This window comes from Patagioenas fasciata, chromosome 4, assembly GCF_037038585.1.
Source record: "Patagioenas fasciata isolate bPatFas1 chromosome 4, bPatFas1.hap1, whole genome shotgun sequence".
Classification (NCBI taxonomy): domain Eukaryota; kingdom Metazoa; phylum Chordata; class Aves; order Columbiformes; family Columbidae; genus Patagioenas; species Patagioenas fasciata.
Window position 1 is genome coordinate 74,314,954 of NC_092523.1, and position 144,179 is coordinate 74,459,132.

General features: G+C 41.9%; 2 protein-coding genes and 1 long non-coding RNA gene across 3 annotated transcripts; all 3 read right to left on the reverse strand.

Annotated features, from left to right (window-relative positions):
* Window positions 1-5,303: 5,303 nt before the first annotated feature.
* OSTC (oligosaccharyltransferase complex non-catalytic subunit) lies at window positions 5,304-9,586 on the reverse strand. The gene is made up of 4 exons (XM_065837887.2): window positions 9,315-9,586; window positions 8,797-8,890; window positions 7,295-7,492; window positions 5,304-5,955 (listed from the first exon to the last, which is right to left on the reverse strand). The coding sequence occupies exons 1-4, from the start codon at window positions 9,451-9,453 to the stop codon at window positions 5,937-5,939; spliced, it is 450 nt and encodes a 149-aa protein (XP_065693959.1). The 5' UTR covers window positions 9,454-9,586; the 3' UTR covers window positions 5,304-5,936.
* A 3,156-nt stretch (window positions 9,587-12,742) lies between these two features.
* Window positions 12,743-16,375, reverse strand: RPL34 (ribosomal protein L34). The gene is made up of 5 exons (XM_065836911.2): window positions 16,299-16,375; window positions 15,437-15,510; window positions 15,240-15,339; window positions 14,374-14,477; window positions 12,743-12,872 (listed from the first exon to the last, which is right to left on the reverse strand). Exons 2-5 carry the CDS (start codon window positions 15,499-15,501, stop codon window positions 12,788-12,790), a joined length of 354 nt encoding a protein of 117 aa, XP_065692983.1. The 5' UTR covers window positions 15,502-15,510; window positions 16,299-16,375; the 3' UTR covers window positions 12,743-12,787.
* A 6,509-nt stretch (window positions 16,376-22,884) lies between these two features.
* LOC139827850 (uncharacterized) lies at window positions 22,885-109,872 on the reverse strand. Its single transcript, XR_011738918.1, has 3 exons — window positions 109,797-109,872; window positions 50,496-50,590; window positions 22,885-24,916 (listed from the first exon to the last, which is right to left on the reverse strand). It is a non-coding gene; the product is annotated as an uncharacterized lncRNA (long non-coding RNA).
* Between the last annotated feature and the right edge of the window lie 34,307 nt (window positions 109,873-144,179).

The following is a 144,179-nucleotide window of genomic DNA, read 5'->3' on the forward strand; positions in this document are numbered from 1 at the left end:
AGTATATCAACTAATCAGTAAATGCTCTCTGAAAATCATTTTCAAAGTACTTTGGCATCCAGCTTATAGTTGTTTCGGCTAAGCCAAGTTTCCAGAACATGCAAGACAGTATCAAAAGCTACAGCCTAAACATCTGCTTTTCTTTTATCCATGGGGCCCATAACTGTCATGTATGGCTTTTTCTTCAAATAACTTCTTCTTTAAAAATCCAAGTTGGCTACTCATCTTTTTGCTATTTTCTTCCAGGTACTTAAAGTGCTTCCCCCAGCCCCCAAAACATTTTCTTCAGACTGAAGCTGAGCTTATTTTTTTATTATTCCCCATCACTCACACTCTTCACTCACATTTAAAGACAGATGAGGTACTGGAAGGCTTAATATAGCGAACGTATTACCTGTCATCCAGGAGCTGTCAGGAATAGCTAAAGGTTCTGAAATTGTTTCAGCCTGTCTACTAAGGAACATAGAAAAAGTTAAACATTTGCGGTTTGCTCCACAATAACCCAACCAGGCTGAGTCCTTCCAAAATTTTTCTTTCCCTGTTTCCAGTTGAGAGTGTACAATTATCACCAATGACAAAAGAATACCCGTCCCCACATCAACATTGATCTTTGTGGTGAAAACTGATACAAACAAAAAAAAAGAAGGAGAAAATTACAAATGTCAGTTTATTGCACGCATAAGGCAGTAGATGATACCATATTGATCTTATTTACTCACAGCTAAATATTATTTCTTGCAGCCTGCAGGTAGAACATTCTAAGAGCTTTGACATTTATAGAACCCATATGAGGTAGTTACGTGATGAAGTGAAACTCCTCCTTCTACGCGAAGAACATTAAAAACTAAACTGATATAATTAAACAGGAGCCCAGCAAATTGCCCTATAGATTCAAGCTACTAGATATGAGAATGCAGTGCCACACATCTCTATCACCAATTAAAACATGGTGCAAGTCAGACATGCTTGACTCCCATTATAGTGCCACAGCTGTTGCTCTAAAACGAGCTCACGGTCTCAGTCCAGTTCTTAACTGATGAGTATCCATGTTGAACAAAAAGGACACAAACATAATTCATTCTTACCAAAGAAACCAAATCAACTAGAAACTCTCATTTTTCTAGTAGCTGCTTCCCATGAAATGCTACTTTAAGTAGAGTTCAGTGCTTTAGTTGTATTTTCTTGCTGTTACTGAAATTCAGCTTTCTCCAACCATCAGCATAGCTGAGAGGCCTCAATGTGACTGCAGAGCATTACAAAATGTTCTGAGATTCTTACAATTGTTCCAATTCCTTTCTTGTAATGGTTTCAACCCTCTTTAACGGTGTTCTGGAAGGAAAACTTCCTAAAGAAACTGCAAAGTTGAGAAGCAGCAACGAGAAACTCTAAAAATAGGTCAGAGCTATTGCTGCAACCCTTTTTGTGAGGAAAAACGTAACAACGAAGGAAAAATACAATAATCACATTCACAAACATGTAATACTGATTATGATGTCACAGACATTGCTATGTTACAGGAAAACAGTTTCCATTGTATGTAGCATTTCCACATGTCAAGAAAATAAATGAAAATTCCTGTCTTCCCCATACCCACGTTGACTCCCTGTATTGGGAAGGGCAGAAGAAATTCAGGATTCTCAGTTTCTAAGACTGTAACTCTTAGGAAGTCTAATATCTACTGCTTCCTAATTCGTATATTAAGAACACAACCACGCATATAAAATACACAACTGGAACTGGAAAACAAGTAACTATAGCCACTATATCAAGGAGTATTTTCTGAACAAGTAACCAGGTTTGCAAGTAGTTAACTAAAGCACTTTCAGCCTCCTAAGCAAAATTCCATATATTTAAAATCAGAATGCTGTAAATTAATAAGAAAGTCTAAAGGCTGTGCTTAAAAATATTCTGCATCAGTCTAAGAAAGGTGTCAGTTTTGGATCAGGCATCAATGTGGACTAATTCAGATCAGTAAATAAACTTACCTGTAAAAAATATTTTAGGTTTTAGTTAACAATTTCACATCTTTAAAAAGCTGGTATTTGGACTTACAAAAAATGCGGTGCTTATCTTTACCAGCAAGAGCCTTTATCAGTATCTCCTCAAAATGGCTGAAATGACTCCCTTCCTCCAAAAATTGTTTCAATGGCACAGAACTTCCAAACACTTCTCGATTCTTGGAGAAGTAAGGAGGGCAGTCAGTAGAAATCTTCAAGGCACAGAAGCCAGCTGTCCCTATGTGCTGAAAGGTGAGCCAGCAAGGAAGAAGACTGGCCTGGCTTGAACAGATAGCTTTGGCTACAACTCAGGAATAAAAAGAGAACTTAGGACCTTTGGAAGAAGGAGCAGGCAGCTCAGGAAGACACCAAAGATGTTGTGAAGTTATGCAGGAAGAAAACTAGAAGGGCCAAAGCCCAACTAGAATTTAATCTGACAACTGCTGTAAAAGACAATGAATGAGAAGTGTTTCTGTAAACACATCGGCAACAACTGGAAGGGGAAGGAGAATCTCCACCCTTTGTTGGATGTAAGGGGAAACATAATGACAAAGGATGAGGAAAAGCTGAGATACTTAAAGTCTTCTTCAGTCTTTAATAGTAAGACCAGTTGTTCTAAGGGCACCCAGTCACCTGAGCTGGAAGATAGGGATGGGAACCAGAACAAAGGTCCAATAATCCAAGGGGAAAAGGTCAGTGACCTGCTACTCCACTTTGACACACACAAGTCTATGGGGCCAGATGGGATTCACTCAAAGGTACTGAGAGAGCTGGTGAAGGTGCTCAGCAAGCCACTTTCCATCATTTATCAGCAGTGATCATCCCCATGTACTCAGCCCTGGTGAGAAGACTGCACCTCGAATCCTGTGTTCAGTTTTGGGCCCCTCACTACATGAAAGATATTGAGGTGATGGAGAGAGAGCAGAAGAGGGTGATGAAGGATCTAGAGCACAAGTCTTACGAGGAGGTTCATGGAGCTTGGGTTGTTCAGCCTGGAGAAAAGGAGGCTGAGGGGAGACCTTATCACTGTCTACAACTGCCTGAAAGGAGGTTGAAGCATGGAGGGGGTTGGTCTTTTCTGCCAAGTAGCAAGTGATAGGACAAGAGAAAATGGCCTCAAGTTGTGCCGGGGGGGAATTAGATTGGATATTAGGACAGACTTCGTCACCAAAAGGGTTATTAAGCATTGGAACAGGCTGCTCAGGGAAATGGTTGAGTTACCCTCCCTGGAGGTATTTTAAAAAAATGTGTAGATGTAGCTCTTAGGGATGTGGTTTACTGGTTTGACTCAATGATCCTGTGGTCTTTTCCAAACTAAATGACTCTGTGTTACCGTTCAACAATTTGCAGAAATCAGGGAAAAGTACTGGGGGTGAAAAAAGTCTGGTCTTTTTTTTCGATAGGTATTTTTCAGCTTAATTCAATTAAACATAATAGTAACAGCATGGATTGCTAAGGCTTCACATATGTATATATACACACTAATTTTCAAAAGCTACACAGGTTAAATATCTCTTCCTGACCATACTAGCTCAGCATCATCACTCAGAGATTACACTGAAGCCTGCAGAGCAGCCATAGTTTCAGTATTTTCTCCAGCAACAGAAAACCAAGACCTCTACTCTTCAGCGTCTTTTTGTTGCATTTGGAAATAGGCCAAACTTTTGTTTTTAATCATGGAAAGATGTGTTCCTGTAAGTTTTGCCTTACCTTTATCACAGTGCTTCAATTTTGTTTTTAATTTCCCACCCCACAATCTAGTTCAATTCACCCTAGAAGATATGAGCACAAAACACAGATGTACATTGTCACTAGGCAGAGGAAGTTTTCTTTCAGTCACTGAAATACTCCTGCTATATCCTAAACTCCCACAGTAGAGGCCACCTGCTGTTACCTATACAGAACAGCAGACATTTACAGAAAATACCAGCTGTTCTGTAATGGAAAATGGGATTCCTATAAGACACAATACCTCTTCTTCGCAGTTCATTTGACAGCACTCAGCAGAAATTTTACCTTGGGTGACCAAGAAGCCTCCAACCCAGATCCAAAATGAACCAATCTCCAGTTGTGCTGTCTGACATCCTCCTACCTAGCATGCTCCTAATTTCTGGGTGGTCTGACTTCTGTTCTGCATTTGTTTTCCTGGTTCTCTCTGTGTTTCATGCTTTGGCAGAGGATCATACAAGATCTAGTTTGCAGCCTGTGACTGAAGAAACATAAGGCATTATTTAACTTTGTTGCAGACAATCATCATCTTTGCCTTATTCTCCCAAAACTATCTTCTGTCTCGCAATTATAAATCCACTTTATTTGTTCCAAGTTATGTCATCTAGCATGCAATTGTAACCAAATGCATCTCGCAGACCACAGACATTAAAACCGCCGTCTAAGAGTAAACACGTTTAGCATCAGCTGCAAACTTGCAGGCTGAAGCTGAACCGCAGTGGGACAAGCACTGAGCTGGAGGGGTCTCAATTATACTCAGTGAAGTGACTTTCTGGTTTGACTTCCCTCTCAGATGTAAAAAGTTGATTAATGTATCCAGTTATTCCCTTATGTAACACCAATACTCCCCCTTGAAGGTAAGCTTGTGTCTTAGCAAAACCAGAGTGACCAAAAGGAAACTGCTTTGAAAAGACCGGAAACTTCGCAGTTACGAGCTTCATAAAACAGCTTAAGTTACATTAAATCTTAATGACAAACATGTAAGACCAGCAAATGCCAAAGTCACATAGTATGTAAGAATCACGGAGTGGAAGTGATATATCCCAAGGGCAAATGATTAACAGCTAGCTCAGAAATGTGATTAAATATGTGAACAGTAATACTTACTTCACAATTACAAGAATAAATAACATTTCTCACTGACTATTATATGGATGAAAATAGTGCTTCAAACACAAATGGCTTGCAAAACAAAAAAAAAAAAGACATTTGTGGAGATTCAGAGACATCTTTTCTTCCCCCAGAATGCCATACGTTAATGCAACACAATTTTAACATTCAGTCTTTTAAAATGAAGACAAAATAAGTGTGAGCCTCACCTCTCACACAAAAAAACCCAGCAGCTTCAGAAGTAAAATTTCTTGGCTACTGATAACCATATTTCATTTGGACACAGTACAAGTTCATGGAAAATACAATGCTTCTTATCTCTGACACCAAAGGAAAAAAATATCATTATCCAATAGTGAAAAATAAAGCTGAAATGATGTGGTCATGTTATGGTATGGCATCTCAAGCCTGGATGTACAACAGGTCACACACACAAGGAAAAACTTCAAAAACTGCATAGAATTCAAATAATCTTGTAGAAAATAAGTTTTATTTGGCTCCTTTCATACACTTTCTCAAAAAGAAATGAACATTCATACATTTTGCCTTTCCCAGTGCATGTCTGGATTTGCTCACATAGAGTCATTAACATCAAGGCAAAAGGTGCCTTTGAAATAATTTCAGACACATTGTATTTTGACTGTAAAGCATCCAAAGTTACTAATTTTCTAATTATAAGCTGGAAATAAAAGTTTCAGGTGTTTCTTCTCCAATTCACACATATAATTGTCCCACACAGGGAAGAGGGGGCAGACCTGCAACAAAGAACTGTCAAGGCAACGGCTAATACTTGTTTCAGGTAGAGTTGAAAATAGGTTCACTATTTCATACTGAGTTGGGATATAAAACAAAATCCCAGCTAGGTAACTCGCTCTTTCCAAAAACTCTAACACAGAAATGATAGAACATTGTTTCAAAACTACAAATCAGCCATTGGTAGTGAGAGTTTGTTTGCAGAGAAAGTGCTCTATCCCCGGTTGTTTCTCATGGCCAGGTCTCTTTCCTGTTGATGATGGCGATGGAATTTGTTTCTTGCAGTTTCTTCTTAAACACTTCAGGAAGAGGAGTAAATTCAGCTTGCTTCATGTATCACAAGAGGCACTAACCCATCAAGTAACCCCTACAGAAAAAAAAATAAGTTAGGAAAAAGCTTAGTAAACACAGGCAGCACCTCCTCGAAAATCAAGAGCCATACGGTTTTAAAACAGAAACTTCAGGCTGCCAAATCTCTGCTGATTGAGGCTACTTAAAACAACAAATCCTGTCCAAGGTACAAACTGGCCAGCTTAACTGCATGTGCCTTCCTCAGTTGACTTTCTTCAATGAACACTGAAAACAGATTACTCTGTTCTCAGTCCAACTTTGGTAGTAGTTTGGAATTTTTCAAGCCCAGGTTACAGCCTATGAAAGGTTCTTTATTTGTACTCTTTACACAAACCACCAGTGTTACGATATTCTGTATAACCTGACGTTATCTGGCACTCAGTACAACTCCTGTCTCTTCTTCTCTTCCATTTCTTGGACACCCTGTTAATTTAATGAGTTTATGGAAGAGAAATGTTAAGACATGTACTCAATGAAACAAGGAAATACAGAACTGGTCCCTAACCTTGCTGCCAGGGAACCCACTGCTTCTGTGTGATAAAACAAAATTTTTAACTACACCCCAGAGGTAAAAAAAAATATATATATATATATTTATTTAACAATGAGAGTCATTCTTCTTTTCTTAAGTCAACACCTCATGCAGCTACTCCAGAAATTAACTACCAGTACCTCCAAACATCAGGTTTAAGCTAATTGAAATGAAATAGATGGCCTGACAAATAAGAAGCAGAAAAAAACCTGAAAATCCTGCATTTGGATTTTGCATAGCCTGGAAACTCCACATCTTTCCTACTTGTTGATCTGTGAATATAGATGCATTAAAACATCATGTGTACTGTATGCCCCAATTTTCCAGCAACAAAAAACACCCTGAGACATCATCTTTATTTTAGGTTTGCTTTGGATGTTTTTGTACACTCGTTACCACTGCCATCAGCTTTTCGGCTTCTGATCCCTCATGTACACTGTCGCTATAAAGAACTCATTTATCTTTCTTCACGGTTTTTGACACTTGCTTTTTACTCAAAGCCCTACCTTGCAATTACTTTTGCTTGACCAGTAGATACTCTAATTTAAAATTCATTGTAAGTCAGACTCGCTAATCATATCTTCCGACATACCAGGAACTGCCACCTTTTTAGCTACAGCACAATTTTACAGTAGCTGGCCCCAAAAGCATCCCACCTCATTCAAGATAGCTTGTTCCAAGAAAGTGCTAAAAAAGGCAAATTAAAGCCAAAGTGCAGATCTTTAGCATGCCTCATTGTATTTTCTGTTACTCTTAAATTTAACACCGGCACACATGGGCCACAAAAGAGAAGAAAAGTTGAAAAAAATATTAAATCACTTACGGTAACTTCATCCTCATGAAAACTCTGGCCATGAAGAAGCTCAAAAGCACACTGACAAATCCAATAAAGAGCAGAAGAAATCTATTTAGCTTGGGGATATTTGGTGCATTGGATCGATCTAGAATTATGAATCCTAGGCCGCCCATTGTGAAGAGGAAGCTGGACGCGAGCCCTTCCATAATATATTGCCCATTTACTCTGAAGGAAAAAAAAACAAGGGAGGGAAGGAAAGAAAAGAGAGTCAGAAAAATATTAGTTTTAAAGAAACTATTTACATTTCAACCCCATCTACTCAACCTGCCTTAGCTGTACAAATACACAGGATGACAAACTTTGATGGCTGACTTTATAACAAAAACTAGGTGTGGAAACTGACATTACAAAATTACATTAAGGCTTTAATATGTAATTGATCTCTGGGACTGACAGTCTGCAAGGTGCCCAGTTAAGCATACTAGTGGTTTTATACATAATAGTGTATACTAATGGCTACCACACAAGCTCATGAGTTTTCAGAAATCCGTAGTCCAAAGTAGCACCTGTTTTCACAGACAACTCAAGGCTGTGACCCCTGGGCCACTGAGCTTTCCAAGTCTCATTCACATCCTGATGTTTAGGCAGCAGTACCTGAGTCCTCATCTCAGTACAAATCCCAACCAAAGGACTACATCAGTACACGAAGCACATCTACTGGTCCCCGCACATGGCAAGAGCAGCTCTTTTGTGCAGTATTTTTTGCTTTTGGCTCACTGAGCCTGCGCAAAGATTGTGGGGACCCTGCCTGAAAGTGCCCCGGCTCGCACTGCCGGCCTTCCTTCTTACAAGGCTCAGATCGAGAGACGCAGAAAGAATGTTGCACTTTTGCCACAACTCTCCTGCTTCCCACAGTCACTGAACCTTTTTCTTATCCTTTTATTAGTCATATTAGCAATCTCATAAAGTTGGCATGGATGAAGCTACTGTGGGTGCTAACACAGAAATGAAGATTATCATTACTGCCACATTTCATCTTCAACTTCATCCTCTTTCACATTGTTTTCACTGAATTGTACTAAAGTGCCATAAGCTCCCTGCAGTAGCCTTGTCAATCTACACTGCAACGCTCCAAGCCAGTCTGAAACATATATTACACCTAGTCCAAAACAAAAACAGTGCATGAGACAAGTCACAGACTGCATAGATTTAAAGAACTTTTTTTGTATTTAACAAAATTCAATGTAAATAGCAAGGGTTTGGAAGAAAGAGAAATATTGCCAGCTCAACACATTTTTCTTACCAGACTTCTCATTTTTAAAAGCTTTAGAAGGACTGAGTTATTCTATTTCCATTTATTTCAATGCTGTTTTATTATTTTTTTTAAGTATTGGCAAACCAAGGACTAACGTAGAACAGATCATGCCTTGCACAGAGAGCTCAAAAAAAAAGTAGATGTACAGGTCAGAAAGACACACTTTTTCACTTGTGCTTAGGTGTTTGCACCCCGCTTGCCAGGGCAGACATACCTGTACGCCAAGAAGGCCACCGGCCTTTGATGCCCGTGTTCATCTGTCATCGACCCCACGCTGGGAGGTTCCACGATCACGTCGTAGATAATCCCTGTGAAGAGAAGAGTGGGCATTACCTTTCCCTGCAGCAGCCACCAGCAAGAACTGCCCTGACCTCAGTGAGGGTGACAGACACTGGACCAGGCTGCCCAGGGGGGTTGTGGACTCTCCTTCTCTGTAGACATTCAAACCCGCCCAGACACCTTCCTGTGTAACCTCATCTGGGTGTTCCTGCTCCGGCGGGGGATTGCTCTGGATGAGCTTTTGAGGTCCCTTTCAATCCCTGACAATCTGTGATTCTGTGTGACCCCGCAGGGGCGCTCGGAGCGGCCCAAGGTTCGTGTTTTAGGGGCGATGTGGGGCCGGACAAGGGGTCAGCAGCATGGGCGGCCCTGCAACCCGAGGCAGGAGCCAGCAGCCCGCCCCGCACAAGCACAGCCAGCCCGTGAGGGGTCTCCCGCCCGCCCCGGCCTCACCTCCGGTGATGAGGAAGTAGGACACCACCACCAGCGCGTAAACCGTCATGGCCGAGGGCATGTGCACCCAGCTCGGCCGCTTCAGCTTGATGTTGGGGCACTCGAGCACGGCGAAGGGCAGGCGGTACAGCGTCTCCATGGCGGCGGTGCGGTGCGGTGCGGCCCGACCCACAGACCGACAGCCGCGGCACCGCTGCGCCCTGCCCGGCTTGGTTCGGCTCGGTTCTCCCCGCCGCCGCCGGACACGAAGGCGGAAACGGAAATTGGCTGCCGCGTCCTGACAAGGGTAAGTTAAGAATTTTTTTAAAAGCCGGTCTAAACGAAAACACTCAACAGTGAACCTCAGGCAAAAACTATGCAAATAAAGCACAGACTTTTTTCTACGCAAAAACACATATAAAAGCAGACCTTTCCCCGCCAGGTGATCTATCAATCCTACTCACCTGCCAGGACCTAACAGCCCTGACGTGTCGGTGCTGGGTAACGGCGAGGAGCTTGGGGCGGGGTCAGAGGCGGGACCGGGGGACGGGGTCCGCCCCCAGCCGGGTGGGCGGGGCAGCCACGTGGCCGCCCGGTCCCGGTCCCGCGGGGCTGGCGGGCGCGGACACGCGTGTGCGGACACGAGCGCTCGGCACCGGCCTCGCTTACGGCACAGCCGGGCTGGGCAGATACAGAGAAAACAAAAAGATCCAGCGCAGGCTGCACCCGTGACCCTGTGTTTGCAGGTGGGGGCCGGGATCCCCCTGCCCGCTGTCCGCATCCTGGTCCGCCACCAGAGGAGATCCAACACCGAGACCGGCGGGAGAGGATATCAAACCAGTAGCTTCTGAGGGCAAGAGGGGGACCTGGGGACAGACCATCTTACAGGCTCCTGTGAGCCCGCAAACACTTGACCTGCCACCTCAGTATGGGGAGGAGCATCCAGGCAACACACGGGACAAAAATTCCCCATTTTAAGTAGAAACTTGTCTAGTTTCTCTTGCTTCACGGGCAGGGGAGGGCCTTTCCTGAGCAGTTCCTGTCTCTTCCATACCTTTATCTGAGGTCAACTCTCCTGGCAGCACGGGAAGTGTCTCCTTCAAAAAAGGCATCTGACAGGCAGGGACTGAATCAGAGCACGAGCTGAAGAGAAGTAACAGGTCCATAAAAAACAACAACAACAAATACCCATAGGAAGACCAACGCCTTTCTGCAGAGAGAGTAAAAACCATCTCAACACGGACACCTCACTCCAGGTTACGTGAGCATGTTTAAAACTGCACACTCCAGGTGAGCACACCCTGCCCCACTGCACCTCGGGGGTCCCATAGCTACACTGCAGCCATCTGCTCAGAGAATCATTTCCAAAACAGTTAAAAAAAAAAAAAATAAGAGCCTTATGACCATTTCACTGACTCTTGGCCCTATACCTGCTTTTATTTCTACCCACAGTGGTGATAACCGCGCTCCTAACTCACACCCCAGCTGCCTTTCAGTGCAATCACATCATTATAATTAGCTGGTTTAAGTCTCAGCCCACTTGTCTGGAAAAAAAGTCTCCCTCTCAGTGCAAAACAACTGTCAACAGATGTTTATGACATTTCTCCTAATTATACCAAAAGTATTCTTGCCTTCTTTCCAAAAGCCCCAAGGAAAACTCCAATCTCACAGTTTTTAAACATAAAACAAGAGCACTTTGGGGACAGGTTAGAGATGCCTGCCCTACTTGCCACTTCTGCTTTAAAATCATTCTTCCAGCACACAGAAGTACTGAAATTTGTACTAGCCCAGGAAGACAACAACTAGTACAATTTTAACCTTGTAAACTAACTATAGTAACAGCACTTAAAAATGTCAGGGTACTGATGTTAGTTCTTTAATTAGCTACAGCCTTTGGAACAAGTTTTAGCATAATCCAAGCCGAGGAGAAAGAAATGCTTCATACCTAAAGCTGTGTGAGCAAGCTGCCACATTTATCCATTTTGAAAATATTAACGGAATTATTTTAATGACTTTGGACACTATGAAGAAATTCTTGGCGGGGTACAGCTCCTTTCACCCCCTGTAGCGTTAAGTCAGCTATCCTGGACCACAGCCATCCTGTCATCAAACCCAGGAGCCATCAACACCACTGTTTGTAGGCAGTTGACCCCAAGTACCACTTTGCTGCCACCAAAAATGCACATCTTTTCGCAATCACTTTTCTGTGACCTGTTTCTTGGCTGACTGTATAGGCTGACAAGCTTCAGAGCTAGGCATGATGTGAACAGAGGAATCTGCACCCATCTCAGAGCCACAGCCTCAGCACACTCCACAAGTGATCTTAGAAACCTCTTCAAACAGCATCCTTGCTGCTCCCAGTAAGTCTGTGCAGTCAGTAATTATTTCTCCTCCTTCTTTATTCCAGTGGTGGAGCTCACTACTTCTTGAAATAATAGTTACTGGTAAAGATAGATGCCCACTTCTTGTCAGATACTAAGAATAGTTCCAAAATTCAGAGCTGGGGGCGAAGAATATTGCTGTACTCACAGGAATGCAAGAATTATCCCTAGTGTGTTAAAGCACACCTGGGCAGCATTAGAAGCACAATTACAGTTCTCTCTGCAAAACAGAATTAGGCAAAACAGCAAAACAAGTCCACTTCTGCTTTTTACAACTGTTTTTCACATTACCACTACATCCTCAGGGATAAAACAACCGAACTTTGGTTCAAGTTTCAATAGCAGAAGCCCAAACTGCTACTCTAAAGCCTAATTCTGGAAGCCATTAAAAGCCTGTCCTAGCTGTGCCCTGGAGCTCAGCTTGTATCACACCTGTATCACACCTCTAACTGTGCTAACAGTTCCTGGCCCAGGAAGCACCTTACAAACAAACACAACAGCTGCAGCTTTCTTTCAGGAGATCCAGATGTAGCAGTATGCAACTGTCTGGTGGATACAGCACTGACTTTGAGAAGTCAAAACTATTTCCCCCACCCTCAGACTTGGGTAACTATAGTACGTACTATTAAACATCTACGTTAGGCCTATGATAGTTCTTCTCCATCTGACAATCTCTCTTCCAGTCTTTAGTCTTAGTCTGCTTTTGTTTCTTTTTCAGACTGCTAACTCCCTTCTGAGCCAAGTCCTCTGATTACTTCATACACAGCTGATGCTATGAAAACAAACAAAACAAACAAAAAAAATAGCCTCTCCCCCCCAAATCAACCAACTAAAAACCTGCATTGTTTGAAGTTACTCCAATACCTCTACAGAACTGTGAAACAGAGCTGGGAGTCACATTTAACCAGACCTCCTTCCACCTGCTTGATTTCCCTGTTTGCAGGCAGCACAGACGACAGCATCCCAACTTTCAAGGTTTGTTGCACCAAAACCCAATTCTGCATTACACAAGCTGCAAGATGCAGCTCCTGCCAGCTTCGACTAGCACGTGGAATGACAGGACACAAGTAAAGTGGAGCTTTCATTTATTGGGCTGAAAAACTACAGATAGATTCACTTTGACTTCTGGCTCTGCGCTTGTGCCTTCAACACTTTCACAACGATCTTCTGCTCCTCAATGAGAAAAGCTCTTTTGATTCTGAAAAAGAAAAACAACAACTTTAGGACATGCATCCACTTAAGCGAAAACACAAAAATAAGACAAAGTTACAATTAGTTTTGCTGTCTCAAACATGCACTGCACATACGGTGTTGGTTCCACAGTTACATAAAAAGGGAAACCTAAGGTAAGACCTGATGGCTGAACATAGGAAAAATTAACACCTTCACTAACTTCAAAGGCAAAAAGCAAAACTTCTCACTGGCAAACTAATTCAGCTGTTTTTAAAGTCAGAATCGGTGTGGCCAGCTATGGTCAGCTCTTTTTCTCAGAGCTACAGAAAATTTTACATGAGTCCAGTCATCAAAACAAGAACAGCTTCCCTCTCAGGATTTAAGCTTCTTTGCACATAAACAGAGAAAACCCTGGCAGCTCAAGTCATGTCTAAATATGATTCTTTCTGGAAGACATGTAGGGCCACCACACAGATGGACCTAAGTGACATGTACTCACAGTACTTGTTTCATGATTTCAAGTTAAAAGCACAAATATACCACACACTCTTCTACCTTGGAACACCAAAACACCATTCCATACACATTTGGTATAAACCACTACAGTCACGGTACACAAAACTGACCAAAGATGCCTCAACAGACGCAGGAGAAAACCCACCAATTACGTGGAAGGAAGTGACTGTGTTTTTCATTTTAGGCAGAATAAGGTATACTCATGTATTACAAACAATCTACCAAGCTCAAAGTGTTTGGGGAAACACTGAGAAGAAAAATTGGCTTTTAACACAGAAAAGTTATGCTACGGACCTGCAGCTGTAACAACCTATCGTCAGTGGAACCTGATGTGATTTAACTTAGCACTCACACAAGCAAAGAAAACAAGAACGCCAACAAGATTTGAACTACAGATGAAAAAACTGCCACTAAACTGCTAACTCCAGAGATCTGCTTTGATTACCATTCATAGAAGTGACGCATTCTTCATACTACACATTTTTTCTTCAAACTTGCCAAGGAAGTATAGGATGTATAGTTGTTACCCAACTAAATTGAATTCAGTGAGGACCAGCAAAGGCCACCTTAAAGCTTAACCACATAAACATGCAACCAAGTAACATCTTTGAATCTCAAAACACCACAAAGCAGCCAAAAGTTCAATTAACAGGAATATCTTTGCATAAGACAAAAGGACAACTGAAGTGAAAAATCTTTACTATGGGGGCTGAATATAAAATAAAAATCCAGAACGAATGGAATGTTTAGCACCAAAGCAACACTGCAGTAAGAAATCATGAACAACATAAACGCTCTACAAAGGAGCTTCAAATTCAGTAACTAGCTCAAATCCAAGGGACAAAAATCACACACATCACGGCTAATGTGCCCCACGGTCACCCTCTCCATTCTACTACACCAATGTCAGACAAGTCTTCAAAATTTTGGCCCACATTATGAAAACAGCAAGATGCAAAAATCTCTTATGAAGTCACCCCAAGAATAAAGTTAGTTTTCTGTAAGCTTACCGGTCACGGACACACTTAGCGCACATGGAACCACCATAAGCTCTGCTGACGTGCTTCTTCGTTTTTGACAGCCTCATGAGGACTTTCGGACGCACAGCACGAACCTATGGAAAGCAAAAGTGAGAAGTGTATCATAACATAGTAATTTTGGATTACAGTCATATCAGGAGATAATTCGAAAAAGCAGTAACACCTGAAGTTGACTATTCAAGATTCAAAAAGTGACTGAAGCCACAGATTGTTGTACGTGCCATCTTCAGCATTCCTATGCTTTTCATTCTACCACACGGGTTCCTCAATAGATTCAGCATTAAAAACTGGTTTATAAAACAAGACTGTTTTCCCAAGGGTAGGAACTGCTTAAAGACTGACATTACTCAAGCACCCCCATTGCTGTTAAGAGCAATGGCATTAAACCAAGAAAACATTTTGGAGAAAAATATGTTAAAAACATTATTTCCTTTTTTCTAAACCTTAACGTCAAACTTGACTTAAGTGTATTTGGTTTGGTTTTGTTTGTTTTGGGTTTTGGTTTTTTAAGGTCCACCTAATAGGTCAAAATCAGGCTTTTAAACCTGCTACAGAATCACCTCAGTCTAACTCTAAAAATTGCAGCCAGTTACAACTTATAGTTCAAGAAGGTTCAGAAATAACAGCAATGAGAACCACAAGAACCACAACTTACTCTTTAGGCTTTCAAAGCTTGTCTTATCAGTTAAGCTTCACAACACTCACATAATATATCAAAGAAGAAAGTCGCTCCAACAAGATTTCATCAAGAAACAGACATGATACTTGAAAAGGCTCTTCGTATTGAAAAAGAAACTGCTGTAAAAAAATGTTATGGCAGTAAATCTAATACTTACACCACGAAGTCTTCCTGGGCATATACCACATGCCGACTTTGGTGCCTTCCCTACTTTCTTGGTGTAAAGGTAAACAATCCTGTTCCCGGGTGTTCGGGACCTAAATACAGCAGAAAAATACTCAATTAACATAACAATCAAAATTTAAACTTAGCTTTTGTAAAGATTAAGATTTTTAGAAACTACGTCTTACTTACAGTCTGGTCTTGTTGGAAGCTGTGTTGTAGGACAACCTACGGCGGTAGGTCAGGCGTTGAACCATTTTTTACACCTAAATTAGTCAAAAACAAAGTAACACTAGTTTAAGTGCTCGGTGTCCAGACAGAAGTTCACATATCACAGCATCAACCACACTGAAACACTGCGTCAGGCCTGAACTAGCAGCTGCTGATTCTTCGTTAGTATGAACAAAACAGAAGTATCTCCTGATCAATGAGAGCCAACACAACTACATTAAAAACCAACAAGTGACAGTGGGTAGGAAACGATCTACACCGGAGATTCATCCAAACTGACTCGAACGCAGTTCAACATCCTGGTCTTGCCTGCATGATATTTAACTGTTTGAAGATTTAGGAGCTGAGCATTTTGGTCAGCACAAGCTTCGCTGGCAAGTCTGAGAACCGGGCAGATGCAAAAGCTCTTTTACTCCCTCACCCGACAGCAAACTGTGTTAATCACGCTCTAGGCCCAGATCAGAGCCTTCTCCGGGCACAGCACAACGCGACACGGGCAGCAAAACCCGCCGTTCCCCGGAGCACCGCCACGACGAGGTGCCGGCCACCATCAGAGCCCCTTGGGACAGCCCGCGGGGCCGGGGCGGGCACTGGGCCCAGCGCCGCAGCCCCCGGCACCGGGTCGGTGCGGCCCAGGAAGAGGCCTGGGGAGGCCCGGCCTCCCCGCCGCGCTGCTCCGCCCCCGCCACCGGCCGGAGTGTGGGCAGCAGGGCTCCCGACCCCTCATCACAGCCTCCCGGGCCCGCTGGCCGCCCCCACAGCTCGTCGGGCGGCGGATGGGGGCGGATGGGCACCGGCGACCCTCAATCAATCGCCGCCATACCTGGAGCCGCCAGATCCGGAAGAGGAAGCGGAGGCGCGGGTCAAGGTTGAAATAGTGGCGCTCTGGAACACGGAAGGACTAGCGGCGCCTGCGCGCTGTGGCCCGTCTCTGAGCCCGCCACCCGGTGGGGTGTGGGCGCCACCACGTTGTACGGAATGGAGGTGCAAGGGCGGCGCCATGTTGTACGGCTGAAGCGGGGAGGGGCGCCGCTCAGCGGCGGAACTCACTGTCGTGCTCCGGAGCAGGAGCTCAGGCGGGAATACAATGATATAAAACTTTCTCTGCTGATCGGAGAAATGGTCCACCTGACCCAAAATCACATTCCAAGCCATAGGTACCCCGGGGAAAGTATAGCGGACACAGGACACAGCTAGTTAATCTTTCCCTTAATACACCCTCCCCACATTCAGCAGCTTAGAAGATTCCTGAGCTGAGGAAAGGAGAAAGGAAAGGAGAAAGGAAAGGAGAAAGGAAAGGAGAAAGGAAAGGAGAAAGGAAAGGAGAAAGGAAAGGAGAAAGGAAAGGAAAGGAAAGGAAAGGAAAGGAAAGGAAAGGAAAGGAAAGGAAAGGAAAGGAAAGGAAAGGAAAGGAAAGGAAAGGAAAGGAAAGGAAAGGAAAGGAAAGGAAAGGGGCAAGGGAAAGGAAGGGGGAAGGGAAGGGGGAAGGGAAGGGGGAAGGGAAGGGGGAAGGGAAAGGGAAAGGGAAAGGGAAAGGGAAAGGGAAAGGGAAAGGGAAAGGGAAGGAAAGGAAAGGAAAGGAAAGGAAAGGAAAGGAAAGGAAAGGAAAGGAAAGGAAAGGAAAGGAAAGGAAAGGAAAGGAAAGGAAAGGAAAGGAAAGGAAAGGAAAGGAAAGGAAAGGAAAGGAAAGGAAAGGAAAGGAAAGGAAAGGAAAGGAAAGGAAAGGAAAGGAAAGGAAAGGAAAGGAAAGGAAAGGAAGACAGAAACAGTGTTCCAGCAGTACCAGGTCTGCCAAACCTGCAATTATTAAAAAGTAAACACACAAAAGCTACCCCTGTCAGCCCCTTGCAATTGCACTAAGCACTGCTTTTGCAGGAAGGAAAGGAAAAATCCTCGCTAGAAGGAGCCTCACCAGATTACTCTTCTCCCAGACGTTTGCTTCAGCTCTCACCCCATGCACACAGGTCCCTGGCAAGCTGAGCAACGCGTTGACAAGCAGAGCCGGTCTCTCTGCTCTGAAATCAGTGGCCGTCTGGTGATGGGAAGGTCCCCACTATTCATTTGCGGCCTCATGGATGGATCCCGCTCCCATGGATGGATCCCGCTCCCACCCCGCCACATGGAACTGAGGTATCAAAGACCAAGAGATTTGAAAGTGCATGTTTCCATCTCTTGTACAGGCAAAGTCTTAATATGGCATCAATGGCAAACTGCCATCTGTGGGGAGCACAGGATCGGGCCCAGCGGTTCTAAGTTGGTCTCTTCTCCCAAGTAGCAAGTGACGGGACAAGAGGAAATCGCCTCAAGTTGCACCAGGGGAGGTTCAGATTGGATATTAGGAAAAAAGTTCTTCACAGAAAGGGCTATCAGGCATTGGAACAGGCTGCCCAGGGCAGTGGTGCAGTCACCATCCCTGAAGATGTTTGAAAGGTGTTTAGACGAGGTTCTCAGGGACGTGGTTTAGTGCTGGAGTTCGGTTATTGTTGGACTCGATGACCCTGAGGGTCTCTTCCAACTGAAATGATTCTAGGATTCTATAATCCTAAACGCTCTTTGTGCTCTACTGGCCTGAGCAATGACAGCCAGGGAGCTGCACATTCAATACACAGGGTGCCGCTGGCATCGTTAGTGGCTTCAGCTTCGCTTTTGGAGAGCGGCGGGTGCTCAGAAACCTTTGATGTGTGCTCCTGGCCTTATTTACGGATCTTGTAACTCTCAGTTCATTGTGCTATACCCTCCCTATTTTCGATCTATAATTATTATTTTGGCTAATTATTGACTCTTTTAAAGTGCAAATTATGGACACCAGAATTTTTGTAATTCATGAAAGAAGAGAAAATATGCATGAACTAGATCTTAGGGTGTATTTAAAATAGGAGCATATTTCAGACAACAAGTAAATTTCAGAGCAATTAGAGTATTTAATATGAACTTTCTAGGCCCAGAACCCTGAGGGGAATAAGAAAGCCAATTAAATTAGATTAAATAATCATGCCTAAATATAAAAGTGTAACAGAACCCAATTGTTAAAGAACAACACTATTAAATGATGATGGAATAGTTTAGTTTAGATGTTGTCAATGCAACAGGTGACTATTTTATTGTTGAACAACAGTATCGATATTTTTTTGAACTTACCCGATTTAGGCTCTAAACCCACCTGGTGTAAGTTACAGGAGCTGTCAATTAGAATCCAGTGGTTCACTTCTGCGGATGTGCTGGCCTAGTTTTTCAAACACTCTCCATTTATTTTGTAGGAGGAATGGGGCTGTCAGGCAAGCTGTTCACCAGAGCATCTGGAAACGTTAGCTTTATGACAACTGGTTTAATGCTGTCTAATGTGGGGATAAAATTTGAAGCAGGAGCTCACTGAGCCCATTTTGTACAGATTAGTGCTAGTCAGGTGGTTCTCTCACGTTGTCTGCTACTCCTACCTCTTCACACAACCAAACCATCTCTTTTGGGAGCAGTTATTTTCCATGTCAGACATATCTCATTAACCCTTTCTGCACTTTCTGCTTTTCTTCAATACAACAAAGGGGATGGATTAGCAAACACACAACCTGTCGACCTGGAAAGCTAACAGTGGCATCCTACAAAACCCATCTTTTCCCTTCTAGGGTGTCAGCGGAAGCAAAGGGCCTGAGGATGAGGGCCTTTTTCCTAAAGAAAACTGGAGGTTGGCTTCCAAGGTGTATTTGCTTGTTGTCAGTGTAAAACTGGAAACCTCTTTGCCACCAGCGATAATTAGGGAGATAGTAATCTCTAATGGCACATTAGTAATGTGCTGTGTTTTGCATGGGCCAGCAAGTTGTCACCATATTCTCTTTACTGCACCAAAAGAATGCTTTGTTCACAATTTAAGACCAGTTCTTGGTATGTTGACCCTCCTTGCTCACTTTTCCACATGGTCCTCTCCTTACCTCTCTTTTTATGGAATTCCCGATCTACTTGTACAACTGTTCATTTGATCATGTGGGAAGTTCCACCAGAGTGAGAGAGAGCGCTCAAATGAGTAGGGCTCAATGACCCCTAGAAAGCATCCCGCTTTACTTTCCTCACCCTTTTGTCCTGCTTCCAGGGATGTCTCAGGTCCCACGAGGACTCTGCTGCTCCATCACCCTCTGCTTATGGATCCTTCTAGGGCTGTCCTGCACTATAAGCTTCAATTGAAAGAGATTGTTTACACTCATATTCACTTGCTGTCATGCTGACCAAGACTGGCAATTCTAAGAGGTGAAGGAAGGAAAATGAACCTGTGTTCAAGTTTGGGATACTGCAGAGAGAAAAATATGGTGATAGCTGAGGAATATACAGCTCCCTTTAAGCCAGAGCCACAATACTGTTTCTATGAGCAGTGATGGATATGTGTTTCATTTAAATCAGGATCCAACCTCAGGTGCTGCTTGGATGCAACACACAGGATTAGGTCTTTAAATGTGGGAACAGAGTGAGAAACTTGGGACTAGAAAGTGCCAGAAAGAGCAGAAAGAAGAGGAGGTCCTATGATCCATTGTTTCTCCGGAGCTCTTTTTTTTTTCTTAAAAATCCCATTCCCTTTCCTCGTTAACTATGTGGCATGTATCACGATCTGATTATACTCATTTATATCAACATAACCTTCCACAACATGGACCTGTGTAAATTACATTATGAGAAACCGTAGTTCATTTCCATTTCAGTGGAGCTTGTTAAACAAGCAAAATTATTTTGTAGCAAAGGGAAAAACAATTTAGTGGAATGCACTCCTAGCATAGAAAGTACATAACATCGTATTTGGGTTGAAACTTTTTCTGTCAGAAATGTCATAACCCCGTAAGAAAGAGAATTAAAATCCCGTTATTTTAATTTACATCTAGCCACAAGATAAGTAAAGTTATCATTGAAATTCTAATTAAATAGGATGATTGACTAAGGTAGGACATCAAAGAAGAGAAGTGAATATGATAAGTCAAAGTCTTATTAATTAGTCCGCGTGGAAGAAATTCCAGGGACGTCAAGCTGAGGCTGCTGCAAGGAGAAAAAAAGCAGACAAGAAAATGTGTGTTTCTTTGAAGTTAGGAACTGAGATAGTGATGGAGGTAATTGTGTCTGACTGGATCCAGTAATGAAGAGCCATAAATCAGACCTAGGAATCGGAGGAAAGATTCTAGTAACGAATGTGGCTGCCCCCCTGCTGCGAAGAAACAGAATGCAGAGCTGACTAATTGACCCAGTCTATCTCCCAGTAGCTCACTGTTATTATTTATTAATTTTTAATTTCTGAATTATTTACGTTCTGGGAAATTATTTTTGACAGCCTGTTAGGCGTGCCAAAGTTAATGGAGGATGAAAGGACCGGTACTAGAATTAGCAGGGATGTAGTCACAGGCTACTGAATTTAATGATTTTGGAAGGGAAAATTGATTTCACATGGCGTGTCACTTTATACTACTTTAGGGATACACCAGCTATTTGATTAATTGAGGAATAACCAACTCAAAGTATATTTGAAGTGTAAATGAATCATAGTGCTCAGCTGTTTATTTTTCCTCTTTTCTGATGAGAACACTGAGTTTGCTTAAAGTTGCTGATTAAAACCAATACAGGTAGGCCTCACACTCACACCTGCTTACTTTCTCGTGCTTTAGAAAAAACAATAAAAAATCTCACCATCTGGAGGAGACATGAGATTCTCCATCTCCCTTGGGATAGAGTTGGTGCTTCCCACACAATGCCTAATTAAATGAGCTTTGTGCACACTCCCCCTTCCCCTGCAGAAAGGATTTAAGCCGGAGCCGGGCACTGAGCACGCAGCCAGGACATGAGTTCTGCTTGGTGGCAGCTCCCAGCTGTTTTTCATCCCATCCCCAAGATGAAATTGGGATCCCTGGCCTGCAACTTCTCCCATGTCGAACGTCCTGGTGCAGCGGTGTTATACTGATCCACCCATCTACAGTGTGGGGCTCTGCACAGCTTTTCCAGGCTGTGAAAACTATTTCATCCTCAGTGCCAAATGCAAGGTAAATCCTGTCTACTGCTCACGTCTAAGCCTTCTGGCCATCCAGGCATCAAGGGCCCGGAGGAAATTTTTTCCCGGCAATGTGTGTAATGCTATAGGCAACTCACATCTCCAGAAACACACTGGAAACATCTCCAGAGCTGCCTGGGATCATCACCTGTCTGCTCCTTCTCCCACCACCAAGACAAGGGGTTTCTCCTGCCATACGGGGTGGATGTGCCTCCCTGCATCCTGTGCCTGGATCGAAGGGGCAAAGCACCCTCGCTGACACGCTTTCCTATGCCAGTCTTGGGTAAATGACTTCATTCAGGGCCCTGTAATCAGCTGTGGGGGCACTGATAGTGATTACCATGACTTTGGGTGTCCACAATGTCAGTGTGTTTGGGTGGCTCAGTGTGACCTCCCAAAGTCTTCACAATCTAGTTACCCAAGCGCTAGTCCTATCTGGTCAAAGTCCAACTTTCCCAGTTTTAAAATGAGAGTCATTAATGTTACCATTTAATACAATCTTAGGGATTCTGTGAAGAGGATTAGTATGCAATCATCTATTTGCAGAAGCTTTGGGAGAGCAGTAGACACGGAGTGGCTGCTCCTTTCCACAGTGCTGCTTACCACAAGAAATGACTCAAAACCATCTGCCATGAATTGACATAGAGCTCATGAACAGCTCAGAAACGTATACACTAGGCTCCATTTTGAGTGCAATAAACAATAAAACTCCTTTGAATTGATTTGGACCAAACTATTGAGTGTGAGGTTAAGTGTCGAAGAGATCTGGTGTTTTGGACATTTTGCAGTTGCTTTGTTCTTTAAAATAGGAAGAGTTACCTACCATGGCAAATGTTGACCATACTGGGGTGAAGGGAGAGGTAGAGAATAATGAAATGTCAATTATGCATCAGAGTACCTTTAAAAATAGGTTTGTGTTCATGATTTAAAGATATATGAAGAGGTACAGGATGGTTTTGCTGCTTAAGTTCTCTAAGGGTTTTATAATTAATTTAAACATATTTTTCTGAGTAGTTCAGGAGCACTAGGAACATTTCTTTGTCATATTTTACTCATGGGAACATGCAAGGCTAGCCTGGGTTTTTCTGTTACTTTTTGGATTATACCAGTGGCAATTAGTGATGCAAGGATGATTGGCTACAACAGGGTATTAAAGGAGACGTGTGACCTGTGGCCTCTGCTCCAGGGATTGCTACTTTATCACTTTTTTGCAGCGTGCACAGACTGGACTGGCTCCTAGAACAAAAACCTGAAGTAAAAACTATTCTTTTCTGTGTCTCCCAAATCCATGAGAGATTTTTAGTTTTATTTTGTGATTGTTATTAAAATTTCGTAAGAAGAAATACTGCGCATTATATTGTTAAAACAACACAAAAGGCAATTTTCAAGATTGCCCATTTTGTTTGTAATGAAATTGTATCACAATAAAATCGTATCACAATAAAATCGTACACTCATTGCCATGCAATTCTGAAGAGTTCAAATCACCAGCCACAGAATGGAGCGCCCCGAATTTCATAGCAAATGTTTTATATATTTAGATGATGGCTTTAGAAACAGTGAGTCACATCGTCACATGTTACAGAACAATTGAGTAATTTATGCTGCTTGAAGATCTGCCTTACATTTTTTAGATGGCCAATGGAAAGCCAAATACCTTCTATAGTACATGTAGAAATTAACCCTAAAATGTTTACATTCAACAAATGAAACTTCAGTGTTTGGATGAAGATGATTTAGCGTGCTCTGCTGTTCTATACTGGAATTAATCCATCACAGTTCTGGCCTCTCCCTATTTCAATATTAAAACAAAAGGGGTATGCTTGCAGTGCAGCACCCTGGGAATTCAGCTCAGAAGTCCAATTAACAACAACTAATTCCCCATACTGCCTATTTACCCCTAAGAGCTGGCTAGATATAATAAGTCATGCATTTTGCATTTAGGCTTTTAACACCCAGAGGATAATAAAAATCTATCCTGATCACTTTTTATTTTCATCATATGAAGACAGAAGAAAGCATCCCTCCTTCTCCTTTAATTATGTGTATCTGTATCTCAGCGCTAAGGCTACGAAAGGAGCCGTCTCCTGCTGTGAGTGCCCACCACACTTCTCCATGGACACCTTCCTTCTTCAAGGGGACAAGAAGGTAACAGAATCCATTCGGATGTGTTTTCTGTACTGATAAGTACATCTCAGAATGATGTAGGATTATTCACCTTCCAATGATGATCTGCTCATTCACTGAACCAGGTTTACTGCCCTTTAGACTGTCACGCTGTGTTATACGCAGTGTATACTCCCCTCACACTGGTTTTCTCTACAGAAGCTACCAAGGCACTGCGCTGCTGGGACACAGTTTAAAAGCTGCAGCTGTAACATATTGTAAATGATTACGTTCATGCTATAACATGCTAAATATCAAGCAAACACTTCCAATAATTAGAATGATCGTTTGCAACTCAATTTTGGTTACAGTGGAAGTCAGGCTTGAACCAAATTCTGCAAAGATAAAAGCCCAGCACATTGCTGCACACCTTAAATGTGAAAGGGAGAGAAATAGAGAGGGAGAGAGCTTATGTACAAAAGAGGCTTTGGATATTCCTCACTAGGTACAACCCAAACTGTACATCAGAAATTAGGGACACATGAAAATATCTAGCTATTTGTCCAGATACTCTTCTAGAGGTACCCATATACGTCTGTATTTATGAAGTTTTGCAACGAACAAACAATGCCATTAAACACAAGATCGCCACGGCTGAAGGGAATCGGAAAGAAAAATGAAGTGGTTTGAGAAAACAATGGAGCATATTAAAAGGTAAAGCAAATCACACTCCTTGATAGCAACACAAAATGTGACGCTGCGCTGGAAAAACATGCCTGGATCAATGTTGGGTAGTGGTGCCTGCAGAGCAGCACGTTACTGTACAGAAAGCTGCCTACAAAATATTTCTGCAACACTGTACTTTGCTGTGCATGGCAAAAGCCCCAGAAGGTGTTATTTTTTCATGAAGCTGTGATGAACTTGGCTTACGCTTGGGATCAGATTGGCTGCTGCTTACGGTAGTTTCTGAGCTGCGTATTTGCAGATTCGAGGCCGGATTTTCGGAGGGGCTGGCAGCCAGCTTTCCAAACGCTCCGCTGCCAAGCTGCGGGCCAGGCTTCTCGCAGGTCCAGGAATCGGAACGACAGAACCGAGCACTTCTGAACACCCCAGATTAATTGGCTGATTCCTCTTGTAGCAGATAGGCCTGTGACAGAAGTTGAGACAGATGAGCGCAGTTTTCTGACACATTCAGATGTGAATTTTAGTACCTGTCTGTACAGAGCTGGCAGGCGCAAGCAGGGGCCTCCTCTGAACTTCTGAGGAAAAGCATTGGCTGCATCTCGTTCTCCAGCAGATTTTTAGATCACTCTGCACCCTCCTTCCTGTGAACAACAAAAAGAGCAAAAGTCTGACAGACTGATCCCAAAACAGGGCTCTGTGGAGAGCAACACAGAACCTACATTTGCCTGATACCCCATGGTCAAACTTCCCGCTCACCAAGAAGCAGAGAAGGATGGGGGCACTAATGATTCTCTCCTTTCTAAAGCCTCTAGATTTTAAGTGCTTCAAGGAGATCGAAAGGTCAGCATTACATTTTGACTAAAGAGACACTTCCAACTTATACTAAGCTTAGAGCTTAAGGTTTTGTAGCAGGCACGTGTAGGTGGATGGGACCTTGTATTTTGGGTGTAAATATCCCTTTGCAGCAGGATGAGGACAAATATCTTTGAGCTGAGAACAGAAGGCATCAAAAATTAACTCGATTAGAAAAAAAAGTAGTATGGTCCGGTCTAGTTCTGCTGCTAAGTGAATAAGAAACGCAGATATGAGATACTGTGTAGCTTCCCAAATGTGTTACAGCTCATCAGTTAAGTTTGGTGAGTAAAGAAGCTTGTTTGCTTGTTTGTTGTTTAATGTGGTTTTAACAGCGATAAAAAGCCAGGCTAAAGTCCTGTTTTAAAGAGCTGACTAGAGACTATAGTGAAAGAAAAGGATACCTCAGGTAAGCTGGCACAGGGGCTAAGCTGCACCTAGTAAATGCCTTTGCCTCTGGTTTTACTTTATAGTAAATACATATAGAAGGTCAAGCTATCTTTTGTTTAATGTATGGTCCACTGCAGCTGACTGAGGAGTAGCTAATTACTTTGAAGGAGCAGAGAGATTTCCTGCAGCTCATTTTGACTATGATGGGAGCCAGATCTGCACCAAATTTTCCAAGGGGAGAGCCTAAAAGACAGCACCTCACAGTAGCTTTAATATACACTAGCCCTATCCAGAAAGAGTATCACCCAGAAATGCTCATTCTCAGTGAAACGATGGGAATGCGAATCCAGATCTTCAGCTGATGAAAACCAGCTCCCTGAACAGAGCTATGCTGATTTATAATAGCCGAAGTTCTGACCCCATGAACCCTGCACGAATCAGCTGCAGCCACAGAAATCTTCTGCAGTAAAGACACAGCTTTGTTTGGTCTCAGCTAAACCAAAAACTGTGTTTCTGCTGCAGGTTTCTCTGCTGGCTTTGCAATATTCATTCAAACAAGCCTTTCAAGGGAGCAGGCCAAAGAAATCAAAGTGAAAGGCAGAAATAGCCACGGTTTTCTTATTGTTATTCCTAGAGCAAAAAAGAGCGAAGCCAACCTCAGATAACCAGCCCTGTGGCTTCAGATACATTTTGAGTGCAATGATGGTGCCTCTTCCCGGGGTTCGTGGAGCAGGTGAGAGGTGCTTCCTGAAGTTTTAGCATTAAGTATATATGGTATGTAACACGAGAGATACAATAAGGCCATGCTACTGCACTGGAGATAACAGAGTGTGGAACAGCGCTGGAACACAAATTGAAAACTACTTGTTAAACAAGGTTAATTTGTTCTTCTGCCACAGTGTAAAATGGCTTCAAACACTTCTAAACTAGGTCATTTGACTGCTCCAGAAATACATGGTGCTAGGCAGCTGTCTTTAGCAACAAGTTTATTGGAGAGTTTGATTGCATCCCAAAAGCATGCTAGATATTTCTGACCATATCAAAGAAGACTCAGCTATATTATCAAGGCGCACTAATGAGGTGGTTTGTTTAATTGAAATACTTTAAGTTTCCATGTAGTACAGCATGAAAAAATCATTATTTTCATTAGATGAGCTACTCGTTAGCTGAAAATCTAAGTTACAAAATATCACAGTGTGAGATAATAAATACATTGTAAAATGCATTAAATCCAGGTTATTAAGAAGAATTTCTATTTAAAATATATAGCCATGTAATTTGAGCATACTTCCTAGTATTAGGAATCAGGTTTGGTTCTTTAAAAAATATAGCCCAACGCAAAGGACCTCGTCGTGCTCTCATTGCAATCCCTGTCAAAATTCTGACCCGTTATAGCTTGGATAAATGACTTGGTTATTCTGTGTCACAATTCTGTAGCAATAGTTTTTGTGTGTAGCTGCTAGAAGTTCTGTGACTCACCTAAAGGGCCTGATCTTGGCCTTTCAGTTAATCACTGCTCTGTTTGATGCAATCATTAACAGCAAATCAGGAAGCACTTTATACCTTGTATTTTAGGGTCAAATGTTGACCTAAAAGTGCAAGACTTGGAGAATTCGTGAGTTTTATGTAAGAGCATGCAACTTTATGGGACACCTTCCACGTCTTTGGTGAGAAGTAGTTTAAGTACTGTACTGATCTCCTCGAGGGGTTGCAATTTGAGTCCATGATGAGTTTGGGTGAAAAGGGGAAAATGGCTGGAAAGGACAGCTGGAGCTCATCCAGTCCAAACCCTCTGTTCAAAGCAGGATCAGCTGAAACAGTTTGCCAGGACTGTGTTGAGTTGGCTTTTGAATATCTCCAGGGATGGTGACTCCACACGCTCTCTGAGCAACTTGTCCCAGTGTTTGGCCACCCTGATAGTAAATAAGTTTTATCTTGTGTTTGAATTGAATTTCTTGTATTTCAGTATTTCCTGTATGTCTGGCTCTGTGTTCTTTACTCTTCCTCACGCAGTATTTATGCAGATTGATAAGCTCCCCCTTGAGCCTTCTCTTCTTGAGACTACATGACCTCAGGGTCCTAATCTGCATATGGAGATCTCTTCCTGATCACTAGCATTTAAACATTGATCTGAGATGAGGAGGAAATTGTATTTTAGTTACCAATTCACCAATCGGCTTGGTCCGTGTGGAAAAAGAGTAATGTAAGACCCTGGTGCAACTATTGTTTTGTGTAGTTTAACAAGAGGGCCAAGTTTTGTCCTTCTTCCCTGCCACATCTTTTCTATATCTTAGATTAATGAGGGTGTTTCTTCCTCAATTCTCACATCAATGGTTCCTTCCTAACATTGCTATGCATATGCTAAGGGACCTTCTGCCTCATCTCACTTGTTCTGTTTCTCTTTCTCCTCACTTGCTGAGGGATTAACCCACCACCACTGTGAAGGTGTCTTTACAGCACTACTCTGTCACTAATCTAGCCAGCATGGGTCACCACGGTTGTGCAGAAAGAGCCCCAAGGTTTAACAGCCACATCTTAATTCCTGAGGAGTCCTGGGCATGCATTCAGGTTGCCTCCACATGTTGGCATCCAGTGTTGTTGACACATCTTCACGGCTATTGCTGTCCCTGTCAGCTAGAGCCAAGTCAGTGACACTGAACGGTGCCATGGACACGGGAGGAGATACAGCAGGACTGCTGAAAGATCCCCTTAGCCAGCAAGCCAGCCAGCGATTCAGGAGAGCTCACAGATTACAGATGGTGCAATAATCTCACAACTGGCCAAATTTGGAGCCTGAGCAACACTTACATGGAGATGAGCATACATTAAAGGCTGCCAATGTGAGAGCAGAGAGGGCCAATATTGAGGCTTGCCCAGGAATGGGCACGCTGCCCCACACAGCCACCTGCTGAGATCATTCATGCCAGAAATGCAAGTAATCCTGGGAAGGCAGGTGCCTGGGGGGGATCAAGTTGTTAGTCAAAACCAAAAAAGAAATGCAAAAACCCAAGCCCAGGCCCCCTTCATACACCTGGCAAGAGCCCCTCTGCAGTCAGCCCACGAACTGTGAGCTGCGGAGGTTGGAGGGGAAGGGATGAGAGCTGCACCTCACGCTCCTGCCTCTTCCCTCAGTTGTGAAAACAGACTTTCCTTCCTTTGCAGAGACAGAGTTGCACATCGTTGGGTTATCTCTTTCTCCTTTCTTTTTATGTGGGTTTTGTTAAATGTTTTCAGAAGCCTTTCCTTTTTTTCTTTTTTCCTACTGGGGCCAACGGGGATGCGTCTTGCAGATTAGTAGTACTGTTAGCTCTCTTTAATAGGGCTTTTCTTATCCCATTTAAGTAGAATAAAGAAGCTTCATTTGTTAGCTTAAAAAAATCAAGACTTTAATTCTTGATCATTGCTCCCAAGAGAACCCAGTTGGAATTCTCTCATCATCGCTGATCAAGCCTGAACTTTTTTTGTTTGCTATTCAATTTCCTTTGCTTTCATCATTTCAGAGCACTAACAGGCTTTCAGCCTCGCTGAAACAGAGGATGGGGCTTCAACCATATTGTAGTGAAGTCCCTGTAGCAATGGAAAACTGCTACATAGCATTTAGCTATGTACTCTCCCTTCCACAAAACCTGCATTTACAATGAATTAAAATTAACTTGCTGGCTATTTTGATTATAATAATAAATATTCCATATGGCTCTTTCTTCTTTTATAGTATTTATTTGTTGCAGAGATACTGTCAGTCAATTTCTCTGATTTCAGACCAGAGAGAGATTTTATCTCAGACCAGTGAATAAATCTTTCCGATTATTAAATTTCTGTACATCAACATCTGGAGCCACGACTAAAATGATATGCATGGAATGAAGCTTTCTTACACTAAGGATAAACCTGCTCTGATGTTTCATAAATGGTATTTTTTCTTAAGAGGTCCCAAGTATGAGTTTGCAAGGGAGATCAGCACAGTGAGCAAGTCTGCAAAGCAGTTTTCCATTTAGCATACTGTCCATCCAGGCCCTTTCTCTGGTTGCCTGTGCCTCCCATCTCCTAAATACAGTGGGGAGATGCCAGAGTGGGATTTTCATGAGCAAAATCCTTCCTAGATTTGCCCTGTGAGTGCTCCTGAAGGGTGAATGTTAGCCAAGCTGTTAGCCCTTGCACAGGGCGAAAGATACTGTGATAAACTGGTTGAGTATATTTGAGTATAAGCCATTATGTCACCATTTAATAAAAAGAAAGCCAGGCAAAGCCTATCTACAGGCTATCATTTTTGTCCTTCGGGGTCCTTGTAATTTTCTGTATGGTCAAAACCCAGTTTTCAGAGAGGGTCTGAACAAGACAGCAAGGCCCCGAAGCAGTCTGTCTGCTCAGCCTCTGCTGCTTTTCAGCTTAGTTTCTGCATTCATCTGTGTTTCTACGTTTCTCCTAGGTGTTTTACGGCTCACATGCCTGAAGGAAGTCATCAGCATCAGTTTGGGGGGCATTAAAGATGTTTACCTGGCAGAAACAATGCAAAATACATGTTCCTTCATTCACAGCTGGCAAAGAGGAGACTCTGCTGAAAATTCAAAGGCAGGTAGTCCTTTGCCACACAAAAACAGACACGCTGCTCCTCTAGCACAGAGTGGTATGTGGATCTACCTCGATCCAGCTGGTACCACCCAAATGCCCCAGATTTTCAGCGCTCGAGGTCTGCAGCCAGCTTGTGGTTTCTCCTTGGAGGGCTGGGCTGTGGGAAGAGAGCTCTCTGCACCTTGCCAGTGGATGGGAACAGCTGCAATTTCAAACATATAAATATTTTTTTCACCCCAAGCAGTTTCCAATTAATGTGCAGATGGAAACCATGTAGATGGTCTGTGGGAGAGAATCCTTGCTTGGCAAAAGACGAATTATTGCTTTTATGAAATGCCATAAGAGCTCCAGTGGCAAAGTGCCTTGCTTTTTAAGATCCCAGCTCCGCGTTCAGGGAGCTCAGATTTGTACTGAAGGACTAATGTGGCTGGAATGTAAAAACCTGTCATTTCATAAGATAGCCAGGAAAATCCAACTTTTGTAAAAATTATACCATTTGTATATAAGGGAGGGAAAAGTAAATTTTGCAGGGGGGAGAGCCTGTCACAGGTCAGCTGTCAAGGGCAGGAGAGAACTGAGAAACATCAGTGGGCACCGAGCAAAATAGCGGGGACATGAGGAAAGCCCAGGAAAGGGCACCTTCCCTCTCATTTGGAATCAGCATCCAGAATAGGTGGCATTTTCTTGACAATTCATCTTCACATCCTCACAGCTTTATCCAGAACACGTTGTTTTTCAGCTTTAAACTCCATAATGAAGAAGATGTTACAGTTGGATAACCTTCATTTAAAAAAATGATAGGTCATGCCTTTTACCCTGCTGGCCCTTACATAGCTGCAAGTGCTATAGACTTCTGAATATCATTCTTTTACTTTGGAAGGATGAGAGGAGACTGGAGAATCCTGGCTTTAGGCACCTTGGATTTAAACATTTTAGACTTTAATTTTTTCTCAAGTTTCACTGTCTATAAATCAAAACCAAATTCAATCTTTGCTTGTCCATTGTGATGTTTGAGATAATTACCTGCACATAACTACTTTGCAAATAATTACTTTGAAAACAATTATATATAAAGCCTTTAGAGATCTTTGGATAAGAAGTGGTAGAAAAATACAGGACACGATAATATTTTCTATCTTTTTTTCTCTTAACATCACTATAATTTGTTCTGTTTCTCTATGCATTTCCACAAATATTGCCAAAGAAGGAACAATATTGCCAAGGAATTATGTTGCCACAGACTGTTTTTGAAGTCAAGAGGCAGATTTTCTTCTGAGTTCTTTTCTTATTAGATAAACGCATTGTCATTCTAGTTTCCAAGCATGACTAGTATAGCTAATTGCTCTTTCATCCACTGAAATTGGAGCTGATTAGGTCAGGGTGAAAGTAAAGGGTTTTTGCCATATTGTATGTGGAACACATGGTATGTGGAACCTACAGAGCAGCTTCCACCTGGCACCATCATGTCCCAAAGGGATTATTTTGGGTTATCATAACAGGTTGATTATTAATTGGGTTATTAATATCACAGGTTCTCCTTCAGCATATCCAGGGGATTGCATGGTTAATTCATGGCTATTTTGCCTTAATGTAAATAATCCATACAGTAAATATGTCAAAAAGCACACTGATATGCTTTGCAAATGAAAGTGCATTCCGAACTGAACATATGGGCTAAAAGAAGTTATGATTTTCTCAGGGATAAAACTCTAAGCTGAACTGTGTTGTGAATAACTGCAGTTCAGATTTTTTTTCTGCAGAGGGATCCATCCTCAATAGAGGGCAGTAGAGGATGAAAATGTAACTGTCGATCTATTCACTTTGTTGTGTTCAGATCAATTCTCTAATATTCTTTTAACTGGCTTTAAAATGGATCCTTTTATCTTGAAAAAGAAGGAAGTAAGAGTGTTGGCCATCTGGGAGACACATTGCCAACAGCCAGATGTTAGCATCCTTCTGTACCATTCACTCGATCACCGCAACATCAAGTTGTGCTGGGTGGGTGGGAGAGTGACAGCATGGGAAGAAGGGAAGTTTAGGTTTTTCTGGAAGGGGAAAGTCACTCGTCCTGTGCCTTCACGAGGGGAAAAGTTCTGGCATTGCTTCGTGACTGCAGTATATTAGCTCATTAGCCAGGAGAAGAAGCCAAAGCCCGACTGAGGGAAGGGCTGGGATGTCAAGGAGCTGGGGCACAGCCAGGGTGGGAAAGGCCAAGGTGCAGCAAAAGCAGGGTGAAGCTCTGAGCAGCCGGCCAAATGTACTGAACTTTAGACCTAAATACCACGCTGGAGACCCTGCCTTTTGCTTGAATCTGCAAGCACCTCTGTGGGGTGGCCTTGGCATAAGTCAGACTCTCTTTAGAACAAGGCTAGGCCTGTATATATGTTTCATTGCTTTATGATGCATATGCCAAAAGCATAATTCAGTTCTAAGTGTTACAAATAGCACAGTCCTTTCCACAGTGTTCACTGGGCAAAGCACTGATGGGATGTAAACACACTCGTAACATAAAACACAAGCTTACCTTTTTTTACCTGGCAAGCACGGATATGTTTGACCTGTCAGTGTTCTCTTCTCCGTCTTCCAGCTTGCTCCCACAGCTTCATTCCCTGCCTTGCCAGGCTCCTTCCCATCACTGCTATCCTAGATCTGCTGGCCCTCTTAGTTCTGCCACATGCAGCTCCTGTGCTGGTGGCCACGTTACCCAGTCTGTACTATCACCATGTCATGCCTGATCTATTATCCCTCACTGTGCCATCTTTCATTAGATCATCACTACTCACAGCCATCCTGAAAGACCCAGGTCTTTTTAATCAGCTATAATAATTAAAGTTTACAGTGATCAGATAAGTTCTTAGATATTGTAGTTTTCTGCCTCTTTGCCTTGTTCCCATACAGAACAGCAGACAGCATCTGAGGTAACCCACAGTGCTATCTCAGTACAGGCTATGTATTTGAGTTTATCTTCCTTAGTATTGACTAAGAAATGCAGCAAGTCTACTCCAGTTGACAACAAAAAGCAAGAGTCTGCTCAAAGAAAAGGACAGAGAGGAAGAATTTGGATGGGAGAGTTCAAAGAGTTTGCGGTTTCACGGGGAAGGCCTTTTTGGTCTGGGACATGTTATGTAGAAGTCACAAATGTTGGATATGAACTCACTTGAGAGGCAGATTATGAAAGGCTGTTGGAAGATAGAAAAGAAGGAGAGGGAAAGAGTTGCTTTAAAAGGATGAGGAACAGGATGTTCATATAGCAGAGTTTCTAGTGGGATCACACAGAAACATAAGGTGGGGTAGGGTGAGAGCGAGTCCTAGTCCCCAAAATCTCTTACAGCAGTCAGAACAGCTGGGCACCTTTCCATAAAAAGCAAATGAGAAAACAAACAAACAGAAAGGCAGAGCCACCGCTTGGGGAAGGTTTCTGGACAAGTATCTGCCTGCACCAGGCAGAACTCTTCTGGTCCTTCTTTTCCACAATATCCTACGTACCAAGCTTACATAGGCTGCATTTTTCCTTAAAAAAAAAAAAAAAGAAAAGAAAAGAAATCATCATATTTCCCTAAACAGTTCACTCTTCTATAAATGCCAATATCAAGATGGCCAGAAGGTTCACTGGGGAGAGAAGCAAGATATTGCCATCTTCCTGCTCCCCGGTGGCTGAGCTGATCTGCCTTATAGCCAACCTGCTGCAGCGGTTCTGTTTGAAGCTGAGAAGCTCCCACTGGTGATGCTCCTACACGTAGGTCCCAGCGACAGGACCTGCCTTCTGCAGATGTATCAGCACAGCCAGCTCAACAGCCCATTTTCCCGGGAGGTGATAAGACTGGTTGGGACAGTAAATAATTAGCTTTTCTGCCTTCGGCTATAGAAATGATTATGAATTTTTAAGCAATGAGAGCGATTGAAGCCATTTCTGTTTGCTTTCTTTTAGTTGCGTTTGCAAAGTCTAGCTTCAAGAAGGAAAATACCCTCAGAGGAGGTTGAAAGACAGGTGGGAAAATACAAAGATGCCAAGAGATCAGAGGTAAGTCAGTGAGCATTGAAAGCGGGGGGAGAAGGCCTTGATAAAAGGAGGTGGCTTTCATAACAAATGAATTATCTTTCTTGTTCAGTCCCTCCTTTATCTGATAACAGGCTATTCCCTGAGAAAGTTGGCTCCTGGGAAGTTAGTTTCAAGCAAAAGTTGAACATGAAAGTTCATTTTTTGGCAGAAGTTGCTTTCTCTTTATTTATTTTTGTAAATTTATCCTAATGCTTTTTTTAATTAACAGGATGCTGAAAGATACTGTGGAGAGGAGTTGTCTCTATTAAGATACAGACAGGATTGAATCTCAGAAGTACACTACCCCCCTCCTGGCTTGCTCGAGGCCGCCTGGCTGTGCCTCCTCTGCTGATGGCAATTCTGCCTCCAGGACTCTTGTCCTCTCTGGCCGACTGGCAATAAGGGGTCCCCTGATGCCACATATTGTGACGTTGGCACTTGATCAACCTACTTGGCACAGCAACAAACCTGGAGATACTTCAGGTTTTGCACACAATGTCTCATACTTATTAACTTTATACCTTGCCTTGTCAACTGAAACCAATATTGGTAATAATAAATACACTAGTCATTAATTATAAATAAATTATCATCCCCTGGAAGATGATTGTAAAAGCAGAAGGACATTTTTTTAATGTTCCCTGTCTACCTCCTCTATTGCTTAATCACATTAGCCTTGCAATTTTCTGGTGGTTTTAAAATCCTTACTGAAACGTGGATTTTTTAGCTACTCCTCCACTCTGTCCTTGCCCCAACACCTGGTTGGGCCAGAAGATCTGTTTCCCCAGCTCAAATGTAATCTTGCTGTTATGTAGACACAGTAGATACCACACTCCTGCTATTGCAAACGGGACTGCAAATCAAACCACGCAATGGCAGTCAGCACGGCAAGGAGCCAGATACCATCGCATCAGATGAATGTGCATTGAAAACTTCCTCAAGGTGGCAGTGAGGGCCCAGAAGAATTGGTCTAAGGTGCGATGGCTCCTAAAATGTGCCACTGAGTTATCCCACCATGGCACCAGGAGCTATTTTTCTTGCTGGAAAGACTGGAATTGGTTGTGAATGCAGATTGGGGATTTCTTTCAAACCACTGGGAGAAGATGAACAAGGCTCCTCCAAGTCCTGCAAGAGGAAGACCAAAAGGTATTCCCCAAAAGAAAGGTTTTCTGCCTTATGGAGGAAAGTTAAGAGGAAGGAACAGGAGGTTCTCCGGAGTAGTTGTATGACTTTAAAATGCTGTTCCCAAAATGATCACATCAGTGTACAGCTGCCACAAAGAAGACATAATTTCTTACTATTGAAGTAGTATCAGAGTAACTGGAGTGACAGGTCAGAAAGTGCAACTACATGCTTACTCAGCCAAAAACTTTTCAGTTTGAAGTATTTCTTTATAAATATATGAAGTAGTAAAGTGTGGAAAGGATTTCCCGCAATGACCTTGTCCCACACCTTCCCATGAGCCAAGATCAGATTTAGCCACCTCCTCCCTATAAGGTGTTGGTCTAACCTGTTCTCAAATATGCCAGTGAAAGGTCTCCACATCCAGAAAAACCTTAACCTTCCTAGCTCTTCCCAAAGCGTAGCCTGAAATTTCTTTGCTGCAAATTACATTGATTTATTTTTGTCCTTCTCTGAGTGGCCATGGAGAACAAATGATGACTGTCTTCTTTAAAACAATTGTTTACATATTGGAAAACTCATACCTTTCCCCCCATAGTCTTTTTCCTCTAGACTAAACAAACTCAGTTTCTTCAACATTTCCTCATCACTCATGTGTTATAAACCTTTTATCATTCCTGTTGCTTTCTTCTGGACAGTCTCCAATTTGTCTACATCCTCAATTCTGCTGGGCCCTGCTTGGCCATGGCTGACAATCTGTCCTGAAGAAAAATGCCACACTTCTGACCAAGATGTTAGAGATCTGTTTCCAGATTCAGCATTTTTCCATGTTAGGCGTAAACATTTTAGCTTCTGTTAGAACCAATAAATATATATAAAATAAAACAAACACAACAAATTCTGGCATTCTTGAAGGTGATATGCCAAATTTGCACTTGGGTGGCTTTTGTCTTTATAAAACATTGATACATGTTCCTTCTCACTTTCTTTGCCTAGAAGAATGACTACTGAAGCAGCCAGAGGCCTTGTAGTTAGCAACCCTTGTTGAACAGCCTCTTAGAAGGCAATATAATTAAAGTCAACACTCAAAGCATTTTGAATAATCGAAAGACTAACCAGTCCCTGAATACAGGCAGATTCAAAGAGCCTGGTGTGGAAAGAAACCCAGTGACCCTGAAGGCACGAGCAACCAACCCAAAGACATAAAATACAAACTGAGGGAAACGGAGGAGGAAATAATGGCATCAACAGTGGAACAACAAACAAATTCGGGAGACTTCAAAAAGCGAACAAGTGGGCTTCCAAGTTGCGTATGTTTTGTAAGTATTTGGGATAAGGAGAAGACTCTGTGGTTCGGGTCCCCAGGCTTGGTTTCATTCCTCTCCATGGAAGCCATTGGGTGTTTCCTCCTTGGTATCAGTCACGGCTACTAGCAAGAACGTGTGTAGTTTTGAATGGTCCCACATTCACAGTCAAATCAGAAACACTCTGTTGTCTTCTTACTAAGCTTGAAAAAGGTTTTGTGCACTCAAAACCTCATCTATTTTATTAATCTATATCAGCTACAAACCTCATCACATCAATATCCTTAAGACGCAATAACTTGCATCATGAAACCTGCAACTCTTGACTATAGGTTTTTCACTCAAGAGGGGCACTCAACTCAAGAGCAGTCTTGTTTCCAAAGGTTTCTTTTCCTTCTGTGGGCTGATCGAGGTCACACAAATTACTCAGCAAAATATAGAGTCAGCAGCTTGTCTCTAGAGCTCTTTATTGAGGAAACCTCCTTGACTTCCTCTTCCAGACAAATTAATGGATCACCCCTAGTTGTTCACTAAGCTACACAGTTGCTTCATCACCCACACACTGGCTCCTTCTGTGTTCCTAATAACTTTAGGAGAGAAGCAGAAACTCCACATTGCCTGCATCATGGAACTCTTTTAAATGGTAGAACTGAGACCAACTCATCCTACGGGTGAAACCAGCAAAAAAAGAAGTTGGTGCAGTTAATTTAGCAAGCTTTCAGCCTGATGTTTGTTTAAACAATGTGGATGAGAGCAAAATTCCCCCACAGCCCCTTTTAAACACCTCAACTAAGAAAATAAGCTTGAGTGTGGTAAAGAGCACGTTGATGTCCCAAGGGACCAGAGAAAGTGCAACAACAGAGCGCCTTATACAGAAGGGGGAGTGTTAAGCGTATTTAAACCAAACATTTCTTTCCCTTTCCTTTGGGATAAAACTATTTCCCATAGAAACTAAGGCTGTGCCCCTACATGTGTAGCCCGGGGAGAGGTGCTTTGATGTGAAAGAGAATCCTGGTAAAGTACCGGATGCAGAAGCCAATGTGGAAATAGGAGGGACTTCCAGAAGCAGGAAAAAGCATTGTCCCAGAGGGGCTTCCATCACCCCCCCCAGGTCGTCACTCAGACTGTCTGGCTAGTTTCCTCCTGCCGGTCATTTGGCCGTAAGGAAAAGTATCTTCTATCAGACATGGGGCAAAAGTTTGTGACTTTTCCCTTACTTCAGACAGCTGACAAAGTGAAAATGTGAAATTTTACGGCATAATCTAGATTTTTAAAAGCTACATTGAAAGTGTCACTAACTATAAGCCAAACTCTGTTTTCAAGTATACCACAGAAAACTTGGAGAAATTGTAAATATTTCAAAGAAGCAAGAGAGCGGTAAATTGGATTTAATGTAGGGGAAAAGGGAGAATGATTTAGCTCTGTACGTTTCTAGGAAGAATACACAGAAATGAATGTGAGTATTAACATGAAATTATTAGGAGCGAGTGCACTCATATGCTGTTGGAGCTACGTAGTAGGATGTGGGGAAGCTGCACGCAAAGTGGAGATGATTTGCTTTATCTTATTGGTAGAAAAGTCTCAAAGGCTGATGGTCTGAGGGACCTGCCTGGTACTTGCCTGGTACTGCAGGACTGAGAGGCCATGGTGATCCTGTTCTAGGAAAAAACCACATCTATGGTGGCTTTTTCCACCTTGTTTTTCAAAAGAGCCCAACATTACCTCCTCCTGTCTTCAGTCCTCACCGAGGTTAGTGCTGGTCGTGGCCCTAAATTACAACACCGAGTTTATACAGAGAGTACTGCTAATGCCATTGTGTGACATACAAAGAGCACAAGTCCTCCTGCATGCTCATGAGCAGATTCTGGACACATGCAGAGTCTGTTCAGCAGCAGCAAAAGAGACTATGAACCATGACAACTTGTTATTGTGCAATAAGTCCCTCCCCACCCATCAAGTTTTCACCATTATCAAGGTTTCTGTGGGTGCTGGTTCTAAAACAGCTGGTAGGCAACTACAGTATCATTTGACCGGAACATCTTACCTGGGCAAACGGCCCTGTGGTGGTAACAGGGGAGTTCTGTTTCTCTAAGTATTTCTGTGCAAGGCTCACAGATAATAAACTACACCATAGTTTCTTTGTATGCTCTGGGTGGTGATGACACATTGAGTGGGGAATTCTGCAACAAAGAGTTTGTCAGCACTCCCACTAGAAAGCTGTGAAGGTTTAACACTGACATTGCAGAATAAAATCTGGCACCTCATTTTGCACTCAGAACAATGTATTTGCTTAATTACTTAATTTGTTGTATTATTTCTTTGGTAACTAGAGAGGATGTCCTATTGGTGATCTCTGCAGTTAATGATTCAGGTATACTCATTACTGAGCACTTAGTGCCCTACCTCACATAGATGAAGTACATTCCCGCTCTTCAACACCTTGCACTGTCTACTAAATAGATTACAGCTCTACCTGATGTCCTTAAAGCTAAACACAATATTGGCGTGTGGATCTCTAAGCACTGACATCTCTGCCTGAAGATACAGGGAGCTAGAGGAGGTCAGCACTCCTGAAAACTAAGCCACAGCATCAACATCACAGCTAAACCTCCAATTCACAGATAAATCTGATCAACATCTCCCTGGATGTCCAGCTCAAAGTGCTTTGAAATAGGGCCCAGAGCTGGAGGAAGCTCCAAGCCCTCCTGTGCAAGGACTGGTTTCCTCTCTCTCTTTAATGGGAGTGAGAGTATTTTGCTCTTTCACAGGGAGCCCTGAGGTGTATTTAATTAATGCTCATTATGAACACTGAGAGGAGCTTGAGACATAAACATTATTATAGCTTCAAAGCCTAGGGGATTCACTCAGGTTTTACTCAGCTCTCTTATGTTGGCAAAGTTCTTACTGACCTCCGAAAAATCCAAGTAGATGGAGCAAAGTCTTCAGAATTTGACAAATAATGTCTCTGTTTCTCACTCCTGGGCTGGACTTTGCTCTAATCTATCCTGCGTTCTTCGGGCCTCATCTATTCATTGACTTGATCGGCCAGCCAGAGGTGTTGCTCTGCTAGTAATGGTTCTCATACAAACACTTGCTCACTATCAAACACGCTGGCCCTATTAATAATAACTTTAAAGGGAACAGAGAAAGAGGAGACGAGAAGTAGATTCAGTTTAATAAGAATTTTCTTTCACCCATGTTTTATGTTTTTTTCTTTTATCTTTTTATCAAGGCAACTGTATTCTGAAAAGCCTCAGGGTACAATAAACAACAGAAGGTGATGCAATGGCTGCTCGTTATTGCTTGATGGGTGAATCATCCTACTAGCTGTTATCTGCATTATTGGAACAGATCACTCGAGGGCTGCATTGAACACAGGCCACAAAATGTAACACTGTACTAATGTCATGATATGACATGTCGGTCTATTTCTAGATGAGTTTCCTTTCTGTTGCACATAGATAAAATAATGAGAAAGGGTGCCCGTGGGATATATTATATACTACATATTACACCTAGGCCTTATTTTTATCCAAGGTCAGTTGATCCTGACTGGGCAAATCCTGCAGCTTGCGCTTACACCAGTGAGTAGCTGCTCATGTAAAAAATTCCACTGCTTCAGCAGGGCAGCTCAAGCGAGTGAGTGATCCCTTTTCACAATTAGTACTGAGGTTTATCTTACCCCACCCTGATGTTTTACACAAAATGCCACATCCTATGTAGTTTGTATGTATGGTATACCAGGGTACTCTTATTTCGCGCCCCCACCCCGGGTTCTGTGAATATTATATTACTGGGACCAAACTGAGAATGCAATGTTTCCACAAGCAATATCTAATCATTAAAAAATGCCAATGTAAACATGCTCTTCCAAAAGAAAAATGACCTCTTTTATCTTTCTCACACACGATGCTGAGTCTACATGAGGACCTCAGTAATTAAGATCCTGTCTGGCAGAGGAGGCTGCTCTGCGGGTTTGTATCTGAGGTTCTCTAACAAAATGACACTTTTGACTTACAAAGCCTAACTCGTGGTGTTAGCTACACAATTTAGCAGCTGTGATATGCTTTTGCTCTGGGTATTTAATGATGCTGACCTAATGTCTTACATCTGGACTCCACGAAAACGCTTCAGTCCTTCAGGAAGCAGGCAGAGAGGCAGCAAAGAAATTTCGTGACTTTAGGAAGTACCTCTGCCAAGCTGTCTCTAGTCAGCCTCTGCAAACCAGACCTTGTTTACTCCACGGTATTTTGTGGCATTTTCTCCCTTTGTTTCTTGCAATCCTATGTGTGCCATTTCCAAAACCAAAGGTTTCAGTGTCTGAACTTACAACTGCAGTACTGTCAGCTGTCCCCTGGGAGGGGGATGAGGCATTGCGTGGCTAACATCAGACCACATAGTGCCTAAAGCAGAAAGAGAGGCTTACGCTTTATGCTGAGCTGTCTGTGCAAGAAAAATCAGGACAGTATGGGCTGTAATGAAGTTATACTATTGCTTATAAACAGAAACCACCGTACTGCGCAGTGTTCACGTAAGGAGGTCTTGCCCTTTGCACCGGGGAAGAGACACGTAACAGCAAAGGGATCTAAAAGCCTGTGTTAGGCATATCACTGATGAAGGAATTTAGGATAGCAAACGTGTGTTTGCCTGGCCAGAACCAGGTGTGCGGTGTTAGAGCAAGGCAAGGCCACAGCACTAAGGCTGTAGCAGCCTAAGGCAGGACAGCAGACCCAGGGATGCCCGTCCCAGCACGGGCAGATCTCCCCACACAATTGTCCCAACTGGACTAACAGCCGCAGAAAAGCCCAGGATGGGGTTAAGAGTGGTTGCTGGAAGCTCTGTTGGCCACCTTTTGCCTCCCTGTGAATCACACACCCCTAAAGGAGCAGCACAATGTCCTAGCAGTAGCCTACTTAAATATCGACATCCTTTACGAGCCTCCACAGACAAATGAAGTTCATCTAACAAGTGATGTCACCAAATTTTTACAAAAGAGGCCAGAAAGAGTTGTGATTTCTATTTAGCTACACTTTCTTTATGAAGGAGTGTTTCCAAGATGAAAGAAGTCACTGTTATTGTAAAGCACTCTCCATTTTGAATCCAGAAAATACAGGAAGCTGAGCAGCCTCTTTGTTCATCCAGCCACTGATGCTGCTGGAGACAAAGCAAGTCCTGCATCTACACAGTCTTATGTTGATTTTGCTTTTCTTAGACAAAAGCTTTTCTAAGGGGTGGGGTTGATCAACAAGAACAGAGGAAAAGGGATTTGCAGTTACAGCTGTACTGTGTGCCCTTGGTCAGCTTTCATCTATTCCATTGCTGTATACATTAGGCTGTGGCAAAAATCAGCCCAGTGAGAGACGGAAGGAAATTTCAGGTGGAAAACTGGGTAGCTGTTGGCCAGCTCTGTGGTTGGGGAAAATGTTTCTGAAAATGTGGCCACAGGCTTTTCCTCATTAATTTTGAAGAGTCCAAAAGTTAATCAAAACTTCAGCCTGTGATAAATCTCTATTGATTCTAAGGAAGCACAGGTTTGAATTCTTCTGGAAGAAAAATTGAGAAAGATTTGGTAGCAATTTGAACAAGGCAGTAGATCTCACTCAGAACATTCATATGCTAGAGAAGCATTTATTTTTCCTAAAAAATAATGAACAAAAAATAGACTGAGTTGTACAAATTACATTGTAATTACATTAATTTTAACTCTATAGTCTTCTAAGAGAAAAAGGTTTTGCCCTTCTGTATTTTGCTTTGTTACGTTTCACTTCAGAGTAATAATATCAAGCTAAGGAGAGTAATTGTCATGGGCTAAATCTCCAGCAGCTTTAAATCAGTGTGGTTAGGAGAATTAACTACTGTACATGAGGCCTTGACACCATGTACTGTTTCTCCTTTTGATGCCTACTTGATTTAAAAGGTGGAGTGGCTATATATGTTGTGTGGTAGGGAAAAAGAAGAAAAGAAAAAAAAAGCTAAAATAGGAACGAAGCAAGTTAATTGCATGACTAGAAAAGACAGGGAAGTCCCATGAAAGCAGAAGCAATGCAATGCTGTTCATGCGCTCACTGACCTGAGTCCGGAGACGTGTTCACAGCACACACCGCAGCCTGAGGCAGAAAAATGTGATGTGGTTGACAAAACTGTGGCATGACTAAAGATAGAGCATGTGAATTTTATTTATGTACTAGTCTCTGAAGTGGAGAGCATATTGTCAAGCAGCCCGAGGGAGCTGTATCATATGCAGCTCCGTATGCAGCACACTATAGCTGTATCCCATTAAGATGCTAGTAACGGAATATATTAAATATCCTCTTGGAAGCTAAGGGTCCAATCCTCCTGCACTGAAATCAATACAATTTTTGCAATTTATTTTTAATGGGAAGAGAACCAAACCCTTTCAGCTGTTACTCATCTAAAGGATTCACATGCATATACAGCAATCAGTAAGAGTAGCAGAGACGTACGTGGCTTGCACTCCCAAAAATGCCCTTCTGCAGTCACATCAGACTGACTAGGGGTTGGTTTGAATGGTATATGGGGACAGACCTACACCTGCTCTGCCTGTACCCTGCCCAAAAGTCAAGCGATCCATTCACTCAGGAAAATCCATGGAATGCTGTCTTTCAGAGCAACTAGACCGGCCTAGAGCGGAGCAATTTGTTTTCTCATTGTAATGTAGACCTAGATGTATTTTAAGAGACAGTATAATTTCATGGCCTTTTGTTGTAAAAGCCATCATGTGCTACTTTCTTCCTTCCTCTTTCCCTTCCTTCCTTCCACAACTTTTGTCTTTCATTATTTTTTTACTTTTTTTAATTTTCAAAAGTCACCTCCATCTAAATAACTTGTGTGTATAATTTTGTTTCCAGATCTGTCAGGAAACACACAGATTCAGGGAAATAATCAGAGCTTTAAGTACATGGGTTCCCTGCTCTGCTCCTTGGGAAGAACGGGTTGGGTCCTGTTCTGCCTTCCCCTTGGCAAACAGAGAGGACTCTGCTGATGTTGGTGGAACTAATCAAAGGTAAAAAAAATAAAAAAACAAAATAAAAAAACAAAAAAAAAAAAAAAAACAAAAAACAAAAAACAAAAAAAAACAACCAAGAAAGAGTCATCCACAGAGGGAATCCTGGACTAAAAATAAGGGGAAGTTTCTTAAAAATCCGGTTCTGCTGGAGAGAGTCCAGCGCAGGACAACAAAGATGCTGAAGGGAGTGGAGCATCTCCCGTGTGAGGAAAGGCTGAGGGAGCTGGGGCTCTGGAGCTTGGAAAAGGGGAGACTGAGGGGTGACCTCATTAATGTTTACAAATATGTAAAGGGTGAGTGTCACGAGGATGGAGCCAGGCTCTTCTCGGTGACAACCAATGATAGGACAAGGGGTAATGGGTTCAAATTGGAACACAAGAGTTTCCACTTAAATGTGAGAAGAAACTTCTTCTCAGTAAGGGTGACAGACACTGGCCCAGGCTGCCCAGGGAGGTTGTGGAGTCTCCTTCTCTGGAGACATTCAAAACCAGGCTGGACATCTTCCTGTGTAACCTCATCTGGGTGTTCCTGCTCCGGTAGGGGGATTGGACTGGATGAGCTTTTGAGGTACCTTCCAATCCCTGACATTCTGTGATTCTTCGAGGAAAGTAGATTACATCAGAGTTTTCTTTAAGCACAATGAATGTCTAAGTTTTCCATGAATTCAAAAATATAACTTAATAAATCCTGAAGGCTCAGAAGCCCTGTTGACATATTGAAAAAAAAAAAAAAAGAAAAAGATAAGACCAAGCCACAATGTGTGTATGTGTGGTGTCACATCACCTAGTGCTGGAGGCAGGCAGTACTGGTCCTCTTCACAGGTGGTGGAGCCCTGCACCATGGCTCTGCTTCAAAGGAGAGGCCAGAGAAAGAACCAGCTCTGGGTCCTGCAGGACTTAGAGCTCGGTGTGTCCCCCAGGAGGGTGCTGCAGCAGAGCTCACTGCTGCTGGCCACAGCAGGCAGGCTCTGTGCCATTTAACAATTGCTACGTTAACATCTCCAGCTCTATATAGGTAAACCAGTATAAATTTAATGTGCAGGCGATCGGAGCAGATTTTATGTGACTGCTTGTTAATCTCATTCCCTTAACCATTCGTCATTCTATGCATCCCAGTAGCGGCACAAAAAGGTGAGGCCCCTTGGAGATTTTCATTGCACAGGCAGGCATCTTCATCTACTTGGAAAGAGGGAATCTGAATTTTAAGTGAAGTGCTGTGCAGTAGTGGCAAGTTCAGCTTCTTATCAATAAATCAGTTACTTCACAGTGGCTCTGGTATCTCTGGCTGCAGCCAGTCTTCTGAAGTAGAGAACTAAACCAAAATACCATACCCCACATTGTTTTTTCTGTTGTCTGTGTTGTGAAGTTAGGGCAGTTTTCTTAACAGCTGAATATGCTGCACTCCCAAGAGCTTTACAAATAGGGGTAGGAAAATGCGGACAGTTTGTACAGTCTTCATAAATGGAGGCAGCTTATTCTTGTTCCTATTGAGTCAAGGGACAATTTGTACTACCCCATTGATGAATTTCCCCTTTTTAATTTGCTGGTAGCATAAACCAAGCACAGAACCAGTGTGCCACAGAGCATGACCGAATAAAGAAGAAGTTGGGTATTACATGTGCCATTTACTGGATGTATATATACAGTAGTGATGCTTTCTCTGCTCTGCCAGGGTTCAGAGTAAGGCTTTGTCTCAGACAGGCTCAAGGAAAGGCAGCAGATTGCACACAAGTCTTTCTCCTTGTTGAAGCAGTGGAAGGTGAAGATGCATCTGTGCAATGAGGGTGCATGGAAAGTGCATCTATCTGCAACTGCCTGCCATGCCAGCCTTCACACACGGTCGTGTAGGATGTACAAACTGAAGTGCATTGTACTACTCTAAAGTGTAGCTGCATTTATCCTCTCACCATTCACACCTCTGCTGCTGGGAAGAGCAGTGAGGACTGGTAGAGCTTAGGAGCTCGCTCAGGAGAGCTGGCTCAGTGCAGACCCTGGCTGGGCTCAGGGCGGGTGGACTGCAGTTCCTCCCAGCCCACTTCCAGACCTGCCCGGAGATGCTGCTGTTGCTACCTAGAGGCATTTCCTGACAATTTGTGGTCTGGCTCCTCAGGCTTTGCAAGGAACAGACAGCTCCACTCAGTTGTGAGGCCCTCACTATAGGAAAGACATTGAGCTGCTGGAGAGAGTGCAGAGGGGGGAACGGAGCTGGTGAGGGGCTGGAGCACAAGTGTGATGAGGAGCGGCTGAGGGAGCTGGGGCTGTTCAGCCTGAGAACAGGAGCTGAAGGGAGACCTGATCGCTGTCTGCAACTGCCTGAAAGGAGCCTGGAGCATGGGGGTACTTGATCTCTTCTCCCAAGTAACAAGTGACAGGACAAGAGGACACCACCTCAGGTTGCAGATTGGATATTAAGAAACATTTCTTCACAGAAAGGGTTGTCAGGCATTGGAACAGGCTTCCCAGAGCAGTGGTGGAGTCACCATCCCTGGAATTGTTCAAAAGACATGTAGATGAGGCTATTAGGGACATGGTTTAGTGCTAGAGTTAGGTTATGGTTGCACTTGAAGACCTTAAGGGTTTCTTTCAACCAAAATAATTCTATGATTCTATGGCTTCTGTTACATAGTGACAGTGAACACATCTCGTTTTCCCACAGCCAGCTTCATACCCTTGGAGCTCCACTGCAAAGTGTCAGACAGTATTTTACCACTGTGACCTGTACATCTTTGTTTTATTGATATTCATACTTTGGGGGTACTTTCTGAAAGGTTCCATGTAATTCAAGAGTATACAAAACCTGTAGCATGATATGGAGATCGCAGGAAGAAATGGAGCATAGAGGGGCCTCAGGGTTTTGAGCTTTAATCTGTGAAGCAGCAAAGGGCTAAACCCAGGACTTGAAGTTAGAAATGGCATTGGTTTATCAAGACAGCCAAAAGACAAGAAACCACTGAGATGAAGAGAATGGCTGAGCTGAGAGCCTGCAGTGTTGTGGGAAGTTCTCCGAAAGTTCAAATGGCAACACCAGGAAGATATCACACACAAATTCTGACCCACAGCAGTAGAAAGCATGGAGAGATGCCCTGGATTCACCCACAAAGCAGGGTGACAAGACCCACAGACTGAAAATGTCGGCATTCACACTCCCTGCTCAACACTAAATCCTCCTGAGTAACTGTTGGAGTGAAAAGTGATTCAACCACAGCTGGTGACACCATCTGGATCTTCCCAACACCAAAGCAAAACGTTGCCTGGATACTCCCAACAAGAAAGTCAAAGAGTATCTAAACATTATCATATTTTATGTGCTATGCTAAATGCTTTTAATATATTCACACTAATTTGATTCCAAGGACACAAAATCATTCCTGAGTTATCCCTACCAGCCATATTTATACTGGGAAGATTCTCTTTTCCCCTGTATTTCCTAAATTTCTAGCTTCTGAGTTACACAGATTGCTATGAACTTTCTTGGGGCTTTTGTACCCATCTCTCATATCCTCTTTTTTTTATGTGTATGTGTCTGTGTGGTTTTTTGTTTGTTTTTCTTTGTTTGCATGATAATTGTTTTCACTTGCAGGTATTTTCTTTGAAAATAATACAATCCTCTTTTCCAAATGTGCAGTTCTAGCTTTTGGCCGCCTCAGAGAATGTGTCTACCCAGTTTTCAATTCCTTTTAAAATCCTTTCCGACAGCTGATTTGTCCCGTAACCGTTCAAGAGGGGCATCCTCCATCCTCTGTCAGTGCTGCTGGTGGGGCTGGGAATACCCATGGGGAGCTTTGCTTTGTCATGCCCCACTAAAATAAGTGGTGGTGTCCAGACCACCGGGGACCAGATGATCTTTTAAGGTCCCTTCCAATCCCTAACATTCTGTGATTCTGTGATAGCTGGGCCTCCAACATGTGTTTGAAGAGTGATGGAGACACCACCATCTGAAGAACGTTTCTTGTGGCTTCCTATATGTCTTACCTTTCCTCAGTGTAGTAAGAGAGGAGACAACTTTATCAGGCCACGAATGTTTAATAAGCAGAATTTTTGTCCACTAGGTTTGTGGCATTTAAAAATAAACAAGCAAGCATTGCTCCTATTTTGCCTCAGAACGTTGATTGTGATCTTGATGTTTGACTTTGTGGGAAGCTGTTTCAACCAGGACTGAGCACAGAGGGCAGGTTTCAATTTGTTAGGCTCACACATAAGAAAACTGCTCCCACCACACCAGATCTCTGGCAGTACAGACTGTATCATACATCTAAGTGAGGAAACAGAGGCTGAGTAGGGCTTTGCTTCTACAAATGGAGCTGTGCAGATGGCACAGTGCTTACAAAGAGGCAGGAATATTGTCTTTTGATCTCAGTAGGAGGGTGGGGACAGAGGAGGGGGAAATGTGATATTACCCACAAGCCAGGGAAAGTTTCAAATCTCTGGCTCAAACAGGCAGAGTATTTGCTGCTGGGTTTCTGCTTTTATCCTTCTCATCGCTGATATTAGCCCCTGATGCCCCTTTTTTATTCTCAATGAGTTTGTGGTAACCTATAAAGCAAAGTTTCAGATACGGTGGAAGATGTGCAAACTCAGTTCTTAAATTATAAACTCCATTAAAGAAAAACCTTCCAGAAGCACTGGTCAATAAAACATATTTTACTAATGTTAAGCACTCCTATTCATGAATAATGACCTTGAAATCCTAGAGCAGAGCGAAATTTCAGACAGGACAAATGGGAGATTTGTCTGGACTTGGCCAAATATTTATGAATCAGTGATGCTGATTTAACTTAGTAAAAAGCAATAGATTTAAGATAAGAATTTGACAAAATATCTGTTGGAAGAAGATGCCATCTCCACTCAGTTTAACCGTACTATCAAATAGCCATGCTGAAATCAGTAATATTATAGAGAAAACTGCAACAAGAATGGTAGGGCTCATTCTAGGCAGTTTGGTAATCCATTGAAATACACATCCTGAAAGAAAGACCAATAAGTAAAGAAAATAAACAACAAAAAAATATCTCTGGATAGGGACAGATCTTTTCTTATGAAAAATACTGTTATATATTTATTTATTTTTATTGAAAACATGAAAAATCATTTCAAAAAGAAAACAACTAAATTCATTTTTAGTAGTTTTAAAACCTTGAAGTTTTCCAAAGAAATTTTGAGAATTTTTTGCCATCACTTCTTGTCAAACACTGTAGTGAAAATACCTTTCAATCTCAGAATAAATCCTAGCAGTTTAAAAGACCAGCTTATTTATATGCATGTGTATATCTCAGAGAAAGAAGGAACAACCTTCTGAGAGCAATGCTGATTACTCAACCGATGAGTAACTCCCACACCCCACTAACATAAGAGCAAAGTGAGAGGGCCTGTGCTTGGCCCCAGAGCAAGGTAGACAGGTGTCACACTTTTTCATTACATATTTCCAGTCCTACCAGCTGTATCTACATTGTCATGGCAGATAATATGATATTTCTTCTTCCTAATTCACACCGCAAAAGGTAGCTGACAACTTAAAAGCGACCTTGCTTGATTTATAGGGCCTCGAACCTTTTGGTCACATTTGTCACTTAAGGAAAAAAGTCATTTAACTTCTGTGTAAAGTAACATGTTAGAAAGAGAGAGGAAAAGCAGGCTTCCGTGTGGCACAAAGCCCTTTACATTTAGAGCAGCAGAAAAAACCTCATCGATATTCAAAATGTCTTCTGTGTGTCCTGTAAACAGGCCAATATTCATATACCAAATCAGCAGAAGAGTTGGAAAAAGCTAAAGAACAGCATGTGAAACCATTACCAAAAGTCACATTCATAGAAATAAAATAGCATGGATGAGCCAGCTTTGTGTGGTTTTCGCGTTGTCTGTGACACTAGATATAAGGCTCAGAGACCAGTGTTGACTCTTCTAAAAGTTTGAATAACTAATCCAAGTTCTCAAAAGAGGAAGCTTTAAACATAAACCTGAACTTAGAACACATGAAAGATCCAACATGCAAGTTTTTTCAATGAGTGAGAAACTAAGTAAATGAAAGGTACGTGAAAGCATTAGCAAATGGCAGAAGCCTGCAATGTGTGTTTATGGTGCAGAATGCCTAATTCTTTGTGGAAAATAATAAGCGAGTTTTGATGCCTTGGGCTGGAACTCCTACCTGGAAATGATTCTCTCTTTCCTTTCACTGACTACAGAGGGAGCCAAGTTTCTTTAGTTAGACAGCTCAGGTAGGTGCCTGAACTTTCCTAGCTTAAATACCTTTAAAGTTTCTAAAGTGACGAGCATAAGCAAACTAAAATGCTGATTCTCTTCAATTTTACAATAATTTTGGTAACACAACCTTTCTGGGTGGAAGTGAGGTCTTCCATTACTCTGTTTCTCCTGTAAATGTGTTGTAGTGTTTTCAGCTCAGAAGTTTGTGTATGCAAAATAAATAGAAAAGACAATATCCTAATGTAGTTAGCAGCAGCAGCAAACAAGAGTCATTGGTGAATATAGTAAATTAAAAGCAATGTAAGTATCAGTTTGTTGTTTGTGTTTGTTTTTTTTTACCGCAAATCCATGCAAGTGGTAAATCTGTGTTTTAACTGGGGAGGCAGTTACTGAATTTTCTGTGCTTGCTTTTCTCCAAGCTTACAGCTTCCAGAAGAGCATGGAGGATGCTCTGCATGCAGGAAGCCATTTGTGAAGGACATCAACAGAAAGACCGTCATGGTGGCAAACACCTCGGGCTGTGGCATTCCACATCTTCATGGAAAGCTCTGCTAGAGGAGACCTGCACTTCGTACCCATTGCCAAGACCTGTACGAGCTGCAGTCAGTCACATCCTGGCGAGAAAGGACAAATGGGGCAGCCCCATTCCCAAACAACCAGAGCATCCCCACCCCCAAGATTACATTGGCTGCAAGTGTTACAAGACCAAATGCTCCATACCTCCTTGGATGTGGTGAAAGATGAATCCCTCATCTGTCTCTCTCCTTATTAGCACTTTGAACTCATGCACAGGGGTGAGATCACGTTTGAGGAAACTGCAAAAGATGGCACAGTGAGTGCTTTGGTCCCAGGGAAAGGAGACATTTGGTGGACTATTAACTACTTGCTGGACAATTCACTGTTTATCTGACTTTTCTGCAAATGGGAATAACCACAGACCAACCATATTGATGTGGCTTCTTCCTAGATTTCTTGAAAGTGACAACTTTGTCACTCAGTTCCTTTAAATTTTACAATATTTCTTGGTGATACAAAACTTTTTCATAGAAGTGAGACTTTGCAACAGCAAAGAATTTTCTTAGATGTGAAACACCTTTTCAGCAAAGAGCACAATCAAAAATTAATACACATTCACAGATATTTCAGTCCTTTTGGCTCTGTGTATTAATCACGTAACAGTTTGCCACACATTTCTGAGGTGCTCTGTGCTAGTATGGCTGACATTGCACAAAGTCCCTGCTGGAGTACAGACCAACGTGACCCCCCAAAAAAGAAGAATCTGATTTATACCAATATTGACACCATGATTACATCAGAAAACAAACGTGTGCCACTGACAACACAAATCGTAGGAGGTAGACAAGTTGTGTGTGCCTAGGACAATGTCTGAAGAAGGCTTGGTAGGCACATTCCTATCAAACATTACCCCATCAGTTTGCTGAGAACGAAAATAAGAAATTACATGTAGCCTTCTGTTGTGCAGAATTTAACCAGAAGAAATATTATGTCAAAGTGTATGCTCATGAAATAGAGCTGGGCGTCCACCTGGTCTAATCAGGTACCACTCCTGCTGCTCATTCTGTTATGCCTGCAGTTTGAAACACTGTGTATTTGGGAAAACAGGTTAATTTAACAAAGCTTTAACGAAAAACTTTGGGAATAGTGACATCAGCTGAGCGTCTCTCCTTCTGTGCCTTCAGTACCACAGAGTTCACCTTGCTGTAGCTGCAGACTCTTAACAATTTTGCTTTCTTCTAGACTTGCTTGTAAAGGTAAAGCACAGTTGCCCACAGTGAAAAGGAAGCAATTCCAGGTCATGCTGTTCCATATGGCTGCATCAGACCTATTTCCATTCGACTAGTGCTTCTGGCATTGTAAAAAGCAACATGGGAAATCCCTGTTCTGAGGTAATGCAGAATTAGAGATAAGTGGCTCTGCATAAACCTGAGGCTTGTGAAGTTAACTTGGATTAAGACCACAACCCAAACATTTTTGAAGCTGTTTTGTTCTGTACAGATGAAGACATGAACACATGTATATCTTAATTATGCTTGACATCTGTTTACTATTTTGGTCTTCATACCTGTATGTGCATCACTACAGACATTAGCAATTATACTACTCAGTACAGAGATGAACCAACGTGGGTGTGCGTAAAGGGGTAACTGATAGTATCTTTTCTGATAGCATGAGAGCTCAGAGGATGTGGAAAAAATAAAAAGAAACTGGATAACAATTGTTCACTAAATACTTGCATGCTCAGGGAGATGTAATGTTCCTGTAGACAGAGAAAAGCCCACCTAAGACAAAAGAGAGCTGCTGCAATTGCAAGCCCACAACAGCATGGGGCTCTGCTGGTGTCGAGTCCAAGCACTTATTTCTGCTGTCGACAAGCTATGGAAGAATTTCAAATGCGTTCCAGCTCACAGCCCTCGGGAAGAAGAAGGAGGCTTCTCAGCACATACAATCGCTCTTCTATTAATATTTGTTTCTTCCACTCAGGACTGTGATTTATTTGGCATATTTTTTAGGTGACCATAGATGCAACGCTCAGAAAAGGGAATCTTTCACTAAATCTCTCTTTCGATATATTGTTTAAATTCCTTGGATAGGGAGACCCCGGTTCTGAAGAACGAGGTCGTGCAGAAATCGAGCAGATCAGAAGCACAGGAAGAGAAGGAACATCCCAGTCATTCCAGTTTTACTGGGTATTCCAAAGGTAGAAACCCCAAAACTACTTCTAATTCCCTTGAAAAGTGGCAGGCGGGTGTAGGTAATAAGACACCTAGCAAAGCCAATAGAAGAAAATATTTCCACCAGTTTCAAAGGCTTGAACCAGGTCTGTGGTGAAAAGGCTCATTGCCTTCACTTCCAGTCAGAGGAAGCAGAGAAGAGACCCCTGGCAAAGGCACCGGAGCAGGAAAGGACCTGGAAGGTGAAAATGCCTTGAGAACAAAGTGGCAGGGAAGGAGCTGCAGGGGCTGTTCAGAGATGAAGGCTTGCACACCTTTCATAATTTGGAATAAAACCTTCTGATCCAGACAGACATATTTAAATAATTCTGACTCATCTGGTGGTAAATATACCTCCATGGCAACTCCCTAAACCTAGCTAATGTAGAGAAACACTCAAGGAATATGGAAATGTTAACAGCAGCATCCAAATCAGTTCCTAATACACCAGAGCCCACTTAAACAAGGAAAGAGCTCTTGCAAGACGCAACTTGTTCAAAGAATTGATTTCTTTTTGCTCCAGAAGATACACAGAAAATACAGTGGAACCGTGGAAAAAATAAACTCCCTTTGAAGAAATAAACCAATTAATAGACAGAGAAGACTGAAGTGATTCTGCCAGTATGATCTGATCAAGCAGAGGTTTTCATAAAAATAATGAGGGCCAGTTGTTCACTGCTTTATGTGAATCTACCGCAAATAACCACTGGAGGAAAAGGTAACTATATAACAGCAAGACAACACGCTTCTCACCCCTCATCCAGAGAACCCCAGTGAAACTCCTGGGCTCTGGGAAGTCACGCAAGTAGCAGCAGCATCTGTCACTGGCCAGGATGATCTTGGAGTGAGAGGGAAGGAGACCACCACAGAAATCTTTTTACCATCAGCCTCTTCTAGACACACTGAAAATAAAGTAAATCCTGTCCAAGTCAACTGTTGATTCACCCTGTGGCCACGCAACATGCCGCTGGTCTTAGTGTTCGCACTGGAGTGGGATCTCCCCATCCCACTCACGTTTGGTGGGACGTGGGCACAGATCACATGGAGCAAATTGGTGATGTGCTTTCACCTCACACCTGCTGTTTTTTGTAATGTTTTTGCACAATTCGGGTGCATGAACCTCTGCTGGCTGGGTGAGCTCCTGCTGCAGCCGCCACAGAACAAACACACCCACAAATGGACACAACAAATGGGAGAGACCCATATCACTGTGCTGCACTGACCCAAGCCAGCCAAGTTTCAGAAAGATTTTAAGTAGATAAATCTTCCCCTTCAGACAGATGTGGGTAAGATAAGACACAACATGTTGGGTTTTCTCATCACCCTCCAGTCTGTATTATAACAGCCCAGAAAAAAACTAGTTATACAAAACCAAAGCAGCTTCACTTCACTGACTTCACAAAGTCAACGGGTTTGGTTTGGGTTTGCAGTGCTATAATTCAAGTTTGTCTAGGTATTCAATATACCTTCACTCTCTAAACACTCCCTGTATCTCATTGCATATCAGATATAAATAGTGTATTCCACAAAAAAAAAAGAGGCATGAAAAAAGCAAAGAAGCTCCTATCTCTTTTACTTTCTTCCTGCAAAGCTAAATTGATAATGAGAATGAATTTTGAATGCCTTTCAGTTCAGCTTCAGAAATACGAGGACTGCGTTCCCCTTCAATGTCTGTCAATTAATACGGACATGCATGTGTTCATTAGAAAGCACAGTTCATCAAGATAGAGAGATAATATTGTGATTTATGCATTTAAGTCATAAAATATCTTTTCCTTTGAAAACAGAATGGGCGTCTACCAGGATAACTAACATGGGATAGAATATGAAATTGTGTGCAAAAGAAGAGAGGCACAGATATTGCACAACACTTCTTGGTTTGGGGCATGGTGATGACTTGATGTTTTTTTGTGGATTACACAACTCATTGAATTTTTTCATTGTCTGGAGCATGCTAAACATAGTAACACATTTTTTAATGCCAGCACCTTTGCCTATAAAGCTAATAAAATAGGGCCAGGGACCTTTTATGGCGTAACCACACGGTGTAGCACTTGCCAGAGTCTTTCACAGGCTCCAAAGATGCCCTGCAGCCTAACACATAATTACTATTTTTCATGTGTTTATTTCAGTTCAAAGTGCACGCAATAATGTGTTGCAGCTTACCAGATTTCATAGCAAGATGCTGAGGTTATATGTTTTGTGCCCTGGGGTAGGTAGTCATGAGGGGGCCTCCCAAGGGTGCAAAGCCTTTGAGGACGGTGTCGTGGATGGAGGTAAGCAAACCGCAGAAGCTGCAAGGAGCCAAACGGCATGGCATGCCCTGTTCTTAGAGTTGGGAATAGTCCTCGTGTACATTTTTGCTTGGCTCGTGTCAGGAGTGTGCGAATAATTAGACAGTAAAGGCAATCTGTGGTCCAGCTTGCTCCCTGGCCTTGTTCTATTTAGCTGCCTAGATGTACATATGATTTCATTGATACAGAACTCACAGAGACAAGAATCAGACCCTGCCTGGGAAGATCCTGCTGATAAAGACTGGAGACGCATTCTCTCCTGGATCAAGATTAAAGAGACCCTTAGGGAGCTGGTTATAAATTCCTGACTCTCAGGTTGCTGCTATTTCCTGAACTAAGCTAAAGGAGCACTATGCTAGCTGGCTGTGGGTTATACGATGTTGAGCATCACATATGGATTGGTGAAACTGGTGATGAGCTCACCTTCTCGCCACTCCCATGCATCCCCTAATCCTCTTAATTTGGTGCCAGGTGAAATGGAGCTGGTTGTACAAGTAGTTGTACTGGCCAAGGAGTCCCACCTTCCTCCAGAGTGGAAATATCAACTAAACAGGTGTCATTCCAGTTTCCATCTGTTCCATTACAAAGGAGTACAGAGCTGGAGCAAAGAAATATGATGTTTCTCCAGATATGACATATTTGATTGTTAAGACATTTTTTTAGAATAGACACAATCATGCAGTGTTCGGTGATTTTAGTGCTTTTGGATATTAACATTTCTGAGGTCTCAGTGTGAGTCTCAATTATTGAAATGGCCAAGATTCTGGCAAGAAACCACAGGGAGGAAATCAGTTCTGTGTGGAAGATGCCAGGAGGCAAATATTATTTACATAGACTGCAGAACTACAGAAATATAACAGTATGTAAATTTCTTGACAGATGCCCTGTTTGGCAGCTGGTCAGATTCAAATTTCACCCTCAGCCAGATCTGCAAAAACACAGATCAGTAATCCGGGGTAGATGCGATTTGGTAGAAATTCTGGATGACAACTTACAACTCCCCAAACTAATACTAAATTTACAAAGAAATAACAGATCAGGCAACCAATAAAGTCTGTGGGCCTGAATCAAGCGAGGTCCTTAAACACATGAGAAACCTCAGTGAAGTCAAGAGAGACTGCTGTCTCCGTAATCTATCAAAAGATTATTTACCTGACCCTCTAATCTAACACAAGACTATGCTGAAAAAGGTACTGCCTGCTGGGATGCCCTGTTAAACCAGGGTGCAAGTCTGAGAGCTACTTGAGACCTAATCCAATAGTGAAACTAAGATCAAAACCAAACTCAGATCAAACAACATTAATTTCTCATGTCCGCTTGGTGCCCTCCAAAACATGAATTGGGATAGGTGTGCATCTCGTGTGGCAGCTGATGCCACCAGACACGGTCACTGCCAACTCAGCAGTGCCAGCACAGAGCCAGCCTCAGACTAAGGCATGTCTGCGGGGAGGTTTGACTTGTTCACAACCATATCTCTTGAGTGATTAAACTTCAGCCCTTGTTTCTAATAATACACGTTGAAAACTGAAATTTTACAAGACATGAAAGAAAATTCTAAATTGGTGTCCCTTTCTTTAGGAGATGCAGGACAGAAAAGTGGCAGAATTGCAGCTTAAGGTGGTAGCTTTTTACAAGTTTTTAATCATATCCTGAGGGCCTTTGAGTACATTTAACCCAGGACCCAGTTATGACCAGTCTATTAGAAGACATCTCCATGTGATTAACAGGCTGACATGATTCACTGGGAAGGTCTCTTTGACCTATAACTGAAAATTCAAGACACCAGTTGATTAGCAAGTGCTGCTTGTATTTAGGGGAAAGACATTTCTGCTTTTACTCACCAGAAGGTCTCTGAGCTCTGCCTTATGCAAATACACAGTGACTATAACTTTCCTTTGAAACCAGAAGTTTGCTGCAGTGGAACACCAGCGTGACAATTTTGTGCACTCCTACCGTGGGATGCTGGGCACATGGTCCACGTCAAACATCCCTGTGGAGGTGACAGAGCAGTCTTGCCTCCTGCCCAGAACAAGAAAAGCTAAAGAAACTCCAGCGTAAATCTGTCAGCTAGGTTTTATTCTACAAAGAATTTCAGACATTATTGCCCTCCAGTTAACGCAGGGGGAAATCCTGCTTCAGTTTTGAGATAGTTTCTGCTTTGAAGCATCTCTACTTGTGGAGCCATAGCCCTGGGGGTATTCCTAGCACCGATGTCCCATTCTGTCACAAGCCAGGCGAGCTGCTCACATCCTTAAGCAACCTGCCTACTCTGCTATAGGAGCCTCCTGCCCCAATCTCTTTCTCTCATCTCCCCTTCCCACCCGTCAAATGTCACTTTTTGGCTCTAAATAAACACACTGTGCTCTGGCCAGGGCACATGCAGCACCTCCTGGCTCCTCTGGGATGTGGGCATAGCCTTCAGCTTGGTGTGCGGTGAGGGGGCGAGTAAAGCCACACCAAGAGCAACTCAGACAGTAAGTAGCAAAATTTTATCAGAAGATCTGAGTTCAGGATTTCTTGGTCATTTGCCTTTATTTAGGGATTATTTATGCCTCCTATTAATCTTACTCAACCATGGCACATGTTAGACAGATGGGAAAGCCAAAGTAAAAATAAGCTCAGTGGTTTTCCCGGCTCGTGCAGAACAGTAGTAAAAGCTGAGAGGAAGCGCTCGTGAGCCCCGGCATCCAGCGATATCCGTGATCAAGCAAAGCAGATACCAACGCAGACTGGAAAAATTACAGTTGATGAGGAGGAACACATCCGTGCTGTTTGGTAAGACCACCAGTGCATCCCCCCAAATCTTGAGCCCCCCCAGCACCAGCAGGGGGTCCCACCAGGTGGTGCTGGGGAGACAGAGACACCCCAGCAGTGGAGCCGGTGGTGGGTGGGGTGGGAGCCAGCACCCCCCTGCTCCCCTCCCTTGGCTGCAGCTCTGAGAGTGTTTCCTCTGGAACGCCTGCCTGATGATAACAGGATCCCTTTCATATATATTAGGCAAACACGGCCCAGGGTGGGTAAACATCATGAGCAGACTCATCTTTCTGCTCAATGCTGAGATGCTGAAAGCCTGGTTGAGCTACACACAAGGTGCTGAGCTTTTTTTCTGGCCATGTCTTCAACAACAAAGCAGCTTTTGAAGTACATGGATTACATGATTTAAAAAAAAATTACAAACCAGGCATCTCGCTTGCCCTTTTGCAACAAATACACCACTTGGTATCACCCATAAAATCAATGCCCTGCATGTGCTAACCTGAATATTTATAGACGAAAAAAAGCATGTCATTTATGTAAGGCTAAGAAATCATGCACACACATGAATAGTCTCTTGTAAAAATAAATAATAAAAAAGGCTGTGCCAAGTTATTAAATAAATTTTCTTTTTCAGTTAGGATCCTCATATTTAGTTCTGTAAAAGTCGTTTTGGCAGCCTGAAATGTATCCTGTTTAAACAGGAGCTTATACTCAATCACATTTATTTTTTTGTTCTTTTTTTTTTGAGGAATACTATTCCCACTTAAGCACTAGACAAAAAAATCTTGAGAAAGCACAAAACAGGAATAAAGTCACCTTTGTTTCAAATTTCCTGTCCCTTTTTACTAGGAGGGGGGTGGAAAAAGTATCTGATGAATGAGCAATCTTTATGTGTCATGGGAGAAGAGCTAAGTGACCTGCAGATTCAGGGACTAATGCCTGCTTCAGAACTCTTCTAAAGGCTGGGTAATGAAGTAATAGATTGTTACTGAATTAACTTTGTTGAAAAGGAAAGTAGTCCATTAGAAAACAGTTTATTTCTGAAAGTCCACAACGATGTTCAAGGGATGCTCTTCTTACCAGTCCATCCAGGAGAAAAACCCAGACTCTGAGAAGTAAGTGCTGTGCTGCTTCCACCGATGGTGGTCGCAGTATCAGAACACCAGTGCAGGAGGCATTAGAGAGAGGAGGGGTGAGAAGAGAGAACACGTGCAGCACTTGTGAAGAAAAAGGAGCCAGCTGGAGATGGCGAAGGTAGCTGGACACTCAGTGGGGGTTTTATGGCATCTCTCTGCATGGAAGTCTTGGGATTGAGTTTATTTACGGGGGGCAAGAAAAGTGGACACGTATGCGTAGCACATGGGAGAGCGGTGGGGTGAGAATAGTGTAGAAGGGAGCACGCTGAGCTGTGTCTGGATGTATGCATTTCATCCTAACTGCTATATTGTTGAGATTTGAGCAATAAAGCAAATTTTCATTCTAATTAAAGATTCAAGGGTTTTAGAACAATCACCAGAAGAAAGAGAGAGAAAAAAAAAATCCTCAGAGGACTTGGTAATGAATAACAAAAACCATTCTTGTGCATTGTCCAAAATGAATGGCATTCAGCGTAATTGCAAAGAGAGGATTTAATGCTACAGTCCACTGTGGCGTTCTCTCTGTGAGCAGATGTGGGATGGCCCACGACTGACAGCAACACTTAGCCCAGGACAATGTCTTCTGGGCAATGTGTACCATAGATCATGCTTGGTATGCCTTATTGTAGTCACTGGGGTGGCAAACATTGGAAGGGGCAGAGTCTGAGGGCAATTACCAATTGTTTAAAGCTGTTAGAGTGGGTTCACTTGCACAACGTAAATCAGATCAGCCTAAACCAGGATGCTTTTCTGCGAGCACTTGTAGCAATTATCAGCCAGGCCGCTACAATGGTGCAAGGGAACTAAACCTTTGGGAGCAAAAGAGGATCAGGTTGGAAGCTCAAGGATGAAGCACATGTTGGAGGAGGAGGAGGAGAAGATATGTACACTTTGTAACTTCACTGTAGTCATAGATGGGGTAAATCTGTCCCAACATTCATAAGTAGGCTAAGTACTCCTGTAAAAAATGGTTCAGAGCAGTGTGACAAAACTTACCGTGTTTACTAACTGCATGTTAAACTCTTTTAGCTACAAGACACGAAAGACTGTACCTAAACTCACTCCCAGCTCCCTTTTTCACCCACACTCTTATGTCTCCTTTCTGTGGGTATCACACTTACTTTCATAGAATCATTTCAGTTGGAAGAGACCCCCCCAGGCTCGTTGAGTCCAACCACAGCCCAGCCTAACCCTAGCACTAAACCATGTCCATGAGAACCTTGTTTAAATGCCTTTTAAACCCCTCCAGGGATGATGACTCCACCACTGCCCTGGGCAGCCTGTTTTAATGCCTGACAACCCTTTTCATGAAGAATTTTTCCTAATATCCGATCTAAACCTGCCCTGGTGGAACTTAAGGCCATTTCCTCTTGTTCCATCACTTGCTACTTGGAAGAAGAGACCAACACCCCTGTCCTTTCAGGCAGTTGCAGACAGCGATCAGGTCTCCCCTCAGCTCCTGTTCTCAGGCTGAACAGCCCCAGCTCCCTCAGCCGCTCCTCATCACACTTGTGCTCCAGACCCCTCACCAGCTTTGTCACCTCCTCTGCGCTCTCTCTAGTATTTAAATGTTCTTCTTATGATGAGGGGCCCAAACCTGAACACAGTATTCAATGCAATACGAAGTGAGAACACAGCTGGGGCACTAATGACATCCCAGGTCCCTGCCTGAGATGGTGCTGTGCAACAGGGCAGTGAATGGGAAACACTGCACAAACTCTAAAGGCTGAATACGACATCTCTGCACTCTGCACTGCTTTATTACCACGGGGACAAAGGGGGCCACCCCAGCTCCAGCTCACCTCACCCCGCGGCTGGGAGCCTGCCACGTACAGTTCAAGAGCTCAGATTAGTTATCTGTGCTCTAAGTAGAAAGGGCTCTGGATTAGGACTCAGGAGGCTTAAATTCATTTGTCAGGTTAAGTACAGACTCTGTGTGCAACCTTGAGCAAGGTCTTTAATCTGCCTGAGTGTCGATATCCTTTAGAAAGGGGCAGTAATTCTTCTCTAATCCCTGAGGGTTTGGGGGATAAAATTGGTAAATAACAGAGCAGCACTCTGTTACTGACAGGACAGTTGGCACAGCTCTCCTGGCTGTACTGAGTTCCCTTTTTAACTACCGAGCATAAGTGTTGCAGATCAGGGGCACTCATGGTATTTTCACGAAACAGAATAAAAAATCAAAGGGAAGCAGCAGTTACATGGGAATTTAATGTCCCCTGACTTACACACCTTTAAGCACCATTCACTGTTTTGAAGAATTCACAAGGGAACCATGCTCCAATATTATATGTAATGCCTAAACTCAGTCTGATAGCTTAGGTGCTGCCAGTGCTTGGGTACTATCATTCACTCCACAGACACACGTGGAAACTCTGATAACAACATCAAAAATAACTACACCAGAGCAAAGCTGCTTTCCAGAAAGAAAGTAAAAACTGAGGAAGACAGCAGGTCCTCTCTTCCACCAAACCACGTTTAGGTTGTCTGTTCCTTCTCTTTAACCTTTGTCTGCCCCCTTTCTATTATTTCCCTTTCACACGTTTTCTGCATGCAGGTCTGCAGTTTTCCTTCCCGCTGAGCTACAAACCCGCTGCTGCTTTATTCCTCCACCCGGCGCTTCCCTGCCCCGGCTCGGAGCACGTAGGCTTCACCCCCTTGATGATCAGCTGAGGAGCAGATGGGGGATCAGAGGAGCGGGATGGCTGCTTTACGAGGCGCGCCCGCAGGAGCACTGATGGAGACAACCAGAGTGGCCACAAACTGGGATTTCAAATGCTGCAATATTCAAATCTGGGATACAAGGCAAGGTCAAAGGCGTAGGTCCCAGGGATCATGTAATTTCGGATTATTCTCAGCTTTCATTTAAAGCAAAGTTTCTAGCGTTCCTATTCTCAGACAAAAGCTTGGAAATGGAAACCACCAAGGGCTTGAACATCAAAGGGAAAAATAAAAGAATCCAGAATTGATTTTTTTTAAGATCTGATGATCTTGCCATCAACCTCACATTGTGTTGGAGGGTAGCTCAGGATTTTTGAGCATGAAAGCCTGGCAGGACTACAGTTGCCTCAAAATCATAATGAATTGAGGCCACAGTCGGCTTTTGAGAATGCTGCTGCCTTGCAACTAAGACAATACCAGGGTTTTGCAGAACCGTTTGGTCCTCCCCATGCAACCTTGCACTGGTGAGCATCACACGATTGCTGGCAGTCGCAGGCATGGACATCTTCTCTTTTATTCCAATTAAAGAGGAAAGGTATATTGTAAGTCTAAAGTGGCTGCTGCATTGCCACTCAAAGTGGTGAAGGCTGCAAGCTCATGAAGATGTCCAGAGGATCTCCCAGGCTTGTCTTCAGGGCCAGCACAGCTTCTTAAGGGGACAGGAGTCCCGCATAGTTGCAACCATATGTTGAATGTAATGAAGGCATATGGAGCTAATTATGTAAATAAACAACTCAGCCCATGATGATTCTAAATAATGCAAAACATAAAGAGGCAAAACACTAATGTTTTAACTAATGAAAATAGATTCTTGGGGTGATTAATTTACAATAAAGAGAAGCTGCGTATGTCAAAAATGGTACGTCATCATTTGATTTAATATAATCAGGCACAGCTGCATTGCTCTTGATGTTTGTTAGCAATCATCGTGTTCACTCCTCCTGCATCTGTACCACAATATTGAAAGAGAAGCAAAATGCACAGCAGAGCCAGCAAACACTTGTGAGAACAATATTTTTAAAGCATTTTGTTATAAATATTTACTAATCTTTGGGATTTTTGAATGCTGGAAGTTGCGTCAGGAAAGAAGCATATGCTGATATCCTCAAAAACAACACAAGTGGTCAACAGTCTCGGTACAAAAGGGAATAGCTCAATACAATAGGCCACTGTTGCTGTGACTCTCAGCGTTGTTTACCTCTCACAGAGCTTCCAAGTACAAACCACTTCAAACAAACTGCAGTAAGACTTTAAACTGAATCCACCCAACAGGTTAATAAAACAAATATTGATCTGGTTTGAAAGTCATTGCAGTAAACAAACCCTTTTTGGATTAAAAGAGTTCCTTTGTTCAAGCAATATTGCCCAGAGCCTTCCAGCAACATATTACAATCTCAGCTTAAATCCTCAAGCAATATTTTACAGTATTTGCCCTCAAATCTGCCTTGATTTGTAGCATATGTATAAATACAGATACATGAAGAGATATGGACAAGTATTTCATGCACGCAAAGGAAAGAAATCATGCCAAATTAAAAAAAATGCTGCAAATTCTGGCAATTAAGAGCAAAAGCAAGAATTTTCCAAGTGCATATAATGATTCATACACCTAAATCTCATTCCAAAATCTGCAACTTGTAGATACTTTTAGCTTCACTGCTCCAGAATCAAAACCTCTGCAGTACTGATTAAAATCACAATGTCCTTTCACAGGTCTCCCACAATGGATCCGATACACTGTGAAAGCATCTTGACATGGTCCAGCACAGAGACGCAACCCAGATGCTTAAGAGCAAGGGTAGAAAGAGTGAGGATGCAGTAACACCAGGAAAAATTTGCAGAGAACTATTGACCCAGGTGCAGACTGGTCTGGACTGCTCAGACCTCATTGCCTGGTTACTTGACAGGGAGTGAAGGCATCTAAATGGCTTTAGAGCCTCACTCCACTTTCAAAAGCAGCTTAGTTGCCTAGAAGCATTTGTCAAGAGATGATATAGAAGGAGTGACCACAACCTCCAGCTCCACCACCTTTTGCAAATGCTTGAAGGTGCGGATTGAGGACGTCAAGCCAGTTGCACCTATTTAGGCACATATCTTCCAAAAGCAATAGATCAGTTAAATGATTTTGAAACTTTCATCCACAATCAAACCAGATTTATTCCCTCCAGTAACAGAGCAGGCTACAAATTCAAACACACCTAGACACATGCATTTTCTTTTTTATTTTCTCTGCAAACTTCTCTCTCTAGATGCAAAACACACAACAGAAACATAAGCACACACAGAGTGACCGGTCAGCAGGTTTCAGTAAAACTATGTTAGTCTAGTAATGCAAAATCAGGGAACGGTTTCTATTTGTCACAGAAGTGTGAAAATCAAAGGGAACAGTAAGGAGTAAAAATACTGTCAGAACTTAATGACGATGTTCAGTATTCCTGTACAAATGGACAAGTTCAGTAGTGCTGACAATTCCTAAAAACTCGATTCAACCAGTGGAACAGGCTCGTGGTACATTTGGGTTAATGTGACACTGCAGAGAGAAATGGCAAAAAAACGCAAGTAAAGATCAGGAGAGGCTGATTCTCCAGACATTTGAGCAAACCACAGTGCAAGACCTTTAAGCAGCCTTCACTGCTTCTCATTATCTCCACACACACATCACTTAAATAATAATTTATTCTCTGTTCTGGCCATGTAAAGCAAGTTGTGCTATGTATATCAACCCAGAGCAGACAATGTATGACTGCAAGGTAAGTACAAACCTTCTCGAATCCTTGATTTCTTCTTGGGTGTCCAAACAGACCCTACCTGGCTTTTTGTCACGAATTCACAACATTCCAGTAATACTCAACAGAGAATGCTCAACAGAGCCCAGTCAGCAATGAAGGCTGGTGCGGCACTACAGCGAGTCCCTCTAACATGAGGCACAGTTTCTAAGTGACAGTCCAAGGTATTAAGAAATTACACCACCACTGAATAGAAGCGCAGTGCATACCCAGTGCTCAGCATCTGCCTTAGCTTAAGGGCACAGCATTCTGCAAATCTTGTAAAATCAGGTGGTTGATCAGATAACGCACGTCGCATCGCTGTGGCTCTCCCTATCTGGGGACAGAATCAAACCCTGTGAGCTTTGCTCAGAGTATCTCACTCGCAGCTGGACTTCTTTGCTGGAAGAGCTATGCAATCTTGGCTTACATCTTATCACCAGCAGCGCAACAGTCAGACTTCAGGGTCTGCTGTCTCGCAGGCACCCACGTTATTCTCATTGCCGGGTAGCAGCATTAGACACGCAGCCTCAGAGTGAAAGAACAACAGGGAGGGAATGAGCGATAAGGAGCAGAAAGAGCTTGCAGAGTTAGCACCTGCACAGCAGACTTATGCTTCATTGATGTGGGGCATTTCTTGCATCTGGAGCGTAATGATTAAGAGAATACAATGCATGTTCTACCACACCGAATGACAGGAGTAACTGTCATGTTCACTCACACTGCAATACTGAGAAGATAATATAGGCTATTAATTAGGTTTGGGTAGAAAATACATGTTTGAAGAGATCACTCTAAAGACCAATGAAAGGCAGAGAGCAGATTTCTGAAATGGAGAATGACATTATATATCCTTAATGAGTGAAACGATCAATTAAGTGCTCTATCTTTTTACATTCAAGACAGGCTCTTCTTTAACAAGTCACTACATCCAAACACTGATACATACACCAAAGCTTTTGCAGACTTTGGCACTCAGACTCCCTTAAATTGTGGTTATTCTGTTTTTAACCTTCTCTGTCCTTCATCATGGTGCTGAATTAACTACTTTAAGCTTCGGCATTGCGTTTCTCTTCCTGATGGCCAGCAATAGCCAAAAAGCCCTTAGGTGGGGAGAGGGACCCTTTGCCATGTCCTGCACCACTCCCATGTACTATTCCCAGATACATGATCTATCAAAGATGGATCCTCAGCAACGCAACGTTCTCTCCCACTCTTACTCTAATTACTGCAAGTCCCTCATGCTGTCTCTGGCTGCCTGTAGCTGAAACTGTGGGTGCATCTGCACCACACTTCACCTCTAAATTTTTAGAAAACACTATGGCATTTTGAAAACAGAAACACATTAGAATCACCAGAAAATACTAAGGTACTGGTTCTGTTTGCTGCTCTGCATGTGCTTGTCCTTCCAGTTTCCAGGCACCAGTTTCAGTGGGGATTGCCAAATCTGAAGCAGGGGCTCTCTAAGAGAACTGAGCTTTATATTCCCGATTTTTCCAAACCATGTCAAACTCTCAAAAAACAATCTTGAACAAAAACAAACCTAGACCCATGCACTGCCGGGAGAAACTGGTAGACAGAGGAACTGAAAAGCTTCACAATAAAATATGAGGTCGCATGAAAAATAACAGAAGACAATGCATTGCACATAAATTTAAGATTTTTTTTTCTTTCTTTAGACATAGAAAAACAAAAATCTTTTGATCAAATATGGAAATAAAAGGATTAAAAGAATCAGACGAGTGATTTGTAATTGGCCTCCAGACTGTACATCTTCCTTTACTAAAGTGCATGCAAGTGAATAAAACTGCATGGGTGGACTTTATTAGCTGTAGGTTTCCTTCCTGACTCTGGGATTAGAGGAATACTTTAATCTTGACACATTCATCTTATACTCACAAAGCTCCACTTTTAACAGTCCCTTCTTTCCTCTTCACTGGTCTGGTTCTGGCGCATAATTTTCTAAATTAGAAGAGGCTACTGTTCTGTCTTAAAAGGTAAAGGGATTCTTACTTATCTTTGTTAGCAAGAACAAGGAGAAATTCAAGATTCTTTGTTATCAATACATCCTAAAAGTCTATTGCAGATGGCAGAAATATGGCAAAAGCAGAGGTTTGTATAAATAAGGTTCTTGAAAAGATGCCTTTAAATTTAGAAGGAGCATGGTTTTGTTTATCAGACAGCATATTAGTGAGAAATTATATTTTTTAAGAAGTTTGCAATGAGATTTTCAAAAGCTCTCAGCTCTGCATGTACAAATACTGCTCCTGCTGCTGTTCTTGAAGGTAGAACCGGGCCATTATGGAGTGTTTGTGAGAAGCCCATAGCTAGGGGGAAAACTGCCATGCACAGCTACTGGCACACCTATCATCCCCAGACAGGAGGAAAAGTGTCTGTGGAAATAAACACTTATTCAGAGGGACAGGGAAAATGAGAGTGCAAGGAAGTTTTCGTATGTGTGTGTGGAAGGGGGTGATATTTAGCAAAACACTTGAAAGTTAATTGCAGAATAAAAGAATATACCTCAAAGGTACACACGTCCTCAGTGCACCGATTTATTATAATTACAGAGTTTACCCTTACCTTTTTTCTTTATCCAGCCACATATTTGAGTAACTTCAGATTAAAGTATACATCTTGTTAATTATGGCATTTAGTTCTCAAATTGTAATTGGTGTCTTGTGCTAAGCTCCCGTAACCCTTCTTGTCACTGTTTCAAGGGGGCCTGTTTAATTTGCCTGAGGTAAACTAAAATGGAAAGTACCGTCTTATTTGAGTAATATGAGATATTTCTTGTGGCTTTAATGGCCAAATATTGCATTGCTTACAGGGAGCATGGTTGGGGAGGGTGACAATTTGTAATCCTACCTGCCAAGAGCTAATCAATGTAGATGCTCCTATAATAATTTTAAGGAGGTTTATTACATCCTTTAAGCAGATGAAAGTAATACTGCTTAGAATAAACAAACATCACTAGAAATTGGATAAAAATCATCACAGTGAGCTACTGGGAACTTTCCGTCTTCCTTTAAAAAAAGAATCTTGATGGAGTGTTGGAGACAGAATCTTTTACCCCACCTAATCACAACTTTCTCCTACCACTTGGGAAATGCATCAGGGACAAAAGCTGAAGAAACAACTTCGTGGGTATTTGGAAGGAGAGCACCTGACGGCTGCCAGGTGCAGACCACAACTGGCTGTTGCATCCTGTTGTAAAACCACACTACCCAAAACCAATGCACACGGCTTCCCCGAGGCTTTTCTTCAGGTGCTTTAGGTATTGTCTGGTGACTCTTGTTTCAGGTCAAGACAAATGCATATTTTCAAATTAGACTCCAAAGTTGTATTTCGACATCAATCAGATTTGCAAGGCACTTCAGCAGAGAAATTTCTAAATTTGTTCTCCCAGTGGCAATTTACCTCAATAAGCATTTTCTCCCACAATTTCCCATTAAATTGAACAATTAGCCTGTTTTGTAGCCTTGAGGGTCTACTCTTCCTGCATAAATAAAGCGTGTGCTTTTTTCTTCTCCTATTTCCTCCGTCAGCATCATCCCCCACACTTTTTCTGTGCACCAACTTATCAGCAAGGAGAGATGGTTAGGCAGTCTAGATAGTGAGTAAAGTCACTCCTGCGCTTTTCCCTAAGAAACACATGCCCAGAAATGGTTGTTGCACGCTACCTGTGTCTTCACAGTAGCTTTTTCTTCTGTTTAATGGATCTTCTCTCATTGTTTGAAGACAACTAGACTGATGGCTGTATGTTTGCTGGACTGTTGCCCTGTGCCAGGCAGGAGCCAAACCACTTCACATTTGCCGGCAGAGGTTTTCCTGTATTTGCTCCATCCCAGTTTCAAGGCTGAAAGAAGGCAACAGAAGCCCATGGTAGGTCCCTATTTTGTTCATGGACATGTTGAACCTACAAGTTGCCTCCTCACCTTTGGACATCTCTTTGGAAGTGAGAGGTTACAATCTCTGTTTTTACCCTATGGCTCTTGATCACAAAGATCAATGTGACAAATTATCTCAAATTATCTAGTCGACAGGAGGTTTCCAACACACATTTCTAGCAGGATCACACTTGAATTGCTCTACATTCAAAGAAGCAATAATCAATTCTTTTGTGTACGGTCTTTTCAGATTGCCCTCAGGTGAAGATATATGCTTTGTATGCGTTATAAGAGTACCCCGGTTTTGCACGATATTAGTGCCTGTCTATCTGAGGTGCTCTATTTCTTTTTCTTATAACAAAAAAAAAAAATAATAATCATATTTCATCCTATTCCTTCCCCTCTTTCTTCATCCAGAAACAGTCAGGGGGATGCAGGACAGCCATTCATTCACTGCTGTAACTCATAATAATTACAATGAAAAAGTTGTGTTTGCTTGCTGCTTCAGGTCTGTGTAATCTTTTCCACAAATATGTCATCAAAATTCTAATCGTGAGGACTGGATCCTGCTGAGGAACAGGGACAAGTAGCAAGACTTCTGGAGCCACTGAGAGGTGAATGAAGTCTTCAACCAGCAAGCACTTGCAATAAAAGCTCTGCCAGAAATGAACGTGCCTCTCCTACAATTTGAGATGACAACTCTAGGACAGACTGAGGAATTAAAGCCGTATCATGGGATTCTTATGCATGACTTTTATATCATCTTGAAGCCAACTCGATAGACAGTCCCAATCAGAAACAGACCATTCCCTTTGTAGTTTCGTGGGACTAAGACATTTGTCATCATTACATTGCTCAGAATCCCTGTTTTGCCTCACATGGAGAAATACAGTGACATTGTAGTTTTGCTGAAGGCACATTTCTTGCCTACTCCATCATTAGTTATTGGCCACAGATTTCAATTTCACAAGCAAAATCAGCAATCTAACAGGGCCATTGACACCTGTGTTGCCTATTGGACTGCATTATATATCTGAGCAGTGAAACTTCAGCAGCTTGTTGAGAAATTGCCTCCTCTGGAGATGGCAAATCGAGAGTGAAATGGAGGAAGATTTTTATATGTCCTTCCTAAGTGAAATTCACATCACAGTCACCCAGGAAAAAGGCCTTTTGTACTGAATAAATGCAAATATGTATAAAGGAAATTTGTGTTTTGGAAACCCCTACAAGCACACTTTGTCATCTTAGTTGTCATCGAGAAACTCACTGGAATTTTGGGAACTCAGCCACTTCAGCACCATCAGCCAAGACCAATCACCCAAGTTCCTGCTGAGACTGGGGAAGACATCTGTGATAGTCTTTATTTAGCAAAGACACTCATTCCAAGACAGTGAGAATCATTTCTGGAAAGAAAAAGAACCATGGGAAACACAGAAGTCTGCTTGTCCAATTATTATTTTTTTCAGGAAGAAAATGAGGAGAATTTAACTACATGTCCATAGCAGTTACATGTCCTGGCTAATGAAAAGGGCTGTAAAATGGAAGTCAGATCCCGCTGAAGGGTGACAATCTCCAATGGAGACATCTTAAATCCTCCCTTTTGGCACTATCCTGTATAGTAAGGTCAATACCAACCTGTCGTATCTCTGAGACTACAGGGGTCATCATAGCCATATCTCTGGAAGTTGCAAGGTAAAGTTCAGAGTCCAGCACAGGCCTGGTTAAGATCACTTTTCCCTAGAAGAATTACTTGACATTTACCTAAAGTGAAGTGTATCCACCACCTTTTTGTTCATTCAGTTTTATGAGGTTTTTTTGCATGTTCTTCACTGTTGGTGTAGTATTTGATTTCCCAAAACTGCTTATTCAAAAATTAGAGATTTTACTCTTCACTCCCTGTTCTGTCACTGATGAAGATTTGGAATCAAACCAGCTCCAGTAGTGATCCCAAAAAGATGATACTACTGACTTTGCCCCATCACCGAAAGCGGTCACTAGATGATTCTTTGCTTCCTAACCCTTAATCAGCTTTCTATTTGTAAATGAACCTTTCCTCTAACTCCACAGTGATTTTATGTATTTTAAAAGTTCTGGTGTGGAAAGTCTTCAAGGACCTTAAGAAAATCCTAGCATAACATGTCTGCCGGAATCCCCTTCATCCACAAGCTTATTGAGTCTCTCACAGAATGCCACCAGACTTCCTTTTACAGAGAATATACTAGTTCTTTTTCAGTGGATTATATTTATCCACTTACTCTTATCAATGTGATCTTATTCTTGAAGACTGACTCTACCATCTTGGTGGGGAGTCAAGCATCTCTAATTGGAATTTCTGCTGCCTCAGTAATTTTTCAATGAATTCTGAAAATCTTGTTTTCCAGATATTCTTCAGCAATGTTTCTGTCAGGGAGAGTCCTGATTTCTCTTTTTTGAACAATTTCAATAAATTTCAGGCCTGTTAAAAAACCGAGTATCTAAGTTACAAAATGAAGAACCGGTAGAGCTAGTGCCACCCTTCTTGGATTCCTGCATCACTGCAGCTGGCATCAATCTCACGGATACTGATATGGACAATCTATTAAGCCCCTATGCCAAAAAGCAGACAGGAAATTTAAGAATTCCTTGGATTGCTCAGTTTCTACCACAGCTTTCTAACACAGAAAAAGGAAATAAGCGCTGGACTTCACCACCTTTTCATCATGGGAGTTTCATGGCAATAGACCTGCCAGGACATAGAGGCCTCCAGAAATATTGGACAATTTACATTTAACTCTTGTGCTCGCTCACAGCAACTGAGACCACTTCTGGTTATTTGTGAAGAGTTGTTTTACTGTCTTGACATAATTCTATAGTGCATAGCAATGAAGTCCCTAATGCTTCACTCAAGGAATTTAATAGTAACAGATAAAATCATGCAAGAATTACAGAAAAGAGTTTCCTACTGTTGCAGGAATCAAAATTTTCCATAGCTAACATATTCAGTTGTCCATTGGAGATTTGCGTAAGCCACAAGTCACTCCTGTGATTCTCTTAAAATGCTTCTTGTTACATCCATATGAAATGTGCAAGTGAATTAAGTTGTTAATCTTACATGTTTTTGCAAGCCAGTAAGAACTCCAAACGCAAGTATACTAAGCAAACCGCTGCTGCAGATGTGGACACAGACTGTGCTATTTCATCATCACTGCAAACCTGGCTGATGGACTATTTTCTTGGTTTGTCTGTCCATGCTGACCAGCTAGCCAGGCTCACTTGTTAACACTACCCCATGTTTCCAACTGACATTAGAGGACAGCCAGCAAAGAAGTTGTCCAAAAAGTTCAATCCATTTTTAACATGGTGCCTACTCGTAATGCATCAGGACACGATCCTGTTATCCTCAAGAAGAGTGGTTAAGAATTTGCTATCTTAATACATCATGTCCAAGAAAACACAGGCATCACAGTGCTGGCCTGATGTTATATCTGATTGCCCAGAATGGGCACCAGCTCAGAAAGTCTTAAAGGAGTTAACCAAGATACCTACCATAACAAAAAACTCCAATGTTATTTCTTTTTAAAATGCCCAAGAAACCCTGATCCAATCCCATACCAACTACGCTGATTGATATCTTGGAAATCACTTTCAAACTCTATGTAGACAAGGCTTGAGGTGATTTTGTTCTCCTCACAAACAGTTCGTGCAACCACCTCTGCTCTTTCTCAACTGTGAAACATAACAGAGTTTTGGATACTGTCACATCTGACCTTAGGATCTCCTTTTAACTCTGGTGATTTTAAGAGCTTCACCAAAAGCACACTAATTTGAACTGTCACTATCATGCTGTGCTGTCTCCAAGCACATGGTTTGGTTGAATGTAAGGCACAACCAGCCAGAGATTTAATCCTTTCAAGATGTTATTAAGGGAGACTGGCTGATGAGGCTTGCGGGGTTCCTCATTGTTCTCCATGTCACTCCTCATCTTATTATTGCGCACAGCCCCCTGAAGCTGTCCCAGTGGACAAGTTATCAAACCATGCCTCACTCGTCGCAATCCCAATCTATCTGAAAGATTGCAATACAAGCAAGAACAGGTTTGGGATTCATCTCTGACATCATGTACCTAGCATTCCTTTGCACTATGAGAGACTATTTGCTCAAAGCTACGGAGCTGTGCCAAAGGCAGCCCCTTCTGTTATCAAGGTCACTGTACTTAACTCATTGGAAGTGCAGATTGCCAAAGGACAAGTTGCAACTGCTGTGTCAACCGCTTGACAAGACACCTGTCTTTCAGTTCTTCAGGGGCCTCGCTCCAAAGCCTGGGACTGTTATTGCATTCACAACCTGATAGTCCAAGCTCAGTAAAGTCTTTTTTACTCAAGTGTGTGATACTTCTATCTTGCTCAGGGTCCATAATGAGTCACAGGCCTCACCAGTCCTAAGAGGAAAGAGTGCAAACCACAGAGAAGTTAAATTTGTTTCCTTCAGATGGGTAATTATATCACCTAAAACATGCACAGAAGGTTTCATGGTTTCGTGCAGTCTGAACACCTACTAGAGGTTGTTGTGTTTATATGTGGGGGATGCTGTTGCTTGTTTGTGCAAACAGAATTCATGCCACGACTCGTTTCCCTACTTCTACATTCAAGCAGAATCTACAAAGATGCGGGGGGTGGGTGGTGGTGGTGGTGATTTGTGGTGGTGTTTTGCCCATATCGCTGAGAAGTTACATTCACGTACCCCGGGCTGCTCCTACCCTATGTATTCTACTCCACAAACACAACAGTGCACATGTAGGAATCCACTAGCTCAAGCATATGCAGAAAGCTGTTTTATGGACAGCTTCTTTTTGCTTTACCCATGAATGACTTCGTAGTGGGATTATTCCACATGAATAAAGAAGGGTTATCTGGTCTGGAAGAGCTGCTTTCTTTTGAGTCTTGCAAGGGAAACAGTGGAAACTCTACTGTTGAGCTGCATAAAACTAGAACAGACAAGTTGCTATGGACGAGGCTGTGCCACTTAGACACAACCCTCTGGTGGGAGTCATGTAGAATGCCGTTTTTCTAGGGGCATTTTCCCTTTCAAGGCCTCACCATTACTAATCCTGGTAAAGGATTGTCCCTGTCTCTCCGTGCAGCTGGCTGACCTGGGAGAAGACAACCTGCTACCTGCTTTTCATCCCAATTGGAGTGCTGAGCTCTCTGCAGGGAGCAGGGAGAGAACAGCACACACGCACACACACACACACATAAGGAACAAGTAGCATTGCAAGTGGAAGGAGCTTTTGTTCATCCCTATCCCTTCCAGATAATCATGTATAGAAGAGGGAGAAGTAAACCCTGAGAAGAGCATGGAAAGAAGCCCTAGGCTCCCACAGAAGGGACAGAGGCAAGATGATGTACAGGGCAATTATTTTCCCAGCTCTAACTCAAACACTTCAGTTGGCTGTCTAGCGCTCTAACCCTCTTGGCTTTAGTTCTGCCTCCTTGCTCCTATCCCAGTCCTATGTGGTTTCAAAGAGCAGCTTATCAGCCAGTATCTATTTTCTTTCTGAATGTGTCACAACCTCCTTCATTAACCGCCTCAGTTTCAAGGATCAGTCATACATTCACCACATACACAGACTTTGCATTTTTGATGACTAATCGCAGGCAGCATGCCTCCCAAATGCTGACACCAGTATAATTTGTATAACAGGCATACGCAGAATGGTGCACTGTGCTTCCTCACACATTTTTCCCTGTGTTTGTGGTAATTCTTACTATGATAGCTTCAGAAGCAAGAAACAGGCCAGTTGTTGTCCTCAGTATCCTGGTGGACCTGATAGCCAAGCTGCTGGGAACAGTGTAAAACAGCAGCCATAGCAAGGAGTTAAAAAGCATTAACCTCATTCTAAAACCCTAGCTGAAGGGCTCGTGCACTGCTTGGGTTTGAATTAGTCACTTGACCTCTGTTTGTTTTATTCATCCCAGCTGGAGAACTGGGCATAAAAACAGACTCTTGCCACAAATTTATAGCAGATTAAAGGAGGGAAAATAGAGCATACTAAGAGGAAGAACACAATCCAGCCCATAATATTACCATCAATATAACAGCTGTGGGCTTCAGGTAGAGTTTTAAAAGTGTTTCTTTGGCTTAGGATGCAGTTTCTCAAGCAACAAGGTTTACTGCAGATACCTGACTAACATACACAAGGCAATAACATGCAGAGGTGCTATTTCACCCTAGGTTTCTGCCTTATGCTGCATTTAAACCATGTTAATGCAGGTCCAGATGCACCATAGCCCAGGAAGTTAGGACAAAATGTGTAGCTCTTCTGGATAAATCCACTTTTTCAATTCTGGAAATCTTGTCAAGGTAGAATTTGAGAACTCTGGAGATCTGTCTGGGATTTCTGAATCTACAGCCCCATCATCAAAGCAACACACCCCCACAGCACCTTTTGGATACAAGTATTGTCACCACAGAGCCATGTTGGAGCATACCAGATGTTTCTGGACGTAACTGTGCCTACTGTGAATAAGTTGGACCCATAGCTTGCTTAGTAAATTCAGATAAATCTGATTTACTGCATATGCACTCCTCCATTCACTTCAGTTGTGATATACAGGAGCCACAGCCAGGGACTCATCTTTCATGAGGTCTTGTGGATCATTAGCTCAGGCTCAGTTGACACAACTATGGAAAAATATGACCTACAAAACCAGACATGGTCTCACTCTACTGTGCACTGTCCTGCTTCCAGGTAGCGCATATCAAGTCAGCTGGAGTATTTTTGCACCTAAGATACACATCTCTCTCAAGGAAAAAGGGCATTTGCTAAAGTTACTCCAAAGCTGTAGAAATTCATCTCCTCTCCCTGATAACCTTTGCATACCTAAAATAAGATCCAAACTCCTATCTAGACAGCCAGCTTCCTCTGCAGTAAGGTTGTAAGACATTGGTTGTGAAATCTAGAAAGCTTTATCAGTTGATGAACACAAACAGTAGAAGATCACAAATGATACACAAATGTACTGAAGGGCAGCTGAAACAATTCCATTCAGAACAAGAAAAAAATTACATAATGGAAAATTAATTTATGCAATGTAGTTTATACCCACTTTTCACATCTCAAAGAGGTGAGTTGTTTTTGTTTTACTGCTGTCTCTCTGTTTGCCCGACAGATGCACCCACTTGTCTCTGTATTGCTGCAGTATCCAGGCTTGAAAGCTCCAGAAGCTCTACGGCCTTTTGAAGGTTTGCAAGTCCAATCCTTGCAAAGCAGGGACATGTATGTCCCAATAGTCTGCTCTAGGGTTTTACTTTTGTTCAAAGAGATGGGATTAATTCAAATAAATAAATAAATAAAATTATTAAACAAATATTCTGGGCAACCATTACTGGGACGTGACATTACACTTAACTCTAAATAAACTTAGTTCTGACTGACTTCAGGATCGCTTTGAAGTCAATGATACATAGGCACTGCTTACAAAAAAACACTTGCTAATGCTCAAGGAGTAAAAATTCGTCTCCATGCAGTGAATGGACCAAGTGTCATCCAGAGTCCTCCTGAAACCTACCCAGAAGGCTGACACCAAATTCAATCGAAGCTGACATGCTGATAGTGCATGGACAACACCACTCATGACAATGATAGATAAAAACAAACTGGCAGGCAGGCATCAAGGAAGGCTGAGAATGGATTTTTCTAAGTGTGTTTTTTACATCAACATACAACGCCCTGGTCCTGGCAAGCATGATGTGGTGCTATGGCACTATAAAGCATATTACTAATAACATCAAAATCCTTTGTCTAAGAAAAAGCAGGTATGGAATTCTTACTCATAAGCACGCAATAAAATTTTTAAGTTATAGCAAGTCCTAACTGTTGAAAACTACCTCTTATATTTAATACAAAATAATTTTCTTATTACATATGATGAAATTCAGGTAATCTGAGAAACCCAGAAAGGGATTCTTTAATTTCTGTCCCTCGGGCTACTCATAAACAAAATGATGTACAACTTTGGAAACTTTCTTTTAGAATCATTATAGACCTTCGTTTTCAAGCGCTGTTCAGAGGAAAATTCCACTTTCAAACTTAGAAGTCTTCTTGTCGAAAAATTGTGTTTCAGAAGCTCATTTCCTTGTACCATAGCTTTACCTATCCAGATATATAGCAGTTTGTCAGGAATTGCTTCTTGACCCTTTACCTGCTCTCTGATACCTTTTGACAATTTAACCTACAAGATGACTGAAATAGAGCAAGACTATTTTGGATAGTATAGAAGGACACATCTTTCAAGGATTTTGCAGTTCTCACAAACAGGTGGCAATGACCACAGAGCAGCACACCAGTGCATGTGATCTGTGAGATTCTGCATGCAAGTACAGTCACTCTGCCGCTGGGTTTACACATGCAGAAGGAAGACGACATTTTCATAGATACATCCTCTAAGCCTATACCAGAAAATACATCCTCAAAATGGCTCGGGAGGAAAACAAAAATCAACATTTTTCCAACTTTTATTTTTAAAATTGTATGTTCAGAGTAATGGATGATCACGTAACTCAGACATGGAAACAACTTATTCTACGATGCTTAACTGCACGCGACTTCTGTCTGGTTGCAATGATAGCAATTATCAGAGGTTAAAGATGGGTACTTATTCAGAGCCACAGTTGTTTTGCCTTGGAGACCCCATATTCAGCAAAAAATAAAGACTCCATCATGTATGCAAGTCTAGTCTTGAATCTCTCTGCTGAGGCAACCATGAAGGATCAATAAATGCTCATTAGGAGGCAGACTCCACATCACTACTGCTGAGTTACGACTCAAACCAGTAATTCTTTCCTCTCTTTCCCCCTTTATTACAGGTCTCACTGACAAGTTAGCCTGGAGTGCCCATCCAGGTTACCAGCCCCACCTCCTGCCCATACAGGTAACTCGGTAGCACAGGAATCAGTTTCCAAAATCCTGCAGTTTTCATCACAAGGGAACCAACATGATTTGAACATGATGGTCACCAGAAATCCCTCATCAGCACTGTTAATAGTTTTCAGAGTGATTCAGAAGCAGCCCAAGACCAAAAAGGACAGATAGATGGGGCCACTGGCAACACCTCTTCCCCAGTATGAATTGTCCCTATCAGTTTATCACTGCCATGGGAGTCGTAAGCCATCCATCTCACCCTCAATCCTACAAACATCTGTGATGATCCTGTCCTCACATCAACTAGACTTTGAGAAAGATCCATCAAGGCCACATACAAATAAGACCTGATCATTAAGGAAACAAAACCTATTGTGTCTGTGTTGGCGTAAATGACAGGAACCTCTTACACCTCTTCTTCCATCACAGGTTTACTGAAGTGCAACTTCTGAAAGAAAAGGCACGGAGTCTAATACATCTATTTCTAGAGCTGTGGCATTTTAAACATAGCGATTTCCCTAAACTTCAATCAATCATGAAAAATTACAAGCAAATATAAACAAGATAAATATGGCCCTGGATTGCCTCCAGAGGCCTGTGGTACACTGTAGGCAGAGGATAATGTAATTAAATATGGGCAGCCTGCCGACTACTCACTGTCAGTTTTGTCCGGATGTAAGCCGAAGAAGTTTGCCCTATTGCAAACATTTGTTTTACAGTGGTACAACTTAATTGAGCTTGGAAAGCTTCCGCAGGCATTAACAATGGCTTACCTCACTAATGAGTAGGGATAATACAACCATTTTGACTCAGTGGGCAAAATCCACCCTTGTATCCATTCTGTACCCTTACAAGTGAAGTAGGCACTTACAGATCGGTGCGCTTGGGGGAAAAGAAAAATAGAAAGAATGATAAAATCGGCTGAAAATAGTTCCTTGTGTTGAAAACATACTGCTGTGAAGAAGAACTCAGCTCCATGTGAATGACTACATGATACACAGAATATACTGGCATAATTTGCCCAAAAGTCAGTGGGGAACTTGCTCTATGCTGCTGACACTCACCCCATTTCTGAAGTTGCTTAGTCACCTGTGTCAGAGGAGATTTAGGTTAAGGATTCACAAAATAGCTACTGCATTATCTTTTTGCAATAATTCAGTTCACACTCAGCGAAAGAAGCTGCTTCTCGTTTCCATATTGACTTAGGCAAGCCAAGCACTCTGGCACCAGCGTACTCAATCAACTTCCAAAAGCAGCGCAGGAACATTTGCAGCAAAGGTTATTTACTGGGTGGTGCTGTTTCTTTCTTTGATTGAGTTATGAGGCAGCATTTTGATTTGAATGAGAAAACAAACTAGTACATTGCTTTAGCCCCTCCTTGTGCCTCGGAATACAGATGTTCTGCCCACAAGGTTTTATCCCAGACTAAGTCTAGAAGCCTCTTCCGTGGAAGCCCCCTGATCAAAGTATTGGCAGTTACTGCAAAAACAGGAAAACAGCACTTTGTCTTCTTGAATTTCATACTACAAGATCTACTTTAGAATGGCTGCTAAATACAGGGCAGATACAAGTGGTGTGTCTGGCACTGTAAGCTGAACGAGATCGAATAGCTCCTTACCTGCTCTGAAAATTGGATCAAAATGCCTTCCTTAAAAAAATCCCATGAAGGATAGCAATTCTGGACAGTGGCTCAAGCTCCTTGAAGTATGACATTTTGCAAAACTATGGCTGGGTTTTGAAAAAAAACACAACATGTTTGTCTCTCAGAAGGTCTTTTAACAATGCTCAGTTTTAAACTTGAACACACACAATGAAGGCGGGCACAGGAAGGAGACTTGGCCTAAGCTCAGGATTCCCTGGTGGTTGGGACTTTGGGTTTATTTTCATTCTGTCTGACTTGTACACTGTAATTGCACTGGGTTCTGCAGATTGCTTTTTTTTTTTCCCCTGTTGTTTACAGGTATTTGTTTGGATCCAGGGGGTGATATTTTTGCACACAGAGATGTGTCAAGCAAGTGTGAACATTGCATTTCATGAGATTAGCATTAAGCAATGCACCTGGGAGATGATATAGCCTGCAGCCCATTGCCTTTAAGAAGTGACTTCTCAAAAGCCATGTCTGTGTTGTGTATAAAACATGGCATAAGGTTCACACATAAAATGCATCCTTAACAATACTGCCAAGACATACTTGGAATGAACAGTAATGTTTTCTCCCAAATGGGTAGACAGTTCAAAGCTAATTTGCTCGCCAGCATCACTCAAGGAGCAACTTCTTCTGTTTATATTTGTATGTAAGAGATATCAAGAACAGATAGTGTCAGCACCTGGTTTGCTCCTGACTGTCCTAAGTGATTTCCCACATGACTACTTTGGGTGAGGGATGGCAAACAAACCATCAGTAAGATGCCTATAGGTAGGTGCAAAAACCAACAGCAGCTTTGTTACTCTTACACATAAAAGGCAACCCACATACAACTTTTACCTTGAATAACTGAAACAGGAAGACAACTGACCTTGTTTAGCCTCTCACAGACAAGGAAGGTTTGCTCCCCAGCTAAGGCTGGGTCTGGGGCCCTCTTGAAACCTCCTGGAGACGGTAGCATCATAGGCAAGGAGAGCACCAAGGTACACCTATATGTTGGGTCCCAGAGTAAAAGCTGTACCTGGCAGAGGCGCTTTGAGCATTTGGAGGAGGCAGCTCCAGATTAGAAGCCAGATGCCATTCCTGGTTCTGTATTAGCTATTAGAAAGTTACTCTACCTGCATCTGCTACTTATACACATAAAAATACATAAGAACATCCATACCACAACTGACTAGTGGCCTGACTTTGACAGTAGCCAACATCATCAGGTATTAAAAACACCTATAGCTATCCAGAATAGGCAGCTGACACTTTTCTGGAGTACTTACCTTAGCCTCCAGCAGCTGGGATACACCAACGTTGCTGGCTAAACACTGATTTCAGGACCCTGTCAAAGATTTCATTTGACACATTTCCCAGTTGTTCTCCCAGCCTAGGACACATTATGCAGAAAGCCAGAAAGCTGTAGAAACCAGGAACACACAAAGTATAAATGAAAGGCACCCTTGGGGATGGTGCAGCTGGGCACAAAGTAGCTTTGAGATTAGAAAAGGAATAGAAGACATGGCATAAAGCTCACTGTTTTCCATTGCCTTCCCAAACGCACACATGTCCTGCATTAAGTGTAACTAACTGAAATGAGCATGATCTTTATTAAGTGTTTCTCTACACTTCAAATAGGAATTTAATTCAGTAGCTTAGGTACTCCTAGTAAATGAATGCTGCTGAGCTCCAGGACACCCGTACCTATCTAAACAAACAAGAGTAGAAGTATGAAAGAGAAAGATAAGGAAAAAAAAAATGTTGTTTTCCAAATTGTCAGGAAACATTCTGTTCGGTTTTTTTTTTGACAAAGGATCAGTTCAGCTTTGTTGTTTGAACACACTGGTGATAATGGACACTTCCTCCAACAGTGGGAACAACAAGTCTTGTAAATTTAGACATGTATTTTCCCTTGCAAACATGATTTCTTTCAAGTTCCACAAAACCAGAGACTGCCATGCTTACTGTCTTAGCAGATGATGACAGTTCTGTATTACATACTCATGCTACAGCAGCATATTATGGCCTCAGCTGGACCCTTTGAGCTCAATACCATAGAGCAGGGGTGTCAATCTCATTTTCACCAGGGGCCACATCAGTCTCGTGGTTTCCTTCAAAGGGCCAAATGTAATTTTTGGACTGTATAAATGTAACTGCTCCTACATTTAGTCTGACACCCCTGCCATAGAGGAAAAGAGTAAATGATCATTCGTGTCTGCCACTAAGATCCAGCCTCTCCAGTCATGCCTTGTCCAGAGACAAGCAAAGGGCACGCATATCGTGGGATCTCCATTGCACAAGTTGTTGTACATGTAATTTTCACAATAAAGTTTCAGCAACACTTCCTTCAGGAAAGACTTCGGTGGGTTGCTGGAACAAGAACAGCTCCTGCAGTTTGTCCCTGGTGCTCCATTTCACCAGAGTCCCAGTATACAGCTGTGGCTGAGTGGATTTTCATGGCCCATTTCTCATGGCCCAAAGACTGTAATCTGGGCACCCTAGTCTAAGGCATCAGGAGTGACAAGAACAAAAAGATCTGCGCCATGGCCGAAGAAATGAAGAACACTAAGCCACTTCAGTATCAACTGGCAGCATGCTTTGTCTACATGGATGAGTGTAAATCCAGATAACAGCAGCAGGGATCTTAACTCATCACCAAACTATTATGAAAGGGCAATCTCATTTCCTCTCACCATCTTGTCTAATATTTCATTATGTGCTCACTGCAGGGCTACTCACATGGTTTTCCAGGTTAGTAGTCTAAAAGAAAAATAAAAAAGCTTCCCACATAATGTTGTTGTTGTCGATAAATGAAAAAAGAGAGAAAACTAAGCACAGAGACAAAGTTATGAGTCACCTGAATGCACTTAAGCCAGATGTAGAATTAAGGAACAGGCACTGACATGCACTCATGAGAAAATACAAAGTTGCTTTAGCCTCTCGCGAAAAGCAATGCTGCAGGGCACCAGGACTAAGGGGAGTTTAAAAAATAAAAAGGGAATGGGGGAGGGGGAAGGCTTCTTAACTTATAAATCACAGTGTCAAAATCCTTTTATCTTTTGGCACCCAAATCTCTCATCTGCCTTAGCAAATGCTAAACAAGTCACTAGCAATTCTTTGTGAATTTTAATTGGTGTTTTCACAACCTTATTCTTGATATTTCTAAGAGAAATTAGCAGATGTTCACAAGAAGAGTTTTACAGAGAAAACTCTCTCAGATAGGCTAGGGGTGAGTCTGAGAAAGAGCTGGATGTCCTCTACCTTAGCACTGGCTGCAGAAAGATCTCCTACTTTTCGTCAGCTTCAGAATACTCTCCAGGCCTGGAAAAGCCAGGCTGAAATTGCCTGCTTTTGTGCAAGCATTAGGTTTTACATACAAAGTCTTCAAGACTGGGTTAGCAGCATCTGATCTCTAGTTCACACATGGGAAGGTGACAGCAAGACACAAGTTCAACCCTTTTCCCTGGTGTTAGCAAAATCTCTGGTTTGTATTGCTGCAACACAAAGGAAGAAAACTTTAAGATGTGTAGCAAGTACTCTGTAATACGGTTCCAAAAACTATGTTTTCTGATCTAGCCCACTGATCTGCCAGAAATCTCCTTGAAGAGTAAAGTGCTCAGGTCTCGTGTTGGAAATGGTTTATCAGATGGCTTAGGAATAGATAGGCAGCACTTCCGTTAGTAAATCCTTCAAAAACTGAGTTTCATTCAACAACCAAAGAACAAAACTCGACAAGTTTCATTCTTTTATTTCATAAGCGTTTTCTTCAACATTTTTAAAACAGAAATTTCTATCGTCATTGTGCAATACCATTTTCATTTAAAGGTTTATATGTAAAACTAGGAGAGAAAGCCAAATAGTCCAAAACTGAAATTTTTGTTTGCAGCCGAATGAAATTGTCCAGGTTGACTCTAACATGAATTTTCTCAAACTGCTGATTCATCAAAAGAAGAAAAATATATGGTTTTGTTTGACCTAACCCAAGTCAACCGATGAAACAAAATTTTTATTATTCACCTAACGTGGCTAATGATTAAACCTCTTGTTGCTAGAATATTTTGGGTGCTAGAGAGAGTTTTAAGAAAAAGGGAGGGTGTGCAGCCAGTACATTTTTGAGGTTGGCACTATTTCCAAATACCATACAGCTGAGCAGAAGTGTGAAAGGATCCATTAAGTTGTTCACCATGCTCGAGCCAGGGCTGGATTACAGCAGCTAGAAACTTGGCCCATCATCTTACTGTTTCTTCTTCTCTTTTCCCCCTTCTACATCACAGACACAAACAGTAAATTCTTCAGGATGCCAAACATTTTATTTTGTGTCTGGTAAGTATGTACCTGACCCACAGCAAAGGCTTTTTGTACAGATTTGTAGCCAAAACCAGGACACCACCACACAAAGAATGATCATTCTCAAATGTAATATTTGCTTATTTGTTTTCGCAGAATAACAACACAAGCTCGTTAAAACAATTTTATCTGCCTTCCCCCAATGAAAAGACAACATTAAATAAAAGCAAAATCCTCTTTTTTCTACAAGTTGCAGCTTCTAGCTCTCTAAAATGGAAGAGGAAGCCCATGTCTGCACTACTGAAGGGAGACAGTCTTGACCTGAGCCTGGGCTTTTGCTGGACATATCTCCTAGGTCTTACCATGGACTCTGGTCTTAGGAGTGGTGAAACTGTATGTCATCAGAAATATAAGCTGTGGGGTTGAACAGGTATAAGTCAGCTATACAATTGGACCTATCTCATTTGGATTTCTTAGTCCTAGCTGGAATCTCTGAAACCATCTATATTTGCAGAGGTGTTCGGGGCATAGCAAATGAAAATCTAGGCCACATAGGCTGTGATTTTCAACAGGTACCTGTCACAGCTGTACCATCAAACCTGAGAAAAATCTGATTCTGAACAGATCACAATCCCTAAATCAATCAGCTTTCCCTTTCCTCATCCAAGCTGTCCCTTAAATGAGCTCAAGAGAACCAAAAATAAATGCATTTGTTAAGTTTTTCTTCTTTTTCTTCATGCCAGATTGAGAGGAGGGGAAAAGCATCCTGGAATATGAAAGAGCCTTTCTGTTTCTCACACATCTGTAGCTTATTAAGGAGACTATCATAACTGAAGACACTCTGACCAAGCAACTCCGGGTTTCCTCTAGTAGAGCATGAGCAGCCCATGATATCAGAGGTTGACACGATGCCAGGAATCATCAGTAAACTGGCAGCAAGGGCAGTAGCCAGCATGGTGTGAAGTGTGTTCTTTGGTGCAGACGCTCCTGGAGGACTGAGAAATTGCGTAAGAAGTCTAAGTCATTTGAAGAGATTTTAGCATGTTAGGACCCACAGAAAAATGTTTCTCCAATGCATTATTTATTGCTTTTCTGTATTTATATAATATCCAGCTTCCTGAAAGTAATTTGTTTTGGATTGTGTAACACTGGGCAGAACATCAAACGTATGTTAATCAGTGGTAATAAAACACTAAGTTTTATGGTCACTGAGGTATTAAATATTGCTAATAAAATATAGGGCTAGCATTTTAAATGAGCTATAGTTTGGAGAAGAGCAGTAACACCATGTCTGAAAGCATTAATTGCCATTGCCGAACTTCCTAATTATCAAGAGTTTCAAATATGTTTTTAAACCAATATATCACTCTATTATGCACGCAATGAAATACAGCTGCATTTGAAAAGCTTCAATAGCGCTAAGTACTTTACCCCTCCAAAACACTCTATGGACACGAAAACACAGTATCTCTGCGAAACAGCTAATTATTTCTATACTCATTTTCTATAGGGGGGAAGCAGAAGTGCAGGGAGGTTAAAAGTCTCCACTGAGACCACCCAGCTTGTCAGGGTTTGCCTCAACAGGGGACACATCTCTCCAGTCTTACAGAGCAGGGAACAGGCAGTGCTTTCTCCCCACAGACACAGCCCAATTGCAGCGACAGCAACCCAGTCATCGCACTGGCATCCCGTCCCCACATTGTCTTTCTGCTTCTTGTGGACTGGCAGAAGCAAGCAGCACTAATCTTCTCCTGGGATAATTCACGAAGACGGAAACGGTGCTGTACATGACAGACTTTCCATGCACTAGGACACATTTCAAAAGAAACATTTTTGTGAACTGCTGTCCTATTTGTTTACCATGGTATTGCATTATCCTGACCTCCAGGTCAAGCCATGCCCATCATTTGAAAAGACATCGCTGGTGCAGCACACGATGCACATGAACATCGTAGCATTTTCCAGTGCATTGGTATAAGCGTGAAACCCAGATAGATCTGGCCACTGTTCTGCTATGGGATTTTCTTAAACTAAAATTGAGGACATGCCACAAATGGTGCTAGCACGTGTGCTGCTAGTGACGAGATCCAGGTGCTCTGAAATGGGACTTTTACAGCTATCATAGGACATTACCTCCAAACCAGGTAACAGCCTCGCTAGTGAGATGGTCCTTACTGAAAATTGCATGAGGTTTGGCTTTCAAAGGAAGGGGGCTTTAGGAAAGCAAGCTTGCCATGTCGTTTTAAAAAAACAGGGCTTGTATTCATCTGCAGAGGGCTGCTGGCCAAAAGGGCCGCAGACAGGCCACACACAGCAGGCAGCACTCAAGGATGAACACTGTCTGGCCTCCACCTTCCACTCACCTTGCTTTAGCCCAGCTCCCACACAGTACAAAAAATATGAGCCATCTTTCTGGTATTACTGTCCATTAAATTCTCCCCAATCACAGTCCCAATAAACAAGCCTCACACTGAAGTGCCCTTGTCTGCACCCATGCCTCAAGCCTGCAGGGCACTTCCAGACAGCTCCAGGCACTTTGTTGCTGCACACCAGACTGTATGGTTTGGGGCAAGGCAGTGCAAGAATGGCTGGCCACAACTCATCTGTAAGACACAAGGGCTATAACCAAACATGCAATGTAACAGCAAGTCTACAGGAATGACTCGCCTAACCCAGGGAGGGCTTTAGCTTTTCCAGTGTGGCCACATCTGGGTGAGGGGGGGAGGGCAGCTTGTGCTTGCCAACACAGCCCCCCAGGAGCCACAGGACAGGTCTGCTGCACCCCTTCTGCCAGCTGTGCTGCTCCTGCAGCTCTGCTACCTCCCTCCAAAATGTGGAGGAGCACACAGCCCAGCTGTACATCCCTGCTCACTGCAGATGGGGAGAACGAGCCTGCACCTCACCCAGAGTTGGGCACTGTGTCCTGGAGTAGGATGCTACCTGCCCTGGCAGAAAACCTCCCGCTGATGTGGCAGGGCAATGAAAAGGCTGAATGCCGAGCCCGTGCTGCAGGGCTTCCGACGAGGCACACTGAGCATAAGGACGTGGTATTTGGCAAGGGGAGCCTGCTCATCTGCTTTGTGGGCTCTTTGCTGGCTGCCTTGTGCCTCCTGACGCAGGCACTCTGCGTGTGGCACGGCCCAGACCGCCTCGGGGGAGCCAAGGGGGCCCCCAGCATCTCCTCCCTGGCACTGCCATTAATAACAGCACTCCCGCTGCTCCCCAGCTGGCTCCGGTGCCACCACAGGGTGACCTGTCAGGGAATCTGGCCTGGGGGATGCAGCAAGAGGACACAGCTGTAAAAGACATCTTTACTCCAACAAGGCAGTTGCTTTGCTGCCAAAAAAGAAAATTATTTAATTTCTCAGGACAAAAGGGAGTTGAAAATTGGGATGGGAAGAAAGACAGAAAAGAAATAATGCAAATCAAAGCACAAACAGGCATTTCACAATCGTATAGTAAGAAAGCATAAAGAGCACTCTCAAACACTCAGGCACAGCCATCAAACATGTCCTGACCCCCAATCAGATATGACACAAAAATTGCATTTAAGGAAGAAACTTTTATGAAAGGAGGAGTTTTGTGGAAAATTCTGTGAGGAAAGTTCCCTAAGCTTCCTTCAGAAAATCTATCCAAGCTCCTAAGATGTTTCCATTTTTTTTTCCTAGCTCACTTACTTCCTGTTCCTTTCACACACTTATTAAAGAAATTATAGACTAGTGCTCTGAGCACACCTGACACTAACAATCAATGGGCCATGGGTTGAAAGATTACATTTTCACTTTTAAAGCCCATTTAAATTTATGGAAGAGTTACAGTTCATCCTGTCCCCTATCTCCCTGATCTTTTAACTGCTGATGACCACACTGTTAACACACTGACATCTACTTGGGAAAGCCATACAGGTGTTTCTTGCAAAGTCCTGCTTGGATTTCTTCTGCAGCCAGGGCAGTGAACAGGATACAGTCTCAGGTCATAGTAACTGGGCTTGGACTTAAAATAACAATGAATTTGAATGCTTTCCCAGAAGCCTGTGGCCTCAGCTGCACTATGCAGCCAAACAGCGCTGGAGCACATCTGGTCACCAACAACTTCAAGCAGTGCATGGGCAGTGCTTTGCTGTCCATATATACTGCCAGCATGGACAAGACCTGAAATCTTTGGGTAGCTTCTCCTATCTGGTGGTCTGCTGCTTGCTCACTTGTGGCTGAATTCACTACTGCTGAACTCAGACTTCAGAGGAACAGGATCAGAGTGTGACAGGATAGCAAGATAAAGCCCACGAACACTCCGCTCAGGTTTCTGCCCACTGCCATGTCAACAATGAGCCCAGTTACAGGCACAGAAACTGCCCTAGCAACCCAAGAGCATTTGAAGAGTCCTCACAGGCATGTCTCTCCTTGCATATTAAAATCCTGAAGGTTTTTTTCTCCATAGGCCACCCCAAAACATATATTTATTAAAGCTGATTTTGGAAACTACAAACACATCAGTCCCGCTACAGACCAGAACCACTTCCACATCAAAGCAACCTGATTCTTTTGCCAGATTTTTAAAGTCTCAATTCTTGTCCCTCCTGAAAACCAAAACACCACAAATATTTACTTGTGTGTCCAACACACACCTCGTTTCCTGCTCGAGCATTGCAGGCAACACCACTTCAGTCGTGCAGCAGATAGACATGACTTTCTTTCTGCTCCCTCCCTCTTGCTCTCCCTTCGGTCCCTCTGGCTCACAATTCAAGTACATCGAGCCATTACACTTGCTCTCCTGCTGCCAAAAACTGCACATAAAATTCCTCTCTTGTTCAGTCCAAGCTGTTTTTCCCGAGTGGAATAGAAAGCATCAAAGGGCCAGTGAGTTCAGGACTTCAGTAGCACTACCATTGGTCATCTTCATTCTGATATTAACCATAGTGAGTAGAAGAAAAAGCACATAAGTAGTAAACTAATTTTTCCATGCAAGCTCCCTACCAAAACCTGACAGTGCTGTTTTATAGCAAGTTCCATCACCATCCTACATCCCTCCCAACAGTTGGGGAACTGGCATTGGGATCAAAATCTGAACTGTCCAGCTCTATACCCTTCTGAGATCAAAAGAAGAGGAAATGGAGTTGAGCTTCTCTTCTCATAGCATTTTCTCTTTACACAGAGATTTTCATTCATTCCTGGAATATTTACCTAGTCCTATTCTGAAAATACTTAAGACAGTCTTCCTATTAATCCCTTTTGTTCTCTTCACTAGATCTCCTCACTAGATAACTGAGTGTCCTCCATTTGTTCAAATCCTCCTGAAGAACTACACATAGAACTGCTTGAATCTTTCACTGTATAGTCCATGTATATACTTGTATATTTCTGTAACACGCTTGTATTTCTTGCAGTCTAAGTCTAAGGTTTGCAGCAGGAAGGATTTGACCAACAGTGCTTGAAAGTGTACAAACATATTTCTGAAGGGCGGCTATTAGACATTTAATTGGAAGTAATTTGGAAAGGGAAAGCCCACATTTGTATTATTTATCGGAGGTTGGGAGATGGACTCAGTGAACTTTATGGATATATACATATTCTGTGAAGTCATAAGAAAAGCAGATTGTCAAATGTCAGAAGAGAAAGTTCTGGGAGTTTTCCAATGTTTTTTGTTGTGGAAAAACCTTCTTGGTATCCACATGTTCAGCTTTTCTGTGCCATTTTATCCACAGTTCTCAGACATTGTTACTCCATGTCATGCCCTGAAGGAGAAGACTGCCAAAATCAGCACTATAAAGCATGTAAATGCCTGAATAAAAATATTGTTAGGATGAAAAAGTTATATCAGATTTATTTTAGTCTAATTTGAAGTGTAGAGAGGTGCAAGGAGAAAAGAGAAACAGCTTTATCTAAAGTAGTGAAATGATCCCCATTACTAAAGCATCTTAATTCTTTACAATCTCCAACGTATTTATGCTAACAGTGCACTTACAAGGGAGGTAAGTATTATCTTGTGCATTTTACAGATCAGGAACAGGGATCCAGGTTCTTAAAAAGTATTTAGGAGTAAAACTCTCACTGATTTCAGCTGAAGCTGAGTCCCTAAGTACTTCCAAGAATACAGCCCAAAGCAGCTACACAACATCATCTCTGAAGTGCTTGTTCTCCTTCTCTGGCTTGATGTCACTGTGGTAAGGATTCTCTCCATTGAACAACTGCCTGCCATTAGTAATGAAAGCCATCAAGAAGAACAAGACTCACCTCAAATCTCAGCTTTACATATTCCTCCATTTGACAGGGAACTCATCATCATTTCTTGAGAACAGTTCTACCCCCATTCATTCACAATGTCATCTTAAGGCAATGAAATTTATGCCCTCAAGAATGTCAGACATCTTTCCAAAGTCAATGTAAAGTCAAATGATTGTTCCTCTTATGAGATATGTTAGCCAGACTTCAGAGGAAATCAGATCAATTTGACATAATTTTAAGAGATAGAACATGAGTGAACCTATGTCATGCAGCCATAAGAAGATAACGTGGGAAGTCTACAATAATAAGAACCAGAGTCAATGTCTGGGAGCCCTAGATAATTCCTGTCCTCTCGTTGAAATAAAAAAGTTTCTGAAGAATGTTGATTTTGCTGCTTTCTCCCATAATTTGTTGAGTAATGGGCAAATACATGTAGTTTCACTTGTAATTCAGCCACAGAAAAACATTTTTTCCCCAGTCCAGCTAATACCTGCCTTTCAGGGTTGCTAACTAAGGTTTTGCCATTCTCCATTCAGTGCTTCAAATAACTTCATTAAAAGTTCCTGAGAAACTACTGTTATCTTTATATCTGGGAGCAAAGTCACTCAAGTATAGATGCACCAGTGTTACTAAAATTACTCTTAAAAGATTAGTAATCTGCCTTTATCTTCCTTCAGAATGCGTCATTCCACTTGGTCTTTGGCATGCCTGTGGAAATGAAATATTCCCATTTTTGGCTCATTAAAGCTAGGCAAATAGTTTTTTGTTTTGGTCTTAGACATTTGCTTTTCTCCGCTGTTTCTGATTGCTCACACAGACTACAGTGGCAAAACTGTCAGCAGATGTTGTGTACAAGCTTCAGAGCTGTTCTCAGATTTACTTCCTTTCTTGTTTCCTTGCAGATATCTATCCCTTTGATGCCACTGCGTAGATTTGGACATCAGATATATGATCAGCATGTGGGACAGTTTCCCTACAAACTGGTCAAATTCACAGTCATGAGTAGTCTGCTGGGTCTCCAGAGATGAAAATGAAATGCATCCGAGGTCTATATTGTTTTCCTATGCCCTAGAATGTGACAGCAAAGTAATCTTGGAGTCAAACTTCCTTGAAGTTGACAGGACACCAGACTTAAGTCATCTGGGCACCAGACTGGATATAACTCCCATAGCTAGAGATGGAGAAGATAAATCTTTTTTATTTATTATAGGAGAGATTAAAAGGTGCTGATCAAAGTTTAAGCACTAACATTGTCTGGACTACTATGAATATTTCAGTTAAGCTGCCACTCACTGGCACCTGAATAACTCCCTTTTTTTCATCTCTCCAAATACATCTGCTCAACGCAATAAAAAAAAAAAAGCAGAAATTGTACCAGGTTGCAGGGTCTTTTGGTTTATTTTGTGTTTTTGGTAAGAATACTAAATTCAGAGTGTTGAGAGTTAGTCTGTGTTTCTTACCACACAGGGACTTCCTCTTTGCTCCAGTGCACTTTTTGGTCTGTGCTCTTGTTTAGCAAACATGAGAGACTGGGAGGTGCTCGACTTTCAGTGCAGTGGGAGGTTTGGCTCACTCAGAGAGGAACCTCTTTGGCAGGAGTGTCAAACTTGTTTTCACTGGGGGCCACATCAGCCCCATGTTTGCCGTCAAACTTTAGGACTGTATAAATTTTATATATAAAAATAACGTATAAGACAGAGAGAAGAACAGCGAAATGTTGTCTGAGGTACAGATAGCTGTTGTTCAGATAGAAGACAGAAGACTCCAGCCTGCACTCCCTGGTAGGACTCCAACGGAACCACGCAGCCAAGTGCAAGGAAAGCCAGGCTGGTCAGGGAACTTTCTTTATACCAGGTATTACAGAATCACAGAATGTCAGGGATTGGAAGGGACCTGGAAAGCTCATCCAGTCCAATCCCCCCACCAGCGCAGGAACACCCAGATGAGGTTCCACAGGAAGGTGTCCAGGCGGGTTTTGAATGTCCCCAGAGAAGGAGACTCCACAACCCCCCTGGGCAGCCTGGTCCAGTGTCTGTCACCCTCACTGAGAAGAAGTTTCTTCTCACATTTCAGTGGAAACTCTTGTGTTCCAGTTTGAACCCATTACCCCTTGTCTTACCATTGGTTGTCACTGAGAAGAGCCTGGCTCCATCCTCCTGACACTCTCCCTTTATATATTTGTAAACATTAATGAGGTCACCCCTCAGTCTTCTCTTCTCCAAGCTCCAGAGCCCCAGCTCCCTCAGCCTTTCCTCACACGGGAGATGCTCCACTCCCTTCAGCATCTTTGTTGCCCTGCGCTGGACTCTCTCCAGCAGTTCCCTGTCCTTCTGGAACTGAGGGGCCCAGAACTGGACACAATATTCCAGGTGTGGTCTCACCAGGGCAGAGTAGAGGGGAAGGAGAACCTCTCTCGACCTACTGACCACCCCCCTTCTAGTACACCCCAGGATGCCATTGGCCTTCCTGGCCACAAGGGCACAGTGCTGGCTCATGGTCACCCTGCTGTCCACCAGGACCCCCAGGTCCCTTTTCCCTACACTGCTCTCTCCATTAAATGGAGAAGAAGATATGGCCAAGATTTGGATATTAAGGTTTGACTTTTCCATGATCTTCTGTACTCCCATAGTTATTTCCAGCTCTTCAAGTTATTGCACATCAGGAAGATAAGCAGGTGCAATGGTGCAACAGTCAGAGCCACAACTACAATGAAGCCTCAAAGAAGGAAGAGCTGGACCAGCACCTTCATGAGGAGCGACTTCAAAAGGCATAATACTTAAAGCTCCTCATTTTGAAACTAGTTTCCCTTGGTTTTTTGGAAACATTTTACTAGTTTGAGAGTTTGCCTAGGTTGAGAGGTTAGCAAATTTTGCTTCACTTTTTTTTTTTTTTTTTATCATATAGGAGTGTGATATAAGAAACTGAACACAAATCTTCTATAATTGACACAGGGAACCTCCTGAAACTAGTCAGGTTTCAAAAGCAAATATATGTTTAAGTACAATTGCAGTATTTCAGGAAAATTTTAAAAGCTTTAATCAGAAAGACAGGGTAAAGGCACTTTTATTTCAGGCATAGTTCAAGCATCATCCATCTTCCTTCCCTTCCATAAAGGCAAACATTCTCAAGTTACAAGTTTTGAAAGATTTTTCAAACTCTCCATTTTCCTTGGAGCTCAACACTGACTTTAATCAAGATTTCCTCTTGGAGCTCTACAGCTTATTCTACAGTCCTTGTAACCAGCATTATTTCTAGCTGTTCACTTTTCCAGACTCAGGAGCAGAAATCAAGAATTATTTTCAAATTTATGATTGTACCAAAAATGTCAATTAATTTAATATTATTTATTTTTTCATGTCAACTCAGATAAATGGTCCTACCAAATACTGTAACCAAAGTTCAGCTACTAAGACCTTTCCTAGTAGGAATGCTCTTTCGATCTCTTTGCTGTAAGGATTTGTGGACAGTTTGTTTTAGAAGGGAAAGAAGAATTAACTCCTGAACCAGCTCCAGGTTGAAACTAAATGGCAGGTCTCTGGGAAACAGCAATCAAAAAACTCAAGGTTCCAAATAAATCTAAAAACGCATATAAATCCAACACACATTTGTTTAACCGTACATAAAATGGAATCAGTGTAAATGCCAGGAAAGGGAGCAAGAAATAGATATTTGATAGCCTGGTAGGAATATCTGAGATACTACGAACCTCATCCTAAGTTATTAAATCAGAAGAGTTCCAGTAAAGAGGCAGAGAAGTTAACCATGACAAATGCAGCAGAATAAAGATGAGCTGTAAGCCATGCTGAACAAAAAATGAACAGCAAGAGTGTTTGAAGCTGGCTGTGGTGAAAAGAAGAGGTGGCCTCCCATGCCACAACCCCCGTGCCTGCCCTGGGCAGGTTGTCCTGTTGCAGAGCTGTGTCTCAGAGGGACCAGAGTGAAGCACCCTCCTGCCTTGTACCTGCTGCTCCATCCTGCCCGGGCTGCAGCCACAGCTTGCAGAGGTAGACAAGCCCTCGTTAACCCTTTCCAGGCTGCTGCTGCACTTCTGGATAAACCTATTACAAGCAGAGAAAACTGCATTTGTCTCCTGGACTCACTGTTAAATACTGCCAGCAAATTCAGCAATGCCTTGAGGATATTAAAACAATAACCAGTTGAAGGCATGATAGACAGCGATTCCCTACTGTGCCTTCCCTCTTCAGGAATCATCAGCTGTTGGCAGTATTAATACACTTGCTAATGTGGAAAATACAATGTAGAGCCTTCTAAACAGATTTTTGAGTGAAACTGTGTGGAGCACAGAAAGTATTTATGGAAACTGCAGTTTGGGGTGAATTCAGAGGAATATCAGTGTGCAATCCCCACCACCAGCAGCTGTACATGGTCAGGCTGATAGCCAAATCAGTAAACTGGGGAAACTCTGTTTCCTAGAAAGAGAGTAAAGTATAGCAGCTTTCTCCTATTCTGATAGGAAAAAAAAAGAGCTGAAAAGAGTTCAGTTCTCTTCTCTGGATGTATCCACACAGCACTGCTTTTTTTGTGTGTTACAACATGAATACATTTGTCCAAATATGAAGAAACATATTAAAATAATTTACAGATAACAAAGGGCAAGGAAGAATAAAACTTACAAAAACGTTTAGAAGAACAGTGTACGTTTTCTGTCCTAAACATTGCTTGTATCAAAGCACAAGGAGATTTCAGAAAAGGACCTGATGGAAAGATGGGTGACAGGACAGTTCAAGGAAAGTGTTTCCTGAATTTAAGTGATGGCCAGTATACTTATAAGGAGGAAGAAGCAAAACAAATAGGGAAGATGACAAGCACAATGTGGTGATAGCTGTTGTCATGATGCTGGGCTGAGTGAGTTCATGGGGCAGATTTTCTGAGGAGACAGTGAAGAAAGAGCTGAGGATGAAGGAAAGACTGAAGTGGAGGGAAGCAATGGCTGAGGTCACTTGAGAGAGCAGATATCAGGGAGAGGATGCTGAGAGTGACAAAAAAAGTGATAGACATTAATGGATTGGAGGTCTCAAGAGGGCAGGGTGAGGCAAGGGGCAGAGGGTAAATATGCTTTGTTGAAAGAAATGGAGAGGTGAGAGAGAGAAAGCGGTGCTCAAACGGATCAGAGGAGGACCAGTGTTTTGGGAAAACAGGAGCAAGGCTCTTTCAGTGAGTGGGAGTGCTGCCCTGGACTTGTAAGTCAAGTGAGGGGGTGAAAGGAGACCAGAGGCTAAGAGGTCGGGTAGGATGTCAGCGAAGAAGGCAAAGTCAGCTGGAATGAGATAATAAAGAAATGCAGACATTGTTCTAACTAGAGCGGCAGTGAGAGAGCAGCCACAAGCCAGGGAAGATGCCTCACAGGTGCCTCCATGCCATGGAAGAGGCTTGGCCAGAGCTGTTAGACACACACTACAGGAACAGTGCAAGGCCTTCACAAAATCTGGCAGGTCTTTTAAATCCCAGCCTCTCCCCACCCACACCCACCAAAATGAATAGCTCCATTCATTTGGGCTGGGGTATTGATTTCAGAGTCTTCTCTAACATGGAAATTCATCAAGGCCTCTTTGCCTTCACTAAGCCATTTCCTGAATGTTGCTCCAAGATCAGAGCGTGCCTCCTCCTGACCCTGGGGAGAGGGAGAGCCCAGCCCAGAGAGCTGGCCAGGTTGGTAAAAAAGTCACTTATCAGCAAATTAGCCCCTGAGCACACAGAGCAGCACCCCAGAGTCGTCCGCTTTCTCGTCAGCACAGCCAATGCATGAGGCAGCCACTATCGTTCTCTCTGCTCTATCGAGTTTGCAGTTGGTTTAGACAGACCAAGGATCTTCAAGCATAACCTGTATTTTTAGGCTACAAACACATTTAAAACTCCTAGAGAAAACCTGGGCGTCAGATTTGATCTAACACCACATATCGTTATGGAAGGAGCTGATACAACTGCCTTGATATTGTCATCATGTCACTGTAAGCAAAGCAGTTATGGTTTGACAGCTACCATACTAAGACCTCTGTCAGCCATTTTTGTTGCTTGTTTGCTATCCCAACTATTCCTTTTTCTCAGATTATTGGGTTTTTTGCTCTATACTTATGCTATGAACACCTTGGGTACAGTTGATGTTTTTGCTTTCATTCTGGGCACATCTAGTACAATACAATCTGCCCTGGATGGAGGAGGAGAAGATAACATAGCATCTCAGCAGAATGGCTGTTATTTAGGTTAACTACTCTTTATAGCCTGCGTGCAAAAAATACATTTTGAGTGTGTAATGTTTTTAACTTAAAGACACCACAGGATTAAACGCACTAAAATAGACACCACACTACAGACAGCTGTGCCCATTGAATAGAATTTCTAACAAAAGCAGTCTCATGAAAATAAAGCAGGGTTATTAGTATCATCCCAGAGAGCAACAGAAAATAATTTTCCATTCTGTCGTCCTTCTACCTCCTCTTAGTTGTTGAAGTAATTGCATGAAATTTCCTGGGGTTCTAATAACCCCCTAAATCTTACATAATCTACATCTTCTTCCAACAGGTTGATGGTTCACTGGATGTTGCTTCCATGGTTGTTATGAGTCTGAGTATTTGGCAGCTCAAATCAACAGCATCAAGTCTAGAATTGAAAGCAATGGGCCAAGTGACCCTGGGAAAGCAATCAGCTTAATGAATTAATGTTTGTACAAAGCTTCTGAAGAAATTAGGTATTATAGAAGTGCCAAGAACACTATATATAGGTTTTCTTCCTCCTAGGCCTTTCACATGCACAAAAGTACAGATGACACATAACTCATTTTGAACTTTTGAATGGAATAGGTGTGAGCACATTCTGGAAGGAGCAGATAACAGATTTGCCCTCCAAAACCTGAGAAACAAGTTCATGTGCAGAACTCACTCTTAGCATTCCTTGTGCTCTGAGTCTCTCTAGTATCCATACATTTAGTTTTTACCGTGCATAAAAATTCTATACATTTTTGCCATGCATAAAACTACTCATCATCAACTTTAGGCAAAGTAAAATCCTAAATGACAGGAAAACACAAGAATAAAGAACCACCTAGGTGCCTAAGCATGAATGCAGAATGATTTAATAAAAAATCCTGCTGTTTTTAGGGGGGCATGTTGATCAGACTCAACTAATCTCAAAGAAGTTGTAAGACTTGTCTTAATGAGGCTCACAAGAGGTTTCTTGGTAGCTTTCAGTGTGTGCATTACCAGCTTAACACAGTTAAAAGCAATGAAAGAAAAAAAATAGAAGAAGAAAAAGGCACTGCAGGAAGGTAGATAGTAAAAGCTCAAGGTTCTTCCATTCAAGGAACTACTATGAAGATTACTGTAGACAACAGTCATATTTGTACTGGGCACTAATCCCATCCAGGCTTTAATATGTTCAAAGATGCTAACAATTAGAAGAATTAGACTCCAACCCATCTTAAATTGAGCTACTGTGAGAACACAAATGCATGAGTCACAATATCTTTGGGGGATTGCACGGAGCTGACCTGGTTAGCGCTGAGGATAAGAAAGCAACCTGCAAAAACATGTTCCATGTTACAGGTGCTGCAGAAAACCACTGGCAGGGTACACACACATCCTCTGACCCAGGGTGGCACGTTTCCTCTTTTAAAAGGCAAACTTGCCCTGTTATCAAACACATCTTTGTTGTAGCCCTCATCCAATCTCAGGGCATATCACCCAGTGTCTGCTCCTTAGATTTCTAGCTGGTTCACATTTCTGATAATTATTACCAGGTAGAAATTTATTTTATCCTGAAGACAATATTAGCTTTTACCGATATTTAAACATCAGAATTGAATAGGGAATTATATCCCCTATTTCAGACCACAGTTTAATTCTACAAACATGGAGTTATATTTGAAGAACCCTTTTCAAAGGAGGCCTTTCCCAACAGCAGAGGACCTTTCAGTGAGTCTTCAAGGAAATAACAATAGGATTGGACAATAGGACCCCTAAGTCTTAGTGTACCATCCAGACTAGCACAATATGACAATGCAGACCAAATGTTTGAAAGACCTGACCAGCCAGATCATTAGCTCATACCTTTCACAGTCTTTCTGAGTTATGTTATGAAAATAAAATTACTGAAATAAGTAGAAAGGAGATGAGAGAAGATGTAAGCGGGGCTGGCAATGACCGATCATTAGTTAAAGTGAAATAAATCTTATTTTTAGAAACTTCTACATCAATAGGATCCCTAAAGGAACACAATTTCCTGTCTTCCAACTTTATTCTCCAGGAGAACACAAGCTAAACACCATTTTCAAAAGAAACCAGAGTGTTGTGTGGCTGACAAGAATCACAACGGCAAGAGTTAAAAATTAAATATCATTATTACAATACAAAGACTGTTGGAGAGAGTACAAACCTTCCAAGTTTTAGGGCATAAGCCAACTTCTAAATTGTAGTGTTAGAAAAAAAAATATCTCCGCTGCCTATTTATCCTATAAATGTCTCTGTAGAGGTGTTTGCCAAAGCTTTCTGGAGACAGTTCAGTACAGTTGAGTGGAACTGGCTGTTAAAAGCACAGGTGGTTCCAAAGTAATTGTTAAAACCCTGTTAGTCAGAGGAGTTGTGTCCATTCTACTCCTCCTTTTCTCTTTCTCCCACCAGGCTCAAGCCCAGAAAACCTTGGCTCTACCTTAATCCTACACTTCTCATCTGACTTCTGGGACTGGCTGAAGGTGCAGCAGGAAAAACCCTCCAAATTTGAAATGTCCTCTGAATTTCACATCCCAGTTGATGTCAGAGAGAGGATACAGGAACAGGGGGTAGCTGGGCACCAGAGCTCTTGTGCTGCAGGGACACGGTCATGCTAGGGAGGCTGCAGACGAGTACTTGATCCACAGCTGGTATGAAGGCTACCAGAGTGGCACATACCACAGCCATCTCAGTAACTTCTCCCACCCTCAAGCCAAAACCATCACACTTCAGGTAAGAGCATATATAAAAAAAACTTTTTAAAGTCATCCCCAAAACCACCAACAACTGAAAAATCCATAAATCTCTTTACCACATAAAAGCTGGGAACAGAGAGAAAATTAGGCAGAGTGCCAGCTTCCTGCCACTGTGCAGACACAGCATGTCACACCTTCAGTTTGGACCTTCAGAAACAGATTCAAACTGTTGGTACTTCAGAGGTCAGTGAGCAGGAACAAGGACATTTCTTTTTTATACTCTAATGACTGTATTCAACTGCAACACTGCCACGTTAGCAGCAGGCAAATAGTAGACTTTGGGGGACCACATCTGTCTCCCACCCAATATGAGTGTTCACCATAAGCAGCAGCAGATACTGGAAGAGCCATCTCTTTTTAAAACTGCATGAATACTAAGGCAAGCTATTATCTTTATTATTTCTTAAATCAGCTAAGCCCTAATTTCACAATTTCCATGGAAATATACCCTACTACCTTGAGCATGAGGGACATTAGCATCCAAGCTCAGGGATATGGAGAAGTGTTAGAAGAATATTTAAGAGAGTCTCCTCCAGCAATTGCATCTTGAACAAAAACAAAAGCAGCCTTAACTGAGGACAGACGATTAGAAAACCCACTCTTATCAAAAGTTGCTTCCCAACCCTTAGTGGCTTCATATTCATGTTTATTCCCCTTCAGATAGTGTTCTCTATCACCAAGGAGAATCAGAGGTGGGAAGAAAACCAAGCATTGACATTTTTCAAGTGATCCCCAAAAGATGGTGCATGCAGATTGAACATTTCATTCAACCATTGTTCCAATTCCTAGCTCGTTTGAGTATTCCTCCTGCCTGCCACCTCCAGTGTTGGTAAGCACATCATTTTGCTCAGCCACATCCAGCTGGCTTGGCTCACAAGCGGTCTGCATCATCCCACATTGACAGGCCGGTCTTACACAGCCCAAGCTCTGCATAAGCCAGAACAGCTGCTGCCTAAAGGAGAAAGTAGGGTCTGGTACATGGGATAAAGGTTCGATTCCCTCTCCCTAACAAGTTACTTCATTCTTCTGTCCTGCCATTCTCCATTTGAGAAATAATCCTCTTCTACTACACAGAAGTGTTGTAAGTATAAATAGAGTGGTAGGCACTCAGATATTAGGAGAGCAGGAGGCATGTAAATCTCTATGTTGTAGTCAGAGGAGAAGAAGCAAATCTATAATGAGTCTGCGAAGAGCTCTTGGGTCCGATAGCTTAGGCTTAACTGCAGCAATTGCCCTTTGTGTATTTTTCAGAACATGGTTTTCTGAATTAGCTGAAGACTTCAGGGAAGAATTTGGGTTTAATTCAAAGAACATGCCTGCTTAAACCTTGCTTCTGGGTGGAGTAATCAGAGGGGGGTTCGGTTATTCTATTTCTCCTGTAACATAAATTATGTGAGGCTAATGTGTCAGTCTTAGAAGTTCCTCCATCTGGAGATGGGACTTCTGCCAATTATGTAATAATTTTTCTTGCCTGAAGTGCCTCATATTCATTGTATAGGAATCAAAATCCTAAGCAGTTCAGGTGGTAAGTAGATTTCCCTGTGACAAGGAAGTATATTTTATTTTAGACTTTTAGGCCAGCTTCCTGTCACTTCATAACAAAAATATGATTAATGATACGCAAAATCCATATTTTAGAAAAGAAATAAATTGGGCCATTGCAGCATTTCTGTCTATCTGGGGAAATTTTATTCTGTCATTGCTTGACAACATAATTTTATGGAATAAAACAACTCTTTGTACTTAGGGAATTTCACTTCTGTGTTAAAATATATTTTTACTGCAAAATGGTGTAAGAAAGGCTTAAATTTAGGAAAGATTAATAGATTAGATAAGCTCTTTCTAAAAGGATATGCCAAGACACTTTTTACAGATCAAATTGTAGTAGGTATAATCTTATTTTAAATAAAAAATAAATGGATGAATAGAGTTTATTTTTACAGATGATTATGAAGAACAGATTTTTTTGGTGAATAGGAAAATAAAGAGTTTTAGCAATTACAATGAATTCACAGAAATCTGAAGTAAATGAAATCATTAAAACATTATATTGGCCAAATACCTTTTTGAAAGTGTGCATGTATATATAATAAAAAATACTTAAGACTTAATGTAGGTATTTTTACCCAGACACCTGAAAGACCTCTCTGAAGACAGGAAATACCATTTTGCAGGGGAGCAAGGGAGACAGAAACCAGTGAAGTGAGCTCTCAAGAGATCTAGTTGGTCAAAGAACAGAGGATGGAAAATATCTCCTCACAGTCTGGTCTTACACACTGGACTTCCATATAGAGCTTACACTGAATATACAGACACGTGGTGTGAACTGTGGTGTTGTTGTATGCAGGGACAAGAGTTGGACTCGATCCTTGTGGGTTCCCTCCAGCTCAAGACATTCTATGATTATGATACAATATTAAGTGTATGAAAATGTTTTGGCAACAAAACACTGGTATATCGCAATATAGCAACTCTTACCCTGGTTTCTGACCAATACTGCCTTTTCTGGGATTTGAATCTCCTCTTGTGGCTGGAAGAAGACTTCGCATTCACAGGAAAAAGGAGCAACTAATGGATGGTGATGAAAGGACAACAAATGAGCTTGCTTTGGGGAGCTTACTTTTGCCAACCTTAGGACAGCCCTTCCAACTCCATTTCATATGATTTGATCAGACAAGAGCAAGATTGACAGTGCCTGTTTGAATCAAACTCTGAAAGTGATAGCCCTGTGAACAGACTGCAGTGCAGATGAACGATGCATGAAAATTAAGAGCTGTCACAAAGCTTTTAGTTTATCACGTGATAGATCCATTGCATCTCGCTTTTGTTTCTCATATTTCTCTTTTCTTGCTTGTCCCCTTCCCCTTTTGCCATCCCACTTTGTTATTTGCTCCTCTTTCTCACGAGGAGATGCTCAGAGCCTAAGCCCAAAGGCAGCAGCTACACTGTGCTTGGTCAATCAGCAACAATGGAAACCCGTGGCCACCACCAGACTCAGCTGCAAGTCAGCAACTTCTTCCTTCAAGCTGTAGCCCAGCGACTCAGGCACCGTGGGTGGGTGCAGCACCCTAAGGCGGGATGAGGAAGTTTGGATACAATTAACTGGTAGCATCACTCCTGGAGGTGACTAGGCTATGAGCAGAGAACATGTCTCCTAAGTCACAAGACAGTGGTCTAACTACTGCAGTAATTTTTTCGGATGTAATCAGAAGCCAAACTACATGTTCAAGTTAAGACCGGGTGATTCTTGTGCTTAATTTTGAACCTGATTGGGAAAAATGTAATGAAATATAATAAGGGCAAGTGTAGAGTCTTACACCTGGGCAGGAACAACCCCAGGTTCCAGTATAAGTTGGGGAATGACCTATTGGAGAGCAGTGTAGGGGAAAGGGACCTGGGGGTCCTGGTGGACAGCAGGGTGACCATGAGCCAGCTCTGTGCCCTTGTGGCCAGGAAGGCCAATGGCATCCTGGGGTGTATTAGAAGGAGGGTGGTCAGTAGGTCAGAGAGGTTCTCCTGCCCCTCTACTCTACCCTGGTGAGACCACATCTGGAATATTGTGTCCAGTTCTGGGCCCCTCAGTTCCAGAAGGACAGGGAACTGCTGGAGAGAGTCCAGCACAGGGCAACAAAGATGCTGAAGGGAGTGGAGCATCTCCCGTGTGAGGAAAGGCTGAGGGAGCTGGGGCTCTGGAGCTTGGAGAAGAGGGTGACCTCATTAATGTTTACAAATATATAAAGGGAGAGTGTCACGAGGATGGAGTCAGGCTCTTCTCAGTGACAACCAATGGTAAGACAAGGAGTAATGGGTTCAAACTGGAACACAAGAGTTTCCACTTAAATATAAGAAGAAACTTCTTCTCAGTGAGGGTGACAGACACTGGACCAGGCTACCCAGGGGGGTTGTGGAGTCTCCTTCTCTGGAGACATTCAAAACCCTCCTGGACACCTTCTTGCATAGCCTCATTAAGGTGTTCCTGCTCTGACAGTGGGATTGGACTCGATGATCTTCTGAGGTCCCTTCCAATCTATAACATTCTGTGATACTGCCTCTCTTGTAATTCACCATTAAGTAGATTGTCCTCATGCACAGATGATTTTGAGGTACCCTCCTGAACTAAGACAAAGATTTTCAGTGTAGCAGAGACAAAGAAGTAAGCTGAAAATGCAATAAAGATTCAATAAAGATACTTGACTATCACATTTATGTTCTTTGAAACTGTGGGTAAAATATACCTTCTGGGGCTTAGATTTTTTAGATGTCAATACAGAAAAGCATTTCCATCCATATGTGCATTAGAAGAATGCAGACAATGCTATAAAAGAACAACAAAAAAATGCTTGGCTACTTCAGGTTGAGAATGTCCTTAACACTTTTACCAGATTGAGAACAGGGTATTGTTAGAGAAACCTACAGTCCTGCTGTCTCTTGTCTCTGGTCATATCCTGCTATATGGGGTCCTGGCAACCCTGCAGCACTTGCAGTGAGGATTGAACTTTGTAAGCCTTATTGATGCATCATAATTCTCATGCTATACTCTAGTGAAACAATTACACGAGATCAAGAGTTTTCTCATACAGGCAATGGAAACTGACCCCTTAATGAAGGTACAATAAGCCATGTGGTTAACTGGCCAGGGCAAAATATCAGGAGTAAAACATAGCCTCAGGTGTCATTACATATTTTAAAGTCAACACTAACTAAAGAGACTCCCAATCCTATTTCACATCCAAATTCTACATTCTGGTTGGAAGTCCTGCAAACTGAACCCAAGTTGAACACTAGGATGCTTTGCTGCCAACACAGGCTTCTCATATAGCTCCAATTGGTCTGGTAGCACGAGCATAAATCACAGTTTTAATTGCAAACAGGGGAAAACCAAAATGTAATAGGACAGTATTTTTGAATGAGTGTACATGGGTAATAGCCTTGTTAAATTGAAAGACAGCATATAAAAACTTCCATTTTAAAATATGTGACTAGTTTTCACTGATTCCAGTTGGTCAATCAGGTTGTGGAGCGGAATGGATGTCTGCCAGGCTCCTGATCCCTGGCATTTCTGGATTGCCAAACAAAACCAAGAAAAAGCAGTTGGAAGAGGGCAAATGTTACTCAGTACCATTTCTGCAGGGATTTACACCTGGCAGTGGAACAGGGGAACCTGAGCTTACATGGGGGGTTCAAGAAAGAGCTCCAAAACCACAAAATTATTATTTACCAAGTTTGGCTGAAAAAAAAAAAAGTCAGATGAAGTCTTATTGCTTAGCTACACTTACAAAATTATTTTCCACATAGCAAAACAGTTAAGTGAGCAGTTTGTGTTGGAAGACTTGTACACTTCACATTAGCAGACGATCTTCTGACTGTATCCAAGAACCCTGCTCTAGCAAATGGGAACAAAAACAAACATTTCACTTGCATTGTACCTAAACTCAGATCCTAATTTGGCCTAGAATCTTAGCCCAGGCTGATATACATCCCAACCTCATAATTATCACCTGCCACATTCTATACTACTCATTTTCTTTTTTCTGAATAGCAGAGGGAGACAACTCAGAAGGATTGTTTGTAAATAATCAGGAAAAATTATTTTTACAACCCAGGATATGTACGGAACCCAGCAACTTCAATAAGTTATACTCCTTACATGCCAGGGTTAATGAGCAAATGAGAAAGCAGAATGGCATTTTGCATTTATCTGTTTCCTCTTACTTTTGGACTGTATGATAAAGCCCAATGTCAGGCCAAAGCTACTGTACCCATCACAACATATCAGCAGCTGTGACTCAGTCAGAATACATTACATGCAGGAAGAGAAAGATGCAAAGATAAGATATTAGGACTGCAATCAATACAGGATTCTCTTTTACATATCCCAACAGTCTCATTAACTTCAAAGTAGCTGATATGAATGTAATTAAAAAGAAGAACAAACAGCAAAAGGGGGGAAAAAAAATAAAACACACACACAAGGCCCTGTTTCAAGATCCTCACTGAAATGGCATAGCACAGGGCCACACCATAAATCACAGGATACACTGTCAAACCTTGCAGAATTTTTAAAAAGCAAACAATTGTGGCATTTTGAACAATGTAAATTGTACAAATGCGGGCATACGCAGTTTAAACACAAGTAAGTACTGCCACCGGGGAATAACTTTAGACAACAAACAACAATTATTGGTGCTCTAATCTGCAAAACCCAAATCACAGCTGGCTGGTGGAACTAAACCTGTGTGCTACTCACACAAGGTAATGCTGTAAAAAAGGAGAACCAAGTGTACCATGATGGAGCTGGATACTGGAGACTCTGAGAGTTGTCTTTGCATGTTAACAACCAGAAAACACACTGCAGTGTGGGGTTGAAACACCCACCTTTGCTAACTACTAACATGTTGGGCTGTTACCAGGTTTGCAGGTTAATGTGTAAAATGAAAAGAGGATGCTTTGGTGTCCTGGGAGTCATCCCAGTCATGCTTAGAGAAGACAGGTGTCCACAGGACAAAACCTAACCTGCAGGGCAGCAAATGGCAGCAACTGCAGAGAGGACACTGAGATGAGGGCAGGTGTGTCTCACCTGCAGCGGATGACCGGCTCCATCCCCAGGCACCTCGACAGCGACACCTTGATAACAGTCAAAGCACAGCTACAGAAAAAGGTGCATAAGGCTTTAGGGGGAAAAAAGTGTAGCTTTTCTCATAATCTGTAAACTCCTAGATCCTCCTACTCACCCCACAAATACAAAACAAGGGATCAATGGGATAATTGTATGGAACGTCTTTAATGGGGCATCAGTCCCTATTTCTTACATACATTGCTCAATGCACCTACCAAGTGCTAAATTAAAATTTACGGTAGTGCTAATTGAAGTCACATTTGTGTGTGTGCTGCATGCTGTTAGGCAGGAGGAGATTTCTTTTGCTAGAAATTAAAACTTCAGTAATGTCTTTTTGTGCTTATACCAGTATAATGGAAAAGTAAAACAATTATAGGAGGCTGTTAATGGATTAGATGGCCAGTGTTGCTGTCTAGCTGTGCTCCAGTTTTTCCTCTGTTGGCTTTGTGCTGTCTGTTGTCATCTCCTAATTATCTGTTCCTTTTTCTGTTGGCAGCTTTAGTAGTTTGGGGGTATTATTCAAATCCAAATTAATTTGTGTTTTTCAGGAATTGCTTAAAGAGTAGGAGTTTTATTTGGAGCTTGATATGGCAATAAAATTTTTATCAGATGTAAAAGAGAAATATTTTCTTTGGCTGACTTACACTACTGTTACACTATTCACACTGATCAGCAAAAGCAGATAAAGCTCTGGTATTGCAAAATGAAACTAGAACTTTTGAAAGTACTTGGCAGCTGATTTGTTTCCACGTGGCGAATCATTGCTAGCTACCACCTACTGTAGTTTCTGAGGGTAGAAAGCTATGGCACTTTCCAAAATATTGGGAAGGGCATCCATCCACGTCTTAACTAGCATTTGAACTGTTGATAATGGCAAGTTCAAGAATATAAGGAAAGAAGTATGGCATTAGAATCTCAGAATCTTCATTCATGCAGTCAATTAATTAATAAATAAGGCTGCTGCGAAACATTCATGTAGTGACAAATGCTGCTAGGTGCTGCAAACCTGCAAGTCCCTTTAGAGCACTGGAGCATTAAATGCCTTGCAGCCATTCTTACTAATTCGTGTACCTTGTTGTCACCACCCACAAAAAAAATACAATGAAAGATAACTAGTCATATAAATCTCTTGCAGGCATTCTAAGGAGAAAATAATCAACTAATGTATTTCACAGAACCACAGAATGTCAGGCATTGGAAGGGACCTTGAAAGATCATCCAGTCCAATTCCCCTGCCAGAGCAGGAACACCTAGATGAGTGTTTCCAGCATCTAATATTCCAGATTCACCAGTTTCCAACATGCTCTGTGTTTACAGGGAAGCAGCCCGTACTGAGGAGTTTATTGCCACAGTCCAGTATCACCTTTTAAAGATGAAAACATCCTCTGTATTCTCTCTTGAAAACCATCTCTTGGGGAAAAGGGGGTGAGAAAGGGGAAAAGAGAAGGAGATTAAGGCAAAACAAACACAAAAAGAGTTAATTTGAAACTAATTAAACCCTATTTTCTCCCCCTGCGTCGGAAACCTCTTTAATTTCAGTGCTGAATTCATTTTCAAAGACATGCCGATCCTTTTGAGGGGAATTCCGCATCTTCCAGCTGCGCGATCTGCCCTGCAGTGTGCGCCTTGCTCGCCCACCTGCTTTCTGCTAAACGCCCCAAACTTCCCAGCGCTGCGGCTGCGCCCACAGAGCTCTGCTTTACACATTGGCACCGGTCGCCAGCAAAGACAGCGCCTAACCCGTTATATTTTCAAGTGGTAAAGTTCAAAATCACGTAAGAATGAGCCTGCAGAACTACTGTTACCTTGCAGAGTGTTGTATTGTATTATGTATGGTCGGCTGTTAATAATGCATGGTTTTATACAGCAGTTAAAAAGCAGTTTCATTAAACAGTTTCATTTTAAGAATAATTTGTTAAGAATGCGGCTTCTGAAAAAGGCTAAATTCTTGTTCTATATTCAAAGTCTAAGCCACATGCTGAGAATAAAGGAACAGTTATATTTTAAACACATATTACAATTCATGCTTTGAAACATCATATAACTCTACCCCCAAGTACTTCCCATTTGATAGTTATTTTACATTTGCCTGCTTTTGTTTTCTTTTTCATTCACGTTGATTCAACAGTATATATTAAAATTTTAATTTCACCTCTCACTGTGCATTCAGGTGCCAACAATGAGTTGAACTCCACTCATTCAGAAGCTCATTTACAGGGGCAAAATTATGTCCCTTTGTTCTCATCAGGGCAAATAAAGTTTTATTGTCATGGAAGATTAAAAGGCCTGACCTTTGGTACCCAGAAATATTGTGGTAACTCCTATAACTCCTGATTTGGACACTCTAAAGTATGGTCCCTTGGTAGCTGGCAGAGCACTAAAATGTATACTGTATCTGGCGAAGGTGTTTATTTTCAGCTTTCATCTTACGTACGCATTAGCTTCTGAATTGACTATATTGTTGGTAGAACAATGGGTCAAGTCCAGACCTGGTGGATGCCATCTGATGGGTGGGTATATCAATGGGGAAATATGCATTCATTTTAACAAAAACAACGAGCTGAAGTCGGAGACACGCTATTCCCTCTCCTCTGTTGGTGGAATCAAGCCATTCTCTCCTTTGTGATGACAGTTAATGCACAACCACCTCCAAGAGCATTTGTTCCCCACTAGGGAACCAAACACACTCAGCAACCTGACAAAATATGGGGAGCAAGAATGCCTATGGAGACTGTGGTCACCCACATACACAGACAAAAATGGTGAGTATTAAAACAAAATAAAATTCACTTCTACCTCAGCCCGAGAAAGGATGAGCAGCCTTTTTTTTCTGTTGTTTTGGGGTTTTTGTTTGTTTTGGGTTTTGCTATAAATGATCACTTTGGTGAGAGCAAACAGCACAGTCGACCGGCACCCTTTTGGTTAAAATTTTGTGATATTTGATGTCTTCTTTCAATCCTTCCTCAGAGTTCCTTGAGAACAGCTCACAAGGTGTCAATAAGGCTCCCACTGTGGATGCTCATCCCGTAAGTCTCTGGAGCAGAGACCAGGAGGTCTCCCAACACACATCCCCTTTACAATGCTGGAAAATATAACAATACAGTCCAAGAAAATGGAAGAGGAAAGCAGACCGTCAATACCAACAGTTCACCACACAAAAAATATTGATAACTGCCAGCTGCACCAGCAGGGGATGCCCACATCTAACATCAGCCGTTATCACCAGTGAGTTTTGGGTAATCCCTGGCAGGGATCACAGAATTTAAAGCCAGTCCAACCTTTCACTGCAAGTGTATGGAAAAATACAGCTGTTTTTTCTATATAACAATTTTACTTAGAAGAACTTTTAATTATGTTAGAAGAAATTAAAAAAAAAAAAAAAATCAAACCTATTTATATCTTCCCCCCCTCGTTTGGACAAGAAAACAACAGGAGAATAAGGCAGAGCCAAAAGAGAAAAGGTTGTTTGATTTTTCTGATCCAGACTGAATTTTCAGGGCCAGCACACTGGGAAAAACATTTGTTTGCTGATAAACTCTGGAAGTGCAATAGATTAAAGCACAGAAAACATGGGTCTTGCTTACGTTCACAACCCCTTCCCGACACGTTTTTACAGTCACTTAAAAGACAATGTACAATTTCTGTTCCTGTATGCAAAACCACTGAAGTAGTTGTCATGACTGAGAATCAGGAAAAGCAATGGTTTAAAACACCCATTTCAATTCGGTTTATAGGTGATAAGTTTTAAGGAGATTTTTTTTTAGAAGTTTCTTCATAAAATGAATTTTTAACCTATCAGATGTTCCTAAATTCTCTCTTTATTTTGGCATGTCTATTATGTAAACCACATAACTGAAGTCACAAAAAAACCAAAATCCCATTTATCCTAAATTTTGCTTTCCACGTGTCTAGATGTGCGCTTACTAAACATCACCCACAAACACAGATACTTTGGAACACAAAGAAATACTTCCAGAAGAATGTAGGGTAAGATTTTTCTGTTCACTTTTTTTCTCTTTTCTAAATGTCAGAATCTCATCATAGCCGATCTACAAAAAACCACCCGCAATCATCATCTCTCCTGGCTGAAGATCCAGTGGGCAATACTGGCCACAAACAGACACATACAGGACACACCTGAACCAAACTTTGTGACAGAGTTCTCACTGAAACCCTATCATAGTTCAATGCTTCATGGTGGTAAGGCACAAAATACTCAGATACCAAACGATATGAATTCATTAAATAGTTACGGGATTTTTTTTAAGTCAGTAGAAAACATAAAGAACAAAATCCTCTTATTTTATGTAATTTTGATCAAACTTAAGTAGTTCATCCGAATAAGCATTTTCTTGTAAAATTGGAATGGGTCCCCTTTCTCATGCAACAACACTCCCCTTAGTTTTGCTTCCAAGAGAATGGTGCCAATTTTTATTTAAGAAACTATGTAGTCTGTAAAGGTTTCTCACTTAAGAACACACCTTCCAATGCTTAGTTACTCTGTCTGTTAGAAATACACACCTTTTCTCTAGGCAAAATATTATTTGCTTCAATTTCCAGCAATTAGATCCTTTACCAAAAGAGTCTACCTCCAACATCTTTACAACATTAGGTCCTGTCAGACTCTGAACAAAAGAATTTGTATTATTTTCCTTTAGGTAAACTAGAGTGTGAGTTTCAGATTTCCTGCACACCCTGCAGAGCTTCTTGTGCTTGTGCAATCACATCTCTTCCCTGAGTTGTCTCCGTGTTAGCATCAGTTTCTTTGAATTGCTGGTGGCAGAACGGAACACTCAGCCCATGTCACAGAGAATTCCCAGTTATATTTGCTATGATATTCTCTGTTTTTACTATAAGTTTTCTTGCTTATATCTCAAGCAATGGTTAACATCTAAAAGGATGCCATTAAGTCAAATGGATGGTGTTACACTGGGAATCTGTTTTCTGCTGTCTATCTAGAAAATTTCCACCACGTTCTGCACTCACGGCTTCTTAGGCACACTCTCCCATTCTGCTATCATAGCCTTCATGTTTGTCCTCTCCTGTTCCATCCTATCCTGATTGTATAAACATTCAAATAATTAAATTATCCTTACCTTATCAATTCATGCAGATAAGTCTATATCACTGGCCTCTTCATAATCCTTTGTTTTTCCAGTCCTGTGTCACCTGCAAAGGTAATCAGTGAGGATCTCCTATACTTCGAATCATCACTAAATATCTTAACTACATAGAGCAGAAAGAAAATGGACAGAGTAACTATTCCAGTTACCATAGACCTCACAATGCAAAGTTGCAGAACTTTGTTGGGCAGATAATTATGAAAAAGTATAGAGGGACAACTTCAAATCATCCTTTGTAAACAGCACATAAATATAATGCCATACACTTCGCTTCCAATCTAGAAAATTCTGCTAGGAAAAACAGCCTTGGAATAAGTCCATAGATGCATCTCTGGTGTTTGGGTGTCATAGATTTTCTCGGTGCGTTCAACTTGATATGAATGAATGGGCACAAGGCTTCAAAGACAAAGTTCAAATGTCCCCAAAAGTACAAGGAATGACAAGGTGTCAAGGCAGCAGCTGAATTTGAAATGTAAACAAAAAAAATAAATTGTCACAGAACACATCATGTAAATACAAGTATGCACACTTACTGAATATTTATTATTGCATGTTGGTAGAATAATAGCACTGATATAGGAAATGTGAAAAAGAAGGCCTGCAAGATGCACAAAGAAGTGAAGTTCTAATTTACTTGTCTTTTTAATAACTCACACTTCTCTTTCTTGGTCCTCTTTTCACAGGAAGACATTTTACACGCACACTACATCAATTAGATGCATAAAAGACATTTCAAGCCTGCCAGCTCAACTGCTTTGGGCAATATTCCACAAGATTGCCAGACAATTAGCAGCTGGAACATCTGGAAATGTCAGACAAATGGCCACCAACCATGCAAAAATTGACTCCATATCACACAAGCCTCTGGTGCACCCCAGGAGTTCAGAGGCACAGACATCATAGGAGGCACTCAAGTCTCCTGGAGAGCACATTGACTCTGGACATGCTGGAGAAGCTGCACTGGGATGGATTATGTACCTGCACACGTGCTCACAGAGAGATGTCAGATTTGCTCTTTGGCGGCTTGAGAAGGCTGAAAGTTATGCTACCACAACTGCTTCACAGCTGAGCTTTACGACAGAGCTGTTGAGGGACTTGGAGCACAAGTGTGATGAGGAGCGGCTGAGGGAGCTGGGGCTGTTCAGCCTGAGAACAGGAGCTGAGGGGAGACCTGATCGCTGTCTGCAACTGCCTGGAAGGAGCTTGGAGCATGGAGGGGGTTGGGCTCTTCTACCAAGTGCTAAGTGATGGGACAAGAGGAAATGGCCTCAAGTTGCACCAGGGGAGGTTTATATTAGATATTAAGAAAAAATTCTTCACAGGAAGGGTTGTCAGGCATTGGAACAGGCTGCCCAGGGCAGTGGTGGAGTCACCATCCCTCAAGGGGTTTAAAAGGCATTTAGAAGAGGTTCTTCGGGACATGGTTTAGTGCTAGAGTTAGGTTGGGTTATGGTTGGACTCAGTCCTGAGGGTCTCTTCCAATTGAAATGATTCTATGATTCTAACATTTAGCCTGCATCTTCCCATCCCCTAGGACCTCCAGCAACACTCACCCCAGTGGGAGGAAGAGAGCTGAACTTCTGCTGTGGTGTGAAAGATCTAGTCTAAGGGACTCCAAACCAAAAGCCGAATCTCTTTATTTTCTTCCATTGGCCTAGAGGTCTTGTATCCTCTAAGACACTGGGAAGCAAGTAAATACAATTTGTAACCAGCTGCCTTAACCATTGAAGAGTCTGAGCGATGACACAAAATCCTGGTATTTTCTCCTGGCTGAGGCTTTCAAATCCTCGTGCCCAGAGGTTGAGCCCCTAAAATTCCCACACACACGGTGTCGTCTAAATGCTGAACACCCAGATGTTGTTGCATGATGGTGTCTTTTTCCAGTCAAAGAGCTGTGGAAATAGTAAGAGTTTCCATAGCACAGAGCTGGCTACTGGCTCCACACTCTAGTTTTGCCTGACCCCACTCCTCTGTCTCCAGCCTGTTCCTGTAGTATGACACAAGAACAATGCACAAGCCCTTAGCAGCTTGCTGTGTCAAAAGCAACAGCATTCCTACAACCAATTAATCTGCCAAAAAAAAGCCAAAAGTCACTTCTTTGTCTAGAAGGGCTTTCCACTTCAAGGCTTGTTCCACAATTCAGTTCAGCTGACAAACGCAGAGAAGTGGATTTCTCAGCTGTGTGGTTTCCAGTAAGGGATGACCTGTCACTATTTTTAGGAGCACCAGGGAAAGAGAAGCAATCCCCCAAAGAAGGTACAATTCAGAGAGCACCATGAGGATGTAGCACTGTGAAAAGGCTACCACTTGCTCACAAGGAGACACACGGCATCACGCAGGATCAGTTGCCCATGTTCCCAGAGTCAGTATGCAGAGGCTGAGAATGACACAAAAAGCTGGGGACACAGGGAGAAGGTGCAGCCCCATGGGTATTTCCTTGTATCACACCTGAAACAGAAGCTAATGAAACAGGGAGGAGAGTCTGTGGTGCTAAAGTTGTAGTGCACTGACACCACAGAATGCCATGCGGTTCAGTGGTGTCAAAGAGGCCATGAAGGCTGCCTGAGATACTATAAACACAAAGAGAAAATCATAAAGATATGTGCTGAGTTGTGTCCGTATCCAGACCCAAACATTTACCACCCTGTTTATCCAATTACTATCCCATTTAGTCGAGCAGCACTTAAATTCTTCAAGGTTAGGGCCCCAGGAAGAGTCAACTTTCGTGATAACAGTTCTTTGATTGCCTTTACCTGCATGTCTCCAAACACACTCGATGCCCCCAAACCATCTGGGATAAGCAATCTTGTGCTAAATTTTCTATCTCATTTATTCACTACTTAACCATGGAAAACAACCAACGAACCTTTTCTTGTTCAGCTAGCTTAAAACTGAAGGTATGCAGTGATGTACTTCTTCCAATAATATGCTAAAATTAATCCAATTTGCATGGGAACATAAGCAGCAAATATTTATTCATGATTGGGAGGGAACTGATCCAAGTACATAAACTAAAAGTAGACATTAAAAAAAAAGCATAAACATTGATCACCATAACTTTCCTACAATTAGCTGCCAGGTATAATTAATTTGTGCTTCCAGTTGTATTAAATCACTAACAAGCATAACATGTTTGAAATAAAGAAATAATTCAAAAAAATGCAATTAGAGAGATTCAGTTATTTCGGTCTGGGCAAAGTGACCCTCAATCTAATAGCCTGATAGTTAATGAAGCTGACTTTAAAAGAATTCCTTCTCCCCATGAACATTATCTTTATTTTTTCCTAAACTTCATACTGAAGTTTCAAAATCTAATTAAATATGCTACACAGTCTGGAGGAGTAAAAAGCAAGAGATATGTCAGCAAAAGAAATAGCAGACTTCTTGTTAGCAGTCTGCCAACTAAGGGAGTCATATGCTGAGTTATTGTTAAACTGAAGCAGAAGGAGATAAAAAACAAATAGGCGTGTACTTAACATAGTTCCAGTTGAGCATTGTGAAAGGATGTGTTCCTTAGCTGAAACCATTCCTACTCCAAGGAGAAGATTTCAAGAGAGAGTAAAAATTCCCATTCAGTGTTGCCAGAATGTCTTTTCCTCCTAAAAGACAGATCTCTACTTTAGTACAGAGGATCTTCTCAGAGAGATCTCTGCTTTTTTGAAAGGCTCCTGGCTGTGGGCTTAAGATTGTGTTTGATCAGAAACAGCTCAGTTAGATCAAAGTCAGCATCTCATCATCTCGATGCTTTTCTGCTCAAGGCTCCTAAGAGGAGGATTGCCACCGACAGAGAGCACAGGAACGTTGCTGTGAAAGCCTGTGTTACTTCCACTGCCACTCTGAGCGTTTCTCCATAGATGAACCATAAGCATTTTAGCAGTGACCAGGGATGCGGACAAATACCTACATCCTTCATTAGACCTTCTTTAGTTGTTGGTGTTCCTCCGCTGGAGATTAATTGCTCGTCCGCCAGAGCCATGAGAGCAGAATGTACGAGTGTTCCTCATCTATATGTCAGCAAAGTCAGTTCTTTGGTGGACAGCAAACCTGGTTTGAGCTATGCTCAGAAACTTGTCACCAAAGTATATGGGAAGCGCTCATCTAGTCTGACAGGGTCTCATTTCCAGCGATCGCCACATCAGGTTTAGGCAGCCTACAATCACAGTAATCTTGGTGCATAAGCAGGAGCAAAGATGAAAAATGAAAGTTTAAGAAAAAAGCAACAAAGAAAATCATCACACTACCTCTTATGCTTCTCTGATGTCCCATTACCAAAATATTTAAGCACCTTGTAACTTACATATTTATCATCTTGGGGAGGAAATACACACTGTTATCCAGTCTGTCTGTGCAGAGGTTAAAAAGGGGACAGAATTTCAGCATGGCTGCACTCCTGAATCGATGATTAAGATACTGGTAATTTGGTTCTGAGAATTAAAAATTTAAAAACAAAAATAAATAAAAGAATGCTTGGAACAGGTGCACTGAAAGACCACAGCAGCTCTTTGCTGATTATTTCCACCCTGTTTTGGCAGAGGAGAACCTCGAGTATTGTCAGTAAATAAATGAAACTGATGCAAAAGGCAGAGGATGTCTTTAATAATCTCATGAAAAAAAAAAGCTTCAGAGCCAATCAATGCAGAGACTGCTGTGTAAGTACATGTGGAAAGCAGGAGAAGCCAGACTCTACTCCAAAACCTCTGTTTCCCACTGTCTCCCAGTCCTGAAATGAGCAGTTGAGCTCCATCTCTCCATCCTAGTCATATCCACCTATGAAAATACTTTTAACAAAGTACATTAATTCGATAGAGATTTAAGCAACTATATCTTTTAAAAGTTAAGTTAGTTATTAAAAAACAGGCATTCATTTGCTCCATTAGGTTGCAATGGGTTATGCTCTGTCCTGTTGTCCACAATGGGTCAAGCTTTTTCTCCGCTTGGGTTGCAAACACTTGACTGCCTACTTCCCTAAACATCAGCTCAGCACTCAAGAACAGTCAAAAAAAAACAAAACAAAAGAACAAAACCACAAACAAATTAAACATCAGGAAGTGTCCCAGTTCCTAGCACACAGCACCATTATGACACCATGTATACCACCTATAAATGCATGGTTTTCTCATGCTTGATGTGCCCTGTGCAGTGCTACCTGCTCATCACAAAAACAACAGGTTCAAATGCTCAGACAAGGATAACAAGGACAAGTCCAAATGAGGAATCAGAGTGGTTTCTATGTCGGGGGCAGTGGGAAAGAAATTAGATAGATCTTCAGAGTCTCTGTAAATTCTTTCTGAATTCTGTTTGCCTTTGGCACAGAGCACAAGCTTGCAGGTACTACCACCAAGCCCAGCATCACCAGTCTACTGTGCCTTGCACAGCAGCCTTCATTGGGCATTTCCCCAGTTATCCCCAAAGTCACAAAAATGGACATGATGCACTCAGGTTGAGTACACAAGAGAAAATTATAAGGTCCTAACACCCCACCTGACCTGTGATTTCACTTGTGAGGCAGGTGGTGAGAAGTTATTGTGCAGCAGCAAGATTCAGCCTACCTTTTCCTTAGCAAGACAGAAAGAAGCAGACCTCTTTGTTAAAAGATAAGTTCAATAGATGCATTACAGAGCTCTTGGGCATTTGTTTGGTTGTGCACTCGCCCTCAGTGGACATTTTCAGCTTCCACAGAAATGGGCATGTAGTCATTCAGATAAAAAGGAGGGTCCACAGTACAAAGCTACAAGGTCCTTTGCAAGGTAATGGTTACGTTTTTTCCTGTTTTCCAATGAATAAAAATTGAATAGTCTCATCTTGTTAATATTAACTTCAGAATATATATCTGGTACTATTATTGTTTCGTACAGTACATCTTTCTTAAATCTTCATTCTATTTTATATATAAAATACATACAAATATATATTTGATATATAAACATATATATCTGTGCATGCACACACAATGACACGAGTTGGCTGTCCAGACCCCCACTAGTGAAAAAGCGTTAGAGCCACCACCGTACGCAACTGAAGGGACAGCTGAGCAGGCTGAGAAGTGTCAGCATGGAAGAGACACAACCTGGACAGGTGACACATGACAGAGGTCAGCAAGTTAAAGAGTGTCTTGGAAGAGGGACATAAAAATTGACTGTTCACTGTTTCTTCCAGCCTGAGAGCTAAAGGGCATCAAATGGAACTCAAGAAAAACAGAAGTTCTGTTTGCTGCAGAACTCCCTGTAAAAGGGTATTGTGGATGGAAAATGTTTGCATGGGCTTAGAGGGAACCTGTACAATGACCTTGAAGAGGCATATATTTAGGGTTATTAAATAGAGAAACAAAACACAACACATCACACACAACTGGTTTATGAAATGATGAATTGGGAGAGTACTTGGAGAAAGTATATTTCTTTCCTTATTTTCAGTCTTCCCTACGCATCTGCTTATAACCAACAGGACAGGGGGCTTAATGAACCCTTACACCAAGCCAGGGTATATGTTCTTAAATTCTTCAATTTGGTGTCCATTGCAAGAGGACCTATTTTGGGTTCGTGTTTATGTGGGCCCCAAACCACTAGTCACACAGCAGTCAGTAGATCAGCGTAAACTGAACTTGGATCTCTCAAGCCTAGAACCAATATTTTAACCACACCAGAGCTTTCCTCTCTGATACAGAGCATATTGGTGTATCAAGTCTTTTTCTGAAGGACAAAGTATCCCAAGATATGGCTCTCAGATACAACAGCTCAGAGATTTACAGTACATTAATTATGGTCATGGGAAAAGGTTGGGTTTTTTCCTTCTATAAAGAGGGTCTTGTGTAATATGTAAATGCCATCAGGGATTAGCGCAAGAAATTATTTTTGCAGCGTGTGAAAGTGTGCTGTGCCAATTCTCAGAAGGTCCAGCTCCAGCCAAGCCTCATGACAGACCCAGAGGCAAGTGCACAGCTCCCAGTGCCACCACCCATTAGAGATGGGCCAGACCAGCTGAGAAGTCACAGAGAATGGCAATTTACAATAGATAGTTTCATTGCCCAATCTATTCGAACCAGCTCTGACAGAAAACAGTTCAAGCAGAAAATCCCCTTTTTTGGTAACATATTTTAAAGAAATTCTGTCTTATAGAAAACTCCTATAAAGTTAAAATGAGTTGAAATCTCATATACTTCTGTAAAAATTGCTTTCACCACCTATAAAGCAGTAAGACTTTTTGTCCGTATTTTTATTGTCCAGATGCAGAGGTCTATGGAAAAACAAATAACGTTTTAATTCAAGTGGTTAAAAAAAAAACCTGAACAGTAAATGTTTTCCTGATCACGTTACATGTGATTCGATGTGAAGACAGCAGCATTTTTCAGACTCTGAGATAATTAAAGAAAGAAGAAGCAAGCTGCTTCTGCATGGCTTTTTAAGTATATGCAACGCTATCACAGAGTACATGAAATTGTGTAGGCTCTCTGAGACTGGGTATAATGGGACAAAGATTTTACCATGTTTGTCAAAATATATGAGCTATTTTTTTTTCTAAAAAAGTACAACCTTATCCAATGCACCTGTTAAGCAAAAAAACTTTCTCGTGATATCTTCTTACTAATTAATTCTTATTGTTGTGGGAAGAACCACATAATAGTCAGGTAAAGACCACTAGGCCTTTACAAATACATTTTTGAGCCTGGTGTGCGTTCTGCATTTTATATAGCAAAGTAATACAAAAGGACTAGAAGATGCAGCCAGATGAGGAATGAGGTTTTTATTATCTATGCACAAACGTGTCATGGTAAGCTAACTATACTTGCAAAAATTGAGCTGCTTTTTGGTCAAAGTACAGAATAGAATGGTTGAGGATAGACTGAGAAGTTATCTCAAGTAAGATCACTCTTTCTTATAAGCTAAAACAAAGGCTTTCAAGGACTGGCTTAAATGAGTCACAGGCTACCTAATAGTTCTTAAAACAATGATGTAGCTGTTCTCCAAGTTTCCTTACCTGCTATCTGTTCATATTTCTAAGTTGGGTTTTGGGGCTATAAAACGGTGTACTACAGATCAGACATCTCCCAAATGAAAAACCCTAACCAGAAGAATGAAGCCTCTCTCACATTTGAAGATACCAACGGAAGGTAAACACCCCAAATAATTATGAAAAAGAAGGGAAGTCTAGTAGACTACAAACACCACAAAAGAAGCTTGCAGGATTAGATACAATTTAAGTAATATTCTCAAAAATAGAGTTTAAATAAAAACGTAGCGTGCCTAAGAAGCAGACTGAAAATCTACAAGCAAAGAGGGAAGTGAACAAGTCTATTTGATCTTTCCAGCTGACTTAAATGCAAACTCTAGAAAAAACAATAGCAACAACTAATTTGTCATAAAAAATTACTCCTGTTTTAATTAAACTAAACTAATATAATTAGTTATCTAAGCTGGGAGAGAATTCCTCATTTAGACCCACTGAGGGAAAGCAGGTGGATCAGGCTGACATTAATCTGATTCAGTGTTGGAAACTAAGAGTAAGATTTTCAAAGCTGTCCAAGAGATTTCAGCTACATCCCACATCTTCTTGGCTGCAACCTCTGGAGCATTGCATTTACTTTTCTTCTACCTGGACTATTTTTTCTCTGCTATGATACAGCATGTAAAGCCCATATGATGTTATTTGATTTGTCTACTTTTCTTGTAAACATAAATTACTTAATAAGTAAGGTGTGGATCAGAAGTTACTCTTAGGATAGAATCAAAATAATGTGGTGGGAAGTAGCATAAGTGTCTTTTTGAAAGTTCGTGAAATGGGAGCAGGACAGTTTTTGTGTCTCCTGGGTATACTCCCTACTCTGTATTAAAAACTCTAATACAGAGCTGCTGCTTTGGTTCTGGAAGAACAGCATTTCTGATATATTAAACAAAGATAACAGACTTCCCAAGATTTTTTTTTACATAACCTCCTGGCCTGCCAAGTGGCCCAGCACATGGTGTATACAGATGCACTAGAAGACAGACAACTTACATACCATAAATTCCTTCTCCGCTCTACTGCTGTGAATGGCAACAATATTTTCCACTCATTTCAGCGCCAATGATTCCAGTCTTATCAAAAATTGCCAGTCTAGTTACTCAGGCTTCACGGCAGTTTGCATTTTAGCATAAATTTTTCTGACCCTCTTTTCCTTTTTTTCCTTCTTCACTCCCCTTCCTCCCACCTTTTTGGTTTTTATTAAGCAGCAATTTGCTTTCTGCCATTTGCTTTCTCAGCAGGGCTGTTATCATCACCAGTCACTAAGGGAGGACAGCTGGTAAGGGAGGAAAAGTCAGATCCTTAAGAACATAACCATGCATTTAAACATGTGAGCCTGTGCTGTAAATTGTTTTGTTACGCAATTTGTGTCAAACTTACTCCATAAGTCAGGGGCATACCCTGCAGCATGTAAGGTTCATAGAAACAGTCAAGACCAATAAGCACACAGTTGTATGGATAAAGCAAAGGAAGAGACCATTTGTTGCAGAGCAGCATTTGTGACTCTGAGAACTGGCCCCGCATTCTGAAGCGGATAAAGTGGTTTGCAGAAAAAAAGACACAACTCACAGCTGGAGGAAACACAGGTGTCAAAGTCTGTTGTTACTGCTTTTGTTGTGGCTCAAAACAGGCAGGTGTACCCAATATGCAAGAAAGACAAAAAAGAGACACTTGAGCAAATTCAGCCCAGGACTGAATAGGTGTAGCAGCCAGGTGGGCCATATTTTCTCTTGCTTATTCACTGCATAGTGCAGTCTTTTCTGGTGAAGACAACCCAGACAGTGCAATGCAAGGTGAAATTCTGGGCCACTTAACCCAACTTCATCAGCAGTTTCAGAACTAGCTTTAGTAGGAATTGCACTGACACTAAAGCTGAATTTGGCTCACTGGGAAGAAACATTTTAAAACCCTTCTATTAGTTTAGCTGCCTGGGTATTATCTCATTGTCTTCTTCTAACATATTCAGCAGTAAAGTTTCAAACTGAACATGGTGGTCTGAAGGGGAGCTGGAGCATGCTGAAATCACTACCCAAAAATCAGCTTGTCCCACTTACAAACCAGTTGACACCATTACTGACTTTCCCCTTTGGTTCAAACCTGTACTAACTAGCAGATCTTGGCAGCTGCCTCCATTCTTTCTTATTAAAAAGCTCAGACTATTATAAGTTTTAGAGGAGAAAGTGGCAGGGAATCAGGCTCTGCACCAGCATCCCAGTGGTTTAACTGAAGACAGACGCTTTGTTCAATTCTTGCCCCTTTCCCCGGGGTGGCCAGCATCGCTTCAAATGCCTCCTGACTTCAACAGTGACAGCTGCAGGACACCAACTCATGTATCACAAGCAGCAGGTGACAGGAGAGGCAGAACTTCAAAGCTGCTGGTTGTAACCACCCAGACAGCACAGGCTGCTGCCAGCTGGTAGCTCCAAGCTCAAACATGGGGACATGGCCTCACAAGCAACTGGACATTTGCCATATCTTGGAGGTGCTGTATATCGACCCCAGAGAGGGGGCTGGAAGACAGAGGTGAGGAGAACGCTGACTGCCTTAACATTTCTATTGGGCTCGTCCAGCTCCTCCAAAAACTGGTAGCAGTACATCAACATGGTTTGATTTTCCTCCTCTTTCAAGAAAAAGACTGCAATAAAGATAAGAATTGAGCTGATTTTAGCTTGCTTTCTCCAGCACACCAGCTTTAAACAATGTTTTAAACCTGTGGTGGAGCAACAACCACACTTTAAATATTATTTCTTGGTACTTGAAGAGTAGCTTGAAGTTCTTCCACCTTCACAGGAAATTGTCCACATCCTGATCAGTGTCAAAATCCTCAGGCACTATCAGCTGACAGACACATCGGCCTCTAACGCCAATTTGGATACATAATTTATTTTCAGATTCATGCAGAAGAATCTAGTGCAGAAAACAATCCAGTTAATTCAAGCGAGATTGTCGGTTGTATGGCGGCAGTGCTGAAAGAGCATGTTGGACTGGCTGACCACACTCAGAAAATGCTTTCATAGGGCTTACCAGATATCTTTCCACATTTCAATTGTTGCATACGAGATCTGAATCTCCTAATTCACATACATTTTATGTTTCTACAAGTTGGCACCAAGACACTCTCTTGCTCTGTGACATCTCATGTTAGCTTTACCTGGCAAGAAGGGTCATAGGAAAGGAGGCAATAGCGCTCTGCAGGTACAGATAGTCTATCAGGTTGGGCCCTACATCAAAGGAGCTGGGTTAGAAGGCACACATTCCCCAACCATAGCCTCCTGCTCAAGTTCTTTCACCTCAAAATCCATGGAGACAAATGCTAAGCAGCCTTCCTCCTCACTGCTCGAGCACAAAGAAACTACGGAATGATGAAAAACTGATATCATGAATGCATTTTAACCGGAAGACCACAGTCCTATGTTCTTATTTCCATCCCAACTTCTGTTTCTGGGCTCTCAACATTATCAATCATGCAGTGCTTCAAATTAAGAGCAAATGAAAGGTATAACCACCAGAACTGATAGCCCAGTGCTGTTGGATGTTCTACATAACTTAGTAGCCCACTTCCTTTCCCCCCCCTGCTGAAAACAATGGGCTAATTCACTCAGCCACATTGGGCCTATAGCATTGTGGTCCAGATGAAAGAGGTTCCTGGGAATCTTCCACAGGTCCTTCACATTGCAAACTATTTAGGCCAAATTACTTCAGGAAAGCATACAGTTTCATACCAGAGATATTAGATAACAACAGACCTACACTGAAGCCATATTTTTCTGTGCAAAAAATAAGGATGCTCTGGACAGGCACCCCGTTATTGTATTTTCTGTCACACTACACTTCAACAGCTTCTTGTCCATGCAACACACCGAGCAACTCTCTACTTATGTTTAAACTCTGTAAAATACTTTTCAGCAGGTGTAGCTGTCATAACTCATTAGCAGATGGTTCACAGCAGATCTGTTAGTAGAAAATAAAATCTTCTCACTATTTCTGTCCAATTAGGAAGACCTCCTTTATTCAGGTAGTAAAGAACTGCAATTGGAAGCACAGGCACCAAAAGTCCTTATTCCAAAAACAACATAAATGATTTGAGTGAATGACACATCACTAGCAGAGCTTAAAGAACACTGATCTACAAGGCACATTGGACTAAATTTGTTTATCTTTTGCAGGGTGCGATTCTTCCTCCAAGTGTATGTATACAATGCCGTTAATTTAGACAGCAGCTGGCCCAATGGTCTCACATTAACTGTTCTGGAGCCTGTAGTGTGAAAAACCTCAAAGTGTTGAAAGCACCATATAGCTAGAGCCGCAGAAGGGCACTACACAGCAACAGGAGAGACACAAAGCCATACAAAGATTTCTCATGACAAGACATGATATCAAGGAAGCATCACTGCACTGCTTCTTTTTCCTTTCCACAGAAAATAAATTTCCAACTGTCATCTGTACGCTAAATTCCACAAGGCTGAAAGCAAACAGATAACAAAACCACCATCACAGCACTTGAGTGAAGATCTTACTTAAAACCTTGCTATGATGGATAAAATCCATCTACTAGTATTAATTACCAGTACACTAGCAGGTTCTAATTCTCATTATAAAGGAATGTGAAGGGATACCAGCAATTTGAGCGGTTACTCAGTTCCAGAATACTTGACAGCACAACGAGGAATAATGCAAGCATGACTGCTGTACTTGCAAATGTTTTTCTGTCTCTTAAACATCCCTTTCATTGAACTGATGAGATAGGGACAGAATGACCAAATGAATGCAGTATGATGACATGGAAAAGATTTCTTCTTTTTGAAGACACAAATTTCAGAGAGCAAACTATGAGAAAAAATAAAAAATACGTATTTCAACCATGATTTTTTAAGGCAACTTATGACTGGGAGCAATTGGAGCTGGTCATACTGCAAGCTGCTGTAAGTATGTACTATTCTGCATTTTATCCTCAGGCAGCCATATCAGTAGGGAGGCATAGTACAGCTTTTTATTTATTCTAACATGCTCTGTTGTTTTCTGTAGCATAGAGATCAGTAAAAGAAAGTTTCAGATATAGGAAAAGCAACACAAATTTTTAACGACCTCTTTCAGTTCTGCACTGCATGCGCAGTTAACTGGTTTTCACTTGCACATTTCCTGGGCCTTTCTTCATTCTGGTCAGTCAAAAAAACCTAAGGGCTACTAATAAAATGTGATCGCTCCTTTAAACATTCTGACATCTGGGGAGAAGATGTACTGTGCACCAAACATTCTTCTGGTCTTAACTTTCAAAAGTTTTGAAGACAATGTAACAGAGGTGGCATCTCCTCTGAAAATCAGATTTTCCCAATTGGATTCCAAACCAAGGTAGGAAGAACAGAAGCAACTATTCCTGGGATTTCCAAGCTGCACCTGGCTGTGCCTCCTTTGGCATTCATTCCATACACATAAATGAAAAGGACAGAACACGAGACAGAGGAGGCTCTCTCAGAGCAGAGGGGAATTTTGCAAGAGTTTGGGGGAATAAAAGTAAGTCAAAAGCATTATAACTCTGTCAATAATGCATTATACTTGAAAGGGCCTGGGTATATCTATCACTTAGCAAGTTAGAGTCACACTTTTGCAGGAGTTTCTGTGTATAAACCCCTTACCTGATTTGATGGACCAGCGCTTTCAAGCTAGTCAGCACCTGCTCTCAAACCGTTTTAACTGAAGCCAAAGGATCAAGACTTAATTAGCAGCAAAATACTTCTTACACTGATCGGTGTGCTCCAGATCTCCTGAGGGACATAGATTTGTCTCTATCTGGAATCCTCGCCCTGCCCTCAGCTGCTCGTTAGGAGGTTTGTGTTTTGTCGCTTGGCGATGGAAGGCGCTTTCGGCTCCGGGAGCAGGGAAGGCAAGTCCTAGCAGCTTCATCTCTTACGAGCACTCCAGCTCTGCCAAACCAAACAAGACTAGGTGACACGCTTTTCTTGCTGCTCCTCAGTAGACAGACTCATTAGTTATTTGTTGGTCCCACGAGGTTTTGAGGCTTTGTTTTGTTTTTCTTTCCTGCAGGGATAACAGTCATTCAGGTGTAAAACTTCAATTAAAAGGCTTTTCTTCTCTGGCAGCCACAGCAGTGAGAGTCAGACCTCCGCTCATGAAAAGAGATTTGCTTCCAGCAGAAGCACAGAGGTGAAGCTGTAGCCATTATGAGTGGGATTTTCACTGGTATCAGGTGCCCAGTTCAGTCTCTCACAAGGCCTGAGCAAATTCTCCAGCATCTCAGACAATACAAAGGTACAAAGTATGGTTATAAGGGGACAACACTGACAAGAATTCAGACCATAAGGGTCTTAGTTTTGCTGAACAGTGTGTGTTACTGACAGAAGGAATAAAAACCTCCATCAAAGCCCAGAACAGCTGAGCCCTGATGTATTGCTCACTTGCTGTGTCAATGACTTTTTTTTGTGGTCACTTAAGACAAAGTGAGCTACCCTTGTCATTCCCTTAATTTTTGCAACTCTCTAAGCACATCTGTCTAAATATCCATGACCTAGAGGGGAAAAATAACATATTTAAAATACAGAATAGGTGCCAGATTTAACTCATCAGTCTCTCCTGGGATTCCTAAGAGTCTTGGGAGGTTGGACCTCAAGCAGTTTATTTTGGCATCGTTCTCAGCAAGGGAATCTTTTCATGGCAGTGACTCTGTAAGGAACCTACGCTTTGAGAAGAAAGCAGGGTAAACAATAAGACTTTCTTCTGCTCTCATGTTATAGTGCAAAAGCAGGAAAAAAGTGACAAAATTCATCTGACTCTCAGTGTTTTTCATTCAAGGAGAGTAAAAAGGCAAGAAAAGGAATAAAACACAGTTTAAAGTTGTGAGAAAGTCCTTATCATCTAGGTAATCCTTTTGACTACACAGGATTGCCCTTACTACAATGTGGGTGTTTTGACCATCCTTCCTTTCAATCTCCAGATGTAAGGAAACTATCCCAATCTATTGATCTATTTTTAAGATATTTTTGCGATTAAAAAATGTTTCCATTGCTAATGCCATGCTACTCGTACTGGCTCTTGTAGCTCTGGCTGAGGATTCAGCCTCAGAAACAAACAAAATAAAGCAAAAAAAAATGCTCCTGTAATTGGAAAGCTTATTTATCTTTTGTCTTCTACATTCATTTTGTAGTCTTCATGTTTTTTAGTTTATTGTCTGATCTGACAAGGTCTTAAGGTTCAGTTTTCCTTTCTCAAACCTACAACTGAGTAATCAAGGTAAGCATTGGTTATCTTTTTCAACTTGTAACTATGATGAGGTCGTCAAGAAAAGAACCAGGCAAAAGGGTGGTTCCTTATCTTCCTGGAGCTATTTTTAACATTGGGCCAATGTTTTTAGCTTTGTCTGGGGAGAGAAAAAAAAAAAAAAGAGAAAAGCAAGTTATTGCTAGATTTAGATTTATAAGTCTTCCAGCATAGCTGGAAAGCTGTCACTCAGGTACTAAGTGGGGCTGTGGCAGAGCTGGTCCCCTCTCTGCCTTCACCTGGACAACACATGAGCCAGGTATTAATCTGCCTGCCAGGCTGTCAGTCTGGGGTTCAGGCTGTCTTGGTCTCTCCCGCTCGATCTGTTCTACTTTACATAGAACAAATCATTCATTAGGGCTCAGTGTGCAAAATAACTTCATCACTAAACAGTCAGGCGAGTCATGGGGAAGCAGAAAAGGCTCGCAACCCCTGCTCCAGGAGGCATTTCCACTCTTAAATTAAGTAGTCAGTGTAACACAGCCTGGAGCACAGATCTCATTCTCCTAGGTGAGTGCAGTAAGCCACAAAATTATTCTCTCCATGGCCTCCAAAATATTTCAAGTATTTTCCCAATAAAAGTAGAACAAGAGGAGTTAAGAACTCTCTCCTCCACCTAAATAAAGCCCTAATATCCGAGTGATATTGATTCAAATGTCCTCAAGGTGAGGAAAAAATGTAATCCTGACCTCCCACATACAGAATAAGTTCCCTAATCACTGAGTTCTTTGATGAAAAGGATTGCATCTACTTTGTAATTTCCTCTTCTTAAAACTACCATTAAAAAAGAGTTACTTTTGACACTATTTTGTCCTGAATGATAAAAATCTGTTCATGTTGTGGTGGAAATTTTACTTAGCTGCAGTTAACCTTTTGTCAAAAATTTCAGTTAAACTGATCTGAGCTTCTCTAGTTTTTCCCATTTAGTTGCCAACCCAACCTGTAGTATCAGTGATTCACACAGGCATAGCTCAAATCTTTGTTAATCAATAAGATGAATTAACCAAAACCTTCTGTAAACAATCTGTTTGAAAAGCCAACATTTTTCTGTGTTGGAATATCCAGCCCTCCTTTCTTGGGGATTTCTGTTGTAACATGGGAATCAAAAAACAACCCAGTTCTTATTGAATCTTGTCTTGTGCAGTCTCAGCTTGTACAGAATTTTCTTTAATTAAATTGCCTATAAATATATATATATGTATATACATGTGCATGTATGCAATTTGCTTTAAAAGAGAGAGATCAGCTGGGACATCACCTGCTTCCCACAGCCAGAACCAGGTTCACTTTGTCATGCAGTCCTCACACGGATTGCCAACACATGGTTCACCAGGGAACTGGGTTAAACACCTGTCCCACCAGCCAGCTGGACTTGTACCATTAAGTATACTCTGCTCAGGATTTTCAACTGTCATATTGGAAAAATTAAAGCTTTTTTTTTCAAGATATATAGGTTACTCTTTCACATTTTGTCTCTTATTTTTAAGATCTTCATCACTGCCTCTTATCTGCTCCTGCTGTTCAGAGACGCTACCGAGGATCCATCCCAATTATTCTCTGCTACTGACAAACCCAGCAAGACACCAAAATCCTCAGCTCTGACTTCTCGATTCACTCACTTGAATGGCATCTTAAAAAAAAAAAAAAAACAAAAAACAAAAAAATCATTATTTATACATAACTGAGCAAAAAACTCTTGCCATAGATATTGACAATATCCATTTCAGAAGTTCTGGACTTGGATACTGAAAGTTGCTGAAAACGTTCCCAGTCATTAATCCTGGTAGGAGCAGGGGCTGGAACAATCAGTACCACCACAAATACACTGGAAAATCTGTCTTTTTATGGCCTGGTTTATAGTCCTCCAGCTCTTCCAGGATTAGAGAGAATCTGGAGAGTCTTGAAAAATCTGTGTCCTTTCCCAAAAACAAAGGAGGGTTTCTGAAAGGCTAGTATTTTTCTTGCTGTCCTTGGATATCCAAAGCTAAAATGAGTTACTCAGCACTTGAACAAAACAATTGGCCATAGCTTACAACCACTAAAAAGAAAAAGCTCAAGGTTGCTGAAAATGGAACTTTAATTCAAAACTTTTGTATGTTAAATGATGAAAAGAGGAGAAAAGAATATAAAATTTCCTGCTCTTTCAGGAAAATCAGAGCTCCAGGCAGGGACCCAACACCCCCCGAGGCAGGCTGGTGGGAATCTGGGATGCCAGACTGGCAGAAGCACCAGCAAGCCTTCCTCCCCATCTGTCAATGAACTCAATGGGTTCCTGAAAAACTGTTTGATTTCACCCAGCCCCTTCTCACAGCAAATTGTTAAGCTTGAACATTTGGACTAAATTTTTGAACCACCCTTGCCTCCCAAGTATCCAGTTCCACATTCCTTCCATAGGCCAGCTTCTCATAGGCAGCGCAGGACATTGTATGGTGCTGGTAGATGCAATTCTGCATATTACCGGTACCTTTTAATACCACAGAACAGTACGGATGTAGTCCAAGAGGATGTGACATACTTCATCCACAGTACATTTTGGTGGCAGAAAAAACAATTAGAAATGTTACTGCATATCTAGTCAATGGAATACATCTTTTCCAGAAGGAATTATCAGTCAGTACTTAGTACAGGCTGTGCTGAGCACAACCAGTACGTGTGTGTACACCTGTGTGCATGCAGATACGGACTTGTTTGTGCATAAACAGAGCTGCAGCCCCTGCCCTGAAAAGCCCACATTCTTTTAAAGCTTTTAGCATTTTTCACCACACATATCGCATGACTCTCCCTCTTAGCATCCTGCTGACCTCTGCAAACTCACGAGAGCTAACCCCCTTTCTTCACACTTTGCTTGCTGTAACGATTTGTCCCTTTGGGACTGCTGTATCAGGCATAGATGGGGTCTGCAAGCTATGGACCGCAGCAAATGCAAAGGCACTGGTGAGCTTGTGGGGTTACCCGGGAGGCCTTTGAAACCCGCAGACAGGTCTGCCGAGCCCCTTTTTCCCAACCACAGCTCCCTGTGGCCTATGGTTATTCACCATTTAGACCCATTCAGCAGCAGAACTAAAACACAGAGGCAGTAAATCCCACTGCAATCTTCTGCATATACGACACACTTTATTATAACAGAATAAGGGGTTCAGCTCTGCTGGACCAAATCAAGTTGGCCTGTGTTAAGTATCACATTTTAGATTCAAATCCCTGCTAAACCCTCTGCTTACGCTCATGGTTAACATTATTTTTATATCTGTCTTCAGAAATGAAAGACAGCAGCAGCTCACACATAACAGCAACAGCATCAGCAGCTTTTAAAGGCCGACTCCATAGATTAAAGGGTGATACACTGAGCACCAAAATCCCACCACCCCAGTGTCTACTGATTAGGTTGGGAGAAAAGCTGAGTGACAAACATGTTTCCAATCTGCCTAGCCCATGCAGCGAAATGGAGCAATCTGGCCTGAAAAGGGATTTAGACTTTTGTTGTGCACAAGGGGGGAAAAAGCTGATTTAAATCCATCAACAATGCTCTCCCTCTTGGTGATCTCAGAGATAAGGAACAGAGTCTGGACACAGTTCATATCCTACCTCTCACCAGGCCCCACACTTCCACTCAAAGACAAAAGCTGGCAGATGAGGGCAAACGATGCTGCCGCGCTATTGAGCCGCCCGCTCACACGAAAACACGTTGTACGATGCACATAGCCTGCCGGGGGAATTCGATCCAGCAATTTTTAAACAGAGAGTGAATCCCCAGCCCATCGCGAGAGAAAAGTTCATCAAGACCATTGCTACTAATTAATATGTATATAGTGCTGTATGTGTAAAAAGGATCTTTTAATACAGACAGAAAGGTCTTGCACCTACCTGTTTACAGACTAAACCAGACAGGCTTTTACATCAGGGAATAACAACCTACAGCTGGGTACAAGTGGGGCAGTCAATAAGATACATGGGAGGGGAAAAAAAAAAGGTTTCTAAGAGAGGGCTATTAGATCCCCTCACAAGGAAAGCAGATCACATGGTTTCCTTTATCCTGGTTAGTTAATATATGCCATCCCTGCACATTTCACTGTGACTGCCATAAGGAGTGAACCATTACATTCTCTCTTTATCTCTCGTCATAAGGACTGAGAACGAGGTGATAACCCTTTTTCTCTGAAATCTCTCTCAGACCCTTGGAAAAATAATATCGCCTAGTTTTACCTGAAAGAGATGAAAAGGTTAAAATAAAATACAATCTGGTTGCCTATAAACAAGTGTGATCTTCGCTTGTCTTTAATTATAGTTATTTTTTTAAACTGAAAGTAAAATGAAACAGCCATGCAGGGATGCATATATGCAAAGCCCAACTGTGCATAAAGCACAGCCTTGTTTCCTTGTGGCAGAAACGCAGATGGTGCCCTACGACAGTGGTGAAGAACACCAACAAAATGGTTGCTGGAAAACAACAGCAGCAACAGCAGCAGCATCACCTCCATCGCTCTACAGATGGCCCTCACGATAGACGTTGGTGCAGAGCTTTCTCCTTCACAGTGATTAAAACAAACTTCAGCAAGCCCTTATTGCCACCGTCTTTGGAGAGCAGCATTCAGATGCAGATTGCCTTAAATCCCATCAACCCATCCAGGCGTTTGTACGCAAGTGTGTCTGCCTCTGTGTGCATGTGTGCGTGTGTTTAGATGCATTTATACACATACGTGATTCTCACAATGCGCACACCTTCTCTCCACCCTCTCGTTCAGAGAAAAAGAGCTAAAATTGTCAAAGACGAGAACACATTTTCCAGGCTACTTTGTCAGATGTTAGTGTGTGCATCTTATAAATATTTCATACCAAATATTTAACATTATTCCTTCCCCAATCGGATCAGCTTTGAAATGCTCCTCAAAGTGAATTCTCCCCTAACAATGGCTTGATGCAAAAGCCTTTTTTCTCTCTTAAGAAGAGGAGGCTGCACATGGTCTGCTGCCATAGCAGCATGAATAGTTCTTATTTAATGGAAAATAAAAGATACTTTACATTAATTCAGTGGGGGATGGAAAGCTGGGCACATGCGTACCTTGTGCTTCAAACATGGAGGAGCATCATACCTTGACCTCCCCTCTCCTGGTCCCATGATTATTACCCAGCTTGCATTAGAACCGTAATGGGAAGTGACAAGTTTATGTAAATGATGCACACAAGGATTTTGCTCTTGTAAAACAGAGCAGTTACTCTGGGCTTTCTAATTATTTCATGCCTTGTGGTTCTGTGATGGGGCAGAGATGACTATTACTTGAAAAGTATATTGTGATTGACAAGCCACTGTCCCCCTGGAACTCATTAAGGCCTGTGCTTTGCAAGAGGGGGTAGAAAACCCTACCAGGCACACCACGCATGCACACACACACATCCTCGCCCCACTGCCGGTTGTTCTTTCAGATCATTTGTTGGGATTTTTGCACCGGTAGAGAAAAGCATAATCTGCATGTATCTCAAACAAGCACCACCTCCTGGCTACAAATTGACCAATTATCCTCTGCTTTCCCATTTTTATTTTAAAATCTGTAAGATTAAGAGCAGCACACCTGTCAAACAGGCAGCGGTCTTCGGATTTTAGCATACTGGATGGAGAAGTCTATAACTTCACAGCACACTACTCCACAGACCAGGGAGCAGTGGACCAGGGCTACCAGAAAAGCTGCCATTGGGGCATTTCTGCTGCTACACGACTTGTGCCAAGCACCTTCCAGCATGTACGGACAGCCATTCTGCTGCTACTGCATGACCTGCTTGCCCGCCTTTCTTAATCGATTTTTCTGGCCTTCGAAATTGCAAACAAAATGACCATTTATTTGTCAAAAGCAGAGCGCCTGTCTTTTGAAATATATACTATACTCCAACCATGGAGAGGGGAAAAATTCTCTTCAGGTAACTGCATCAATGTTTCCCATTGTAAAAGTGGTTATGAATTCTGCTGCTGGTTTGGGATGTAACACAGTTTAGCATAAAATCAATTCATTGTTAACTCCATTGTGGTTGGATCTTATGGGCACGCAGCATTTCTTACTTTTAGTTACGTTTGATTTGTGATTGAAGTAAATCCTCTGGATATACTTATGAAAGGCACATCGCCTACTTCAATTATTCCTTTAGAAAACACGGGCATTTTAGTAACCAAGCTGCCTCAAACTTTGCAAACAAATAAAGCAAAACCAATCAACTTTTTGGTTTTTCAGTTTCAATTTGACCAAGAGTTGGGTACTTAATTCGTAACGTTTCCAGCAACCCACTTGACTACATCTGCAAGAATTCATCAGGGAAATTTATTATTTTACTACTATGATCTGTAATAGCAGTGCATTGAAATAACAGCAACCCATCAGCTCTAATACTTGTTGTGTCTGTTTCATCAGCACGTTTTTCCCAAAAAACATTTAGGTTATGGATATTGAATAAACAAACCAAATCCTCAAGACCGCACTCATCAAGCTTATGCCAAAAGCTGTATATCATTTATGATCAATCAACATAAAGATAGAAATTCAGAAAGAGAATAATAATAAAAAGAATGAAAAGAGGGAGGGAAACATAGAAGCATCTCTGTGTCAGCTACATTTTTGAGCTGTGAAAAGTGAATACACCAGGAACTAAGGAGGATTTTCAAGCACGCTGGTCATTGACGTGACTCTTCCACTGTGAGTCTTATGGGCATAGGCATCAGTTAGTACAAGGGTTGTCAAGGTCTGCTTTTTGAGTAGGTGCAGTTTGCAAGCAACTTAATGGCACTCTCAGGATGAGGATGAATTGCACAGCCAAGAGCAAAGCTCAGCAATCATGTAACTCCTGGGTCAGTCCAAAACTGCAGCTTTAGAAGTGAGCTAGCAGGGAGAGCAGAGGTCAGTATTCTAAGTTTCTCTGGTATGTGGTTCTATGCCCTCCATCCTGCTTTTGCAGTGAGAGCCCACAATCATCTCCTGCTGGTGAACTCACTCACTGCTTCCCCCTCCTTGGCTCCCCAGGATACAAGTCTGATGTCTCTCAGCCACTTGAAAAGTTTGGCATGCAGCTCATTGGGAGAGGAAAGTTGCTTACTCTTGCTCAGCGTGCTCACCTGGTACATATCTCCTCTGAGTCAGACTTCTTGGAAGTGACAGGACAAACCTCATTTGACATCTCATATAATTTGGAGGCCAGCAGCTAGAAAATTCATAGTTTTACATGTAAGCTGAGCAAGTATGCACTGAGGGACTCATTTTCCATAAAGCAGAACTGTCCACTAATCATTTAACACCAACACAGTACTTCTCTACTAAGCAAATTTTTATCTTATCTCTGCTCAACCCCTTCCAGTTAACACTCCAGCAATAGCTTACCCTCCCCTTGAGTGTCCTTCACAGGCAGCAGTGGAAAGCTACTGGGTTTTTATTGAAACATTTGTATAGCAGCTGAGAATCTATTGTTTATACATCTTCAGTAGCAGAAAATACATGGGCTGCAGGTAAGCCTTCTGCTATGTTTTCCATCCACAATTGGATTACAGGGCAGCTCTTAAATACTTATTCTGAGACCCGAACTGAAAACAGAGGACTCCTTGAAATTTAGTCTTTTGGGAGCTTGGACCCTTCTGGCTCCAGGGGATAAACATACACATTTACAGCTTCATTGAGAACCTTTTGTCATTGTTGTAACAATTAGTCTTCGACCACACAGATACAGAAAGTGTAATAAGTACTTCAACAGAAAATATTTTAATAGACAACAACACTGTAGCCACTTCTACAGAGACTGTCAAAAACATAACTGATAGAAAAAGAGAGCTTAACAACAGTTTGAAAAACGCAAGCTCAACTAAAATCACCAAGTGACTTAGAAGAACAGGTCATTTACACTGGAAGGGCATTGAAAGGGACTGGTAAAAAAAAAAATATCAATTATGGTCATACTCAACATGCCTTTATTTTAACAGCCCAACTGCTCTGATGAAGTTTCATTATCATTTTGAAGAGCACAAGTTGCGATCACATCCATGAAAGCTGAGCTCTGGCAAGTCTTGATCATGAACACATAGCATCAGCCACAGCTGCTAAATGTGTGGAAAACACAATAGAGAGGAAACTAACAGTTTATTCAGAAACATCTTGGAGAGTTTGGTCATAAAGAGAGACTCAAAGAGGCTGAACCATTAGCTTCAGTGCTGGTGGTAATCAGGACTATTATATTACGCAGTGAAAGTCAGTGAAAGGCACAGGGTAAGTGCCTACCGCCTGTACTTTGTGGATATAAGATTACCTATGGAAAAAGTTAAGATGGTTCAAGTTCATATGAGTACACTAATACAAATATTTATGTAGACTGTGCCTTTAGAGTCATCTATGCTAAAATTCAATCTAACATACTTCTGGCATGTTTATCTAGTCTCAGTGAAAGTGTCTGAGTTTTACACTGTTTTACGTGAATATTGCAAACTTTTGTTAATGACACACTTTAAGTTAAATTCTGCTTATTTTGGAATGAAGCAAGTCAGATTGTGGAAATCACATATTATATCTTCTCAGACCAGTCAAGCCCAAGACCTTGCTTTTTATGAGAAAAAAGTGCATTGTTTTACTAAGTGCTTCTGCATATGCATATGTGCATGTATAGATTTACATTGTGTAACTATTTGAATATATTAGACTATATATGTAATAACTATAGAGTGTACAGGTGTTTAAGGTCTTTAGACCTGGTCATTTCAAGTTATACAAGTTTGATGATCTTCCACAGGTTGTGGAGCTTGGAGATTTGACTTTCTTTTTTGATATTTAAGCAAAGGACTCATTACACAGAGAAAACCTCAGTCTCTCAGTTCCATAAAACTGGGTTGAAAGCCTCCCCAAGCCATATCTGCTTGCAGTTTTTCTTGTACTTTTTCTGGTTTCTGAATTCCAGAAACAGGAACCCCAGCACATTGAAAAAATAAAGGGGGGTGAGGGGAGGCAAGCAGAGCAAAATTTGATTTTGGCTCAGGAGGGCTGCCCCCTCCAAAAACCACAGTGAAGATGTTATGGCTGCAGGGCTGAGGTGGTCAAATCCTCTGCCTCCTGGAAAGAAAAGCTAAACTTCTTCAGAGAGCTCAAACCACCCACACAGCACCACCAGGAGACACAGCCATAGGAAGAGCTTTAAACTTGAACTATCCATTTAGTTTAAATACATTATTAACAGCAGAGTCCACAGCTAAATGCATCAATAAGCTAAACCCTACCTATATGTAACAAGAGTAGTTCTGTCAGCTTCATTTGCTAAAGGTTAGACGAGTCCGGTGTGAAACACAATTGCATCCTGAAGATCTCAGTAAAGAACACTCACAAAATATGAGTCTTAAGCACTTGGGAACACAACAGAGGCTGTCCCATTTCAGAAGGAAAATCACGCAAAGTTTCAAACCTAGGTGCAACTAAATCATTTGGATCTAAAATCTATAGCTGGCCTTTCCATTTACATCTGTTCTTTACCTTGCCCTTATCCTGCTGTGAAATGCGCAATAATTGCACAGCAGATGACTTTTGTTTTCTAAGAACATGACATGACCATTATTAGTGTGGCCTGGTATTAGTCTATTTTCCTTTTCATCTTTATCAGACATCTATCTCCCTCTCAGAGGTCTTGTTTACGTAAAACAGTGCACTTGGTTGCATGGTGCTTAATGAGTTTCTGTATAACCAGAGCAGAGTGAGTAAAGTACACTACTCTTTCTAATTATGAATCATTTGGCTGTGTTAAGAGAAAGAGAACTTTAGCAAATGATGCCAGAAAGCTGCTTCTTTTTTTATTGCTATAAAGAACAGTCTTAAATTATGAGTTAGGACAATGTTGCTTTGGCTCCAAGCAGAAGCAGTAGGAAGAGAAAAACCCCTGGCTGTGCTCATATTTCATGCTCCAAGATCAGCAAGTAGTTCCTTCCTACATCTATAAGGCTCTATCAGTGATGCTATAATGAAGCTGGTCAAACTCCAGACTCAGTGGGTCAAACTGCACTGGTGATCCTGAGAGGACTTCTCAGCTTCAGGTTCACATTCTCCCTTGGATGCTGGTGAGCCTCAGGTGCACACAGTCCATCCCACACCTCCTATTTTTGATTGCAAGAAAACCCAGGTGAGGGGGCAGCAATGGAGTCACCATTTGCTGGTGCTCTGGACTGCAGAGCTCACAAGCCTCACAGACAGTGGCACCCAGGCAATCAGTGACATTTCAATGGCCCTGGGCATTTTACTGCACACTGCAAAACCTGAGTGTTTGTTATGAGAGTGAGACATGCTCATTCCATCATCCACACACCTACCAGCACAGGGAGAGACATGGCATGGCTAACTGGCTTTATGCCCTCAGCAGACAGCACAGTTTCCACAAAAACCTGCCTCAGAGGACACTATTTATCCCCTTTCTCTAAATTTTGCTAGTGCAGTTATAAATGACTGAGTTCCTACAATAAGTGAGGTAAATCATCACAATGTTTGTTACTGCTGGTTTCCTTGGGTGAGCACTGCATAGTACGATCACAAGGATGGAGCCATGCTCTTCTCGGTGACAACCAATGATAGAACAAGGGGTAATGGGTTCAAAATGGAACACAAGAGGTTCCACTTAAATTTGAGAAGAAACTTCTTCTCAGTGAGGGTGACAGAGCCTGGACCAGGCTGCCCAGGGGGTTGTGGAGTCTCCTTCTCTGCAGACATTCAAAACCCACCTGGACACCTTCCTGTGTGATCTCATCTGGGTGTTCCTGCTCTGGCAGGGGGATTGCACTGGATGAGCTTTTGAGGTCCCTTCCAATCCCTGACATTCTGTGATTCTGTGAATCACGGGCTATCTTGTGCAAGCTTCCATAAAGCCCCAGCACAAAAGCACACCAGACGTTGGAGGGGCAAAAGCAACAACCCGTTGCACACACTCTTCAATACTAGTCCAGGCCATGTCACCAGGACACAGGGGATCATGTTTCTCAGAGAGCTGCGGGAGCAGCAGGAAAACAAAGAGCATGAAGTTGCTTTGAGGTCAGCTTTGTCCCCCCCCACCCTGCTTTCCCTTCCCCTACCCTGGGCCACATCCCCAGGAGAGCCAGCCTGGCTCTGTGGGGTGTCTGATGGAGTCCAGCACTACTAGGGTGGCCAAAGGAATACTTTTTTTTGGTCTGTTTTGCAATACAGTAAAATGAATCTGTCAGATTAGCCAAAATTGGCACCCTCAGCCCAGAAGCCCAAATGGGATTTAACAGCAAATAAGAAAAGCGATATCATCCAGTAAATAATGGAATGCCAACCCGCCTGAACTAGAAAATAATTTCAGAGTATTATGCTGGTACTTACTTTGGGGTAACAGAAAACTCCCATTGCAAGTCTGCAATAAACTTTGATTTTGTCATCAAAACAAAGAAACATTCTCACTTTTTGAATTTTTACATGACTGTTAGGTAAGATAGTCCTTCCTCCAGTAGAATTTCCTGTTAAAAATCAAAGCCTTGACTGTATGTAAAAACCAGATATATAAACTATCTTGACTTCCCATTCAACTTGTAGAGCATTATGCCCTTGTTAGGTGGTCAGCCAGTTGGGAATATCATAGGTTATGCTGCATGCAAGCACTCTTAACTAAGAGACACATTATAAGATGTCAGAACAAATTAAGAGTCAATAGCAGCATTAACTCAGTCATCTATTACAGAAATGAAATGTTCAGTGCTTTAAGAATCTCTCTACATCTGCTCATAGGTGTCATTTGGCCAGGACATTACTGATCTCAGGCTAGACTATCATCTTTTAGATTCCAATTATTTTGGTTTGTTTCTACATGCATCATACTTTTCAGATTAAAAAGGTCATTTTTTAAATTAAAAATTATTCAAGTTATTTCCATGGCTGAAGACTGATACTTTGCAAACCTGCAGGATTAAAAAACGTGATACATATTTAATAAAATAGAAATATGTACACAGAAAGAATTCCAGATAGTCACAAAAACAATATTAAAACTGATCTTTGTTTGCGTTTGAAAGACTGATCTTGCCTTGCAAAAGTGTCAGCACTGCTGCACATAATTCATAGACTCACAGAAAGGTTTGGGTTGTAAAGGACCTTAAAGATCATCTAGTTCCAAGCCCCTGCCATGGGCAGTGACACCTTCCACTAGACCAGGTTGCTCAAAGTCCCATCCAGCCTGGACTTGGACACTTCCAGGATGGGGCACCCACAGCTTCTCTGGGTAGCCTGTTGCCCAGCATTACCAATTCTTGATATTCCAAGTGAGGAACATAAAACACCAGTTTCCTCAAGAAATACCATTTAGGGGCTTGGAGCTCTCAAGGGCATCAATCCAAAATCATGTGAGAACAAAAGCCTGTAACTGCACCACAGTCTGAGCTGATATAGCAGATACAGTAAAAAAGAAGCAGAGCAGTAAAGGGTTCAGTAAAGCAAAAAAGCATTTCAGAAGTCAGAAGATTTTCAGAAACCCAAAGCAGAAGAGAAAACATAATAATTAATAGTAAACCATAAAGCAGTCTTTAACTTACAGAAAGACTTAATTTGAATATGAGCTGATTGTTATAGAGAGCAGGAAAAGGAAGGGTCCTTTTTTATTTAGCTTATGGTTCAACTCAAAAGCAACTAGAAAACTCAAGTGCTTGATGTTTCACATGGTCATCCTAGATTCAAATGGTCCTGAGCAGTACACTGCTCAATTTCAATGCAGCAAAAAAATCCCAGGCTTTCTAGTCAAACAGGATATTTATTTCTGCAGCACACAGTCTGATTATTATGGATCTGCTCCCACAGGCTTCACGCAACCCCTTCCTTAAGACTATTTCCTATAGCTCCATAATCCACAATGCTGTTCCACATAATAACAGGCTAATCAGTGCCCTACTTTTAAAAACGCAAAAAGTTTAACATGCTGTATAATGGTACTTCCTAAACAGCCCATAAACCTGTCCAGCAGATTCTTCCTCCATTTCCTTGCTTGGTGTTATCTCCCTCAGCATCTTGTCTTGTAGAGTTCAATTTAGATTGCAAAGTCTTTGGGCCAGAGGCCATGTAAATCACCTATGGCTCCACACAAACATTGAGTAACAGCACAATCTGACTTTGGAGCCATAAAACATTAAGCCCTAGAAGTCTCAAACTTCTAGGCTTTCCTAGATGGATAACTGAAAGGCAGTACTCCATAGGCTTTCAAAAAAATGAGAATAAAAGGTGAGGGAAAAGAGAAGGTTTTCAGAGTCCTCCTGAGCATTTTTGCTACATTGCACAAGTATTCAAGCTATAAATTTAGGTTCCTTATCACATGAGTATATACCAGTAATTTAGTTTCAAATTTTTTTGAAAATAAAGCTTTAAAACCTGGCTCTGTTAAAGTCAAAGATCATTTTGTACCATCAGACCGGGAAGGTTTTGTGTCCAGGCGATAGACGTGCCATAATGAAATTTGCCATCAAAACCACTAATGTTCAAGCACTGAGCTTGGTGCTCCTTTCACAGTTGCCTTCCTTTACATCATTAGGCTCTATAGGAAGTCCACATTTATCTGATAAAATTACACATTACATTACAAGAAGTGCTGAAGTCCAAATTTTACAATCGTCTTCAAAAAGCTGAGGCATGGAAAAAGCAGCCTGAAGCAATGAATATGTGATTCAAGTATACAATAGAAGTGTTGAGATCCTAAGAAGGAGGGAGGCAATTACTTGCATCCCACATCACCATATGATACTTCAGTCCCCAATCACATGAAATAAGGTACGAGTAAACAGGAAGAGAAAAAGGAGGTCGCTCCATCTTGAGCAGAACATTTGACTGAGGAAAAGAAATACTTTCTGGGGCATCCATAAGGCAAGAAATCTTTCTCTAAGAACTCCAGAGGGCATAAGAGCAATAACTTACAGAAGTTAGTTTTTGGATGAACCTGTGGAGTGTGTGCAATAACCTTTCCCTTTGATCAGAATTACTTTATCAAAAAAACTTCCCTGGCATGAAAAAAAGTGGCATTCAGGGATGCGCCTCACTGGTCCAGGTCAGTATGCAACGGTTGCCTGCAGTCATGGCATGAACCAAAGCTCACTGATCCTGTTGTTTCAGCTTCACTGAGCTTCTGATTAGAATTTTGCTATCTGTGAATGAAGTGTAAGGATGAAGTTATGAGTCCTGCCTCTGGTTTTTTGGGGTTTTTTTGCTCTTCAGTGAGTAAAAGAGTCACCCCTAAGGACAGTACACGGGCAACCACGGGGACTTGAATTGGGAAGTCCAGATTTGACTCTGAATTTTTTCCCCCAAAATCAGTGCTGTTCAGATGTGGAGTTGAGTTTGGTTTGAAGCCAATGTAAGAGAGGTCAGTCCTGGTACACCACAAAGTCCTTGTGTCTCCCTGGGGAACAGTCCAACCCTTCAGACTGTGATACGTGGGAAATGAGCGGAAAAGAATAGAGACAAGAAAGGCTAAAATCCCCTTATTTTGCCTTGGGGGGTTGTACATGTGCAAGCTGTTCAGTCCTCACTGTATGCTGTGCCATGTCAGGATGGGAGCCCAGTTTCCCATGACTTTTTACTGGTGTGCCAAACACAAGCACTGAAGGCTGATGCAATGAAATCAGAACACGGATCAAGTGATTTACATACTTCTGCTAAAGCACAAGCAACTTTATTAATAATGTGCCTTCTAGGCTCAGCCATTTGTCTAGGGCATCTCTGCTTCACACAGCCTGATCCCACATAAAACACTTTTCATCAAAATGCAGTTAGGTTTATCAGCGTATGCTGTATAGATATAAATCAAATCGTCTTTGTATAATAAGGTGCTCAACTCCTGAATTCCCTGCTGTGAGATTGAAGTTACCTATTCACCCCCAACACCTTCAAGTATTCCAATATAAAAGGTGGTCTTATTACCAATATGCAATAACACCTCAGTAACATATTATATGCTTGGTCTCTATAGTTTGAGGTAACTGACAAATACAGATGCACATGCTATATTCCTTCTTCGCATTCTGACGTTGCCATAGATATCTGGTTCCTGTAATAACGCCCCTTAAAGACAGTGACCACAGAAGATATCTCTGGCACTAGGCACCAAGAAAGGGTTTCATGTGGACATTGTTCAAAAAGGTGAGCTCTGACATTCAGCTCCATAACTCCAAGTAACTGTAATTTTGATCTGCTCTGCAGAGCTGATATGGTGCCTGGCTGTCTCTTTGTTGTAAGAGTCTGGGAATTTCCTGCAAAGCATGTAATATGCTTGAGGCATCAAGGTTCCTTACATTTATTTGCCAAAAAAAAGGGTATTATTTGGCATTTTTCCATGGTGACTTAATTCAAGGACTATGAACAAAATGGAAATGGAAAACACCTTTCAGTTACAAAATGCCACTCAAGTGCACTCTGAGTCTTGATAGTTTAAACCACAATAAGAATCATCATAAACAAAATAAAACCCCCAAATAGATACATAGCAGTTAACTGTAAGCATCTTTAAGCTAAGTACATCAGAACCCTTTAGTTCAGCAGCCAATGCAATGGGACCATGGTGAGGAATAGTGGTTTGTCCATACTGTGGTGCTAGGAGGAAAGACATCACTGTGTCTTGTCCCAGCTTCCCAATCTCAGGCAGATGAAATGTACCTAACCTTTGGTCAAAGATGAGGCAGAACACTATACATAGTACTGCAAACTTATTTTCTCTCAAATCCTGTGTTTAAATTTTCTTATTGCCCTTCTGGAGCGACAGGATTCTGTAAAAGTCCTTCTTTGCTTAAAACAGGTTTCAATCTCCCTTCATTATAAAGTGCAATGCCTTGAGTTTTCAGGAGGCAACACAGAGGTGGCCGCATTATCTATGAATTAATCTGATTTAAGAGCTTGCCTTGCTTTGAACAGAGAGATTGCAATATCACGTACAGGAAAAGTAGTTTTGAGATCTCTAAATGAAACACTCTAGAATCAGGTCTTAGTTCTTTTTTATTTTGTCTGTTTGTGATTTCTTCATGCTGAACTTGAGATATCAGAAAGCACTAAGAGGGAGCAACTGAGTGTTTAGCTTTTTGCCTTTCATCATACTCCTTTAAACAGACTCCATTGTTATTACCAGCAATTTCAAGGAGAGTCTTGGTCCCAACCTCAGTTTTAACAGGCCTAAATATCACTAATCCAAATCTTATGCTACCAGGAGAAGCTCAAGCATGCCTGCCCACAGTCAGGCCAAACAGAAGAGACTGTCCTTGAAACCTCTGAAAGCCCCATTTTCTTTACCTTTTTAATTTTTTAAGAAGGTGTAAGTCCATTTCTCTGCTTTAGAAGGGCTACTTTTCCTAGACCGCCAGAACAAATTGCTTTTGGTTTTTGTAGCATCCTTGAGGCTGAAATTGGGATAGTTCACAGAAGCACCTATGAACATGAACAATAAAAGCGGAATTGATGGTGTCCATCCACGGTGACGGGACTGCATAGCTGTTGGTGAAATAAACCCAAAAAGCAGGGAAATGTTAAATGTAATGTATTTGTGTGCTCTTGAGACCTGCCTGTTCTTTCAACTTCAGCCTTGTCCCTATGCTGCTGGTCACTTCATGGTCAGAGCCACTTACTGTATTTACATAAAGTAACATTAGTTTAACTAGCCACTTCTATCCCAAAGAGGGTTTTTGGCTTTGATTTTTTTCATGTGCAGTGTAGAGAATAGGGTGATCCCATACCATTCCTTCCTCATGGAGACCCTAAATCCTCTTGTCTCTTCCCACCTTGTTTCTCAGACAGTAATCTCCTACAAAGGACAGTGAAACTCGCCAGCTACTCAAATCAGCTGCTTCACTGGTGAAATTTCAGCAGACAAATTTTCACATCCAAAACATCAAGTTAAGGTCAACAGTTGTAAGCATCATGAGATAAATACATCAGCAGGGCAGTCAGAAACAAACAGTAATCAACATCTTGGAAATCCAGGATTTATCACATGATTATTGCCAGAATTTAAGAGCGATCCTTTAATGCAAATGTGGAGTGCAGATTTCCTTGATGTAAAGTATTTGTAAGATTAAGAGTTCACATGTGGTAATAGCTAGACTGATCATTAACAAGTGAAGGAAGAGCATCTTCAGACTTTCTACAAAATAATGCTCTTCCAGCTGCCATTTATATTTCATTCTAAGTTCTGATATAAGACAATCTATAATATCCCATCATACACATAAACATTTCAAAGCCTAGATCACTATGCAGTTTCGTAGCAAAATTCTACAGATTTTAAAATAAACTATTAAATTGCTGTTGTCATTGTCTTGACTTTGTCTTTATTTCATACAGCCAGTTGAGGTTCAAATGTGTTTTGTGATTTTAATCTTCTCCCTTAGGCTTACCCACAAAATTCTACCACATTCTTATTCAGCAAATTAACTAAATTATTTCCTTCCCAAAGAAAAGCTTAGATCTTCTTGGGGAAGGCTGATGGGTTTTGGCAGAAAAGTCTGGAATTACGGAGTCACTAACTATAAATCAGCTACAACCACGGATCAAGGAAGTGTGGATTCAAAGGCGGCCATAAAGAGACAAATCCTGATTTTGTTTATAATCTGTAACTTCACTAACATCAGCTGAACTACAATCAGAGTCCTTCATATTCTCATGCCCACAGTACATTGAGCTATGCATATACAACACAATTTATTTTTACTACAGCCAGCCGACTAGGCTAACTTGTTCCCTTTTATGTCTATTAAGTGTATGTATTATAAGCATTCTATATTTCAAAGGTATATAACTTGTAATTCATTTTTAAGCAGCATTGTGAAGTTCATTACATACAAAAAAACAAGAACAGGGCAAATTCTCATTCAACATGCCAGTCTTGAGGTGCTGTATTTCAGCAAGAAGTAATCCTTCCTACAGCCATGAGGTGCAGCACAAGTCACAGCCAGCCTTTGGAAGAGAGACACTTTGATGGTCAGGCATGGACACACCAGTTGGCTGCCTGCCTTCTGGACAGGAAAGCTTCACATCCCTTATTTCCTAGGCGTGACCGGACTGTCAGTGCCTCTGACACAACCTCAGCAGGATAACCTGTTCTTAGTCCTCTGGAAATAACACTGACCCATACAGCCCCAAAACAAAAGGTGCAAAGCCTCTCAAGCTAAGAAGCCCCTTGTTCTGTACTCCCCTCTTACCCTTTTCCTAGGGCTGCCAACAGCTCTGGGTAGGTCCTGCAGGACCCAAAGGTGCCCAGTTGACCAAGTGGGAATCATCCTTCTTTCAGCAGTGGCAGAAGAGTTACCCTGCTGCTGTCCATCCCACACAGGCAAGGGAAGAAAGGGGTGGGGGGGTGTTCAAAACCACAAAGCCCATGCAACCCCACACAGTGCTTATCTCAGTGCTCTTTCATGGACCCTTGGCTGCAACACTTGCACCTTGGCTATAACTCACAGTGCCTACCGCTCTCCAAGCCTACTCAACTCACGGGTGGCCCTTTAGGCAGATGCTGGAGACTGTCCCCCACCACATATTCCAGTGGAGAGATTGCCTCCCAGGGCATGCTGTCTGCACCATTGCTGGGCAGGATGATGGAGGGTCTTTGTTTCCTTCATTTGTAATGGAGGGATTTGAGTAGGAGCAGAATCCTGTCAAGTGCTTCCTGTCCTGCACACACCCCTGTCAAAGAGCTCTTTGGAGAATACAGAAAGAGGATTAATGCTAATAGCTATCTGCCTGTCATTTGAAAATCTCAAGCAGCACTTGCTGGATTTTCCTCATGAATCTCCAATGCACAATACTGTGAGGGCACCTGAAAGGAAACTTTGCAGGGAGTACACACAGCAAACAAGGCACCATGCAGTGGACAAATGACCCTGCAGGGTATGAGTGCAGATCACAGCCTACACACCAGATGTGATGAAGCCTTCTGGAGCAGGAAAAAAGCATGCACTTGAAGCCATTTTGCCATCAAAGTAGGTTTACCCAATTCATTCATTTCAATCGTGCTATAATTCATTCTGCTATGTGCTTTAGAAACAGTCACCCTGGGACTGCATAGTTAGTAACATAACACTACCCAGGCAGTCCTTACCCATCACCAGATCTTAGACTTGAAAGTGTG

Excerpts from the sequence above, each read along its gene's own strand:
- OSTC (XM_065837887.2), bottom strand. The coding sequence starts at position 9,453 with ATGGAGACGCTGTACCGCCTGCCCTTCGCCGTGCTCGAGTGCCCCAAC. Across the intron at positions 8,891-9,314 it reads CTACTTCCTCATCACCGGAG|GGATTATCTACGACGTGATC; the intron begins GTGAGGCCGGGG and ends TTCTCTTCACAG. Across the intron at positions 7,493-8,796 it reads GTGGCCTTCTTGGCGTACAG|AGTAAATGGGCAATATATTA; the intron begins GTATGTCTGCCC and ends TTTTTCCTTCAG.
- RPL34 (XM_065836911.2), bottom strand. The coding sequence starts at position 15,501 with ATGGTTCAACGCCTGACCTACCGCCGTAGGTTGTCCTACAACACAGCT. Across the intron at positions 15,340-15,436 it reads GCTTCCAACAAGACCAGACT|GTCCCGAACACCCGGGAACA; the intron begins GTAAGTAAGACG and ends TGCTGTATTTAG. Across the intron at positions 14,478-15,239 it reads GCCCAGGAAGACTTCGTGGT|GTTCGTGCTGTGCGTCCGAA; the intron begins GTAAGTATTAGA and ends TGCTTTCCATAG.